Genomic DNA, 144,179 nt, shown 5'->3' with positions numbered 1-144,179 from the left:
ATCTTTAGCTCCCTCTGGACGAGATATCGTGGAACATTCTGGACATCAACGCACGTTTTGTAGCGTTACGCTACAACAGGCCTTCTTTCTTGCACTGCCAGTGGTTCAAATGGTTCAAATCGCTTAACATCTGAGGTCATCAGTCCCCTAGGCTTAGAACTACTTTAACCTAAGTAATCTATGGACATTACACACATCCATGCCCGAGGCAGGATTCGAACCTGCGACCGTAGCAGCAGCGCGCCGCCTGACTGAAGCGCCTGGAACCGCTCGGTCACAGCGGCCGGCACTGACAGTGGTCCATCTATACTTTTCAATTGTACTGGGAACAGCTGACAGGATAGCATATTGGTCACTGAAAAAAATGCCCAGGAGTTGTTGACCAACCACGATACCGCTTTTGCTGTTCCTCAATATGCTAATCTCAAGAGTGCCACAGACAAATATCGATTTTTCTTCTCAAGTGAAATAAGTTGCTCAAGATATCAGCCTTTAGGTATATGACCCTCGTCATAAAATATTCAAGTCATCGAAAAACTTTAAAGCCGACTCCAACATTCTGACCCAATCGGTGCATTGCCACCAGACATGGACATTGTTACTGTATAACTACTCATACGACCAGATATTGCTCAATGCCACAACGCATCAATGCCAATATCCTCTCCAGCTTACCATTGATATAGGACACACATTTACTTTCGGAATCAGCAGTCTCTTGAAACTTGGACAAAAAGTCAAAGAAGCTGTTGCCACCCTTCTGAAAAGGCCATCACTCTTCACTTCTTGGAGGACCAGGAAGTACCCCATCTGCTGTGGCGGGGCTGACCAACGTATTGTAAACAGTTGGATCTTCTAAGCTTTTTGGTACAAGCGCTGTGTGTCTTCCAGCTGGAATGGCATCCTCTTGTGGGAAGGAGAAATTGGTCAAATAGCGTTTTAATCCTGTCTGCCTTGCACTATTGCCTCTTGACCCCTCTTACATCAGGACCACTGAGCGGGTGTGCTGATGAAGAGGGTGCCAACATGGTGACAGCATGCGAGTCTTCCCAAAGCCAACAGATAGCGCCAGCTTAGAGATAACTCCCATGCCTAGATGCATCAGATTTGGCTCCATTTCGAGTTTTCAGCACCCTGCCTTGGCTATTTATTGTTTGTCATGTTCAATGTAGGAACCAGATTCCCGCATATTCCCAGGATATCTACAACTTCCTTGACACAAAGTACCCAGACTATGACACAGATCTTTAGCATACAAGGATACCTAAACATCATGGTTACTGACAATGGGCTTTAGTTTACAATTTCTGAATGTAGTTTGTAAGTACGTTGCCTCTGCATGTGCTGTACTTAACACATTAGGAGTGGCTCCAAAGGCGCACTAAATAAGCAATACGGTGTCGAAATAAAGATGAAAGTGATGCACCAGATGGGCAGACTGCCAATTAATAATCCAAGAACCGTGTTAAACACTCCACTGCCCGGATATGAGGAAAATCACCAACGCAAGAGGAGAATTATGGCTCTCGCCCAGTCTTAATAAGTCCAGGAGCAGAAAGGCTTCGTCTTCCAGGTAAATCAGCACCAACAGCAAGTTCTGAAAAACAGAAGCTGCCAAAGGCCGAACATCGTCTACTCATGGCGCATCCACAGTGCAGGAATGTCATCCTCAGTCCGTTTACACTGTTTCTCCTTACTCGCCCAGCGACCTCCAAACAGAATGCTTCCATATTGAGCGTCTTATTGCCAAAACAGACCGCCTACGCCCCTTTCAGACAATAGAAATCACTACCTGCTCACTGCCCCAGCCTTCTCTGTCTAAGCACCACGGACATACTCGCTATTCGGTCGAGAGGTATCGACATTGCATCACGGCTCATCGAATTTACCTCTGTTTGTTCTTCCAAAGATTTCGCCCAGGTGCAAATAGTTTTCTATGTCTCGGATTAAATTAATTAGTGGAAGGTTTTGTTCATATCGTCAACTCACAAACTTCAAAGATACACCTCCAACATGATTTAGATGAAACGGCCACTCTGTTTGTGGCCTCTTATCGCTCAACCCCTCAGGATGGCATCAACCCAGCGGAAAATCTCCATGGACAGTAGCACTCTTGCGAACTCTCCATTCTCCACACTCTCCATCCAACGAGAACTCCATCTCCCCATCCGTGACCTGGTGCAACCATTACTTAATCAGATAGGACAGGTGGCTGTTGGTTTTCACCGAAAATCGTCTCCAATGGGCCGCAGGAGCGTCACTCATTTACTGAAATGGGCCTTGCTGGCAGTAACATTATACGATGGCTTCATTTACCAGAAGCAATGCAACCAGGTGTGTCCTTGGAGAGTAGTGACACCACATAGCAGTGGACTTTCACTATTTAGTGTTGTATAGCTTTAGGTACCTCCCCTTGTGGACGCCAGAGTACTATCATAGTAGCAGCAAGGCCCACAAACTTGGGTGTCTGGTGAGGGAAGCCCATCCCTGTCCAGATATTAGTATGTCCTCAGACACTGAGGTGTTAAAAACCCACTCAACCTTGGGAGGGGAGGGCGCAGGGGGAGAGATGACTGGATGTATGCTCTACAGAGTGACAATCTTCTCACAATAGTGGTGTGCCGGCGGCCTAAGCCTTGGGTGGGGGGGGGGGGGGGGGGGACTTACCTCAGGAAAGTTTGAAATATGCACACTGCGTAGTCAAGCAACTGGCGCAGTCATTGCCACCAGTGATCGCTGGGCTAGTGTAACTGTTTGCTCCCACGCACCAGATGACTGCAAGTATTTCCTCTAGTATCTCTATGAGGCCAGGGTATTTGGGGCAGTGCAATGCTGGTCTGAGGTATCTTCTGTCGAACTCTGGACCAGACGTCACTGTACCCACAGTTCTTCAGTCAGTCTCGATTGGAAGCTTTGCTACATACAACACCATGCCAAATCTTACACCGCCAACTAAGGTGGTCACTAGGGTCTGCCTTCGCCAAGTCTTGACCTCTCCATCCAGGCACTTGATATCAGCCATCGACTTTCATAGCGGTATTTTTTTCCTTTTCCGAATGAACATTAACTTTCACTACGGGTTTCAGCCGAAGTTCTGATTGGTGTGAACTGAGTGAAAATACGAACTTTAACACTCTACTGTAGCTATTTTCTCCAATGGAGGAATAATTTGACTTGGGTACTTTTCATTAAAATTGTTCTACATTGTTTACCTGGGCTGTGGTCTCATTGTGCCTCAAGTGAAGCAAGACATAGCAATAAGGATGTAGTGAACCATTTCATTTACTTTCTTCTTACGTGAAACTCGAGTGTAAAATGTTTGTATTATACTCTGAGGTGTCTGAGAGTTTAAATATAGAGCAGGGGCTTAGTAGTGAATATTAAATTATTAAATTGACTGTTATGATCGAAAGTACTGGGCAATAATCAAGAGAGAGCACCTTTTGAAAAATGAAGCGATTTGACTACCTTCTCAGATTGTCTTGTGATTGTATGGAACAAAAAAGAAATGATCGTGTGGCATTGTTGGCAGGAGGCCCCGTCTGTGGAAGTCCAGGCGCCGGGTTGCAAGTCTTATTTCAGGTGACGTCACATTGAGCGACTAGCTCGTCAATGATGAAGACGATGATAATGAAGGGTGATGAGGAGAACACAACACCCAGTCCACAAGTGGAGAAAATCTCGACCCGAGCCTACTGCATGGTAAGCAAACACGTTACGACTCAGACACGCAGGTGGACTGCATGGAGCAGTACTGGTGCTTCAGAAGGAGATTTTCTTTCCGTGAGGTACTGCTGATGACTGAGACACATTTTCTAATCAGGTGGGATTAATGCTTGATTGTTGTGCAATGGACTAGCATTTCTTTTTTGAATTTTCATTTTTTGTGTTAAGGATTGAGTTTACTATTGGTAAGTGTATTCTTGTGATCGTTACTGGAAACCCCACTTAACCTGGGAAGTGATACATTACTGTGAATCAAATGCGTTTAATTCAATGGGACCTAGAGTTAAAATTTTTACTGTTGGTTGATTGCAAGTGACCCTTTGCTGTAGAATACTTGTGGGTATTTGGTGTCTATGTATTTGCCAGTTAGTAATTCCAATACATTTTATGTAATCCATTACTGTTGATCATTTGGACTGTCGCAGCAAGTAATTTCATTATAGTGGGATACTTGGAGTTGCTTTGCTTCACACGGAGAGGCTGTACACAGACATGGCGAGAAATGGTGGCCTTGAGTGATAAGTGAAATTTTCTTTCAGTCTCAGCCAACCCCCTCCCCGACTGCCATAATAATCTTGAGCGTGATTTGCGGCAGTGTAAACTGATTGTAGAATCATTTTCACACGTCGTAAGGGTGTTAATTACATTGCAACACAAAGTTTTTAGCCTTTTTGTAGAGTTGTTTGCTCAAGAAAGGTTTATCTTGGGCTTCAAAAATTTTGTGACGTGACTAGGAGTGAGGTACTGTTGACATTGACTGCAGAGATTTGAAATATTTCATTCTTCTGATACTGACTTGTTACTAATTGTGATCGAGCCCTTGTGGATTGATTATTTTCCATACATATTTATGGAGAATGTTGAACATATCTTATGTTGAATGTTGTTCTTCATTCATTCTTGGTTCTTGAATACTGCAGTTTCTTGCGGAAGAATTTTGAATTCTGCATATTTATATTCATGATATTTTTGTGCTATATCAAGGTTTTGGTAGAATAGCAGGATAATTTTCCTTTCTGTCAACTGTTTGACTTGCGATTATTGCATTTGTATGGTTCAGCGTAACATTCTGAAGGAGACTAATTATCTAGATTCTTTTGACATTCATTGCAAAATGGAGAAGTCTTCTGAATCTGAGAGTGACATGGAGCAGGAAACTGGGATGAGTTGCATAGGAATGAGAAATCTAGACGAGTATAGTTCCAGTGTGACTCTTGTTTCTGTTGGTAACATTTATCTTCTGGTGACTGTGATAGGATGTAGGGTAGTCAAGTGAAATGTCAAGGTTAATGTTGCATAAGTGATTCATGAGACTAGTTGTGCTGATGTCCGTGGAGGGTAAGTGATTAAGGTGTAAGTGACTAAGTAGTAGTGCTGTCACTTGCATTATAGGCACCAATTTTCCTTACAGACAACAAGGTTGAAGCTGAACAAACATTGTTCCAACGTCTAAAGTTACTCTTGATGAGGAATTGCTAGGTTCATTAGTTCAAACCCTAGGAAATGTACGGGGTGTTTATAAAAGAATATCAGGGTTTTACCGCTTTATAATATTTATTACATTAAATTTACAGTTATAAATGATATGTCAAATGAAAGAGCAACTCAAACAGTTGTGTTTGGCACCAGTGCGCATGCACAGCGTGCAATTGTTTTTTCGCTGCAATCCGCTAGACAGCGGTAGTAGCGAAGATAGCGACTTGTGAACAGAAAGCGTGTTGTGTTTTGCGGTTTGCAAAGACCGAATCTGTAGTTACTGTGCAACGTGCATTCCGGCTGAAGTTCAGTTGTGATCCTGCAAGTGATAATAACATTCTTAGATGGTATCAACAATTTGAAGATCCCAGCTGCCTTCGTAAAGGGAAGAGCACAGGACGACCTAGAGTTAGTGAAGAATCTGTTAAGCGCGTGAGAGAGCCGTTCACTCGCAGCACAAAGAATTCAATCCAGATGGCTAGTTGTGAATTACAAGTTCCGTGTCGACTGTTTTAAGAAAATGCGTACAATTACGTCCTTACCGTTTACAGTTATTACAGGCTCTAAAGCCAGCAGACCATGCATTATGTGCCAACTTCGCAAAGGAAATGTTGTTTCATGACGATGAAGATTTTCTGGGTCATGTTGTCTTCAGTGATGAATTGACTTTTCACCTTAGTGGACATGTTAACATTCAAAATGTGCGCATCTGGGGCTCAGAAAATCCTCATGAGGTGATGCAAATGCAACGAGATTCCCCTAAAGTGACTGCTTTTGGTGCCCTGCCCTGGCGGAAAGTTTATGGGCCTTTCTTTTTGGTGAACCTACAGTAACTGACACTTCTTACCTTGATACACCAGAGCAATGGCTCTTCCCTCAGTAGGAAGAAGAGGAGCCAGAGAACTTCATTTTCCAGCAAGATGGAGCGCCACCTCACTGGCATATCGAGGTACGCGATTGGTTGAACTTCGTTGTACCCAAGCTCCTTCGCTTCTTAAGAATCGTCCATCTCCTGGATCTGACGTGATCAAGGTGACAAGCTTGCAGCGTAAGACGAAGTCAAATGAAAACAAAAAGTAAGTAGACTGATTATTATTTCAAACTTAACCACCATAACTGTAAATACATTTATCCCTCTGTGAGACAAGACGGTTAATGTCGTTGTGGAAAAACCGTGATTCTGCCCAGGCATGCACCTCTTCGTCCGAAGGTCACGTGTGTCCTCTCTCAGGGCTCCTAAAGTGTAGAAGACGAACGTGGAGAGTCTACGGCTTTATGGAGAATATGTAAGAGTTTCCCAGGAGAAACCACTGCACAGTAGTCGGAACAACGTTGGCAACAAGTGGGCTGCCCCTTATGCTAGCAGCTGCCGATGTTTTCTGCCTATTATTTAATGAGCGGAAGTGTATATAATGTAAGCAGCGGCTCACCGTACTGTGTCAGAAACGTGTAAATATTATATCCTAACTATGGAATCTCAATTCGCTGAAACTACGATGGCAGAGATGCAGTAAACCAAGTGTCAGTCATGAAGAGTTCAGACATCTGTGGAAAAATAAAATTATAAATCTGTTAGTACCCGTGGTCTAGGGTTAGCGTCTTTGATTCATAATCGGTCCCGGGTTCGATCTCCGCCACTGCCTAAATTTTGATAAATAATCAGCATTGGCGGCCGAAGACTTCCGGCATACGAAGTCAGCCTCATTCTGACAACGGCCTTGTTAAAAAAAAGCGCAGGAGCGGATAGAGGTTCAGCGCACTCTCTTGTCCTAGGGGTGGGAAATTGCCCCTAAAGGTGGAAGAATCAGCAATGATCAACGACATGAGGATGCAGAAGGCAATGGAAACCACTGCATTAAAGACACGTAACGTGTATCCACAGGACATGTGGCCTGTATTTGAAAAAGTGTCATGATGATCTCTCCATTGGCAAAAGATTCCGGAATAGTCCCCCATTCGGATCTCCGGGAGAGGACTGCCAAGGGGGAGGTTACCACGAGAAAAAGATTGAATAATCAACGAAAGGATAACGTTCTACGAGTCGGGGCGTGGAATGTCAGAAGCTTGAACGTGGTAGGGAAACCAGAAAATCTGAAAAGGGGTCAGTGAAATGAAGTGGAAGGAAGACAAGGATTTCTAGTCAGATGAGTATCGGGTAATATCAACAGCAGCAGAAAATGGTATAACAGGTGTAGGATTCGTTATGAATAGGAAGGTAGGGCAGAGGGTGTGTTACTGTGAACAGTTCAGTGACCGGGTTGTTCTAATCAGAATCGACAGCAGACCAACACCGACAACGATAGTTCAGGTATAGATGCCAACGTCGCAAGCTGAAGATGAACAGATAGAGAAAGTGTATGAGGATATTGAAAGGCTAATGCAGTATGTAAAGGGGGACGAAAATCTAATAGTCATGGGCGACTGGAATGCAGTTGTAGGGGAAGGAGTAGAAGAAAAGGTTACAGGAAAATATGTGCTTGGGACAAGGAATGAAAGAGAAGAAAAACTAATTGAGTTCTGCTACAAGTTTCAGCTAGTAATAGCGAATACCCTGTTCAACAATCACAAGAGGAGGAGGTATACTTGGAAAAGGCCGGGAGATACGGGAAGATTTCAATTAGATTACATCATGGTCAGACAGAGATTCCGAAATCAGATACTGGATTGGAAGGCGTACCCAGGAGCAGATATAGACTCAGATCACAATATAGTAGTGTTGAAGAGTAGGCTGAAGTTCAAGACATTAGTCAGAAAGAATCAGTACGCAAAGAAGTGGGATACGGAAGTACTAAGGAATGACGAGATACGTTTGAAGTTCTCTAACGCTATAAATACAGCAATAAGGAATAGCGCAGTAGGCAGTACAGTTAAAGAAGAATGGACATCTCTAAAAAGGGCCATCACTGAAGTTGGGAAGGAAAACATAGGTACAAAGAAGGTAGATGCGAAGAAACCATGGGTAACAGAAGAAATACTTCAGTTAATTGATGAAAGGAATAAGTACAAACATGTTCCGGGAAAATCAGGAATACAGAAATACAAGTCGCTGAGGAATGAAATAAATAGGAAGTGCAGGGAAGCTAGAACGAAATGGCTGCAGGGAAAATGTGAAGACATCGTAAAAGATATGATTGTCGGAAGGACAGACTCAGCATACAGGAAAGTCAAAACAGGCTTTGGTGACATTAAAAGCAACGGTGGTAACATTAAGAGTGCAACGGGAATTCCACTGTTAAATGCAGAGGAGAGAGCAGATAGGTGGAAAGAATACATTGAAAGCCTCTATGAGGGTGAAGATTTGTCTGATGTGATAGAAGAAGAAACAGGAGTCGATTTAGAAGAGATAGGGGATCCAGTATCAGAATCAGAATTTAAAAGAGCTTTGGAGGACTTACGGTCAAATAAGGCAGAAGGGATAGATAACATTCCATCAGAGTTTCTAAAATAATTGGGGGAAGTGGCAACAAAACGACTATTTACGTTGGTGTGTAGTATATATGAGTCTGGCGATATACCATCAGACTCTCGGAAAAGCATCATCCACACAATTCCGAAGAGCAAGAGCTGACAACTGCGAGAATTATCGCACAATCAGCTTAACAGCTCATGCATCGAAGCTGCTTACAAGAATAATATACAGAAGAATGGAAAAGAAAATTGAGAATGCGCTAGGTGACGATCAGTTTGGCTTTAGGAAAAGTAAAGGGTCGAGAGAGGCAGTTCTGACGTTACGGCTAATAATGGAAGCAAGGCTAAAGAAAAATCAAGACACTTTCATAGGATTTGTCGACCTGAAAAAAGCGTTCGACAATATAAAATGGTGCAAGCTGTTCGAGATTCTGAAAAAAGTAGGGGTAAGCTATAGGGAGAGACGGGTCATATACAATATGTACAACAACCAAGAGGGAATAATAAGAGTGGACGATCAAGAACGAAGTGCTCGTATTAAGAAGGGTGTAAGACAAGCCTGTAGCCTTTCGCCCCTACTCTTCAATCTGTACATCAAGGAAGCAATGGTGGAAATAAAAGAAAGGTCAGGAGTGGAATTAAAATACAAGGTGAAAGGATATCAACGATACGATTCGCTGATGACACTGCTATCCTGAGTGAAAGTGAAGAAGAATTAAATGATCTGCTGAACGGAATGAACAGTCTAAAGAGTACACAGTATGGTTTGAGAGTAAATCGGAGAAAGACGAAGGTAATGAGAAGTAGTAGAAATGAGAACAACTAGAAACTTAACATCAAGATTGATGGTTACGAAGTCACTGCTACCTAGGCAGTAAAATAACCAATGACGGACGGAGCAAAGAGGACATCAAAAGCAGACTCGCTATGGCAAAAAACGCATTTCTGGCCAAGAGAAGTCTACTAATATCAAATACCGGCCTTAATTTGAGGAAGAAATTTCTGAGGATGTACGTCTGGAGTACAGCATTGTATGGTAGTGAAACATGGACTGTGGGAAAACCGGAACAGAACAGAATCGAAGCATTTGAGATGTGGTGCTATAGACAAATGTTGAAAATTAGGTGGACTGATAAGGTAATTAATGAGGAGGTTCTACGCAGAATCGGAGAGGAAAGGAATATGTGGAAAACACTGATACGGAGATGGGACAGGATGATAGGACATCTGCTAAGACATGAGGGAATGATTTCCATGGTACTAGAGGGAGCTGTAGAGGGCAAAAACTGTAGAGAAAGACAGAGATTGGAATACCTCAAGCAAATAATTGAGGACGTAGGTTGCAAGTGCTACTTTGAGATGAAGAGGTTAGCACAGGAAATGAATTCGTGGTGGGCCGCATCAAACCAGTCAGTAGACTGATGACCAAAAAAAAAGTAAATACATCTGTTAGTAATACATATAGTAAATTCATATAACATCAGAGGCGTAAAACATGAAGGGCGTCATCATAACTGGCTGTGGTGCTTGTAGATGACCATTTCCCTTCCTCCTTTTGCTTTTATTACAACAACAGTAGCTTGCTGCTCCCTTGGGCTAGCTTCCGCTAGTTGATTGCATTCTTCTGTACTGCATGAGAGATTTTTGTTCTCTAGCATTAGCCTCCTACTGCCTTACATTAGTCTCTAACTCCTCAAAGAACTCTTTCGTACTACGTTTTTGTTGCTCCTTCAATTCAGTGACACACTTCACTAATACTGGGTGTTTATAAATCAATCTCGGGTTTTTAACGCTTTTTAATATTTGTTACTTTAAAACTTACAGTTATAAATGGTACAGTTCATTTCTGGAACACAGCCTACGACCAGCTTAGAGACAGATGTGTTGACACTTTCTGCAGGACCTGACCATCAATTTCAGGACAATGCTCGAGCACGTTCAGTGCAAGCTGTTACTGATTCGACTGATGGGGCTCCAATTGCTATACCACTCCCCTGACTCAAGCCCTCGTGATTTCAGCTCGATTCCTAAACTGAAGGACCCACGTCATGGCATTCACTTCAGAATTGCTACAGATCTGTCAGGCAATAGACCGCGTCGCTCTAACTGCTAAGAGTATCCTATGACTTCCACGTCGCTGGAAACGGGTTATACACAATGATAGTGACTACTTTGAAGGTCAGTAAAACTTTGAAACACGTATGTATTTTGTACGGGCTATAAATAAATAGTTGCCACTATTAAAATTCCAACCCTCGCACTTGCATAGATGAAATGCTCGTACCATGTCGTGGCTGATGTGGCTAAGAGTGTCTAACAGTTTCCCACACGTCACACTTATACAAGGCCTACATATATGCTGGTAAAGGTTCTGATGCTGCTGGACTGGGCAATGAAGAAAGAAAACTTGGTACTCCTACGTAATCAGTTCTTCGATTAGAGCATCCGATTGTAAATAGTAACAGAAATTTAACTGCTGACAATTGATTTTCCTCCATAGAACTGGTCAGAGATGTTCAGAGCAACGTGTTGATACATGTAAGTACAATAAAGGAAAATGAACTAGAAATTCTAATTGAATTCCTGCCATATAACAACAGTTGTTGGCTCTTCTCTTTGTGGATTCAGTGAGAAAAGTACTCTGTTGTCAGTAGTTCCTATTAAGAACAAAACAGTAATATTATTGTCCAGTGTGCATTTCTCAAGTGGCAAAGAAATTTGAAATTGTGTCCTACAACAGCTCCAAGGGTGGAGTAGACACACTGGACCAAAATTTCCTAACTACTCATCCGACAGAAAACGCAGACGCTGGCCTCTGACAGTGTTTTGTACATTAATTAACATAAGTATAGTGAAGAGTAGCATTCTGTACTTCGGCCTTAAAAGCAGTAAAATTTTCACCGGGGACAGGCTCGTCAAGGAACTGTCAGTCTGTCTAATGAGACCTTGTCTTCGGAATTCGTTACTTATCTCCAATCTGAGAGGAGATTTGAGAATAATAACTGAAAATCTCCTTGAAAAGACTCAAAAAAGAAGAAAGAAGGAAAAGAGAGTGTGAAGAATGACAAGCTGTCCAGTACCAAAAACAACAGGAACACTACATATAAATGTGTGAATTGGGATGGACCTGTATGCCTGGAATATTCCAGAAAAGTGTGTTTTAAGTGTGTAATGGATTAATCAGCCAAAAGCATTTATAAACTGGAAGCCTATCAGTTATATTTCTTTACACAACTCACTTGTTTTTGTACAATTCCATTACATGAGTATTTATGGAAGTAGTAGACATTAGAAATGCTATATTGTAATGGTGTTTAGTGAGTTATTGTTCAGTTTGTTCGTTGTACTAACAGATTAAAGTACTGCTTTGTGAGAAATGCAACATTTATTTAGTTTCCTTTATTATCATGTCTGTCAGAAACACGTTTCCAGTTAAGTGATAAAAATCGTTCTTCCTATTATGGGTGAAGAGTCCATCATCTACTCCCAACATGAGCAAATTCTGTGTGAAAACTGCAGTCTCGTAATGCATAAACATGAAAAGTTGTTTGCTTATAACAAACAGACAACCATCCAGCAGAGCAACATGAATTCCACCAACAGAGCTAGTCTATAATACTATCACTATTTGATAGTTGGTGTAAAGCATGATTGGTTCTGATTGCCTAGAGTGTATGTACTTCTACAAACATTAACCATATCTAAATCTCTGGAACGCGGTGATTCAATCTCACGTCGGTCTGTCTTAGTATTTTCGTATCTCTCACTTCTCACATCTCTATTGATGATTTCTTGCTTGTATGCGTAGGGAAACCACTGGAATGCGTGTTCCCACGTTAACAATCTAAGGCTATAGACATACAGAGTATAGTTTTATAGCTCATTATCAGTCCTGATGGCCTGGAATGTTAGTATTCTACACAAGGGAACCATATTTACTTTTATTTTGTGGAATTTGATACTGTAGATTTCATATCAGGCTATCTTTGCATTTGTATCAGTCACAACTGTCCTCTGTATTAATGTACGTAGCATAGCAGTATGATGAGAAAGTCTACCAACAGAAAATGCCACTTTTCAGTTCAATAAACCTTACCAACAGGCGTACACTTTAAATATTTTATTTTGAAAGCAAACAGTTTCGGCAATTCATTTTGCCATCTTCAGGTACCATACACTTTTCTCGAATCAACGAACTTATCGTATAGCGCCGTAAAACTGGATATCGTGAATCCCAATCATTGTGCAGCTGATTCATATGAAAGCATGACAGAAACTGCTGGGTAAGAATTCCAGATGGCAGCACATCCCGTTCACCTTCTAAATGTTGTTGTAATTGTAATCCAATGATACTATTTTGTGTGTGCTGCGATGCGGATGCCGCATGGTCAGGGGTACAGATTGAGGTGTTTTTGTGTACCTAGTATTACTCTACACACTGAAATAAGCATACTTAGTGATTCATATTTATTAGTGTATGTGCTAATGATAACGTTGGAGATTTCGTAGTATATATGCGTGACATTGGTACCGTTTTAAGTGGAACTAGGGTGAGTATTATGACAAAGTAATATGGACAGTCTAGAATTTGGATGACAACGCTCACCATACCCATGTGTAAACATCTTCTGTAATTGTATTCATGTCAGGATGTATTATTTTATACGAGTTTGTGTAATAGATTCCCATGTTAACTAATTGAATCTGTAAATAACAATAGCTTGCATTAAATACCCACACACCAAACACAGTTTAGGTCATAAGCAGTGATTGCTTTAAGAATTGTTGTGGTGTAGTATAGATGTAACATTAAATCTGGTTCTGAATCTTTGTTAGTAATAATATGCCGCTTATGGATAATGCTTGTAGTGTCACATGCGAGTATTACAATATTCCATTATACCACTCATTCTTTCTAACATCCACCAGTTCGCCATTATAGACAGAATACCGATGTTATTCGTGCTGCCACGTCGTCTGCCGCCTACCCCCTACCCTCCCCTCCACCAATGTGCGGTAACTCTGCTCCTAGACATCCAACTGCTTATGTGTCGAAAGCTATAAATTGTCCGCTACTGATACCGCCAGAGAAGAAAAGTAAAAAATTTGTGAAAAGCGCGATAAGTGGAATAAAGATTAGGCAAACACCGAGCAGTAGTATTAGTTCTTAATCAAAATCTTACAGGTGGCATGTACGCTAGCTACAACTCGTGGAAAGGGAACTTAGCGAATATTAGCTTTCCTTGTTCGCCCTGTACGAATGGATGCATACCAGTTTACTCAAAAATAAAATCTTACATCTGGAAACATATAGCGAAAGTACTTGTAGGTATTTTGAAAAATACATTGTTTCATGGCTATAATGTGGATAGGGAATAACATTACTATTTCCTGAAGAACACGGAACAAGTGGGTACATGGGAATCACCATGTCTCTCTAGAATGCATCGTCTTCCCAGTGTTAAATAATATCGGGTGTCACCACGTTTCGTATATCTCGTCGTTACCTTAATGACCTCCATTTCCTCTCTACCGTTCGGATTATTCCCCTGCAGAATGCTTTTTTTTCTTTACCTCTAACCGCACGTACGCCTTCATGACTCTCATATATACAGTTCAAATGCAGGGAATTTCCATTACTCCCTACGTACAAATACAAAACTCCATAATTTTTTCAAGTGGTCTGTAAGCTTTCTCAAACTTTAGCACACATCTGTCGTCACATCGGAAGGAGATGACGCTGTTATTCTAATAGTTCTCTTCCCTGACAGAAACTTGCATCTTTATGGAAAAATATCCAAGAGGTCCACATACTTTGATCTAATGTTTGTGCCACAAGTTTCGACTACTTCCTCTGTATGAAATCAGATATCCTGTATTACCATTTCGTGTACGGATTTTGACATATTTCAAACTTTTCTTTGCATTTTTTCCTTTTTTAATATTTTTCCATATTTCCACATTCATCTAATAAATGTGTCAGCCAGGGCTGAAATTTTATATTATACAAATACTGGAAAACTTGTTTTGCTATTAATGGTTACTATGTCTGGCAAAAGCAGAGGTTTTTTTGATTGCTGTTCATAGAGGCTGCGTCTACGTTCTCCATTGTGGTTACTGTCTCATGACTGGCGGTTCCTTCTCTCTTACCACTTTATCAAGTGAGCAGATGTGATACAAATTTCTTCCGTCGAACTCACTCTGTCGTCGGCTCTACTGGTCGTTGATTAGCGACAGATAAGCTGAGCAAGTGTGCAAAGACGACTATCGTGCATTTATTGTTTAAATAAAATGCTTTTCTCTGCCTTTTCCTGTCCAATACCATTTTGGGGGGAAATTGTTTACAGAGTGCTTCTTTCTGGTCAGGGAGAAATTTTAATTTCTGATCGTTGTCACAGCACATTATTTAATCATGCAAATACTCTCTTTTTCTGCACTATGAGATCGGCTAGCTTTAAAATGGATCGACTCCCTGGAACAATATGTAGCGCTGCTGTCAGTAGAAATATCCACAATTACCTGTCGTGTTTGATCTAATCTATAATTGATATACAGGGTGTTACAAAAAGGTACGGCCAAACTTTCAGGAAACATTTCTCATACACAAAGAGGAAAATATGTTATGTGGACATGTGTCCGGAAACGCTTACTTTCCATGTTAGAGCTCATTTTATTACTTCTCTTCAAATCACATCAATCATGGAATGGAAACACACAGCAACAGAACGTACCAGCGTGACTTCAAACACTTGTTACAGGAAATGTTCAAAATGTCCTCCGTTAGCGAGGATACATGCATCCACCCTCCGTCACATGGAATCCCTGATACGCTGATGCAGCCCTGGAGAATGGCGTGTTGTATAACAGCCGTCCATAATACGAGCACGAAGAGTCTCTACATTTGGTACCGGGTTGCGTAGACAAGAGCTTTCAAATGCCTCCATAAATGAAAGTCAAGAGGGTTGAGGTCAGGAGAGCGCGGAGGCCATGGAATTGGTCCGCCTCTACCAATCCATCGGTCACCGAATTTGTCGTTGAGAAGCGTACGAACATTTGGACTGAAATGTGCAGGAGCTCCATCGTGCATGAACCACATGTTCTGTCGTACTTGTAAAGGCACATGTTGTAACAGCACAGGTACAGTATCCCGAATGAAATCATGATAACGTGCTCCATTGTGCGTAGGTGAAAGAACATGGGGTCCAATCAAGACATCACCAACATTGCCTGCCCAAACTTCACAGAAAATCTGTGTTGATGACGTGATTGCACAATTGCGTGCGGATTCTCGTCAGGCCACACATTTTGATTGCGAAAATTTACAATTTGATCACGTTGGAATGAAGCCTCATCCGTAAAGAGAACATTTGCACTGAAATGGGGATTGACACATTGTTAGTTGAACCATTCGCAGAAGTGTACCCGTGGAGGCCAATCAGCTGCTGATAGTGCCTGCACACGCTGTACTTGGTACGGAAACAACCGGTTCTCCCGTAGCACTCTCCATACAGCGACGTGGCCAACGTTACCTTGTACAGCAGCAACTTCTCTGACGCTGACATTAGGGTTATCATCAACTGCACGAAGAATTGCTTCGTCCATTGCAGGTGTCCTCGTCTTTCTAGGTCTTCCCCAGTCGCGAGTCATAGACTGGAATGTTCCCTGCTCGCTAAGACGCCGACCAATTGCTTCGAACGTCTTCCTGTCGGGACACCTTCGTTTTGGAAATCTGTCTCGATATAAACGTACCGCGCCACGGCAATTGCCCCGTGCTAATCCATATATCAAAATGGGCATCTGCCAACTCCGCATTTGTAACACTAACCTGATGATGCTACGTACTGATGTGCTTGATGCTAGTACTGTAGAGCAATGAGTCGCATATCAACACAAGGACCGAAGTCAACATTATCATTCTTCAATTGGGACAACTGGCGGTGAATCGAGGAGGTGCAGTACATACTGACGACACTAAAATGAGCTCTAACATGGAAATTAAGCGTTTCCGGACACATGTCCACATAACATCTTTTCTTTATTTGTGTGTGAGGAATGTTTCCTGAAAGTTTGGCCGTACCTTTTTGTAACACCCTGTGTACCACTTGCATAACATGTTTCGAATTTTTAAGGAGTGTTACATAAAAAGTACAGGATTTGCTCGAAAGCCTGAGAACGTTACCAAGTTCGATTAATAGATGTGGACTACAATTACCACGACAGTTAAGTTTTCGTTATTTGATATATTTTACTGGGGAGATGAGAAACTATTCTACACTACTGACCATTAAAATTGCTGCACCACGAAGTTGACGTTCTACAGACGCGAAATTTAACTGACAGGAAGAAGATGCTGTGATATGCAAATGATTAGCTGTTCAGAGCATTCACACAAGGTTGGCGCCGGTGGCGACACCTACAACGTGCTGACATGAGGAAAATTTCCAATCGATTTCTCATACAAACACGGCAATTGACCGGCATTGCCTGGTGAAACGTTGTTGTGCTGCATCGTGTAAGGAGGAGAAATGCGTACCATCACGTTTCCGACTTTGATAAAGGTCGGATTGTAGCCTATCGCGATTCTGGTTTATCGTATCGCGACATTGCTGCTCGCGTTGGTCGAGATCCAATGACTGTTAGCAGAATATGGAATCGGTGGGTTGAGGAGGGTAATAGGGAACGCCGTGCAGGATCCCAACGGCCTCGTATCACTAGCAGTCGACATCACAGGCATCTTATGCGTATGGCTGTAACGGATCGTGCAGCCACGTCTCGATACCTGAGTCAACATATGGGCACGTTTGCAAGACAACAACCATCTGCACGAACAGTTCGACGACGTTTGCAGCAGCATGGACTATCAGCTCGGAGACCACGGCTGCGGCTACCCTTGACGCTGCATCTCAGACAGGAGCGCCTGCGATGGTGTACCCAACGACGAACGTGGGTGCACGAATGGCAAAACGTAATTTTTTCTGATGAATCCAGATTCTGTTTAAAGCAACATGATGGTCGCATCTTTGTTTGGCGGCATCGCGGTGAACGCACATTGGAAGCGGGTATTCGTCATCGCCATACTGTCGTATCACCCTGCGTGATGGTATGGGGTGCCATTGGTTACACGTCTCGGTCACCTCTTGTTCGCACTGACGGCACTTTGGACAGTGGACGTTACATTTCAGATGTGTTACGACCCGTGGCTCTACCCTTCATTCGATCCCTGCGTAACCCTACATTTCAGCAGGATAATGCACGACCGCATGTTTCAGGTCCTGTACGGGCCTTTCTGGATACAGAAAATGTTCGACTGCTGCCCTGGCCAGCACATTCTCCATATCTCTCACCAACTGAAAACGTCTGGTCAATGGTGGCCGAGCAACTGGCTCGTCACAATACGCCAGTCACTACTCTTGATGAAGTGTGGTATCGTGTTGAAGCTGCATGGGCAGCTGTACCTGCTCACGCTATCCAAGCTTTGTGTGACTCAATGCCCAGTCGTATCAAGGCCGTTATTACGGCCAGAGGTGGTTGTTCTGGGTACTGATTTCTCAGATTCTATGCACGCAAATTGCGTGAAAATGTAATCACATGTCAATTCTAGTATAATATATTTGTGCAATGAATACCCGTTTATCATGTGCATTTCTTCTTGGTGTAGCAATTTTAATGGCCAGTAGTGTATGTGGCACATTTTTTGTATGTATTATATAAACGTCTTTTACACGTCTTAGTTATACATTCTGAGGGAAATGAAACGACATAATTCTCGGAATTGGACGGAAATCCATACATGTACATGTACAGACAAACGATTTATTACCAGTTTCAGAGAAGGTGGATGATTTATTTAACAGCTTCACGTATTTGATCCACCTCTGGCCCTTGTGCAAGCAGTTATTCGGCTTGGCATTGAATGACAGAGTTTTTGGTTGCCTTACTGAGGGCTGTTGGCACTGTCCAATTGGCACATTAGATCGTCAAAATCCTAAACTGGTTGGAGGACTCTACCCACAGTGTTACAAACTTTTCCATCTGTAGAGAGATCTAGCAATCTTGCTAGTCAAGGTAGGGTTTGGCAAGCACGAAGACAAAGAGATAAAACTCTCTGCAGGTGGGAATTATGTTACTGGAACGTAAGCCCGAGATGTCTTGCAATCAAAGGCAACATAACGGGATGTAGAACATCGTTGATGCATAGTTGTGCTGTAAGATTCTCTCGCGGATGACGACCAAAGAGGACCTGCTATGTAATGAACTGGCCTCGTAGAGCTTCACTCCTGCTTCTCGTCTGTATGACAGGTGGCGGTCAGGGTGGTATCCCACTGCTGTCTGGAGCGTCTCCTGACACGTCTTCACTTGTCATTGTTACTTGGAAACTTCTTGACTGGAGGAGAATTGTCTTCAGTGATGAATTCCGCTTCGAACTGAGCCACAAGATCAACAGAGACGCATTTGTGGACACCCTGGACACTGGGGGAAAACTAATCACACTGTCACCCGCTAGTTTGGCTGACAACCAGGAGTGATCGGCCGTGCCTTTTCTATTCATAGTAGGAAGCCTTTGGTTGTCATCTGTGGCCCCCTTAGAGCACAGATGATATTCTAAGTCCTGTTTGTTGCCATTCGTGCCAAGCAATTGTGGGCTTCATTTCAGCAAGATATCGCACGCCCGCACACGGCGAGAGTTTCCATTGCTTCTCTTCGTCCTTACCAAACCCTACCTTGGCCAGCAAGGTCGTAGGATCTCTCCCCAGTAGAGAATGTTTGGAGCATTCTGGACGGGACCCTCCAGCCTTCTCGAGATTTTGGCAATCTGACGAGCCAGTTGGCTGCAATTTGGCACGTTATCCTTCAGGAAGGTATGCAACAACTCTACCAATCAATGCAGAGTCGAACAACTGCTTGTATAAGGACCAGAGATTGACCATTGCCTTACAGACTTCCTCAATTTTTAAAGCATTTCCCCTTGAATAACTCATTCAATTTTTGAAATTGTAATAACTTGTTGGTCTGAACGTGTACATCTATATCTGATTATAGTTACCGTATGCAGTATATAACTTTTTAGAAATGTAATAGCATTATACGTCTGTGAAGGAGGTATTGACGGCTAGAAACCAATACTAAGTTTTTATAAGATACTTCTTGTACTTCACATAAACGTATGGCAAAGGTCTAATGATTTATGACATCCCAAATTTTGTAGCCTTCTGAATATGAGTGATTAATCTGTTGAAACGGTGGAGCAAAATTAAAAAAATTGTGCAACTGACAACTGAAATTTTTTTCTGACACCTCTTAATTTTGCTATAATGTCTCAAACTTTGTTAATATTTGAGAAGTGTGTCTTGACTTTATTGTTTCTAGCGGCAAGAGAATGCGCTACTTTTAGCTCAGACATTATGACATCACACATGTACTTGTAACAAAGGGATGGCATAGAGGCAGTTCGTTCTTTTCTAAATACGAGGGCTATCCACAAAGTACATTACGTTTTAGAATTAAAAATAAATAAAGTATTGGAATTTTTTTTATTATATACAGATGAAAGCCACACTTAAATACTACTTTTCTACATTGTTTCCATTTAAATTAAGGCACTTATCATAGCGATGGACGAGCTTGGAAATTCCTTCGTCGTAAAATTTGGCCGCCTGCGTCTTGAACCACGGGGTTACCTCTTCTTTTGGGACAAAAAATGTGTGACTTTTGTGGATTTCCTGGAAAGAGGCACTACAATAAACTCTCAAAGGTATTGCAAAACTCTGCACAACGTCAGAAGAGCAATACAAAACAAGCGCAGGGAAAAGTTGGGCTCAAAGATCTTGCTGATTCACGACAACGCCCGCTCCCACACGGCAAATACCAATCGTGAAGTTCTCAAATCTTTTCTACATCTACATCTACATTTATACTCCGCAAGCCACCCAACGGTGTGTGGCGGAGGGCACTTTACGTGCACTGTCATTACCTCCCTTTCCTGTTCCCGTCGCGTATGGTTCGCGGGAAGAACGACTGTCTGAAAGCCTCCGTGCGGGCTCTAATCACTCTAATTTTACTTTCGTGATCTCCTCGTGAGGTATAAGTAGGGGGAAGCAATATATTCTATACCTCATCCAGAAACGCACCCTCTCGAAACCTGGCGAGCAAGCTACACCGCGATGCAGAGCGCCTCTCTTGCAGAGTCTGCCACTTGCGTTTGTTAAACATCTCCGTAACGCTATCACAGTAACCAAATAACCCTGTGACGAAACGCGCCGCTCTTCTTTGGATCTTCTCTATCTCCTCCGTCAACCCGATCTGGTACGGATCCCACACTGATGAGCAATACTCAAGTATAGGTCGAACTAGTGTTTTGTAAGCCACCTCCTTTGTTGATGGACTACATTTTCTAGGGACTCTCCCAATGAATCTCAACCTGGTACCCGCCTTACCAACAATTAATTTTATGTGATCGTCCCACTTCAAATCGTTCCACACGCATACTCCCAGATATTTTACAGAAGTAACTGCTACCAATGTTTGTTCCGCTATCACATAATCATACAATAATGGATCCTTCTTTCTATGTATTCGCAATGCATTACATTTGGCTATGTTAAGGGCCAGTTGCCACTCCCTGCACCAAGTGCCTATCCGCTGCAGATCTTCCTACATTTCGCTACAATTTTCTAATGGTGCAACTTCTCTGTATACTACAGCATCATCCGCGAAAAGCCGCATGGGACTTCCGACACTATCTACTAGGTTTTAAGTGGGAGTTGTTTCCTCATCCGCCGTACAATCCCGACCTGGCACCGAGCGACTTCCACTTATTCCCAGCAATGAAGAAGTGGTTGGCTATGCAGCGTTTTGATGACGACGCACAGCTTCAAGAAGAGGTAACCACGTGGTGAAGGCGCAGGCGGCCGAATTTTACGACGAAGGAATTTCTAAGCTCGTCCATCGCTACGATAAGTGCCTCAATTTCATTGCCGACTATGTATAAAAGTAGTATTTAAGTGTGGCTTTCATCTGTATATAATAAAAAAAATTTCCAATACTTTATTTATTTTTAATTCCAAAACGTAATGTACTTTGTGGATAGCTCTCGTACTTCAGTGATATTTCTCTAATATTCAGTCTTCCGAAGAGTTTATTTCTTGTTAAATAACATGCTTTGCTAACTTGCAATAAGTGCATACATATACTTGTACAACTACATATAGACTCTGGAAAATGGTAAAATTTGGGAAATACATGAAAAAGGGAAAATTTTGGAAAATACGGAAAAATTAAGAAAAAATACGAAAATGGTTGAAAATGTGAAAAATTGAAAAATGAGAGTGCTTACATGTCCGGGTAATGAAGAAACTCTCGTAAGTGAAATAATACTAATTTTATATTTTTATTACCAAATACATGCACACTGGTCATCTCCACAGACTTCGAGCAATGGCGGTTATGTAATTATAATGACAATAAAATAAATTTCTAACTAACAATCACACCCAGACCGACTCTTTAGACCTGGAATCCCAAAAGTTACATAACTGTGATGAATTTCATTTATTATGATTTGTAACAAATACCAACATCCTGACCCCAAACAAATCTGATGGTCCTCCCTCTATGGCGCACATGCCTCGAACGGCGAATGCCACACAACTGCTCTACCAATAAAATAGTACAGGGAGGGAGGCTTTAATCCCATTGGTGCAGTGGGGGATGGGGTGACGCTGAACGTACCACTTCAAGTGCGTGATCAAGGTCCCCAAAAGCCCTTACCAGCGTAACCTCATGCAGTCAAGGTCTTCTAGAATTGGTAGTTAGTCAGCCGCATAGGCAGGTGTGGGGGCGTGGATTGAGGAGGAGCATCGAACCTGAATATGAGCTATTTTGTTATGTAGCCTGAGGGTCTTGATTATAAATCGCTCAACTGCCGCAGCTGTAAACTGATACCACCTCTCAAAGTCAAGGTTATTTAGTATGCCGAGTTGCCTCAGATATAACACGGTGAGCCCTCTAATGCCAAGGTCAAATCTCAAAGTTCTAATATCAGAAGTCAAGATCGTCTCATACCCGCCAAGCAAACCTAATCCTATAACCTAGTTACTCACAGATAAAGTTAACTAACCACATTTCATACAGTTCTCCCAGTTCACCACTCTCTCCACGTGCGACATGACAGACAGTGAAAAGACACAGACTTGAATTTTGGTACTTTACGGAAGTTATTTATTACGCTTCAAAATACACAAATTCAGACCATGAACAACAAGATGAACAACCTAGTCACAACATTGGCGACAAAATACTTTTTTGATAGATCATGCCACCCTCTACAGTTACAATCAAAATATTGACAAATGTACCACTCAGTGAGTGCGCACAAAAGCCAATAGGTAGTCTCCCATAGATACTACAAAAGAAACATGCACCTTGTGATGACGTTGCAGTAAAAGTTCCATATTTGGGGAACCCCCTTGCGATGTTTCACTACCCCCCCCCCCACCTACTTTCAATCTCTACAGTTTCCAGTAGGACAATGTAAAAACCAGCGCAAAGGAAAATACGTCATAATTAAGATGGAAGGAAACTGAAATACGAAAAAAGCTGAGGGTTCACACATTACGTGTGCTGCTAGTGAAAAAAATAATACCTCAAAACCGTACCGATACTTCAAAACTCTTATCTGTGTCACTTACGCCTATTTAACAATAACACGTTCAGAAAGTACAAAAGAAACATCTGTTTGTGACAATATGAGTATGATGTTCTAATTATAGCATGCACCAGGCATCGATCGGCTGACAGCTCACCTCCAGAGATGGCGTACAGAGCAGATATTGCCGCACCAAGAAGTTGCAACGGTGGCGCCACCGGAAAAGTGATATCCTCCGGCGCCACAGCAGAGCGGTGAGTTCAACTCAGCTCGACTGCAGAGAAACGGTCTTCTACTTGTATACTTTACACCACATGGTCCGCTTATAGTGAGGCCACGCCAGCCCGTCTTCAGTGGACGTCCTAGTGGGGTAAGAATTGTTTACTATTCAGTAGTTGAACTTCACGATCTGCTGCCTGAGCCTGAGCTGATTTTGTAGAAGGTATTCGTAGATAAATGTGTGTGTTCTCACTAATCATTGTATGTGTTTCAGTGTTCTCCCTGTTCTCCTCCCGTAGTGTTTCCCTCAGCACACTATAAAGAGATGAGGGTGGGTACGAGAAAAATCTCCTTTTGTGGTTGTATCGGAATCACGATACCGCAGCTGGCGACGAGGATAGAATAGGATCTGTGCATTTTACAGAATTATTTTTTGTTCTCGCCCACCCATCTACGCTAATTACTTAATATATATTTCTTGTTATTTCTTTTTATGTGTCTAGTACGTTAGTTTGTGGACTTTTTACTCAGGACTGACACTCCTAATTTGTGTGAAGCGTCTAATCCAAATTCCTTCCAAGAATGGTTCAAATGGCTCTGAGCACTATGGGACTTAACATCTAAGGTCATCAGTCCCCTAGAACTTAGAACTACTTAAACCGAAATAACCTAAGGACATCACACACATCCATGCCCGGAGCAGGATTCGAACCTGCGACCGTAGTGGTCGCGCGGTTCCAGACTGTAGCGCCTAGAACCGCTCGGCCACCCTGGCTTCAGTTAGCAAGTTAACAACATTCTTTGATGAACAAACACTGGTGGCTGGACTGACGACCTCAGAAGTTAAGTCCCATAGTGCTCAGAGCCAACTGGTGGCTGCCGCGAGGTTCAAGAGTTTACCACTTTCAGCGGGCAGCAGGTCAAACTCATAAACAGTGGATCACTGAATTATAGGATTTAACTAGGCATTGCAAATTTTTGTGTCGTTGTGGACACTGATACAGTGATGTCATGCTGCGTGACTCTGTAACTCCAAATATTTGTCACGACAGAATTGGTCAAATAGCTCTGAGCACTATGGGACTTAACATCTACGGTCATCAGTCCCCTAGAACTTAGAACTACTTAAACCTAACTAACCTAAGGACAGCACACAACACCCAGCCACGACAGAATTCGTGGTGCTATTTGGAAGCAATCTGATACAATGTTACAATTAATTGAGGCTCAACACACTTATCATTTAAGCAGGTGTGAGATAAAAAGTCAAATATTAACGAACTGAATAGTGACAGTGTTAGTTGTACTGTAGAACGTAAACAGCGCTGTGCCCGGCAGGCTCTAGTGACACAGTGTGCGACGTCACGTAGAGAGACAAACAGAGCCATGCCGCTCCGGAAGGTACGCCCGTAGAGAGAATAACGTAGCAAAGTCTTGCTCAGCGTGCTCGGTGCCCAAGTTGAGACGCTATTTGTTATTTTTGCAAAACAGAAGGTCATGTTCTACCAATGTGCATATAGAAGCTGCATTGATAGCAAGTTCTCAAGCAACACGTCACTAAACTAGTTCAGATCATTAACGTTGTCACGGCACAGCCAGCCACGGAACACTGCGGCCCGCCCACGCAAGCACAGGTCCACTGCTAAATCTTTTCCCACTTCAACGGTCAAGCATTGCAGTAGCTCTCAGCAACAGGCAGGAACAAGGTGTATATTACTTGGACAGTAGCTAAAAAAGATGTCGAGTTGCAACTGGACACTGGTGCTTCAGTTAGACTTCTGAATAGTTTCTAGATTATAATACACAGGAAAATCCATTTTTAAGAACTTTCAGTATGCCAGATAATTTTCAAGGTGTACCGAAGACAGTTCTATTCACAGTGATTTCTGCCACATCTTCACAGAACATTTTTGGCTTTGATTTTTTTGATATTTTTGGATTGTCAGTCCGCAAGTCAGTATTCCAGATTTCATCAGACGCCCCTACAGACAAGCCTCAACATCTGTGTGACAAATTTAGTGAACTTTTGCGAGAGTCTCAGTTGTGAAAATAACTTTTAGCTCTCGTGCCACTCAAAGACAATGCACAGCCAATGTTTTGTCGAACTTTGCAAGTGCCTATTGCCATCAGGGAACAGGTTTCTGAACAGCTGCTGCAATGGCAAGCTGATGGGGTCATCAAGCCAACCAGTGGTCTTCCTATCACTCACCCTTCAAAATCTACAAGACGTCTTAGACTGTATGTTGAATTTACGTCGACTGTCAACTCTCAAACACTGATACACATGTACCCTTCGCCCCATCCAGAGGAACTGATAGAAAGCGTTCTGGCGTAACCACAAGAGCCGGAACGAATGCAAGATCAGAGAAGACGGTGAGGAAACGTCGATCAATGGTGCGCGGAATTATACCGCGCCGCGGCAAGAGCGACACCTGGAAGAAGTGAACATAAGCACCGCTCGTGCTAGCCTCGGTCACTCAGATCGGGCAGTCTGCAATGGATATTAGTGCTACGCCATCAGATTGCCGTAACCCGTATCAAGTGCTTACTTGGACTTTGTGTGTAGCAAGAACTTTACTGTTTTCATGTAGCCACTCACTAGCGACATTTGCTGTGATCAAAGTTCAGTATTGTCAATTTACTTTCTAGAAATAAAATTACTAATATTATTTGTTTGAATTGTTGTATAGCATTCCGAGAACACTGCATCCCTTAGGCACCCTATAAGTGACAAGTGGGAAAAGACTACACAACTGGAGAGTATTCATCAACCTAACTACGTGCCGATTGGAATGGCCATATTTTTGCAGGCGCCTTAATTCTCTCTCGTCTTTACCTTGCAGGCACGCTCGCTTTGCATTAACAGTTCTTGTCGTTTCTGCTAATAACTGTTTTCAGGTGGGCGTTTCAGAGTATTTCTTTGCTTTTTGTTCTGTTTGTGTCTTCCAACATGGCCACCAATCCTGTCCCGCCACCTGCTCAGGCGCCGCAGCCACAAATGTTAGATTCCACACAGCTAATGCAGATGTTTCAATTTCAGACACAAATGATATCTACTCTGCTCAACACGGTGCAGCAGCTACTGGCCAACGCTGCGCGTCCGCCAGAAGGAGCACCGACTACTACAGCTGCTATACCACTTTCTCGACAGTTCAGTGAACAACACGAAGAATGGCCCGAGTGGTTGTCCCATTTTGAGGCGAATACCGTTGCCCACAACGTACCAGCTTCTGTGAAACTTCCCTATCTATTACCAACGGTAGGTGGTGCAGTGTTCCCCGTCATTAAAAAAATTTTTCCTCACGCCACTCCGAGTGAACTCGATTACGATCGGGTGGTACAAGCCTTAACAAACTATTATGACCAACAAGTGAATGTGGTGGCAGCTAGGTGTCAATTATTTATCTGCAGAAAAGGGTCTGAACAAATTTACCGCGAGAGGGTTACAGATTTGCAAGGTATGACAAGGAAATGCAAATTCAAACGTGCTCGCGGTGCTGTGCATTCAGATAATATGTTGCGTGATGCGATCGTGTACTGTGTGCCTGATGTCGAAATCAGAGAACAAATTTTCAAAGAATCCGATCTATCATTTCAGCAGGTAGTGCAAATACTAGTTCAGTACGATTCCGGTGCTTTGTCGGCTCATAGCCGGCCTCGGTGGCCGTGCGGTTCTAGGCGCTGCAGTCCGGAACCGTGGGACTGCTACAGTCGCAGGTTCGAATCCTGCCTCGGGCATGGATGTGTGTGATGTCCTTAGGTTAGTTAAGTTTAAGTAGTTCTAAGTTCTAGGGGACTGATGACCTAAGATGTTAAGTCCCATAGCGCTCAGATCCATTTGAACCTTTTTTTTTGTCGGCTCATACATTTGAGCAGCCAGCTACATTCCTGGAAATTGAAATAAGAACACCGTGAATTCATTGTCCCAGGAAGGGGAAACTTTATTGACACATTCCTGGGGTCAGATACATCACATGATCACACTGACAGAACCACAGGCACATAGAAACAGGCAACAGAGCATGCACAATGTCGGCACTAGTACAGTGTATATCCACCTTTCGCAGCAATGCAGGCTGCTATTCTCCCATGGAGACGATCGTAGAGATGCTGGATGTAGTCCTGTGGAACGGCTTGCCATGCCATTTCCACCTGGCCCCTAAGTTGGACCAGCGTTCGTGCTGGACGTGCAGACCGCGTGAGACGACGCTTCATCCAGTCCCAAACATGCTCAATGGGGGACAGATCCGGAGATCTTGCTGGCCAGGGTAGTTGACTTACACCTTCTAGAGCACGCTGGGTGGCATGGGATACATGCGGACGTGCATTGTCCTGTTGGAACAGCAAGTTCCCTTGCCGGTCTAGGAATGGTAGAACGATGGGTTGGATGTACCGTGCACTATTCAGTGTCCCCTCGACGATCACCAGTGGTGTACGGCCAGTGTAGGAGATCGCTCCCCACACCATGATGCCGGGTGTTGGCCCTGTGTGCCTCGGTCGTATGCAGACCTGATTGTGGCGCTCACCTGCACGGCGCCAAACACGCATACGACCATCATTGGCATCAAGGCAGAAGCGACTCTCATCGCTGAAGACGACACGTCTCCATTCGTCCCTCCATTCACGCCTGTCGCGACACCACCGGAGGCGGACTGCACGATGTTGGGGCGTGAGCGGAAGACGGCCTAACGGCGTGCGGGACCGTAGCCCAGCTTCATGGAGACGGTTGCGAATGGTCCTCGCCGATACCCCAGTAGCAACAGTGTCCCTAATTTGCTGGGAAGTGGCGGTGCGGTCCCCTACGGCACTGCGAAGGATCCTACGGTCTTGGCGTGCATCCGTGCGTCGCTGCGGTCCGGTCCCAGGTCGACGGGCACGTGCACCTTCCGCCGACCACTGGCGACAACATCGATGTACTGTGGAGACCTCACGCCCCACGTGTTGAGCAATTCGGCGGTACGTCCACCCGGCCTCCCGCATGCCCACTATACGCCCTCGCTCAAAGTCCGTCAACTGCACATACGGTTCACGTCCACGCTGTCGCGGCATGCTACCAGTGTTAAAGACTGTGATGGAGCTCCGTATGCCACGGCAAACTGGCTGACACTGACGGCGGCGGTGCACAAATGCTGCGCAGCTAGCGCCATTCAACGGCCAACACCGCGGTTCCTGGTGTGTCCGCTGTGCCGTGCGTGTGAGCATTGCTTGTACAGCCCTCTCGCAGTGTCCGGAGCAAGTATGGTGGGTCTGACACACCGGTGTCAATGTGTTCTTTTTTCCATTTCCAGGAGTGTATTTGTCGGGTTGAGTACTTTCCTTGCGATCGCCCCATTGCACACCGGCGGCTTGCGCTAGCCAAGCCGAGTAAACAACTTTCCACATCGCATACACAGTTCACTAAACAGGCGGCTACACAGGCGAAGAGAATTAAGTCTTGGAAATTTGTGATAGGGTTTTATGGGACCAAACTGCTGAGGTCATATGTCAAAAAGGCTACACACTACTTAAATCAACTTAAACTAACTTACGCTATGGATAACGTACACACCCATGCACGAGGGAGGACTCGAAGCTCCGACGAGAGGAGCCGCACGGACCGTGACAAGGCGCCTCAAGTCTTGCCCGCGCTGTTATACACCGCACAAACGACACGACTGTCCCTCCCGCCGAGCTCAATACTACGCTTGTGGTAGAAAAGGACATGTGAAATTCGTATGTTTGCAACGGAACAAGCATAATAATTCAGCCCACTCACACAACTCTGGTCGTAAGGCTCATGACATTAATGCAGTATATTCTAAGTGTGCAGCTAGCAAGCAAGCAGTTTGGCCAGTGATACAGCATTCAAACAAACTTTTGTTCAGTTACTTATTTGTGGGAAACATGTGAAATTTCAGTCGAACACGGTTGCCTCTATCACATTGCTAAATCATCGCACATATGAACTGTTAGGCTTCTCACGCCTATCTAAAACTAGCACGCAACTGACGCCTTATAATGGACAAGACATTCCCGTTCTCGGAACATGTACTTTGCCTGCCATGTATCGCTCGCATACGCGAACAGTGACTTTTACAGTGGTACAATCACGTGAATGTGTGAACATATTTGCTCTTGATTCTTTTGACTTTTAAGGCTTTAACATTCAGGACAATGTGTTTTCAGTGTCTGCATTTAACACCTAAGACAGTGTAGCTAGCTTGCTAAAAGAATTCCCGGAACTCTTTTCTGAAGGTTCAGGCAAAGCTAACAATTTTGTTGCACATATTATGCTGAAGAACAATGCTCAGCCGAAATTTTGCCGCGCCAGAACTATTCCCATTTCATTACGGGACAAAGTCGCGACAGAGCTCGAAGAATTGCAAGATAACGGAGTTATTGATTGCGCCCATATCAGCTAGTCAGTGGTCAACTCCTCTGGTTTTACTCGCCATACCTTCAGGTCGCATTCGCCTTTGTATTACTTTAAGTCTACAGCCACCACACAAACTGTCATTGATACTTATCCATTGACACGTCCAGAAGATCTCATGGGCAAATTAGGGGCTGGACGCTATTTTTCAAAAACTTATTTGCGCAACGCGTATCATCAAAAACCGATCAATGAAGAATCTCAAAAAGTTTATAGTAAATACTCATTTGGGCTTTTTTCAATATCTGCAGTGTTTCTTCACCCGCCATTTTTCAACGGTGTTTGGAACAGCTGACTGCACAAGTGCCAAACTTGTCAAACTATTTGTACGATGTTGTCGTCGCAGGTCGTACAATTGAGGAACATATTGCAAATTTACGTGGTTTTTTTCATGTGTTGTTTGATGCAGGACTAGAGTGCTGACAGGACAAGTGTGTTTCTTGTAAACATGGGTTTGCAGTATCTTGGTCATGTCATAAATAGTCGAGGTGTACATTCTCTGCAGTCGCATCGCCAAAAGAGATTTGCCAGTTCCTCGCAATGTCTCAGAATTGCAGTCAGTTTTAGGGAAAATGAACTTTTTATATTCGGTTCATACCGAATGCTGAACAAATCGCAGCTTCATTGCATCGCTTGCGTCGCAAGGATGTCCCCTTTGTGTGAACGGATGAGTGACAAGTACGTTTTCAAAAACTTAAAGGTGCATTGCTCAGTGATCGATGTTTAGTTCACTTTGATCATGACAAACCAGTGGTATTGCAAGTTGACGCTTACTCTCACGGAATCGGTGCAGTGCTTCCGCACATAATATATGATAAAGACAGACCTAGTGCTTTCGCACCAAACGTGTTGTTCAAAGCTCAGTGTAACTATCCACAAACTGAAAGACAGGCATTGGCTATTGTGTTTGGTTTCACCAAATTTGACCACTATTTGTATGGCAGAAAATTCTACATACTAAAGGATCACAAGCCTTTGCAGTCCTTCTTTCATCCGACGAAATCGGTTCCTGTACAACTGTTCAAAAGTTGCAAAGATAGGCTTTGTTGTTGTTTCAATACCAGTACGAGATTGTGTATCAAATGGTTCAAATGGCTCTGAGCACCATGGAACTTAACATCTGAGGTCATCAGTCACCTAGAACGTAGAATTACTTAAACCTAACTAACCTAAGGACATCACACACATCCAATCCCGAGGTAGGATTTGAAACTACGCCCTTAGCGGTCACGCGGTTCCAGACTAAAGCGTCTAGAACCGCTCGGCCCCTGCGGCCGGCGATTGTGTATCGACAGACAGCTCAACATAGTAATGCGGACGCGCTTTCACGTCTTCCGATTGGCCCTGACAAGGACTTCGACGCTTCTGCCGCACCTTGTTGTCACATCGATGCTCAGGATTCTTAATTGCTTCAGTCTTTTCCGCTGAACTGTAAGAAAATTGCACAGTCGGGGGGGGGGGGGGGGGGGGGGGGGGAGGGGGGAGGGGTGGTAGGAGTATTATATGGTTGTTCTATGGTAGGCACAGCACGCAACACCAGGCAGTACCATATCATCTAGCATCGATAGGTCGACAGCCCATCCCATTCCAGAGACGGAGTATACGCAACAATTGCCGCATCTAGAAGTCGCAACGGTGGAACCGCCAGTGAAATGATATGCACCGGTGCCACATCACAGTGGGGAGTTCCAAGACAGTTCCACTACCGAAAATACTGCCTTCTGCCTGTGTACCTCTCGCCGCATTGTCTGCATCTAGTGTGTCCACACCAGCCAATCTTCAGTGAACATTCTAGTGGGACAAACAACCGTTAACTATCTAGTCTTAGCTTCTGGAACAGTAGTTGAACTTCAGTATCTACTCCCTGGGCCGATTTGTTGAAAACTGAGTATTCATCAATAAATGTTTGCATTTCTTAGTGTTTCCGTCAGCTCACTATAAATAGCTGAGGGTGGCGACTAATAAGATCTCATTCTGTGGTTGTATCAGATGCGCAATGCGACAATGACATTTAACAAAACATCAGAAAACTGATACATCAAATCGTCTGGTTCACAATTTTTTCTCCATTGACATGTCGAAGAATTCCGTTTAGCATGCACAAATCCTCGATTTATTCCATTGTGTCACTGACACAGTGGTACATACTAGGTCATCACTGAGCCGTCTTGTTCTAATGCTTCCAGTGCCCCAGAATGTGAAATATGACTAGTAAGGAAAATCATTGACAATAATATTTGTTCATCATATCAGCTTGGTAACAAAGGTTAATAGAAGCCTCTCTTGGACTTTTCACACACACTTTTAATACACTAGATATTTAATGAATTCCATGCCAACATTACAGTTAAAGTGCATATCCCATCAAATAGACTATAATCAAAGCATGCCGATAAAACTGCCTACACTCATCAAAATCCCTTCCAAACTAACTTATAGATTATTTCAAACTCCCTCAATTTGAAAAAGATATCAAAATAAGTGCTTAAAACTAATGAGTATCCAAACACTGTTAACTAATATATATTTTAATTTACTCAAGAAAATCATTATTCAAGCTACACAAGCAAATACTCATTTAACTAGATAGATATTTTTAATATTAAATGAGAAACCGGCCCCTGTGGCCGAGTGGTTCTAGGCGCTTCAGTCTAGAACCGCACTACCGCTAGGGTCGCAGGTTCGAGTCCGGCCCCGGGCATGGATGTGTGTGATGTCCATAGGTTACTTAGGTTTAAGTAGTTCTAAGTTCTAGTGGACTGATGACCTCAGATGTTAATTCCCATTGTGCTCAGAGCCATTTCTTTATTAAATGAGAAATATAAAAAATATGTAGATATTACACGAGTTGGAAGCAGATATTTCTACTGTGCTAAACCAATGATCACTGTAATTTTGGATTTGAGACGCTCATCATAACTCAGACTAATATAAGCCGACTACTGATATAGATGTTAAGCTTACTCAGATGCAGCTACTGAATTCATCGCTCATTTACTTCACTTTAGGCTAAAACATGCCATCACAAGATGATAATCAGCAGAGTCAGTTGCAATTAACTCAAATGTTCCAAGTAGCCCCGTGTCAATCCACCACATCATTGTATGTTTGAACAAAGATGTTGCTATATACTTAACTTACTGGTGTATATACCTTATCATATACATATGAAGTGTGTATGCAGCAAGCTTACTGTCACAGTTTGTCATCCTTCAAAGAATACGCTCTCAAAGATTTATCAACAACAATCAACCACTCTTATGCCACGTGCACTATTCAGTCGAACCTTTACTGTCGAAAAAATCTCTCAGTTTAACATAATATTCCGAAATTAATTCGCTGACCGGTAATTCCTTGGTATGAGATGAATTAGGTATAGATTTATTAGCCAATACTGACCTATGAAAATTTATGCCAGGACAGGACTCGAACCTGGATTTCCCACTTATTACCAGTGGTCGCTTTTATGACTTTGTCTATCCGTGCCCACTCCCAAGCTGATCCAAATAACTCCTCAGACAGATCCAAACCCTCATACGTCACATTGTCTACATTTTTAAATCGTAGCCCAGTAAATCCAGCGTTTAAAACTCGCAAAATTACGTGAAATTCCGCAACAGGGCGAAAAAGACAGTGAGGTACCGAGACCAGAAAACGATGACAATCCGTAGGTGTCAATAGGCGTGAACTATCAACAGTGTCTGTTCTTTCAGACAAGCATCTAAGTAACCTAATATTACCTTCTCCCATTTCTCGGTCACTTGCTATAACTATTTGTTTATTTTACCCTGTCTACAATTGTTTTCTGACTGAGACACACTTCACTGGCCAGTTCTTTCATTGCCCCCGCGATTTCTAACAAATGATTCTCACTCCCATAGGAGCCTTCAAACTTACATCATGTACCATAAATTCCACTTCCAGTGTTTCCCCTGGCACTCTCAGCATTACATCATGCAAAATAAATATCCTCCTCATTCAGGACGACAATTATCGAACCACATGAAATAGAATCGTCATAACGTCTGAACGGTTTGGGTTAGGATGTTAAAACTGTACTGTGGGCCGTGGGGCATGAGGGTGAATACTATGTGCATGCGCCTTGTTGCCGACCATTTACGTCAATAAGGAGCGTTTGGGGGACGGGGAATCCGCGTTCATCGACAGAGAAGTCTCTTCACCCTCAATGAGTCACCATGTGGTGTGCAGCGGCCAGTCAGGGAATAGTCGGTGCGACATTCGTTTTACCACAGTGACTACCGAACGCTATGTGGAGGTTTCGGAAGACAATTGCATCACTATTAACCAAAGCGACCCTGATTTCGACCACATGTGGTTCATGCAAGAGGAGCTCTATCACATCGCTGTAGGAGAGTGTTTGATGTCCTGGGGGAGCACTTTGGGGATCGCATTCTGGCCACCAGCATGGGCCTCGATTGGCCGCCATACTACACTCCTGGAAATTGAAATAAGAACACCGTGAATTCATTGTCCCAGGAAGGGGAAACTTTATTGACACATTCCTGGGGTCAGATACATCACATGATCACACTGATAGAACCACAGGCACATAGACACAGGCAACAGAGCATGCACAATGTCGGCACTAGTACAGTGTATATCCACCTTTCGCAGCAATGCAGGCTGCTATTCTCCCATGGAGACGATCGTAGAGATGCTGGATGTAGTCCTGTGGAACGGCTTGCCATGCCATTTCCACCTGGCGCCTCAGTTGGACCAGCGGTCGTGCTGGACGTGCAGACCGCGTGAGACGACGCTTCATCCAGTCCGAAACATGCTTAATGGGGGACAGATCCGGAGATCTTGCTGGCCAGGGAAGTTGACTTACACCTTCTAGAGCACGTTGGGTGGCACGGGATACATGCGGACGTGCATTGTCCTGTTGGAACAGCAAGTTCCCTTGCCGGTCTAGGAATGGTAGAACGATGGGTTCGATGACGGTTTGGATGTACCGTGCACTATTCAGTGTCCCCTCGACGATCACCAGTGGTGTACGGCCAGTGTAGGAGATCGCTCCCCACACCATGATGCCGGGTGTTGGCCCTGTGTGCCTCGGTCGTATGCAGACCTGATTGTGGCGCTCACCTGCACGGCGCCAAACACGCATACGACCATCATTGGCACCAAGCCAGAAGCGACTCTCATCGCTGAAGACGACACGTCTCCATTCGTCCCTCCATTCACGCCTGTCGCGACACCACTGGAGGCGGGCTGCACGATGTTGGGGCGTGAGCGGAAGACGGCCTAACGGTGTGCGGGACCGTAGCCCAGCTTCATGGAGACGGTTGCGAATGGTCCTCGCCGATACCCCAGGAGCAACAGTGTCCCTAATTTGCTGAGAAGTGGCGGTGCGGTCCCCTACGGCACTGCGTAGGATCCTACGGTCTTGGCGTGCATCCGTGCGTAGCTGTGGTCCGGTCCCAGGTCGACAGGCACGTGCACCTTCCGCCGACCACTGGCGACAACATCGATGTACTGAGGAGACCTCACGCCCCACGTGTTGAGCAATTCGGCGGTACGTCCACCCGGCCTCCCGCATGCCCACTATACGCCCTCGCTCAAAGTCCGTCAACTGCACATACGGTTCACGTCCACGCTGTCGCGGCATGCTACCAGTGTTAAAGACTGCGATGGAGCTCCGTATGCCACGGCAAACTGGCTGACACTGACGGCGGCGGTGCACAAATGCTGCGCAGCTAGCGCCATTCGACGGCCAACACCGCGGTTCCTGGTGTGTCCGCTGTGCCGTGCGTGTGATCATTGCTTGTTCAGCCCTCTCGCAGTGTCCGGAGCAAGTATGGTGGGTCTGACACACCGGTGTCAATGTGTTCTTTTTTCCATTTCCAGGAGCGTATCTGGGTACGAATTCACGCGTCTCATTTTTATTGGGCTATATTAAAGGCAAAATGTAGAGCAATAACCCAGCAATAACAAGGTGTACAGCAATAACACACATGCAGGAGGTCGTCGACAGCATCAATCTTTCGACACTTCAGCGGGTCATGCAAAATTTCGCTATTCGTCTGCGCCACATCATCGTAAATGATGGCAAGCATATCGAACATGTCAATACCTAAATCTGAATTCCGGTAGTGTAGTTTACGTGTTCAATAAGGTGTGTGCGCGCAATAATTGTAACTAATTTACGTTTTTTTACATATAGTTCAATAGTTGTTACCCTGTACCTCATAGTCAACCAACTTCATTAATATAATTCAAAGAACACCATTGTACATATAAATCAGGGAACTTCAAAGTGTAAGTTACACATGTCATCCCACACTACGAAATTGTGCAACAAAATAATTTCCACCATGGTGTTTATTTCGCACATGCACTTAAGATATTCGGATCAAAATGAGATTTTTTTTCTGTTCCCTATTAGAAATCTTTTACACATTTGTGCATTGAAATCATAAATAAAATTAAAGTTTGTGTAGTTTGCTGTATTAATCATTTAAACTGAATAATAGAATAGTACAACAATACAAAAATAGAATATTATAATTATGTGTGTGTTATAATTTTTCATGTGTATGTAAGATTTTTCTTCCAAGTGAACTTTTAGGCTTAAAACATTTTTCTGAACTCTTGTTATCTATTTTTCCTCATAAATGACATCTCTCTCTCTTCATACTCCTACGATAATTTTCTTCGGATGTGCAAGGTACAGATTAAAACTAAGTTCTTCTCTCTACAGCGTTTCTTGCAGCATTTTCTCTTGGAAGATATCGTCTCTCTTCATAGATCCATCAGGTAGCTCCTCGTCAAGAGTTTCTAGGAACAGTCTTCTTCGCTGTAAGTTGTTTGCTTTGCCTTGGGGATAGGTGTCTTTGTATATCACGTAAGTATTATGTACAGATATGTCAATAATATTTGATAACATAATAGTAGGCCATCTGTCTCCCTGTTTACTGTATTATTCACCACCACCTTCTCTAGTGTGGCCACAGTTCCATTCGTAGTGTTGTAGTTTTCTTTTGGTGCGATCACAGACTTTTGCATCGTGGTGCTGAGTGTTTGCATAATAACACATTTGTTTTTATTTGGGATGTATGCTACAAGCGCTATTTCCTTCGTGAAAACGAATGTTAATGTATAATTAGAAATCCCCCTGGTCTCCAATAGTTTTAGTGGAATATGAGGTGTTCTTTTTTTTTTTTTTTTTTTTTTTTGGCACAGTTCCGATCACTGTGATACTTCTCTTCATCGGCATTTGCCCTAGAGCTTAGTGGATGAAAGATCTGTCGCATGTAATGTTATTCCCATTTAGACAGTAAGTGAGATGCAACTATTAGACCTTTGCTTTTTCAGGGGCACTGCCTTGTCATTACCCACTATATGGCTGAATATTTCATACATAACTAGTTTCATTTTCGCTAAGTACCCAAAACCGGACGCCATACTTTGCCAGTGTACTAGGCATATATTTGTGGAAAGGCAGTTTCACCTGAACGCAAAAGTTGTTCGTCTACCGTAATAAATATTTTGGGATGTGATTGTAGCATTTATGTAATATCTCTACCCAATTCTTCCACAAATCCCTTTTTGGGTACATCTTATCTTGTTCAAATCTTTGTAGTCGCGTCTCACGATAATCAAATGGAACAATCCTTGATATCTTTTTGAACGTTTCAAGTGACCTTTGTACTCATCCCATCAACTTTCAGTAGTCGCATTACATGACTTCTAAAACCCTGCTAGTAACAACAGACCTATGTAAACATCTAGGTGCGGAACTATTTTTTTCCACTAGACTCCACATAACGCATTCCTTCACCTTTAGTACAGGTTAGTAAAATGGTTTCAGTTGAAGGAGGGAGAAATATTTTGAAAAGTTTCTAATGCAAGAGGAGCTTGTTGGTCTTGGAGTCAGGTGAACTGTACTACATGTTGCATGCCGTCCCACTTGAGGTAGGAGTTCTCTCTTACCGCCTACAAGCTGCTATTCTGGTGTATCATTTGCGTCTTCTGGTGAAGATGAAGAGCTGCAATCTGAAACAAGATCTCCATGTTCCGAAAGTACTTCAGCAATATGAGACATGTTCATCAGTATGTCTGCTATTTCATCAACTCGCAAAGAGGCCACTACCTCAAGGAGAAAACTTACGACATGTATAAATTGTGAAGACAGAAACCTAGTGACCTGATTAGAAGTGAATCACTTCAGAAACTGATTTGGTTGCAGGAAGGAATGGTAACTCCTGTTTCCCTTTTATTCACAGAAATTGACTTTCTATTGTTCAGAGCAACAATGACGTCACTTATTGATAGTGTCCTTACTGCGCCCATACACTTTACATCGTTGTCAAATTGAACATGGTCAGAATTTCCTCTAATGAGGCCCAAAGAGTTGGAGAAGTGCTATTCCTGTATATGCCAAACAAAGTCTCCAAACTGTTTTTTGTACCACAATCTCATTCACTAAGTGGCAAATAACGTCAATGAAGGCAATCTGGTAAAGCCAAATATTTTCGAAATTATAGACCATCAAAAACACTAGTGGGTCGAAATGGACCTGAACACTTTACCGGGGTTAAAGATAATATTGGACTAATTGTGAAATACATGAGAAGTTTAGACAGAAAACTAAACTAAATAAGTAGCTGTACTCGTTGCATATAGCATGGAGAAGGGAAACTTCTCTATACCAGTTTGATTCAGTTTATACACTCATCTATGACTACATGTATTTAATAAGTGAGCAAGCATTACTGAGACAATCTAATATACTTAGCAGATACAAGACCAAACATGAAACCTATTCCTTCTCAATGCACAAAGGGAAAATGTAATTTGAATTCTTTTAAGGAGTTGCTAATTTGACTGGCATAGTCTTTTTAGCAATAGCGTGACTGAGATTTTAAACAAGCGTTAAGAATATACTCAGCTAGAAAAAAACTTAGTACATCTGGAAAGATGACGTCGATTTTGATCCGCTGACGCCACATGCCACCTGGAGGATAGTAAATGGACTGATACCAGTTTCAACGCCATCCGTCGATGCGTGTGTAGTGGCGTACCTGCCAGAGCGCCTCCTGTGTTAACCCTTTAATAAGGAATGCTCAAAGCCAAAAGACACAGTGTGATCAAAAGTGTGACGAAACCAATTACGCGACAGACATCACTTAATCGGCTTGATAAATCATGCATCCAAGTCACTGGCAATAGTAATATACAGAAGAGTGGAAAGACATGTTGAGGATCTGTTACATGGCGGTCATCTAGGTTCTAGGAATGATAAATCCACAAGAGATGCAGTTCTGACCTAAAAACTGGTAATGGAAGCCAGACTCAAGAAAAATAAAGATGGTTTCATAGAATCAGTAGAACTCGAAAAACTGTTCGACAACGTCAAATAGAAAAATATTTTTGAAATCTTTAGAAAAATAGAGTTAAACTACGGAGAAAGACTGGGCATATGTAATAAGATCATGAAACAATTCTCCGCAGAAGTGGCAACGAAACCAATATATGGAAAGATGGCGAGACGGTTCAAGAGACATAATTGTAGCAGATCACTTCAAACAGCTCGGAAAGAAAGGGGGCGCCACATCAGTTGCAAATAAAGTTTATTTTCAGTGACTAGAACAGAAGTCCATGCTGCTGGTCTGCATCACTTTACTTTAGATTATTGAAATTTTCTTACGCCATACCTGTAGTATACCATTAATCTTCTTTTTAAGGGAAAGAGTCTCTACTTTTGGCTAAATCGAAATGCCGATGTTTAGAAAATATGTCAGAAGTTTGGTCGTTTTTCATTTTCTCCGCGTGAATGTTACTATGTATTTAATACAGTGTCTTGATACTTACGAGTGAATTCAGGCAGCCAACGTAAATGTCTGATTCCTGATTTTCGCGTTGCTACGAGTGGAACCCGTTCCTCCGAGGATTAGACCTGCAGCGAACTGCGGCTTAGGCGTGGGTCGATGTGGTATTCATTTGAGACCCTCCTCTAAGCTTTTTCCGACTGCTGCGAGCGCGAATTTCGGAGACAGCCCGCCGTACCCCCCGAGCAGGCTGCGAGGCGCTTCCCGTGGGAACAGACTTATCCACCCTGACAGCCTCTTATCGGAAGAGCTCAGTGTCGAGCCGTGTGCGACGTGTCGCTGCAGGTGCGTTTCCTGTGCGGCCGCGTTGGGATCACATGTTGGAGAACGACACTCCTATTTATTCGTCTTGCCATTCACTGAAATCCTTCCTGCAGGCATCTTTCTGAAAAGCCACCGAAACAACATAGCACATTTCTAGTAGTGATATCTCGTAGTTTTAATCAGCGCTTGGAACTTCGGATCAAGTTGACAAATTCTTAAAAACATTTTAGTTTTAATCACAAAACAAAGATCCTAATTCAGAAGCGTGATCTTTACATTATAATACTTGGGACGACGTAGGATATGAAAATATACATCAGACGTGGTATTTTTCGACTCCCACAAAGTTTTAGACACAACCACTCACGGCTTTTAACTAAGAATAAAGGGGAAGATGAGTTTTAACGGGTTTGGATTATTGTTGCAGCGCGGAATGGCCGAGCGGTTTGAGGTGTCATGTCACGGACTGCGCGGCCTCTCCGGCTGGAGGTTCGAGTCCTCCCTCGAGCATGGATGTGTGTTGTTCTTAGCATCAGTTAGTTTAAGTAGTGTGTAAGTCTAGGGACCGATGCCCTATGCAGTTTGGTCCCCTAGGAATTCACACACATTTAAACATTTTTTGGATTATTATTAAGAGTAATGGAGAAGATGGATTTGAACCAGCGATTCCTACAGCTTGTATAGATATGTATAGAAGAAAGATCTTAATGAACGAAGCTAAATGTACGGTGTTCAACACCCGTACGAATAAAACATGGCTTGTGACAACGCTGTCCACTGTCAATGACATTGTTCACCATCGCAAAAGCCGGCCGGGGTGGCCAAGTGGTTCTAGGCGCTACAGTCTGGAACCGCGTGACCGCTACGGTCGCAGGTTCGAATCTTGCCTCGGGTATGGGTGTGTGCGATGTAGGTTAGTTAGGTTTACGTAGTTCTAAGTTAAGTCCCATAGTGCTCAGAGCCATTTGATCCATTTTGAAGAATGGTTCTAACGGATCTGAGCACTAAGGGACTTAACATTGGAGGTCATCAGTCCCCTAGAACTTAGAACTACTTAAACCTAACTAACCTAAGGACATCACACACATCCATGCCCGAGGCAGGATTCGAACCTGCGACCGTAGGGCGGTCGCGCGGTTCCAGACTGTAGCGCCTAGAACTACTCGGCCACTCCGGCCGGCAACCATTTTGAACCATCGCAAACAAACCACTGCTCCTGAAAATTGGGACAAGATTACAATTGTTGAAAATTTTCAGTACCAAAACTGTTTGACATGTTCACGCAGATTACGTGATTATCATCGTAACCTCTAGCTAGGAGATGGATTTAGTGATGCAGCTAGTGAGGGAGTACACCAAGACTAGCAGAGTATGTGTTTTTTAACATCAAGAAGTTGAAACCACTGCTCCTGTGTCCTCGTAGTGCCTATTTTGACCTGCGCTTGTTAGAGGTAATGAATCAAAAAAGCAAGTTGGTGTGGTCCTGGCGCTACATCCAAGATCATAGTTATGTGCTCAGCAAATTGTGCCATGTTTCATCAGCTCATCATAATCGCTACACATGGTCTAAGTTATTTAGTAAGCCATTTGTCACCATGCATAGAAAATCGCAAATTTCATCTCTGTTACTCCTGCTACCCTATTGAAGGCGCTCTCTGTGTCACTAGCTACTGTCAACCTGACACCCGTGCCCTAAAACATTAATATACAGTGCGTTTTTTCTGTCATAGGTACTAATCTATCTGTTAATTATGCTACATTTATGTCTAAGTGTAGGGTTTCATTGTACATGAAAGGATGTCATGTGTGTAGCAGTAAATATGATGCTAGAACGCCTAGTTGGAGGTAAGAGAGACCCAAAGCCGTAATATTGCTAGGACAGATCAATAAAAGTTAAAAATAAATGACACTGTGAACACTGTCGTTTCTCGGACGTAGAACTCGGTCAATGTTCCATCAGTAATACATTGATGGGAAAAAAAATCGCAACACCAAAAAGGAGTCGTGCGACATAAAGAAAATTTGGTTGGCGTGGTTCTTCATCTGAAAAACTGTGCGTACTCAAATTTCGCGCCAGTCCCTAAGAGTGGCGGTAATAGCGCCACTTTGAAAATGCGATCTGTTTTGTCTTATATACACGCTGTAACGGCCGTGGGCGTTAGTGACCCCTGATCTTGGACGTGGTGAGCTGATGTTAATCAAGAATGCCTTTTAGGCATTCTCAGCACCACACAGAGTTTGAACGAGGTAGTGTAATAGGTCTACGAGAAGCTGGAAATTCCTTCTGTGATACTGCAGAAAGACATCATATGAACGTAGTAGCCTTACATGAGTGCTAACAGCGGTGGTCACGAGAACCCAAATTTGCAACAAGACCAGGCTCTGGGCAGCCACGTGGCACTACCAAGACGAACGAATATCGTGCTCCGCATCGTACCGTACTGTATCTGCAGCACCAATTTCAGCAGCATTTAGCATCACAAAGACACAACGAACTGTCACAAATCGGTTACTTCGAGTACATACCGAGCCAGACGACCTGCAGCGTGCATCCCACTAACGCACAACCATCACCATTTGTGATGTCAGTGGCGTCAAGCAAGAATTAATTGGAGAGCAGTGTGGAGGTCGTACGTGTTTTCTGATGAAGGATGGTTCTGATTCGGTGCCAATGAATCCGTGTGTTGGTTGGAAGGAGGGCAGTTGAGGACCTGCACCCAACCAGTGTACGTGCTAGACACACTGGGCCTACTCCTGGAGTTATGGTCTGCAGTGCGATTTGGTATGACGGCAGAAGCACATCTGGGATGCGATTTCATATGACAGCAGAAACACTCTCGTTGTTATGCCACTCACCCTGAATGCAATTTTGTACGTCTCTCTGGTGATCGAAAAGTTGTGCTGCTGTTTATAAACAGCAGGTAGTGAAGCGAGACAAAACTTTAATAGTCATGGGAGACTGGATTCGACAGTAGGAAAAGGGAGAGAAGGAAACATAGTAGGTGAATATGGATTGGGGCTAAGAAATGAAAGAGGAAGCCGTCTGGTAGAATTTTGCACAGATGATAACTTAATCATAGCTAATACTTGGTTCAAGAATCATAAAAGAAGGTTGTATACATGGAAGAATCCTGGAGATACTGACTGGTTTCAGATAGATTATTTAATGGTAAGACAGAGATTCAGGAAGCAGGTTTTAAATTGTAAGTCATTTCCAGGGGCAGATGTGGACTCTGACCACAATCTATTGGCTATGCTCTGTGGATTAAAACTGAAGAAACTGAAAAATGGTGGGAGTTTAAGGAGATGATACCTTGATAAACTGACTAAACCAGAGGTTGTACAGAGTTTAGGGAACAATTGACAGGAATAGGGGAAAGAAATACAATAGAAGAAGAATGGGTAGTTTTCAGGGATGAAGTAGAGAAGGCAGCAGAGGATCAAATAGGTAAAAAGACGAAGGCTGGTAGAAATCCTTGGGTAACAGAAGATATGTTGAATTTAATTGATGAAAGGAGAAAATATAAAAATGCAGTAAACGAAGCAGGCAAAAAGGAATTTAAACGTCTCAAAAATGAGATCGACAGGAAGTGCAAAATGCCCAAGCAGGGATGGCTAGAGGACAAATGTAAGGATATAGAGGCTTATCTCACTAGGGGTAAGATAGATACAGCCTACAGGAAAATTAAAGAGACCTTCAGAGGAAAGAGAACCACTTGTATGAATATCAAAAGCTCAGATGGAAACCCAGTTCTAAGCAAAGAAGTGAAAGCAGAAAGGTGGAAGGAGTATATAGAGGGTCTATACAAGGGCGATCTACTTGAGGACAATATTATGGAAATGTAAGAGGATGTAGATGAAGATGAAATGGGAGACACGATACTGCGTGAAGAGTTTGACAGAGCACTGAAAGACCTGAGTCGAAACAAGGCCCCGGGAGTAGACAACATTCCATTAGAACTACTGACGGCCTTGGGAGAACCAGTCCTGACAAAACTCTACCATTTGGTGAGCAAGACGTACGAGACAGGCGAAATACCCTCAGACTTCAAGAAGAATATAATAATTCCAATCCCAAAGAAAGCATGTGTTGACAGAAAATTACCGAACTATCAGTTTAATAAGCCACAGCTGCAAAATACTAACGCGAATTATTTACAGACGAATGGAAAAACGGGTAGAAGCCGACCTCGGGGAAGATCAGTTTGGATTCCGTAGAAATGTTGGAACACGTGAGGCAATACTGACCTTACGACTTATCTTAGAAGAAAGATTAAGGAAAGGCAAACCTACGCTTCTAGCATTTGTAGACTTAGAGAAAGCTTTTGACAATGTTAACTGGAATATTCTCTTTCAAATTCTAAAGGTGGCAGGGGTAAAATACAGGGAGCGAAAGGCTATTTACAATTTGTACAGAAACCAGATGGCAGTTATAAGAGTCGAGGGGCATGAAAGGGAAGCAGTGGTTGGGAAGGGAGTGAGACAGGGTTGTAGCCTCTCCCCGATGTTATTCAATCTGTATATTGAGCAAGCAGTAAAGGAAACAAAAGAAAAATTTGGGGTAGGTATTAAAATCCAGGGAGAAGGAACAAAAACTTAGAGGTTCACCGATGACATTGTAATTCTGTCAGAGACAATAAAGGGCTTGGAAGAGCAGTTGAACGGAATGGACAGTGTCTTGAAAGGAGGATATAAGATGAACATCAACAAAAGTAAAACGAGGATAATGGAATGTAGTCGAATTAAGTCGGGTGATGCTGAGGGAATTAGATTAAGAAATGAGACACTTAAAGTAGTAAAGGAGTTTTGCTATTTAGGGAGCAAAATAGCATGATGGTCGAAGTAGAGAGGGTATAAAATGTAGACTGGCAATGGGAAGGAAAGCGTTTCTGAAGAAGAGAAATTTGTTAACACCGAGTGTAGATTTAAGTGTCAGGTAGTCGTTTCTGAAAGTATTTGTATGGAGTGTAGCCATGTATGGAAGTGAAACATGGACAATAAGTAGTTTGGACAAGAAGAGAATAGAAGCTTTCGAATTGTGGTGCTACAGAAAAATGTTGTAGATTAGGTGGGTAGATCACGTAATGAGGAGGTATTGGATAGGATTGGGGAGAAGAGACGTTTGTGGCACAACTTGACCAAAAGAAGGGATCGGTTGGTAGGACATGTTCTGAGGCATCAAGGGATCACCAATTTAGTATTGGCGGGCAGCGTGAAAGGTAAAAATCGTAGAGGGAGACCAAGATATGAGTACACTAAACAGATTCAGAAGGATGTAGGTTGCAGTAGGTACTGGGAGATGTAGGAGCTTGCACAGGATAGATTAGCATGGAGAGCTGCATCAAACCAGCCTCAGGACTGAAAACCACAACAACACATCAACATTCCAGAGGGCGTTTTGCGATACCATAACGCTCTCCCACATACCGCTGCTGTAGCCCAACATACTCTACACAGTATTGACATGTTGCCTCGGTCTGCTCGATCAGCAGATCTGTCTGCAGTCTAATGTATACGGGACCTCAGTGGACGATAATTCCAGCTTCACCCAGAAACAGCATAAACCGTCCCTCTATTGACCGAACAAGTACTACAAGCATGGATTTCCATCCCACAAACTGACATCCGGCAGCTGTACAACACAATGGTTACACGTTTTCACGATTGCGTTGAACATTCTGGCTGTCAGACCTGTAACTAATGTAGCATTATATCATATTTAAAATGTTTTTGTTTTGGCCATCTTGTGTTCTGCACTACTGATTTGTTCTGTGTTTCGTTGTTTAAAGATACCATTGTGAAGTCTGTGAACAATGGTCAAGAAGTCCAAAAGAGCCATCGAAAGAGCAATGCCTCAACACATCCCAAGGAAACAGGTACGCCACAAAAACAAAGATGATCAGAGCAGTCATATAAAGAAGTTTTAATGTCTGTATAAACATGTGTAAAATGTTTTTGTTGTGCCAATATAGCCTGATGATGAGGTATCACCACGAAACATGTTGCCAACTAAATAATTTACTTGGCAACAAATTTTGTGACTGGAAGCGGTATTTGAAAATCTTTTCGTTTATATAGGGTGGCTTATCTGTTAACTTGCAATGTTAATCACTTATATTATCCAGACAAATGTATTCTGGAATTCCATTAGCTTACATTAATTAGTTTTTGATGCCGTGGCTTTTTCCATCAGTGTACATCCTAGCATAAGTGACATACTGAAGTTCCAACTTATCTCTGGACACCGACCAAACGTTTTATACCTAGCAGAACAGTTCGATCCTGGAAATCTGCCCTAAAGAGAGAGGGTCATTATTTTATCGCTTTAAAGATAACTTCGATTTCTAACTTTAGTTTTATAATCACGTTACAAGGTATCAAGTTATTTGTAGCTGGAATAGATCAATATGCCTCAAAGTATCAACAACAGTGCATGATATGTCGCTGCCTAGTAATGTAACTCAACGAAACGTGGACCATACGTAAGTACACATGTCATATTGTCTAGTACGGAAGGTAGCTGAAAGAAATACGCATTGAAACAAAGGGATATGTCACTTCATACGAAAACAGTAATTTCACTGAAGGCACCAGGATTTATGTTGGTCCCCTAGAATTGCAACAGCTGAGGAGTAGTGCTTAATAGCACCAACGATAGCAATAGATGCTCCGCAACGTATTCCAATGTTGGCCACTAGATAGGAAAGGGTTCTTCTGGCAAGGTGTCGCATTCCTCCACCAGCGCGACTGGATTGTCGTCGGTGAATTTGCACACTTTGCAGTAAGTCTTTCCAGCGCATTCCACATGTGCTCGACGGAATTAAGCCGGGAGAACGGCCAGACTAGTCCTCTCGCCGAATATCTCCTCTTTCGAAGAGCTTCCCGATCTGCGCTGTTCGATGCCGTTGTGCATTTCATCCATAAGAATGAAATCGCGGTCGAGTGCACCCTTGAGAAGAGACATACAGGGAAGCACTACAGTTTCGCAGTAACGTTGACCACTGAGCACACGGCCAGAAACAACAACTCAGACAGAATCCGTACTCATCCCAGACAGTACATGAATCCACGTCTCGTTGGGCCACTCCCATGCTCTTGGAACCATCGTAAACACTGCGACCACCAACGTGCGAGTGTGAAGGGAACACGACGTACTGGTAGTCGGTAAAGGAAGTACCGCAATGAAGTTGTCGTGCGACTGTGGGGCATGAGATTGTGCGCCTTGCAGTCCCGTTAAATGCTGTTGCCACTGCACTCGCCGTTTGGCGTGTCTCCCTTTTGCATGTTGCACAATGTTCTGCTGTCGTTCACCATGGTCGACATTTCGTCTCCTTCGAGCAGCAAATCCTATGGTTTCAAGTACACGCTAAACAATGGATGTAAGCAATACCAAACAGGTTCCCGGGTTCGATTCCCGGCGGGGTCAGGGATTTTCTCTGCCTCGTGATGACTGGGTGTTGTGTCATGTCCTTAGGTTAGTTAGGTTTAAGTAGTTCTAAGTTCTAGGGGACTGATGACCATAGATGTTAAGTCCCATAGTGCTCAGAGCCATTTGAATACCAAACACCTGGGCTACACTATCAACACTTTGTATTTCTACCGGTATGCCGACGATGCTTCTCCGTGTGAATTCATCCAAATATTCCCTCTGAGCAATATTGTGAAGAAGAACACAACTACAGAAAATCGGAACTGTTCACTGATTCACACACACACCCACACACACACGCACACACACACGCACTCACACACACGCATGGACACACACTCTTTGCCTGTCACTGAGGCAGCCCAGATGGCCACGCCGATCTCATGCCATGTGACGTCAAACTTTTTGAGCATGTTCATTTTATCCATATCTTGCAGCTTCAAACGTGACTGTATTCAGTACACTGGAAGTATGAATTAAACAACTCCTTCAGTCAAACCTTTTCGTGTTTTATTAAATACATGATACATTTTGGACCCTGTGGCTCCATTATCAGATGTAATTTGCCTTAATACATACTTTAGTTTTCCTCTTGAATGAAGTGAAATGCATATTCCAGTCATGAAAATGTTTGAGATTAGGTTATGAATATCGTAAGTCGCGTAAAATATGTGCGAAATTATGGAAAAGATGAACAGTGTGAACTTACCACATAATGCAAGAAAAGTGTTTTTAGCGTTTCAGCACCATCATTCTTTTCTCCATCCTTTTCGTACATATCACTTCACTGATGAGGCACATTTGCATACACATGTTTGTAAACACTTCACGGATGTTTTTGTACATTGTGTGATCCAAGATGAAATTCGTCATAGTGCCCAAAGTCTAATTATTAAACAAAAGACATATGCCGTAAACAACCTTGTAATATGTATTTAAAATTATTAAAATAACTGTGGCTAGCGAAATCTGTTTGCTCATCTCATATATACACATCAAAATAAGTTTTGCATCAGCCCAGTTCCCATACCTCCTCAAGATAAACGTTGACTGTGGATGAAGTAGCACAGACACAGTTCCTCTGACTGTTCAGAGGGGTCACTGAACCCGCCCAAAGACGTAAACAACCATGAATGAGCTGCGCCTATTAGATGCAGGGTGCCCAACAGCCGATCCGATCCAGGCACTCCACCAGGAAGGAGGCACACCGTTCGTGTTTTCTATAGTTCAACCACGCCTAGACGGTCAATACCGCAGTTCGATCGCGTCCGCATTGTTACTGTGTGCCAGGAAGGGCTCTCAACAACGGAAGTGTCCAGGCGTCTCGGATTGATGCAAAGCGATGTTGTTCGGACATGGAGGAGACATAGAGAGACAAGAACTGTCGAGAACATGCCTCTCTCAGGCCGCCCAAGGGCTACTACTGCAGTGGATTACCGCTGCCTACGGATTATGACTCGGAGGAACCCTGACAGCAACGCCACCGTGTTGAATGGTGCTTTTCGTGCAGCCACAGAACGTCGTGTTACGACTCAAACTATGCACAACAGGCTGCATGATTCGCAACTTCACTCTCGTCGTGCATGGCGAAGTCTATCTTTGCAACCACGACACCATGCAGTGCGGTACAGATGGGCCTAACAACATGCCGAATGGACCGCTCAGGATTGGCATCGCGTTCTCTTCACCGATGAGTGTCGCATATGCCTTTAACCAGACGTGCTGGAGGCAACCCGGTCGGGCTGAACGCCTTAGACACACTGTCCAGCGAGTGCAGCAAGGTGGAAGTTCCCTGCTGATATAGGGTGGTATTATGTGGGGCTGGCTTACGCCGCTGATGGTCATGAAAGGCGCCGTAACAGCTGTACGATACGTTAATGCAATCTTCCGACCGATAGTGCAACCAAATTGGCAGCGTGTTGGCGAGGCGTTCGTCTTCATGGAAGGCATTTCACGACCCCATCGTGCACTACTTGAGAATGACTACCGTCAGGATAACGACATCGCTCTACTAGAGTTTCCAGACATGAACCCTATCGAACATGCCTGGGATAGATTGCAAAGGCCAATTTATGGACGACGTGACCCACCAACCGCTCTGAGGGATCAACGCAGAATCGCCGTTAAGGAGTGCGACAATCGGGTCCAAAAGTGGCTTGATACTAAAATGTAGACTAACACTGCCGGAAATGTCATGTCCACTATAATTATCCGGGCTGTTATGCCATTGTCGGTTGATCAATTCTGTGGCAATTCGCAACGTTTCGTCTCCGTCTGCGGAGGAAATCTTCAAGAGTGTCTGTAGCTCGAAGAAAGGTCCAACACACCCACTGGCGAGCGACATGTGTTCCGTTGATGGGGATGAAATGATTGTGAGGACAACACAGCACCCAGTCCCTGAGTAGAGAAAATCTCCAGCCCGACTGGTAAATCGAACGCCTCCTTAACTGGGTGGTAACGTGCGAAGATACCACGACTAACCGAAGAAATACTTCAGTTAATCGGTGGAAGAAGGAACCACAAAAAGTTTCAGGCAATTGAAAAATACAAGTCCGTTAGGGTTGGGTTGGGTTGTTTGGGGGAAGAGACCAAACAGTGAGGCCATCGGTCTCATCGGATTAGGGAAGGATAGGGAAGGAAGTCGGCCGTGCCCTTTTAAAGGAACCATCCCGGCATTTGGCTGGAGCAATTTAGGGAACTCACGGAAAGCCTAAATCGGGATGGCCGGACGCGGGATTGATCCGTCGCCCTCCCGAATGCGAGTCCAATGTAGTCCGTTAGGGATGAAATAAATAGGAAGTGCAGGGAAGCTAAAGCAAACTGGCCGCATGGAAAATGTAAAGAAATCGAAAAAGAAATGATTGTCAGGACAGACTCAGCATATATAAAAGTGCAAACAACCCGAACAGCGGCCTCCCGGCCAACGATGCCATACGCTCATTTCCATTTTAAGAGTGGAATGCCCGTTAAACTCTTAATTTTACCACATTTGCCTCAAATTTCACAGAAGGTATTTTTTGACTTTGCTCTATGATGCATCAGTCCTTCCTACAATCAATGTTGTCCAATTTCTTCACATTTTTCATGCATCTATTTCGTCTTAGCTTCTCTGCACTTCCAATTTATTTCATTCATCTGTGATTTGTATTTCTTTATTTCTGAGTTTCCATGAACCCTTTTGTACTTCACTCTGTCGTCGATCTACTGAAGTATTTCTTCTGTTACGCATGGTTTCTCCGCAGTTATCTTCTTTGTACCTATGTTTTTCTTTCCAACTAGCTGTGATTGTCCTTTATGGTTGCTGTATATTTATTGCTGTATCTTTAGCCTTAGAGAACTTCAAACGTATCTTGTCATTCCTTAGAACTTCCGCATTCCACTTCTTCGCATATTGATTCTTCTTGACATGTCTTAAACTTCAGCCTACTCTTCATCCCTACTACATTGTGGTATGATTCCATATCTGCTCCAAGGTACGCCTTACAATACAGTATCTGATTTCGGAAGCTCTGCCTGGCCTCTAACTAAAATATGCTCGCTTCACCCGGCCTCTTCCAAGAATACCTTCTTCTCTTGTGATTCTTGATCAAAGCAATCGTTACTACTAGGTGTACTCAGTCTATCTCCCCTCTCATTTCTTGATCTAAGTCCACATTCTCCTGTAACCTTTTTTTCTACTCCTTCCCCCCAAACTGCATTCCAGTCCCCCATGACTATTACATTTTTGTCCCCTTTTACGTACTGTATTATCCTTTTAGTATTCTTACATACTTTCCTTATCTCTTCATCTTCAGCTTGCGACATTGGCATGTATACCTGAACTATCGTTGTCGATGTTGGTTTGCCGTCGATTCTGATAAGGACAACCCTATTACTGAATTGTTAAGAGTAACACACCCTGTGCCCTACCTTCCTATGCTTAATGAACCTATGAGTCCTACTCCTGTTATACAATTTTCTGCTGCTGTCAATACTACTCTCTATTCACCTGACCCCTACTATATTTCCATTTTCAGGCTTTATAGCTTCCCTACCACGTTCAAGCCTCTGAAATTCCACGACTCATCTCGTAGAACATTATCCTTTCGTTGGTTATTCAATTTTTTATCATCTTCCGAGGCTGTCCCCTACTGGATATCCGCATGGGGGACTATTCCGGAATGCCTCACCTATGGATAGATCGTCATGAGACATTTTCAGTTACAGGCCACATATCCCGTGGATATACGCTATATGTTTTTAATGTAAAAGTTTTCGTTGCCTTATGCATCCTCATGCCGTTTATCATTGCTGATTCTTCAGCCTTTAGGAGCTGTTTCCCCACCCCAAGGCCAAGAGAAATCTCTGAACCTCTGCTCCGCCCTCTCTGACAAGACCGTTGGCAGAATGAAGGTGACTTCGTATGCCGGAAGTCTTCTGCCACCAATGCTGATTGTTAATGAAAATTTAGGCGGTGGCGGGATTCGAACCCGAGACCTAAGACATTTTGATTAGTAGTCAAAGAACTAGCCCAAGACCACATATGCCTATTGTCACTGTTACACACACTTTTAATCAGAGAATTTCGTTCTTGATTTTCCAGTCCTATTTTCCCTCTTGGTTCTTGTACAAACTGTATATTGGTGTCTTCTCATCTAGCTTACCCAGATTTTTCTCAGAATATCCAACATGTTGCAACAGTTGACATTGTCGAACGCTTTTTGCAAGTTGACTAATACTATGAAAATGTCTTGATTTTCCTGCAGTCGGGCTTCTATTATCAAGCGCAACGTCAGAACTGGTTCTCTGGTGCCTTTGCCTTTCCTAAAGTGAAACTGATCGTCATCTAACACAAATTCACTTTTGTTTTCTGTTTATTATATATTCCCTTGTCATCAAAGTGGACGCAGGAGCTGATAAGCTGACTGTGCAATGATTGTGGCTCTTCAGAATTGTTTGGAAGATATGTTCAGAAGGTCCGATGGTATATCGCCGGTCTGATACACTCTACACGGCAGTGTGAGTAGTTGTTTTGTAGCCGCTTCCGCCAATGATTTTAGAAATCCTGTTGGAATGATATCTATCCCTTCTCCTTATTTGATCTTAAGTGTTGCACAGCTCTTTTAAATTCATGTTCTAATACTGGATTACCCATCTCTGCTACATCGATTGCTGTTTCTTCTTCTATCACGTCATCAGACTAGTCTTCTCCCTCATAGTGCCCGTCAATGTACTCATTCCACCTATCCGCTCTCTACTCTGCACTTAACAGTAGAATTTCCATTGTACTCTTAATATTACCACCCTTTCTTTTAGTTTCACCAAAGGTTGTTTTGACTTTTCTATATGCTGCGTCTGTCCGGACAGTCATTTCTTTTTCGACTTCTTTACATTATCCATGCAGCCGATTTGCTTTAGCTTCCCTGCACGTCCTATTTGTTTCATCCCTAGTGGACTACACTGGACTCGCATACGGGAGGACGACGGTTCAATCCCGCGTCCGGCCATCCTGATTCAGGTTTTCCGTGATATCCCTAAATCGCTACAGGCAAATGCCGGGATGGTTCCTTTGAAAGGGCACGGCCGACTTCCTTCCCCTTCCTTCCCTAATCCGATGAGACCGATGACCTCGCAGTTTCATCTCTTCTCCTCAAACAACCAAACCAAAGCCTGACGGACTTGTATTTTTCAATTCTCTGAACCTTTTTGTGGTTCCTTCTTCCATCGGTTAACTGACGTATTTCTTCGGTTAGTCATGGTATCTTCGCAGTTACCTTCTTTGTACCTATGCATTTGTTTCCAATTTATGTGATTAGCCTTTTTAGATATGCCATTTCTTCACTGAATTAGCTACTGAGCTACTACTTGGAAAGTATGAATTCTCCGTACTGCTGTAAGTAGGCTGTTTAGGTTTTTTTTATTGGCAACGCCACCTCTGTATGAAAATCACTGGCTGTGCTGTGTGCAGTCTGTGGCTGCTTTGCATGTTGTAATACTCGCCATTGTAGTGTTGGGCAGCGGCAGATGCATCGCGACTTCTTCGATTCCTCTGACAATACTGAATGAAGTCTAAATTTTGGAAAAGGCTCGAATCAGCCATATGAAACGTCCCCATAGAAAAATTTATACACGACTGTGCTTAAACTGACACACAATATTTTGTTAGCGCAACGCAATCTGACTTTCAATAATGCCTACAAAAGAATGGGCCCTGACTAACATTAAATTATACCTTTCACAAATCACTTACCTCACAAAAATCTTCGCTGCTCAAGCTACTGCAATACCGCGAGCGCCACTACTGCCAGCTAAATAAAAGATTCAAACTATGGAAGGCACTAACTACTGATAGGGATAGTTAGCAAATGAAAGATATTAATAGAGAACAAACAATGTATTTACCTTGATATCATCATATATAAATATAGCAGTTCATGACAAATTTCAAAACTCCGCCATCTCTCTCCCCACATCCACCACTGCTGGCGGCTCACCTCCAACTGCGCAACGCTACGCGCTGTTCACATCCAGCTGCCGCTGCCCAACACTACAATGGCGAGTATTACAACAATGCAAAGCAGCCACAGACTGCACACAGCACAGCCAGTGATTTTCATACAGAGGTGGCGTTACCAATAAAAAAACCTAAACAGCCTACTTACACTGCGAACTTTCCGCCCCACTGGAAATCTGCGTACTTTCCGCCTCGTACCTGCTTCCGTTGTGTCCCGTCCTACCTGCAGCCGGACTGTCCTAATCACACTGCTCTACCTGTTCCATGGACTCGGCAGAATCCGCCCCACAGTCCCGTCTACCTGTTAGTATCGCTCTAGTTTTGGTAAAATTCACATCGTGCCACTTGGATATTATCATCTCAGTAGTTGTGATATGGAATTTTCAACGACAATTTGTGGTAAGCCTGGTTGCCACTAAGAAGGTTATTCTTACACAGTGAAGAAAACGAAGGAAGATGAGACTGTGATTTGGCGCTGTTCAAAACAGAAAGACATGGATTGCCGAGGAGAGCTTAAAACCAAGAATTCTGCAGCGCTCTTTTCATACGAGCGCTAATGTGGAGCTCCGGATGACGCAAGGTTGGAAGTACAGAGGACTCTGAACCAGGCAAAGAAGAGGGAACCAGAGGAAAATACGTCTATTTCCAAAATATATTCAGATGAGCTAGGTAGCTTGCATAATCGAGAGTACGACTCTGTGACAGAAATGTCAGAGCAGCGTACAACGAACAGGACGTTATACAAGCAAAGGGCAAAGCCGCAGGGAAGTGACAGGGATCCAGAGAGAAGAGAAGATGGTTCAAATGGTTCTGAGCACTATGGGACTCAACTGCTGTGGTCATCAGTCCCCTAGAACTTAGAACTACTTAAACCTAACTAACCTAAGGACATCACAGACACCCATGCCCGAGGCAGGATTCGAACCTGCGACCGTAGCAGCAGCGCAGCTCCGGACTGGAGCGCCTAGAACCGCACGGTCACCGCGGCCGGCTAGAAGTGAAGAGATTGAACTTAAAGCAGAGCTATTAACTAAGAATGGTGGCAGCAGTTTCCTGTTAAGCGATGATAAATCAGGATAATGGATTTTTGTTGTAGAGCAGGGAGAGAGGCTCTAAAAAGTAAACGAGACTTTTTATGAATGGTACGTTCAAGTCTGTAGCAAACAGTTTTCACAGATATATACAATTCATGCAGATTTTGGAAGTAATAAAAATTTGACTAATATCCACCCACTTGCATTTGCATTTTTAACAAAAAAAAGAAACGAGACATTCATCCGACTTTTCAGAAATGTGCTGGAAAATATTCTAGAGTTCATCCCTGCAAGTGTGACTATAGATTTTGAGGCAGCAGCCATTTCTACAATTATACCGGCTAATCAAAAACTCAGTATAAATATGAAAACTGAATAAATCACAGTATAATGTAGATAGAGAGGTACAAATTGACACACATGCTCGGAATGACATGGGGTTTTATTAGAACCCAAAAAATACAAAAGATCACAAAATGTCCGACAGATGGTGCATCGTCAGATCAGAATAGCAAAGATGATGTTCTTTACAGAAAATGCTCAATATGTCCACCATCATTCCTCAACAATAGCTATAGTCGAGGAATAATGGTGAGGCATTGGCGTCGGATGTTGTCTTTCAGCATCCCTAGAGATGTCGCTCGACCACGATACACTTGCGACTTCAGGTAACCCCAAAGCCAATAATCGCACCGACTGAGATCTGGGGACCTGGGAGGCCAAGCATGACGAAAGTGGCGGCTGAGCACACGATCATTACCAAACGGCGCACGCAAGAGATGTTTCACGGTCCTAGCAATTTCTTTTGGTTCTTATAAAACCCCATGTCATTCCAAGCATGTGTGTGAATTTTTACCTCTCTATCTACATTATTCCTTGGTTTATTAAGTTTTCAAATTTATACTGACTTTTTGATCACCCGGTACATATGTTACCAAGTTGTGAAGATGTAGAGGCTTATCTCACTAGGAGTAAGATAGATAGTGCCTACAGGAAAATTACAGAGACCTTTGGGGAAAAGAGAACCACTTGTATAAATATCAAGAGCTCAGATGGAAACCCAGTTCTAAGCAAAGAAGGGGAAGCAGAAAGGTGGAAGGAGTATATAGAGGGTCTATAGAAGGGCGATGTACTTGAGGACAATATTATGGAAATGGAAGAGGATGTAGATGAAGATGAAATGGGAGACACGACACTGCGTGAAGAGTTTGACAGAGCACTGAAAGACCTGAGTCGAAACAAGGCCCTGGGAGTAGACAACATTCCATTAGAACTACTGACAACCTTGGCAGAGCGAAACTCTACCATCTGGTGAGCAAGATGTATGAGACAGGCGTAATACCCTCGGACTTCAAGAAAAATATAATTCCCATCCCAAAGCAAGCAGGTGTTGACAGATGTGAAAATTACCGAACTATCAGTTTAATAAGTCACGGCCGCAAAATACTAACGCGAATTCTTTACAGACGAATGGGAAAATTGGTAGATGTCGACCTCGGAGAAGATCAGTTTCGATTCCGTAGAAATATTGGAACACGTGAGGCAATACTGACCCTACGACGTATCTTAGAATATAGATTAATGAAAGGCAAACCTACGTTTCTAGCATTTGCACACTGATAAAAAGGTTTTGACAATGTTGACCGGAATACTCTCTTTCAAATTCTGAAGGCGGTAGAGGTAAAATGCAGGGAGCGAAAGGCTATTTACAATGTGTACAGAAACCAGATGGCTATAATAAGAGTCGAGGGGGATGAAAGGGAAGCGGTGGTTGGGAAGGGAGTGAGACAGGGTTGTGGCCTCTCCCCGAAGTTGTTTAATCTGTATATTGAGCAAGCAGTAAAGGAAACAAAAGGAAACAAAAGAAAAATTCGGAGTAGGTATTAAAATCCATGGAGAAGAAATAAAAACTTTGAGATTCGCCGATGACATTGTAATTCTGTCACAGACAGCAAAGGACATGGAAGATCAGTTGAACGGAATGGACAGTGTCTTGAAAGGAGGATATAAGATGAACATCAACAAAAACAAAACGGGAATAATGGAATGTAGTCGAATTAAGTCGTGTGATACTGAGGGAATTAGATTAGGAAATGAGACACCTAAAGTAGTAAAGGAGATTTGCTATTTATGGAGCAAAATAACTGATGATGGTCGAAGTAGAGAGGATATAAAATGTGGACTGGCGATGGCAAGGAAAGCGTTTCTGAAGAAGAGAAATTTGTTAACATCGAGTATAAATTTAAGTGTCAGGAAGTCATCTCTGAAAGTATTTGTGTGGAGTGTATCCGTGTATGGAAGTGAAATATGGACGATAAATAGTTTAGACAAGAAGAGAATAGAAGCTTTCGAAATGTGGTGCTACTGAAGTACGCTGAAGATCAGATGGGTAGATCACATAACTAATGAAGAGGTATTGTATAGATTTGGGGAGAAGAGGAGTTTGTAGTATAACTTGACTAGATGAAGGGATCGGTTGGTGGGACATGTTCTGAGGCATCAAAGGATCACCAATTTAGTATTGGAGGGCAGCGTGGACTGTGAAAATCTTAGAGGGAGACCAAGAGATGAGTACACCAAGCAGATTCAGATGGATATAGATTGCAATAGGTACTCGGAGATTTAGAAGCTCGCACAGGATAGAGCAGCATGGAGAGCTGCATCAAACCAGTCTCCGGACTGAAGACCACAACAACAACTTCCTCAGTGGTTCAAATGGCTCTGAGCGCTATGCGACTTAACTTCTGCAGTCATCAGTCGCCTAGAACTTAGAACTAATTAAACCTAACTAACCTAAGGACATCACACACAACCATGCCCGAGGCAGGTTTCGAACCTGCGACCGTAGCGGTCACGCGGTTCCAGACTGAAGCGCCTTTAACCGCACGGCCACACCGGCCGGCACTTCCTCAGTGCATGGATGCTATTTCCACATGAGAAAGACTCTCTGGAAGACAGTACAGGACCTTGGACTCACTCGCGAATATAAAGGATATGAAGAAGTGAGACAAGAAATTAGCCTGTGTGCTGCACTGGCGTTTCTACGGCCTGAAGATGAATGTGATGGTTGGCTGGAGATACATTCACAGGCACCGGATGTTCCTGGCCTTTCTGACTTTTTCGACTGTTTTTGTAGAGAGATGGCTGGAAAATGAAGAAAACCCTATCAACCTTTGGAGATGCTCGAACAACTAACTCCGTAGAGGGCTGGGGTAACAAAATTAATAATATGCTTTCCAAAACCAAACCCTAAAATTAGTGAAGGTTCCTTAAAGAGGTCATGGTAGATTCCTCCCCCCTCCCTCCCACTCACATCTCTCCCGTAACCAACGATCCTAGCGAAATCTAAATCTCTAATGATCACAACTGTGGACGTGACATGAATAACCAAATGCAAAATTGGTTTTCTCTAGTCTGTAATGATGAATGATCATATACTGAGCTAAAATTAAGCATATCTTTGGAATGTAAACTTCCTTTTTGTGAGTTCCCATTCACTTTAGAAAGACGGGCACTAATGATACAAAAATGAGACTTCTGAGTTATTTAAATATTAAGTTATTGTATGACTTGGCGATATTTTCCGTGATCAATTTCGAGCTCACACATAACTGTATTAATTTCCTATTTTGTTACCTACACGTCGAATGTTTTGTTCTGCTTCAGACCGACGTTTACGCAGTGGTTTAGCCATGTATTTAGGAACCTGATGCGGACTTCTGTCATCCTGACCAATTACCATCCTCACAAAATCATTTATTTATTTACTAATTCCGATAGGACCATTCTTCCGTTTGAGGTACTGTCTAGGTAAGGTATTTCTGTTCACAGTTAGACTTGTTCCTAAGGATTTAGGGTTTAAAAATTCAACCACGCTTGAAAACTTTTAAGAAATTTGTATGCGTTGTTCAAATTCGTGTCTGTGGTAAAGAGACTACAACAACAATAGTACAAACTGTGATTTTTAGTTGAATGTACCAACCAAGTTCTAAAAACTTTCTCATGCTGCGCCTGATATAGAGTGAGTCAGACATAACTGTTAGTTAACGCTTTCTTTTTGTCTCAGTGTCTGTTAAACCAAAACGAAAGAGTAATGTTTGTTTTTAATTTTTTTTTCTTTCACTACTTTGATGATTCAACTGTTAGATTTCCAAGACAGTCAAAGGTCGTTGACGGATTTCAGAAAAGAATATATTACTACTACTTTCATTAGATTCTTCTTCATTTGCTCTTTCTTCAACTAATACACAGTCTTCTTTTGCATGACAGTTATGTACAAGATTTTCTACGTTTTCTTTAAGTCCTTCAGTTTTATCAAGAACCACCTCCTTAATAGGTTCGTAATTTTTGTAGGTCTTGTCAATTTTTTGATAATCTACAAATACACTCTTGAACAACAATATTTTGGCGCTTTATTTAATGTCCTTTGGGTCGAGTGCTTCTCTGACGTAAGTTTAACAAATTTCAGCATTGAACCAGCAAACAAATGGCCTTTCCGAAACCTATCCGCAATTTAATTCTTTATTTGTTTATTTGCTTATTTTGTGATTCACTTGAGCAACTCCTCTGTGTATGTGTTCTACACTAAATTTCTGCTTAAGTTAATAGATTTTTATTTTTAATCAGTAAGAACTCTCTACGTAAAAACATATACATATCAGAACTGATAACACTGAAGTTGTTACATGCAACATGTAGTACGGCTAGTACCATGCGGCTTGAGCACGCTAGCTCGCGTCGCCAGAGGATTAGGGGGCCCTTCCTCGACCTTCTCTGGGCGGAAAGTTCACAGGGCGGAAAATTGAAAGGGCGGAGAATACACGAAAACATTACTTGTCGCCGTATCTATAGCATCAGAGATCTTCGAGTGTATCTCTTCATTCCTTAGTATTTCCCTTATCCCACTTACTTGCGTATTGATTCTTTCTGCCTGATCCCTTAAACTTCAGGCTACTCTTCATCACTACTATATTGTGATCTGAGTCTATATCTGCTCCTGAGTACGCCTTGCAATCCAGTATCTGATTTCGAAATCTCTGTTTGACCATGATGTAATCTAACTGAAATCTTCCCGCATCTCTCGGCCATTTCCAGATAGTCTCCGCCTCTTGCGATTCTTGAACAGAGTATTCGCTATTACTAGGTGAACTTTTTCCATAACTCAGTTAGCTTTTCTTGTCTCTCATTCCTTGTATCAAGCCCATATCGTCCCGTAATCCTTTCTTCTACTCTTGCCCCAACAACCGCATTCAAGTCCCCCATGATTATTTTAATCTGCCATTACTTTCTGAATTACCCGTTCAATATATTCACATACATTCTCTATTTCTTCATTTCCGCTTGCGACGTCGGCATATATACCTGAACTATCATTGTCGTCGTTGGTTTGCTGTTGATTCTGATGAGAACAACACTATGGCTGAATTGTTCACAATAATTCACTCTTCCTAGCTTCATATTGATAACAATCCTGCTACCAGTTTCTGCTGTTGTTGATATTACCCTATAGTCATCTAACCACAAGACTGTGTGTTCTTTCCATTTAACTTCACTGACCTCGTAAAATGTTACCCTTTCGCTGATTATTCAATATTTTTTTCATGGTCAGTTTTCCCTTGGCAGTTCCTTTCGGAGATCCGAATGGGGGACTATTCAAGAATGTTTTGTCAATGCAGAGATCATCATGGCAGTTTTACAGTTACAGCACACATTTCCGGTGGATACACACTATGTGTCTTTAATGCAGTGGTTTCCATTGCCTTCTGCATCCTCATGCCGTTGATCATTGCTGATTCCTCCGCCTTTAGGGGCAGTTTCTCACCCCGACGACACGAGAGTGTCCTGAACATCTGTCTGCTCCTCCACTCTCTTTGACTTGGCTCTTTGCGCTGTGAGGGTGATTTCATATGTCACAAGTCTTTGACAGCCACTACTAACGATTCTAATTCAGAATTTAAACAGTGGCAGGGTTCGAATCCAGGAACGAAGACGTTTTCATTACTGATAAAAAGATGTTACCCCAGGACCTCAGAAACGATACCGCTGACTGTACTACATATCTTAGAAGGTATGTTAAGCAAAGGTAAATAAAGATTTGTAGATTTGGAGAAAGCTATCGTAAATGATGGTTGTAACACACTCTTTCTAATTATCAACGTGGCAGGAGTAAAATGCTGTGAGCATAGTACTATAAACAACTTGGAAGCCAAACCGAAACCAGTAATCTCATAGAAAAGATGTTTCTTGCTATTGTGATTGTTCATGCTCATTTTTAAGCAATAGAAAAACATCTGTACTCCAGGAGAAATGTTCTCCCAATTTACTCGCCATTAAGTAACTGGGAGAGGGTTCATCGACCTACCTTCACGATAAGGGAGCGGAAAAAAAACCTATATCTTTCCGTGGGAGCTCTGAGTTTCCTTTTTTTGTTATGATGAACGTTTCTTCCTGAGTAGGTCGGCGTCTACAAAAGATTTTCACATTCGAAGGAGAAAGCTGGCTACTGAATTTTCGTGAGAAGATTCCGCCGCAACGAAAATCGTCTTTATTTTAATGATGTCCATCCCAAATCCTGTATCACTTCAGTGACATTCACTCACGTATTTCTCGATAGTACAAAACGTGCTGCTCTTCTTCTTTGAACTTTCTCGATGTGCTCCGTTAATCCTATCCGGTAAGAATCCCACACAGCGCAGCAGTACTCCAAAAGAGGACGGGCAATCGTAATGAGGGCAGTCTCTTTAGTAGATCTGTTTCATCTTTTAAGTGTTCAGCGAATAAAATGTAGTCTTTGGTTCATCTTCCCCACAACATTTTCTCTGTGTTCCTCCCAATTTATGTTGTTTGTAACTGTAATTCCCAGATAAATAGTTAAATTTACGGCCCTTAGATTGCATTGATTTATCGTGCAATCGATGTTTAACGATTTCCTTTCAGCCCTCATGTGTATGACTTCACACTTTTTGTTACTTAAGGTCAATTCCCAATTTTCGCACCATATAGATAACTATTATAAATCATTTTGCAATTTCTTTTGATCTTCTGATGTCTTTATTAGACGATAAATAACAGCGTCATCTGCAAGCAAAGTAAGACGGCTGCTGACATTGTCTCCTAAATCGTTTATATAGGTAACGTAGACCAAAGGGCATCTAACACTACGTTGGCGAACGCCAGAAATCACTTCTGTTTTATTCGATGACTTTCATTCAGTTACTACGAACTGTGACCTCTTTGGCAGAAAATCATGAATGCAGTCACGTAAACCAGACGATATTCCGTAAGCACGCAATTTGACTTCAAGCCGCCTCTGAGGTATGGTGTCAAAATTTCTCTTCGAATCTTGATATTCGGAATCAGTTGAAATCCCTTGTCAATAGCACTCAGTACTTCTTGTGAGCAAAGAGCTAGTTCTTTCACAAGAACGATGTTTCGTAAATCTCTTCAAGGTAATCATAATGTCAAACGCACTTTATGTTCCAAAATCCTGTTGCATAACGACGTTAATGGGACGGGCCTGCAGTTGAGTGGTTTACTCCTTATGGCTTTCTCGAATGTTGGTGTGACCCGTGCAACATTCCAGTCTCGGCGTACGAATCATACGTCGAGTGAACTGTTGTATTTGATTGTTAAGTATAGAGATATTGCATCAGCGTATTCTGAAAGGAATCTACTTGGTACACAGTGTACAACGGAAGACTTGCTTTTATTAAGTGATTTAAGGATATCTGCTTTCAAGTTACTCATGTTGGCAGCTGTTCTTGATTATATTTCTGGAATATTTACTTCGTCTTCTTTGGTGAAGGAATTTCGGAAGGCTGTGTTTAGTCACTCTGCTTTGGCAGCACTGTCACCGATAGAGGAAGGGAAGGCAGTGACTGTGTCTGGTCGCTAGTATACTTTACATACGACCAGAGTCTTTTTGTATTTTCTGTCAGGCTTCTGGACAGAGTTTTATCGTGGAAACTATTACAGGCATCTCGCGTTGAAGTCTGCGCTAAGTTTCGAGCTTCTGTAAAAGACCGCCAATCTTGGACATTTTGCGTTCGTTTAAATTTGGCATGCATTTTTCGCGTAACTAATGAAGAGGTTCTGAACAGGACTAGACAGGATAGAAATTTGTTGAATAGCTTGACTAAAAGAAGGGAGTGGTCTGAAACGTCAACGAACTGTCAGTTTAGCACTGAAGGAAATTTTGTGTGTGTGTGTTTGGCGGACGGGGATTAAAAACGGCAGATGGAAAAAAAGTGTTGAGTAGAATACGAAGATTTAAATGGTTATGGGTTCCAGCAGTTATTTGTAGACGAAGAGGCTTGTACTTCACAGAGTAGCGTGGTGAGCTGCTTCAAATCAGTCTTTGGACCGGAGTCCGCAACAACAACAAGGGGATGGTGGTCTATTGAGCCTTCAGTCCGTTGTTCCGCGATATTTCTGCTCATATTTTCACCTATCCCACCGCTGTCACGACAATATTAAATCGATTTTTCGTCCGATACTGAACGCCATGAAAAATATCAAGGTCCCTCATGACAAACTTCCGAGAGTACATAAACAGTGTTCGCTCGGCCTTGAATCAGGAAACGGGCCTGTTTGCGGGAAGACAAGTATGCAAAGTACAGTGCGAAGACTTTTGGTGAATAAAAGAGGTGACAGCACAGCGACCATTGTTGCGACTCTTTGACGCGGCAGCAGAGAGAGACGCACCGACATTCATACGTCAACAACACTGCAGATACGGATAGAAGCACGTTTTCCTTTCAGACAAATCCCGATTCTACGTGTAGCATCGCGATGGACATATATGTGTGCGGAATGTTACCAGATGGAATTCGTTGGCCTCATAAAGAGACTAGTACCCGCGACGATGGTATGGATTGTCACTGGGTACAGATCACTAACAACTCTCGTTCGTGGAGCTGATAATAGGACATAAGACGTTCATTTCATTCGTGTTAAGGTCGGTGACTCTGCCCTAGTTTCACCACATGATCGAACGCTTCCCCTGCTGTCCTGATCTACCGCTACATGTAGGGTGTTAGACTGTTGCCATGTCCCTCTGAAAACGTCTCGTCATGGTTTGCTGAGAGGCTGACACACTACTATTCGTCAACCACTGTCTGATGAACTGTCGCGAGGAGCTGGAGTAGCATGGGATGATGCTCAGTTGGGCTCGATGCCCAGCCGGACTGAGGCCATTGTTGCCGTCCGAAGGGCATTCTCACTGTACCAAATGTTGCATCCATTATCCATTATCAACTACAAATTTAATCATGAATTCTTTCTAATGACTGTATAGACACTCCATCTTCTTTTGCTTGTGTCTTTGTTCCGCACTGGCGCAGGATCAGCATGACCAGTAAAGGGTTTGGCGTGCTTAACATGAAGGATTGACGGATGCGCTTCAACCCTTCTTGTCCTGTCGTCATCCCGTTAACACGCTCCCCCCCCCCCCCCCCCCCGCCCCGGCTCCACGCCCCTCCAGCGTCCTGACGGAATATTTGTACCCCAATTGTTCCCCCGTGTGAAAGTAAGCAAAAGTTTCCTAAATGTCTGGGAATCTCGTTACTGAGGTGTGTAGTGGGACACGAAATCGAACCGTCACCCATCCACCAGTGTCAGCCCAGTTTGCAGGTGAATATAAGTTTAATTTAGTTTTGTTTATCTATTTTTGTAATATTTGTAATAGCTGTGAATTATCTAAAGTTTTTGTATTTATTTTTTATGTTTCATGTACGGAGAGGGCGGCGCAACGAACGGAGACAGCATCTTCGCTGCCGGGACCAGAGAGAAAATTGCTGGCCACTATACGTTGCGGGTCAACAGCCAAAGAGCAACAGAAGATTCTGAAACCGAGTTGTTGCGTCGTGCTTCTAAAAATTGAAAATGAATTTTTTTGTAATGTTTTGTACAACAATGATATCATAGGATGTTTAATCTTATTGAAAATGTCAGTCCTATCTTGTCAAAGCTCAGGTTCACGTCTGTATGTAGGAAGATATTAAACTAGTAGATGCTACTAAAGTTGAAATACGTGTTCCGAGGATTTGTTTATGAAGAATGATGTGAATGAATTAATAATATATTTGACAAGATTATTAAATTTTGACTGCGTTCATCGCGACTTTGAATCTCAAAAGTTTATTCAATCTGGTTCTAATATCGATTAAATCAGATAACGTGTATCAATATAATTACTGAGGAGAAACAAGCGACATCTAAAATTGAAAAGGTTTACCCAAACCAATTGGCCCGAGTGACGTAATTCTGCGCATACGGTTCAAATGATGTTTCACAGTTTCGTTCAAGAACCATTCTGAGACAATTTAAAAGGAATATAAATAATTTTGAAGTGGGTTGTAACTGACGTAGGTGACGAAGTCTACACATGGTCATAAGTCGAAAGAAAATCATTTATAAAAAACTTACGTCGTTACACTACAGGTGGGACTTCTTGATTCACTTAGTGGGATGTGAGAAACCACCCAAAAACCATCTTCAGGCTGGCAGGCACAGACGCCCTCGTCATTAATCCGCCCGGCGATTCGACCCGGCACTAGAACACACTTTCTCTCACAAGAGAAACTCGCCATCAACTTGCCGGCCGCGGTGGCCGTGCGGTTCTAGGCGCTGCAGTCCAGAACCACGGGACTGCTACGATCGCAGGTTCGAATCCTGCCTCGGGCATGGATGTGTGTGATGTCCTTAGGTTAGTTAGGTTTAAGTAGTTCTAAGTTCTAGGGGACTGATGACCTCAGAAGTTAAGTCCCATAGTGCTCAGAGCCATTTGAACCATTTTTTGAACCCCATCAACCTCCTCCCCCACGAGATTTAGTGGTAAAATGGCCCAGTGACAGCTCGTCAAGAACTGAACATAAATCAAGCATGAAATCAAGAAGTCGTACTGAACGATGAATAAAGAAGCAAAATAAAAACAGTGACTGGTCGAAGCTCAAGATGTGCGACATATAGCGAATCGCAAGAATCACTGCGCAATGGTTGTGTGGTCACAGCATTGAACTGCAAAGTGGAAGATCCGTTTTCAAACCTATCTGTTCTCCTTCTGTAACACTGGCAATAGCCTTACTATAAATTGGTTATACAATAACAGGCATGTAGTAAGAATGTATTGCCGTCTCAAGAAAATGAGATGAATAGGAGTAGGCGAGGGTAGGTAGGTCTGCAGGTCCTTTCGTTACACGTCCCTGTTGGAAACGGACGTTACACCACAATACAGGCACAAATTAGAATTCAGCGAACGGACACGTCAAACATTGTGGAAAAAAAGTAGGCATGAGGGAGATTCGAACCACGGCCTGAGCCATCTCAGTTCAACACCGTTCCCACATGAGCACGACGCCAAATCATACAAGGTGACTCGACGTTGCTCATGTAGAACTTCTACAGTTCACTGTTTGTATTTTGCTCTTTTTTCCCACAATTCAGTACACCTTCTTCCTGTTTTTATGCTTCTGTGTTCAGTTTTTGACGGGATATCCAGTGGCCTAAATTTGAGGGAGGTGTGATGACGAGTTCCCTTTGTCAGAAGCATAGCTTTAACAGGTTCGGCTATCCGGCCGACTTCTGAATTCTGTACACGCAGTAAGTAAACTTTCGTTATTTTATATCCTTCCTCGCGTTGCAGTTCTAATTACCATAATGATACAGACGAACTGCAAACAGAATGGATAGTTTCTGTAAATAACACCAAAATGAAGAAAGACGGTGTCCAGCTAGAGAGGCCGCGAGGGATTAGCCGAGCGGTCTAGGCGCTGCAGTCATGGACTGTGCGGCTGGTCCCGGCGGAGGTTCGAGTCCTCCCTCGGGCATGTGTGTGTGTGTGTGTGTGTGTTTGTCATTAGGATAATTTAGGTTAAGTAGTGTGTAAGCTTAGGGACTGATGACCTTAGCAGTTAAGTCCAATAAGATTTCACACACACACACAGCTAGAGAGGATATTTACAAATGAAAATATCTCGATTTCTAAAATTTATCCCTAAAGTTCGTCGCTGTATCCCGACGCATACGGTGACGCAGGTCGAAAGGGTACAGTGTTCATTTCTTTCCCTCAATAACATTTAAGAGAACGGTGTGATGATGCAGAATGAGCGAGTGTAGTGTTCATTGCCTTGATATTAAATAGTAGCAGAAACTAAGTCGTGTTGAAGTCAGACCGGAGTGTGCAATTATAATTGCTATGGCAAAATAATAAGTAAGTTTTCTTTGGTATAGGCAACTGTGGACAATAAAAACACCGTCACGGTGAAGTAAACCAACTGGGAACGCAGTCGGTTATATTTGTTTTTCAGTGGGTCGCCTAACAAAGACAAGTTGCACGACAAATCGAAGGATTTTGGAGCCTCAGCAAAGACTGAAATTAACAGTTATTTATTTGTTCCACTGACTGACATAAATCACAACGAGAATAACCAAGAGACAAGTTTTGTGTGTTGTTCAACTTTAGTTGGGAGGCACCCCAAAAAGACTGTGGAAGTTTGTATAGAGCTATAACAACGAGATTCGCTGATCTGCGTAGCTCGCGTAATTTAAGTCAACATTTCACGAAGAAAATATAGAAAAGAACCATGTGAGCAACACACATTGCATGGCAAAGTAAGCAAGTAACGAGCAGCACGGAACATGAGTCGCGATACAGCAGTTACACTAGACGGCCTACACGGCACCCTCTCAGTCGGTCCGGACCAGAACGCTCTCCCCACTACGGCACAGTGCAGAGAGCTCTCCACCGCGATTGCCCGGGGCACAATGACCCGAATCCACAACGACAGCTCTCAGTTCTCTACACTCTTTAAAAATTAAAAATAAGAACTCTGCGTGGAGGGCATGCTCTTGGCAATGTGACGTGCGACAACTATTGCTGAGTTCATGAAAAGCAAGGGAAAGGCGCGTAACCTCCGTCCTTTTGCGTGTAAGATTAATATACTGTAACAAGAAGTTGGTGCTCATGACTGGTCAAACCTAAGCGCTAAGCAATCTGTCCAGAATGACGTAATACTATTGTCTGAACGAATTTTGCAGGACGAACGCAATACTGGCGAGACGGTGCCAGGGCGTCTGCAGTCGCGCAGAAATGAAATAATGTCGCATTCAGTTATTGTCTGGAGGCCAAGGACCTGGTCACTGACCCAGTTTTGTAAGCTGTCCATTCCCGCGAAGTAGGCCAGCTAGACCTAACGAGATATAGCGACTGTGCCGACAGAGGAGCCTACAGAGCCGTTTCCGGAGGTACACGACCATCCATAGAGAGCGCAGGGTTGCCCTTGCACACACCCTGTTCCAGAATACTCACTAGTTTACTGGGAAATAGCACCAGAACATGAAGAAATAGAGTTTAGCGATTTGGGACAGTGAAGACAAACTGTGAAAGTTACGTCACAAGTTGCTCAAGTTCAAGATGGGTAACACTGCGTTACCAGCGTTGCCTCTACAATGACGAAAAAAGATTTATAACTTCGCTCAGTCCTTGTGAATAAAAATAACAAAATATGCAGTTTCTGATGTTTAAACATATAGCGTAACTGTGTTGGAATATATCTGCGACACAACTTCCCGTCAATGTGTGTGCTTACTTTTCTGGTGATGAACAATCACATTGGAAGATAGCAGCTGGCGTGGGATGAAATGTAGACGAGATTCTCCTCAGCTCTGAAGCACAGATTATCAAATTCACCACATGAAACCACACGGCATGATGTTATAATTTTAAAAAACTCCAAGATTCATCCACTACTCGACTGGTCTGTGCTATTTTTCCCCTGGAATACTAATGTGTGTGATCAACAGACCATAGAGAATTCTCTGTTTGAATAAGAAAATAGTGATGGAGAAAACCGCTAAGAAGTATTTCCCTCACATAAACCTGTCGCGTGGAATATAGAACACGTATATCGTGTGGGCGTATGGCTTAGAAGGGTCAACCACCAGTATAGAAACTTTCAGGAGTCTTGTCACAGTCCCATGTATTTATAGCATTGAATAATGCAGCACATAGCGTATAGTCGAGCATTCACCGGTCTGACGAGACTTTTTTTGGCGATCGTTTCACGTTGATGCACCGAATTATCTTTTTCCTCTCTGAATAGCGATGATGCTTGTGGAGTGGTTGCCATGGAAGGTAAAATGAGATAGCTGGTATGTCGGAATAAAATTTCTCTTAACTCTGGGTGATTCAGAGATTAATATATTTATTTACAATGTCTCAGTGTCTGATGTAAGCTTTTATAGTGGATGCTATTTTGATAATTTGCGTGTCTAGTGTGTTTCTATGATACTCTGTTGGACTGGTGTTGAGAGATATCCATGTTCTGGCATCGTTTCGAGGACGTGTCAGAGATGTCTAATGCCGTCACATAACGTGTCACTCTGGGGCAACACCAAGTGGGCAACACAGGTTATGATCCAAATGGATCACGACCAACAAACCAGATCTCCGGTGGCCAGAAGAATAGTAGTGGGAGGATTATCTTCTTCGTATTGCATTTGATACGATTACCTACGGGTCAAAGGTTACAGCTGCGCAGGCCAGTGTAATTAAAATGTAATTGTATGCAAGGTCCTTATCTTTTGTGCCATCAAATCTAGTTCCACATTTGGAGTGACAATGAATTCGTTGACCTGTGTAGTTTGTAAGAAGTACATACAACAATCACATTCACCTGCTATACCGCAGACCCCACGTCATCTGACAAAATCTCAAAACCAGTGCGGTGTACACAGTGACACATGCTCTTACGCTGTCTTGTTACAATAACATTTGCTACCCAAATATTTTACGCAGTGAGAATTGTGGCTGTGGAACTAGAGACGAATGGTGTACAGGTGTATTTGGTCACGTGGAGTATTTACGTGCTATCCATTTAAAGAAATTAAATAACAGCAAAATTTCTCACCACATTAAAGTTGAGTAATTCCATATTTTCTAAGAACCTATTCTTTTGCTGTACCCTGCAATCAAGAGTTTCCTCTTTCTCTTTTTCTCTCCAAAGGTATCATACGGACTTTCGCCTTAACAGCTCTAGGTAATCATAATCATTTAGCTGCAGCGCACGATTGTTTCGTTAGTCCACAGTAGCCAAAGCCCGAAAGTTGGTATAAGAACCGCAGTCCTTCAGTGTACATAATGACAATAAATTTTGCATGCCTTTGCTTTTAACTGATGTGTGAACAGGTTTACCTAATCAGTTACAAAAGAACATTCAGTTAAACGTGCATTTTGAACTATACTTATTAATCAAATGGTTCAAATGGCTCTGAGCACTATGGGACTCAACTGCTGAGGTCATTAGTCCCCTAGAACTTAGAACTAGTTAAACCTAACTAACCTAAGGACATCACAAACATCCATGCCCGAGGCAGGATTCGAACCTGCGACCGTAACGGTCTTGCGGTTCCAGACTGCAGCGCCTTTAACCGCACGGCCACTTCGGTCGGCACTTATTAATCACTCCAAGTGAAAACACAACCAATACCTGATCGGCAGTAACCACTCTTTACTAAAACTAGCTTTTCGGTAGACCACAACCACGACACATTATAATATTGGTCTTTCATTCTACTTCCCATCTGAATGTGGAAACCAATTACCAATTTTTTTTTAAATCGTCTTCCATACGCTTTCTATGGAATCCACTACACTCATAACTAATCTATCCTTCCCACACCATTTTCTCGAAGTACGTTCCCCTGTCCTTTTTGTCTTCGTTTCTTATCATTTGTCCTTCGCATCTACTGAATGTAGCGCAGGTATCGAGTCATATAGACTCCTGACATAATAGCCGCGACACGAATAAATCTTCCGTAACTTAAGATATGACTAGAATACGATTGTTAAACACTGATCTTATAACACGTGAAACGTAAATTCTCAAAACTAAGAAGGAGGAACCATATAAACTCAGGAATCGCAGTTTCGAACAACCGTCAAGACTTGAACAAGAACTCGCCATACTATAAACTAAAGACATTTAGTTTCAAATTGTATATAGATGCAATAAAACAGTGCAGTCTCCATGCCTAACAAATGAATGACAGAATATTGCAATGTAGAATACCAACCGAGAAGTAAAGGGAATAAAAGTTGACGGGGAAAGTAATAGGCGACGGGACAGGTTGCTCTAGTAGCTCAGTGTCTGCAAGATGATAATTATTGCCATAAAGTTCTGGGTAAAGTCTTCCATTACTTATTGCTATGTTACTTGAGACAAGTGTCTCAAAAATTCTACACAACAGCTGTCGTTTGTTTACTTTTTTTGCATGTGTTCCAGCAGTAGAAAGGAATCAGCGCTGTATTAAAGCTAAGGAACGCTGTCGACACTTCTGAAACCTTCGTTTTCTTTTCACTGTTGTGCATCACACCGTCTGTAAATTTTGCCACCACACTGGCTCCTGTTCCAGACAGCACTTTCCATGTCCTCCTACGTTGCCGCTACTCTTCGGTCACAGACAGAAGCGGCAGCCTCATTCCTAACCACAGTCGTAGAGTAATGACGTCTTTTGTAGCGGAACAGAGATTAAATTGCGAGCTCTCTCAAGATGTCGTAGTTCGCTTTGAGTCTACACTTCATGTTGGTGATAATAGCTTCGTAGCGTGCAGTATTACATCTTTGATGTTTTCCCCACCGTAATTATAAAACCAGCCAAGAAATTCTCGCTGTAAAAAAGAACACAACTTCTGTGGACCAGTATTTAGCAGGATTGGAGGATCTGGCAATGACAAGAAATTAAAATAATTCATTTACTTTCCAGGATGGTACCCGTCTCAGTATAAAGTCTGTAGCTGATAAGAAATTGTCGATCTTTGAGATGTCATCCACTTGTCTCTGCTGAAGGGTGGCATGCCTGACGAAGGAAAACACATGGAAATTAGTCCTTTTAGGGTGTCACACCTCAGTCGGTAAAAACAGCACCCTTACAGGGCGACTCTGATTCAGTACAGATTATCTGTCATGTAATGCTGTTTTTCTACTACTAAAATTATGACGGTGTGTTTCAACAGTTCTTGTCCTCATTAAATGGCTGAAAACTGCTGAAAAAATGAGACTGAGTATATAAAATTGAAAAAAAAGGAGAAAGAAAACAGAACAAGCGTAAAGCATGGAATATACGAGTAATAAGGAAAATGAACAGCAAAAATTATGAATAACAACTATTTGTTAGCAGTACGCGCAGTAAAGCAGGAAATTGTTGAAGTCAAGAGTTAAACTAGCTGAATAACCTGTAATTTTTGGAAGAACAATATTCATCGAACCAACTTTAGTCTAATTGGCAAGACTTACTACACATACAATTTCCTAGCGACTGTAGTAAAACGTTGATTTAAAGCTGGTTAGTTTAAAAATTAACCACTGTGTTGCCACCATTAGTAGTTGTTATGTAATTTTTAATAAATAAAATTTAGTAGCTTTCTGATATGCGTCTATTTAAATATAAACAATAATTCACTACATATCATGTTTGGTGCTAAAAAAGTGGGTTACAGGCGAGAAAATAAGGCAGTCTTCAAACCGACACCACAGTACTTCACTAGGCTTAATCGCTTTGGAGGCTGTAACACCTTGACATCCTCTAGCTTTTTATTGAACTTAGGCAGGCTGTTAAAGGTAGACTTAACAACCCACACTCTCTTAAAGCTATACCTACGTCTTAATGTAGATTCCAAACCACGAGCCAGATTTACATAAATGTAAGTGAGCACTGAATTTCTATATCTGGAATCTTGGAAATCTAATATCAACATAATAAACAATAAAAACACATCAGACTTGATAATAATTTGTCCCATTCTTATTTCAAGTAGTATTTCCATCACTAGGTAAGTTTCAGATGGAATAGTCGCTTTTAGTTTAGTTTCATTTTTAAAATATAATCAAGAGTTTCAGTCCACTTAGAGGCCAACTACATTTCTAGTGTGGGCTATTTCATTAAATTGCCATTCAATCACTTACAGCCCGCACTGAGGGCGGAAAGGTGGCTTTGAAGACAGGATGGCAGGTTGGTGGAGGCCCAGAAAGATGCAGCCGTCAAAATTAATATTTCATTTTCTACTCGTACATCAGTGATGCTTCGGTGAGGGTAGTGACTACGCCCCCACTTCACGGGAAGAGGGGCGAGTGCCCGGCGGAATTCCAGCTAGCGCTGGGTCAGTTGTTCGCATTACGCGCTGCCCCTCCACATCTCTGCCCCTCCCCTCCGGATCGAATTTTTGTAACGTTTTTCTATTTATGCTACGTGAAATTCAGAAATCAAACACATCTCTCCCAAAAGTAGTTGGACGGAACTCTAAAAAACACTCGAGAAAGCTGACTTTGAAATTTTCTTACCGTATTTATATGCTAAACTAAGGTGGCAGTGCGGCTCTGTAGCACAGCTATCACCTCCTGTCTAGTGAGCCTTGGTTCGAACCCTGGCAGAGTGAAATTTTGTAACAAAGTTCCATGTTTTATGAAAATTAACATGAAGTTTCAGGTACAAAAAGATAGAAAATAATTTAATTTATAACTTTTTAACTATACGATACTGATTAACTTTATAAATAATTAAGAAATTTGTTTGCAATGAAAACTGGATATTTATGTACATCATATAATTGAAAATATGAAGACACGCATTTGTCATATAAATGACAGCTAGTTGTGTTATGTTTAATGAATTTTACTTTTGAATTATGTAACTCCTTGAAACTTCACGCACTGCATACTGACTTTTATAGTATAGAGCGTTCTTGTACAGCTTTTGATAGCTGTTCGAAACTGCCGCTCAGGAGCTTATATGGTTCCTCCTTCGCAGTTTTGAAAATTTATGTTTCACTTACTTATTTACTCGAGAAAGCTGACTTTGATATTTTCTTACCGTATTTATATGCTAAACTAAGGTGGCAGTGCGGCTCTGTAGCACAGCTATCACCTCCTGTCTAGTGAGCCTTGGTTCGAACCCTCGCAGAGTGAAATTTTGTAACAAAGTTCCATGTTTTATGAATATTAACATGAAGTTTCAGGTACAAAAAGATAGAAAATAATTTAATTTATAACTTTTTAACTATACGATACTGATTAACTTTATAAATAATTAAGAAATTTGTTTGCAATGAAAACTGGATATTTATGTACATCATATAATTGAAAATATGAAGACATGCATTTGTCATATAAATGACAGCTAGTTGTGTTATGCTTAATGAATTTTACTTTTGAATTATGTAACTCCTTGAAACTTCACGCACTGCATACTGACTTTTATAGTATAGAGCGTTCTTGTACAGCTTTTGATAGCTGTTCGAAACTGCCGCTCAGGAGTTTATATGGTTCCTCCTTCGCAGTTTTGAAAATTTATGTTTCACTTACTTATTTTAGGATCAGTATTTAAGAATGATCATCTATTCAGACTTTAAATTATGAAATATCTATCAGTACCGCGGATATTGTGTCATGAGTCTATAAGTGAAACACTTGGGACTGTGTAATCACAAGTAGCTGGGATACATTAAATGGATGCAAAGCAGGGACGATAAGGGAAGAAAAAGAAGGAAGGACGCGGAGAACGTACATACGGAAATTGCAGTGGTAGGGATAGATTACTTACCAGTGTACTGGCTTCTATAAATCGCGTGTGGAAGACGATAAAAAATGTTATGAAAAAATTAAGAGACTGTTGGAAGGGCAGTTAGCATCATAGATTTGAAGGGGTAAGAAACGATACATGGGACAGGGTCAAACTAATCCGAAGAGGCAGTTAAAGAAGGAGTGAAATTTATTCTAACGGTAATTAGTTCCCACTGTGAGATGGGAAGAGTACATACAGCGTGCACGTGACATGACAATCTATACCTTAAATGGAGCTGGCCGCCTATTTTAGGTGTTGGTAATCAATATGACATACGCCAAAGAACATTTGACGTCGCTTGCTAAATTCAACAAAAAGTACTTCAAGAAACAGCTCCTCAGGATGGAGTACAATGATGAAAATTCAAATCTCTCCTTGTTTTTAGTTCTTTATACATTTCTGATTATCGTTATTTGCTGCATTGTTTTTCTGCACTGTCTAGCCCCATTAATGTGACCAGACCTCAAGTGCCAGAATAATCACCTTTTTTATGGAAGGTACCAACAGGGATGAGGAGCCATGCCGACCCCAGTGCCGTGTCCGGCTCCACTAGGGTTTTTCGGTTGGAGATCCGTGGCACGAACAATCCGATCGAGATTGTCCCGCAGATTCTCGACTATGTTGAATTGAGGGAACGTTTTGGCTAGGGCAGTACGGTAAACTCATCCTGGTGCTCTTCGAACCAGACATGTACACTGCGAGCTGTGTGACACGATGGATTGTCCTGCTGGTATGTGCCATCGTTCAGACGGAAATCAAACTGCAAGTAGGGGTGGACATGGTCCCCAAGGGTAGACGCATACTTGTGTTGACCCATTGTGTCACGAGACGTTCCCCAGACCATTACACTCCAACGATTGATTGTTCCAGGAAGTTTCCTTTCAGATGTTTCATGGCCATCTGTCTGATGGAGCAGAAAATGTGATTCATGTGAAAATTTCACCCGTCGTTATTCAGTGGACATCCAATTGCGATAGTGGCGTGCAAATTGCAGCGTTCGTCGCCCATGAACAGCAGTCGTAATGGGTGCATGAACAAGTCGCCTGCTGCGAAAGTTCATACGCAGCAACTATCGCTGAACACTCCTTGAGGAGAGTGTTGGTAGCCCCTTGGTTCATCTGAATGGTCAGTTGCTCAACAGCTGCACGTCTATTCGTCCGAACACATCAGTGCAGCCGTCGTTCACATCTGTCTCTCATTTCCCGTGGTGCGCCATAGCTGCCTCGGAGGCTTCTTGGGTGGCCCCATTTTGCCATGCACGGTATACTTTAACCACGGCAGCACGCGACCATTTTACAAACGTATCCGTTTCGTAAATGCTTCCACTCTTAGCCTGGAAGCCAACGACCATGCCCCTTTGGCACGACCAATAAATCACTCCGTGTTACGGTAACGCCTACATTGCACGCTTTATACAGGGTGTTACAAAAAGGTACGGCCAAACTTTCAGGAAACATTCCTCACGCACAAAAAAAGAAAATATGTTATTTCGACATGTGTCAGGAAACGCTTACTTTCCATGTTAGAGCTCATTTTATTACTTCTCTTCAAATCACATTAATCATGGAATGGAAACACACAGCAACAGAACGTACCAGCGTGACTTCAAACACTTGTTACAGGAAATGTTCAAAATGTTCTCCGTTAGCGAGGATACATGCATCCACCCTCCGTCACATGGAATCCCTGATACAGCCCTGGAGAATGGCGTATTGTATCACACCCGTCCACAATACGAGCACGAAGAGTCTCTGCATTTGGTACCGGAGTTGCGTAGACAAGAGCTTTCAAATGCCCCCATAAATGAAAGTCAAGAGCGTTCAGGGCAGGAGAGCGTGGAGGCGATGGAATTGGTCCGCCTCTATCAATCCATCGGTCACCGAATCTGTTGTTGAGAAACGTACGAACACTTCGACTGAAATGTGCAGGAGTTCCATCGTGCATGAACCACATGTTGTGTCGTACTTGTAAAGGCACATGTTCTAGCAGCACAGGTAGAGTATCCCGTATGAAATCATGATAACGTGCTCCATTGAGCGTAGGTGGAAGAACATGGGGCCCAATCAAGACATCACCAACAATGCCTGCCCAAACGTTCACAGAAAATCTGTGTTGATGACGTGATTGCGCAATTGCGTGCGGATTCTCGTCAGCCCACACATGTTGATTGTGAAAATTTACAATTTGATCACGTTGGAATGAAGCCTCATCCGTAAAGAGAACATTTGCACTGAAATGAGGATTGACACATTCTTGGATGAACCATTCGCAGAAATGTACGCGTGGAGGCCAATCAGCTGCTGATAGTGCCTGCGCACGCTGTACATGGTACGGAAACAACTGGTTCTCCCGTAGCACTCTCCATACAGTGACGTGGTCAACGTTACCTTGTACAGCAGCAACTTCTCTGACGCTGACATTAGGGTTATCGTCAACTGCACGAAGAATTGCCTCGTCCATTGCAGGTGTCGTCGTCCTTCTAGGTCTTCCCCAGTCGCGAGTCATAGGCTGGAATGTTCCGTGCTCCCTAAGACGCCGATCAATTGCTTCGAACGTCTTCCTGTCGGGACACCTTCGTTCTGGAAATCTGTCTCGATACAAACGTACCGCGCCACGGCTATTGCCCCGTGCTAATCCATACATCAAATGGGCATCTGCCAACTCCGCATTTGTAAACGTTGCACTGACTGCAAAACCACGTTCGTGATGAACACTAACCTGTTGATGCTATGTACTGATGTGCTTGATGCTAGTACTGTAGAGCAATGAGTCGCATGTGAATCGAGGAAGTACAGTGCATACTGAGCTCTAACATGGAAATTTAGCGTTTCCGGACACATGTCCACATAACATCTTTTCTTTATTTGTGTGTCAGTAATGTTTCCTGAAAGTTTGGCCGTACCTTTTTGTAACACCCTGTATATCCTCCACTGCTACTGCAGTCATCTTCCATCAGTGAGTGGTCACTGCACGTTGATGTCGAACGCACCTGGTGGTTAATGTAACTGTACCGTATGCAGCAGTTGTGACTGTAGTACGTGTTTTTTTAAAAACTATTTATTGCTTCGCTGATTCTCTCGTGAAAGTGAAGAATCATTTAATAGACACTAATGATCGTGTCGCCAAGCTTCCTTAAACTTAACAACTACTATCATACTATTACTACTACCACTAAACTTCAGTTTTGGCGCTAAAAATCTCGATGTCGTGCATCCAGACCATTCTGTCATCAGAAACTATTTTGCACAAAGAACATCCACAGCTAAAAAAGTACATTGTTAACACTAAAGAATTTTCACAACCGTTTTTTACTGAAAATGGCCTTACCTATCTGTCGGTTCCACGGTGAATGAAGATTCTTCAAGCTGTCTTAGCTTTTTTTCAGCTATTTATTGGGAATATTACCTGTTTTGTAACGTTACAGGTACAACTTGAGGTGACGCCCTGTTAATTAAAAGTAATTTTTAGAATAAGATTTTATTAAAAATGGAGAAAAATTTTATAAAGTTTCTTAAAATATTTTTCAAACGTGCATTAACTGAATTTTTGAAATCGTTACTCGCATGATAGCTCTCAACCAATCGGTAAGTTACGATGTCCCATAGTTCAGTTGTAAATCAAAAATGTTAAAGCATAACGGGCTAATGTCAACGGTAAAACTGACGTTAAGCACCAGTAGGTGAATATCAAACTGGACGCATTGAGTGATAAGAACTAGTAATGAAAATAATTACAGCCTTCAGAATTTATGGCTAAATGGCGAAAATTGGTTGATCATTGATCGCGGTATGTAACGTCTGTGGGTTCTACGGAAGTGTATGACAGTATCTACCAAAAGTACTAATGCATTTAAATACAGTTCACCACCACCACGCAAATGTGAAAACGATGACAGTTTGTTGTGTCAAAGCTATAGAATGTTAATTGGTGGTGTTGTACTATAAGATGATAAGGCCAACATTTATCCAGAAATTGAAACCTCGAATTGTGCGAGTCCCTGTGATGGAAAATTTGAAAACGACTGAACCTATGGCAAGGAATCGCATGAGTTAGGGAGTCTAATTCGAGATGAATCTTTGCCAATCACCAGTTACCATGCTACGGACCATGGCATAACAAACTGTCGCCGTTTTCACGTTTGCTTAAAGGTGAGCGATTCTTAAATGCATTAGTACTTTTGGTAGGTGTTATTGTTTGCTTTCGTAGAACCCACAGACGTTACATACAGCAGAAGTTGTTAATTAAAGAATTTACACTCCTTACCTATAAACTTTAATGGCTGTGATGAATTTTTATGCCAGATTTTATCACCCAGTGCGTCCATTTTGACGTTCAACTACTAGAGCTTAACGCCAGTTTTACGGTTGACATCAGCCTACAACGGATTAACGTTTTAGGTTTAAAACTGAACTATAGGACATCATATCTTCACCATTGGTTGAGAGCTATCAAGTGAGTAACGCTTTGCTTCAAAACACCTTTGAAATTTTTTTCAGTTAATGCACTTTCGACAAATATTTTCAAGAAATTTTATATTTTTTTGCTTTTTTTAAAGAAAATCTTATTCTAAAAATAGCGTTATAGTTAACAGTATATCACCTGCGGATTCACCTGCAGCGGAGTGGGACCGGTAGTTTTCCCAGTAATGGATTACAAAACAGGTAACGCGGCTCGAAGAGTCTTTATTCGCGATGAAACCCGTCAATCGATAAGACCTTTCTTACAGTGAAGCACCAACGAAATCGGTATAGGCATGCCTATGCAAATACAGAGATATGTAAACAGGCAGAATACGGCGCTGAGGCCGGCAAAGCCTGTATAAGACAAGTTTCTGGCACAGTAGTTACTTCGGTTACTGCTGCTACAATGGCGTGTTATAAAAATTTAAGCGGGTTTGAATGTGCTGTTATAGTCGGCACACGAGTGCTGGGACACAGCATCTCCGAGGCAGCGATGAAGTATGGGTTTTCCCGTACGACCGTTTCACGAGTGTACCGTGAGTATCAGGAACCCGGTAAATCATTAAATCTCCATCACTGCTGCCGGAAAAAGATCCTGCAAGAATGGGACCAACGACGAAGGAAGAGAATCGTTCAACGTGACGGAAGTGCAGCCCTTCCAAAAATTGCTGCAGATTTCAGTGCTGGGTCATCAACAATTGTCAGCGTGCGAACCATTCGACGTAACATCATCGACATGGGCTTTCGGAGCCGAAGTCCCGCTCGTGCACCATTATGACTGCACAACACAACGCTTTATGACTTGCCTGGGCGAGTCACCAACGACATTGGACTGTTGATGACTGGAAACAAGTTGCCTGGTCGGACGAGTCTCGTTTCAAATTGACTCGAACGTAAGCGTCCAGTGCGATTACCTGCATCCATTCATGTCCATTGCGCATTCCGGCGTACTGGGGCAATTCCATCAGGACAATACAACACGCCATGCGTCCAGAAATGCTACAGAGCGGCTCCAGGAACACTCTTCTGAGTGTAAACACTTGCGCTGGCCACCAAACTTCCCAGACATCAGCATTACTGAGTATATGTGGGTTGCTTTGGAACGTGCTGTTCAAAAGAAGTCTCCACCCTCTCGTCTTTTACGGCTTTAGGGACAGTCCTGCAGGATTCATTGTGTCAATTGCCTCCCAGCGGTACTACCGACATTTGTCGAGTCAATGCCACGTCGTTTGCGGCACTTTTGCGCGCTCGCGTGGGCGTCACTCGCTGATAACGGACTTAGACTCTGCAGGCACCAGCAAGCGGGCGTTACCCCGGACGCGCATACTAGTTGTTCTAGGTATGCGCGTCGGCTGGTGCGCCGGCCTGGCGCAAGGCCAAACGGGTTGCGTAAAGGCGTCGGCACACGGACCGTGCATCCGAACGTTGAGCGTTGAGCGTGCCGAGTTTCTGACGTCTTTCCGAACGTGCAGAGCAATATCTGGCATGTCAGATATTCTGAGCGTGCGTCTGAACGTTGACCAATGAGATGGCACAACACCACCTACGTCACAGACACGCCGTCTCCCTTCAGTACAGAGTTGTGGGGCGCCATATTGGCATTAATTTCAAGCTTATATGTATATATATGCCGTTTCTGAGCACTAGCAAATTGAGAATCACTGGAAAACCACGTTGTTAACTGTGTGATTCGTTCCAATAAAATAATGAGAAACATCATATTCATAGCAAAAGAATTATTGTAACTTGCGTATTATGAGAGTAGGCTATTTGAAGGCAGCCACACACTGAATATCCAACCAAAACGCATTGTTCTTGGTACAATTTGTTATAATTAAATTTCAATTAGGAACATAGCCGCGATTAAAGTTTCCAGCAATAGTAAGATAATATGGTTAGTTGTCCAGGGTCTGATGTTGGTTTAGCGTAGTGAGCAGCGTCACTGTCCCTTATTGAATGTTTGTTGGGGCGGTGGTTCGCGTCTTGGCAATGACAATTTTTTTTCCTAACATTGGCGGTTTTATTAGGTTCTGATACTTTATTATTCAAATGGCTCTGAGCACTATGTACTTTATTATTGGTTTAATATAAGTATATACTATAATATTTGATATTATGTAAATATAAGTTTACCTCTTTTTGAGGGGTGACTTTGTTCGATTGGCTTAATTTAAAGGACCGCTTGCGCTATTTGTATTAAGATATTTTGCTCCTTTTTCTTTTACGCTTCGTAATTCACATGTTACAAAGATTCTGCTACTGGGCAGGAACAGTGATCAAGTAAGACTGACTTTGGGGTTTTACTAAAATGTGAGAATGATGAAATAATGTTTATCTTATGCGGGTAAGTATTCCAAATTTGTACCGCACTGTTTGTAATTGAACTTTTATAAGCCTGTGTCGTTATTGATTGAACATGGTACTTTCCTTTTCATGGACGATGGAGGAAATGTGCGTTTTAATAGAGATAACGTGGGAATTTTACGCTCGCCCGTCGAGTAAACAGTGTGATTTACGAGCTAGGAACATCCCTCAACTGCCGCTGGAGTGCATTGCTATCGCGTGTACCATGTTGGGGCCCACGTACCGTATGCACAAGTCGCATCGTTCCTGAGCGTTCAGCAGCACGTTGAACTTGGCACGCTCAACGTTAACGTTCGAAAGCACGGTCCGTGTGCCGACGGCTTAACCAACTGGCTAAGCGGCCAGCGGGCAGTGCGGCACTATGCTTTGTATATTTTTTCAATCTTTTGCGTCCTTATTAATAATTATAATACAAAGTTACATCATCATGAAAAAATAAATGTATGGATCAAAGGACTTGGTGTACTTGCTGAAAATGTAACTCTAACTGGTGATGTAACTTTGTATTATAATTATTAATAAAGAGTGATCTGTAGTGTCAGCCTGTAACCGGACAAGGGTACATCTCGAACCGGGGGCTCAAGGATGCAACAGATTGAAAAAATATACAAAGCATAGTGCCGTACTGCCCGCTGGGCGCCTAGCCAATTTCTTTGGCTCTTCTTCATCTTCGCGGATAGATCACTTAGGACCACGCGTAGTCAACATTTGTTGGCCTTCCTTTTCGCTCAGTATTGTTTCATACGCAACGAATGGGCTAGCTTTCGTTGCGTAGACCATGTATCTCGATTAGTTTTTCTGTCTTCTTCCTCAAAATCCCGAATGTCCGTGATTTTTCTGGTTTCATTTCTGTCATGTAGATTTGAAGACCCTAATTCTCTCAGGTCTTTTTCCGACTGTTTGTACCAGTTCGGTCTTGTAGTTTTGTTCTTTAAAAATGTATGGGTTTTGTGCGTCAACCTGTTTGAGTCCATTCTTTCTAAATGCCCCATGAATTAGATTCTTCTCATGCGCATTGTGTCTGTTATTGTGGAGATATTTTTATATATTTCCTCATTTGGATTTGGATAATGTACACCATCTTTACTTCTTGGTCTTAGAGCATTTTCCTCATTATTTTACGTTACTCCACTTCTAATTCCCCTCTTACTTTTCTGTGTTGAAGATTTAGTGTCTCAGATGCGTAGAGAGCTTCGGGTTTAATTATTGTAGTGTAATGTATTTTGCAGTTCCACGAGAGACTCTTTTTGTTGTAAACGTTTTTCGTTAACTGAAACGCCATCTCCATTTTATGGGCTCTTGATCTGACAGATTTCTTTTAATTACAATTCCCTGCAATCCATTAACCTAAATATTTAAATTCCTTTCCTCGGGAGATGTAGTTATTACCAAAGATCAGGAAATGAATTTTTGATGTCAGTCATAAATTATGCTTTTTGAAATGAAATTTCTAATCCTATTTTTGCTGCCTGATCTTGTAATAATTCTAGATGTTTCTGTGCATCAGTAATGTCTTGGACGATCAGTGCCACGTCGCATGCAAATGTTAAACAGTTTAATTCTATGCCCTTACGTTTAGTTCCCAGTCTCTGTGCTGGTGTACCTGCTTTTCTCCATTCTCGAACAACTTTCTCAAGAGCACAATTGAAGAGCACTGGGGACAGTCCATCCCCTTGTCTACTCCTGTGTCTATTTCAAATTTTGTGCTTAATTCTCCCATAAATTTTTCTTTGGATTTGGTCTCCGTGAGTGTTTCTTTTATGATCTTTGTTGCCTTTTGAACTAGTCCAAATCCTTAGGTTCTTCAATGTAGTAAAAAACTTGTAAGGATTACTAAATGTTAACAACTCTTTCGTCATCATTGTATCGTGCAGCTATTAGTACTAATGATTTCGTCATCGACACCACGCCAAGCTGTTCGCTTCGGAAAACAGCTATCGCAGCACGAACTCCCAGACGAGATGCACCACTTTGCAGACTCGGCAAGGTAGGAAAGCAGGAGAAGTTTGGCGCCAGTCGGTGCAGAATGAGAGCCGCCTACTCTGGCTGGCTGCGCGCCAACGCGGAGCAGCTCCCGTGGGGAAGTAATACCTGCTGCTGCTGCTGCTCCATTTCACAACTCAGCCATTTAGAGAAAGTAGTTCCACGAGAAACACCTCTCTCCAAATATTCTGGCTGTGTTACACAGAACAATCATCTTTACAAACGTGTTATTCTTTGCGCGTGACTTGAGAGCTTCACATCAATTTGGAGCAGCCCTTCTAGTCTTAGTGTTTCATGTTTACAACTGGCACGCCCTAGTTCTGAACGAATAAACAAGAAGCGTATTAAACGCATAATAACATCTTGAAGCGATGAGGAGGAAACCGACACATCCGCTACCATTGCGCGAGGCTATACTTCCAAACAATTTACATCGTTCTTTCTTAAACAACTTCAGCGCAACCACAACTACTTTGACTCTCAAGAGGAATTGTGTAGTAACTATTTCGTATAAGATGTGACAACTCCGGCAATTTAAAATGTGCTATATGACTTTCTTTACGTGACAGTACTTAAAATTTAGCTATCAAAGTACTGGATGAACGAAAATATAATTGTTTGTCAACCGGAAACTTGTGCTTTATTTACTACCCTTAGAAACCTTGATTTTTCTTCAATTTTCCTTCCATTATCAACAGCAACGTCAGAACTGCTTCTCTGGTGCCTTAACATTTCCTAGAACCAAACTGATCATCATTTAAGATATCCTCAATTTTCTTTTACATTCTTCTACATACTACTCTTGTCAGTATTGGATACATGAGGTGTTAACTGATTGTGCTATACCTCTCACACTTGTCGGCTCTTGCTGCTGTCTTTGAAATTGCGTGGATGACGTTTTTTCCGCAAGTCTGCTGGTATATCGCCAGTCTCATACAGTGCACGCACCAAAGTAAATAACTGTTTCGTCGCTTCTTCCGCCAATGCTGCCAATGGTTTTAGAAATTCTGGTCAAATGTTTTCAGTCCCAGGCGCCTTATTTAATCTTAAGGTCTGTTAAATTCGGACTCTTAATCCCCCCTCTCCGGCATAGAGAGTTCATTCATTCCACGTATCCTCTCTCTTCTCTGCATTTAACGGTGGAGTTTAGCTTGTACTCTTAAAATTACACGGAAGGTTTTCTTGACTTTTCTCTAGGCTAAGTCACTTCTTTCGACAGTAATTTCTTTTCGCATTTCATTTTTTCATGTAGCCATTTTGGCGTAGCCTCCCCGCATTTTCTGTTTGTTTGGTTCTTAGGTGACTTGTATTTCTGTATTCCTGACATTTAGTGGACATTTTTGCACCTCATTATTTCGTTTATTAATTGATATGATTCTTTTGCTACCCCTAGTTTCTTCGCACCAATGTTTTTCCTGCCGACGTTTGTTACTGTGCTTCTTATAGACGTCCATTCCTCATCAGCAGAGATGCCTACTGAGCTATTCGTTATCGCAGAGGCTGTAGCCTCAGAGAACTTCAAGTGCATCTCTTCATTTCTTAGTCTACCTGATTTGACTGACGTGTTACGCTGACAGTACATCAGCGGCGTGTGCTTGCAAATGATACCTACTTCATCGACTGGTAACATGAAGTGGTTTATTTCCTCTTACTTGCTCAACTAGTGAGGCGCGTCTATGCCCAATCAAATCGGCCCTAAGTTTACATTTCTATTATTGTCGTCTAAATAACGTTAATTAACTCCAATGTTACCATGTATTTACCATTTTTAATCAGTTCACATTTTCGTGTCCAACATGGGGCGACGTCGTTTTTAGTTCATGAATAAAATTCAGTTCATTACAATAGCAACGTCGTTAGCCAATCATATCACTGATATCCTTTCATCCTGAATTTTAATCCAACTTTTCAACCATTCTGTTATTTCCATCACTGCTTCTTCGACCTATAGGTTGAATAGTAGGAGCGACAGGTAGTGTCTCTGTCTTATAACCTTTTTAATCCCTATATTTTGTTCTTGGTATTGCATTACTATTGTTACTTCTTGGTTGTTGGACTTACTGCATACTACCCGTCTTTCCCTATCATGTTCCTATTTGTCTTAGAATTTGAAACGTTGTTAATTGCTTTTTCCAGGTCAACAAATCGAAGAATGTGTCTGATTCTTCTTAAGTCCTGCTTCTATTATCAGCTACTAATCACATCTGTGTTTCTCGTGCTTCTTCCTTACCGAAATCCAAACAAAACGCCAGCTAACAGATTCTCAATTTTCTTTTTCATATCATAAAACACTTTTAAAATGTTGACTTTTCTGCCAAGTTCTCACTCGAGTACGAAATTATTAATTTTTATAAGAACTGGCAATTTTTAATTTAAGTTTTTAAGTAGATGAACGAGCTACAGCTCTGGATTGTGCTTAGAGTATCTTTCTACAACATCTGAGAACACAGAGGTAGGACACTAGCAACGCTGGGCAAGAGGAGCAAGAAGTCGAAGATGGCTTTCGTTCCGTCAATAGTTTAAAATTGTTTAATTAAACTATAGAAATAACAAATCAATGTAGCCGGTTGGAGATTTGGTTCACGTTCATGTCAAGTAAAGGTACAATGTTTTTACCTCCTCGCTTCCATGACGAAAAATACTACTTGATGTTGCAGGCTACCAGCCAAAAAAAAAGAGTTAGCAGAATACCTGTCAACAAAAGTAGATTCTTCAAACACTGTTACTCCCTACCCGTAGAAATATAGCGACTTTCTTATTTATATAGTTATTCGTACGGTTCTCATGCAATGTAAAAATACAGGTATATAACATTAGTATATGTGTATAAAAAGAAATTGTCAAAACAAAACTACATAAAAAGCTAACTAAATGCCAATATCTAAGGTCATAATTCATATAAGAGCTGTCTCGTCAGCTTTCATGAGGGCGCTCCAACTCCCCTGACAGGAACGCAAGGGGCATTCATCTCCACTGTGCTTGATTGTCTGGTCAGGAGCCTAATAGTCACACACCAGGGACTCTGTAGCCCTGTAGCACCCCATTTGTAGAGTGAGCCAGAGCAACAACCATGCCCAGTGCGAGCTCTTTTCAATTTGACCCAAGGTTTTCTGTCGATTTCATGCTACCTGTGTCACATACTTTCGAAACCATTCACACTCTTCGGGATTTTCAATAAGTTGACTGTTCTGATCCCACAGGTCTCTCACTTCGATATTACTGGCATCTAGGTTTTCTGCTTGCCGTAACGTTGGGTTTCTTGAGCGGAATCTATTTCATCTCTTCCTGTGCTGGTGGCTCTAGGTTCTCCTGTAGCTTACGGTATTCCCTAAGCAAGGCCCCATTTCTACGGATTGCAAGTGGATCGATGTTGCTCTGCAGGGGAAGCCAATATATGGGTGGTGGTCGGATTGTCCCATTTATTAATCGCGTACTGTATTTCCACTGCTGGTCGATCATGATTGAGTGGCAGCTGTTTAGCCACACCGTGGCAGAATACTCGGCTGCTGAGAAGTCGAGCGCAAAAGATGATGTGCGTAAAGTATCTGCTGAAGCTACCCATATTATTCCACACAATTTTTGAATAATATTGTTACGAGTTTTTATCTTGGCAGTGGTATTTTCAAGATTTCTTTTAGTAAAAGGGTGCGGTCTATGGTGACTTCAAGTTACTTAGCATACACGTTATGGCAAAGAGTGTTTCCATTAAGTTTCGCTCTGACCTCTGTGTTAGTTTGTTTACTGTTCAGATGGACTACCCATACTTTACTTGTACTCGGTTTACGTCGCCGCTTTCTGAGACAGGAGCTCATAAGGCTAGATTTTCTGTGAAACCTGTCTCCGATTCTCCAAAATCTTTGGTTCTGCAAGCAAGGTAGCAGAATTTTGTTGATCTGATACTGGGGAGATAGGAGATATATAGGTTGAATAACAGGAAAGGTAAGACCGACCCAGTGGTAGACCGTTACTTAATTTCCTCTCCTTGCTCATATTTTCACCCATGTATACGAGAAAATACCTATCAATTATCATAGTGGTGTTGAGAGTTACAGTTTTTCGGCATCAGATTGTTTTTATTAATTTGTACATCACTCCTTCTCACCAGACTGTGTCACATAATGCGGTTAGGTCTACAAATGCGAAAGATATCTTGAGGTTTTCTTGGAATCCAGCCTCTATAAAAGTTATTCTCTGTGTCAAAATTTTTCTAACATTTTCGAGAAGCAGTTAGCCTGTAATCTATAGAAAATTAGTCAAAAGACAGTCCAGATCAGCATGGCTGCAGTTTCAGCGACTGAGGATAACTGGCTGTTGAACGCATAGTCAACTTCATCTGATGGTGCTGTCTGAAGATGGTCTAATTATAGGCCGAAACCGGTCAGATTGATAATGTAATATAACGATCCAGACTGTTTTTTCGCTGATTTTATAACTTTTCTGTTGCCTGAAACCTACTTGCTCAGCTGGGATATGTTCCATAACGAAGTCTATAATTATGTTATGAATGATCCTCTCGAAGAGTTTATAAGTACAGCTTAAAAGGCATTTCAGGCAACCAAATCGCTAACCATGTAAATGAAACACCTAAGTCATCCCGTGACAAACAACATACTTCAAAAGTAAAAGGACAATTCACCTCTCTAAAAGCTCAGTGCCCAATCGAAACCAATTTCTCTTTACCATTTCCACCGATTGAATTCGAGGAGGCCTTGAAACAGATGAGACATGGTTAAGGAAGATTGGTCCGAAACTTTGAGCGTGGTCACCTGGTATGCTTAATTTCAAAATGGCCACTATTTTTGCAGCTCGTTGTGTAGTGACCCATTATCTAGGATGTCGTGAAGAAGTGGCTCAGCCATTTTTTCCAACATTACCCATGTTTACCAGAAATTCCAGGTGCATGTTATCCAGACCTAGTGCTTAACCATGTGTCATCTGTTTCAAGGCCTCCTCGAATTCAATCGGTGGAAATGGTAAAGAGAAATTGGTTTCGATTGGGCACTGAGCTTTTAGAGAGGTGAATTGTCCTTTTACTTTTGAAGTATGTTGTTTGTCACGGGATGACTTTGGTGTTTCATTTACATGGTTAGCGATTTGGTTGCCTGAAATGCCATGCATCTGACCGGGTTCATCGGAGGCTCTACCAAGCTTACGCAGAAGGCTCCATGCCTTTCTATTTGAATGTCTGAAATTTACATTTTCTACCGTCTCGCACCATCATACTCTTCTAAAAGCGCCAAGACTTCGCAGTACGTCGTCTTCGATATCACTGTCACCAGTTTCGATATATTCTGCATTAAATTGTTCGCAATGTTCATTCCAACCTGGTAAATATTCCTTTCTGTATGCACGAGGCACAAACTTATTAGCAGCAGTTAAAACAGGCCCGACAGGTCGAGCGTAGTTTTTAGGCTGTCTTTGAATGAAAAAGATCTACTTGTCTAGATGGTCGGCAAAATTCGACTAGTCAGCCCTCCAGAAATTCCATATCGGTCGTGGTATACATCTCGTTATTCGGACAGGGAGCCCCATATACCTGTTTTGGCTGTGTAGGCAATTAGGTATGACTTCCCTGGTGGTAGGCAAATGGTAAAAAAAAAGACAATTTGCTATTTATTTTATAAACTAAAGTTCTTAAAATTGAGGCTTATAAAATTTTGCTTAGTTAATGATCATAGTGCTATCTGTAGTACATTTTAAAAGGTGAGTCAGTTTCTTGCAGATTTCTCAACAGTGTGTTTCACTGTAGTAAAAGTGCAAAACTGCATTAGTAGAAAATTTTTTGTTCATGATTGCTAAGTGTTTGTCTCTCTTGTGTATTGGAAGTGCATATTAATAGTATAACAGGATACACAGTCTGTCTACTATGCTAATGCTAGGTAACAAGTAATGGGAAGACCACTACTTTTTTTTTGTCATCAGTCTACTGACTGGTTTGATGCGGCCCGCCTCGAATTCATTTCCTGTGCTAACCTCTTCATCTCAGAGGAGCACTTGCAACCTACGTCCTCAATTAATTGCTTGACGTATTCCAATCTCTGTCTTTCTCTACAGTTTTTGCCCTCTACTGCTCCCTCTAGTACCATGGAAGTCACTCCCTCATGTCTTATCAGATGTCCTATCATCCTGTCCCTTCTCCTTATCAGTGTTTTCCACATATTCCTTTCCTCTTCGATTCTGCGTACAACCTCCTCATTCCTTACCTTATCAGTCCACCTAATTTTCAACATTCGTCTATAGCACCACATTTCAAATGCTTCGATTCTGTTCTGTTCCGGTTTTCCCGCATTCCATGTTTCACTACCATACAATGCTGTACTCCAGACGTACTTCCTCAGAAATTTCCTCCTCAGATTAATGCCGGTATTTGATATTAATAGACTTCTCTTGGCCAGAAATGCCTTTTTTGCCACAGCGAGTCTTCTTTTGATGTCCTCCTTGCTCCGTCCGTCATTGGTTATTTTACTGCCTAGGTAGCAGAATTCCTTAACTTCATTGACTTCGTGACCATCAATCCTGATGTTAAGTTTCTCGCTGTTCTCATTTCTACTACTTCTCATTACCTTCGTCTTTCTCCGATTTACTCTCAAACCATACTGTGTACTCATTAGACTGTTCATTCCGTTCAGCAGATCATTTAATTCTTCTTCACTTTCACTCTGGATAGCAATGTCATCAGCAAATGGTATCATTGATATCCTTTCACCTTGTATTTTAATTCTACTCCTGAACCTTTTTTTTTATTTCCATCATTGCTTCCTCGATGTACAGATTGAAGAGTAGGGGCGAAAGGCTACAGCCTTGTCTTACACCCTTCTTAATACAAGCACTTCGTTCTTGATCGTCCACTCTTATTATTCCCTCTTGGTTGTTGTACATATTGTATATGACCCGTCTCTCCCTATAGCTTACCCCTACTTTTTTCAGAATCTCGAACAGCTTGCACCGTTTTATATTGTCGAACGCTTTGTCCAGATCGACGAATGCTATGAAAGTGTCTTGATTTTTCTTTAGCCGCCGGCCGAATTGGCCGACCGGTGAAAGGCGTTACAGCCTGGAACCGCACGACCGCTACGGTCGCAGGTTCGTATCCTGCCTCGAGCATGTATGTGTGTGCTGTCCTTAGGTTAATTAGGTTTAAGTAGTTCTAAGTTCAAGGGGACTTAGTCCCCTCGAACTTAGAACTACTTAAACCTAACTAACCTAAGGACATCATACACATCCATGCCCGAGGCAGGATTCGAACCTGCGACCGTAGCGTCCGCGCGGTTCCAGACTGAAGCGCCTAGAATCGCTCGGCCACACTTCCCGGCGATTGTGACTCATATAGACCACAAATGCACCTATAAAAGACCACGAAAACACACATTTCATGATGACGTAGAAGCGGATTCTGAAGAAAGTTTTCTGAGTGGAAAGGAAAATGTAGAGTCTCCCAGCATTCGGCAACTTGTACGACGAATTAATGAGGAGGAAGGGAAGCTATAGAACACTGTTGGACTACTTCACAGTTTTCAGTAACCTTAAGAACGGTTCACCCGACGATATTGCCGAACGTGCAGCATAATTCCAAGCGTCAAATGAAACAGATTTAGAGCCTTCCTTCCCTAGTGAATGAGTATATTTTGCGGAACTTTTGAAAGCTTCTGAGATTAGTGATATACCAGTCGAAAGAAATAAGTGTTTACGAAAAGAGAGGTTACAGTCCGTGTTTCCGATTGTTGACATTGCTCTTAGCATATTACCATGTAAGGCACTTACAAATTGTTCATCAGAACGCTCGTTTTCGGCTCTTAAAAGATGGATATCGTACCTACGTTCTACGTTGTCTGAGGAGAGATTGAACGCCTTGTCCATTCTTCAAATCGTAACTAACCTCCTAAGTGATAACCGTCTGAACTATGAAGATATGATCAACTAGATTTCTGCCGTCAAAGCTAGACGCAATCTTTGATAACACATGAGTTTGTTTATTTTTTATATTAGTTTTATAATTTAAGATTGTAGTGTGATATTTATTATAACTTCGAGCACATTCATTGAATTTACGAACTACGTATTACCTATTTATTTTACAATTGTCGATGGCAGAACGCTGAACTGAACCTCGTTTGCATGCAGACGTGAGCGAAGGCGCATGACATTACTAAACAATACCCGAATAACCCGGCCACTCGGTACTCTACAGTCAAGTCATGCTGATACTGTAACATATTACAACTGATGCGTATCGTTGGCGTCTGCTGAAATGTATAGTTATTGCGGAAATATACTTTATCGGAGAGTACGCTCAGATGAAAAAGTGTCAACAAATAATGTAGTACAGTTCTGTCGATTAATACCTAAAAGCTTTGCTAAGACCGTTAGAAAGAGCTATGGCGAGAACAGTAGCTGCAGTACAAAAGTGTTTGGCTCTTACATCGATTAACGATGTTGTGTACACTTGTTACGCAGCATCTAACTACCCGTTCTACCATTGCAGCTCCTGACCTCAACAGTCTATAAAAATAATTTGATTACCAGTTTTGACGGACCTTTGATGCTTAACGTAACTCAATATTAATCACATTCGGAATCCTTGATAATCTCGATTTACTGTAATAAATACACTACCGCCATTGGCTACTAAACCGTCTGTGTAAGAGATCTCTGCTTATCCCGTATGCTGATATCGACAGTCGGGTTTCTGGCTAGCGCAGAGCGCAATTGTGGAGCCGTGGCATGACTTCTGTGGTGTTTGTGCGTGTCCGTGTGTGTGTGTGTGTGTGTGTGTGTGTGTGTGTGTGTGTGTGTGTTTGTGTGTGAAGCAGCGTCGGTGCCACGGCTGCAGAATGCTGTTTACAGCTTGTTATCAAAGTAATCAATATTCATGCCACGGAACGTTTGTATTTCCATGTTGTGGTGTGAGTACTGTAAGACTTTCAGTACACACACCATCAGAGTATTTGACTAGTCGCTCTAACGAAGTAGGCGAGTGTCAGCAATATATTTCGTGGTCTTATCGTGGCGTGTTTATCTTCTGCCGTTAGGTCAGACGATAGAAATGCCACTTGCACGCTTAGAGTGGCGCGGTGACCAACTTTAAACAGAACTTTTTTTTATTTTCACCCACATTTATTAAAATAATAAAAAGCATAGACATTATGTAACTTGATACTGGATGCTGTTTACATTTCACAATCTGAATTTCCTTTGGTCTTGGTACATTAATCTTATTCTCACATATCTCTGATACTTGACGAAAGTATCTATACATTTATCTTCATGGCTATGTACAGGAATATGATAATCTTATTAGGCGCAGCCTGAAACTTGACTATAGACTGGTACAGACTAACGCAGACTGGTACAGACTGGTGCAGACTGGTACAGACTGGTGCAGACAAATGCAGACTGACTAATCGGAGGTCTGTACACTCGTTTTAATACCTCGCGCGTTCATGTATCACTGCGCGAATGTGATCCACGAGGAGAAAAGGTTCTACGTTAGCAGAAATCTCATTGGCTGCATTACATATTAATACACGGATTGGCGGAAGCAAGATTTGGTCCGTCTCTAAGGCAGCGCCATCTCGTAGTGTAGAGACGGATGAGCACTGCGCCTGCGCTGTTGCGCTTAGCGGGGTGCGCTCTAGTGGGAAAGTTGTGTATGCAGTGACTACACGGAACTATGTACGCAAAACATATGACTGTTGACGGTTCAGAATTGGTGATTTATTGGAGAATGATAATTCTGAAATCATGTGTTGTCTCAAGTGTACAACAATCAACTGCGTTGGGTCAGTTCTGTGTGTGTACGTGTGAGTGAGAGACAGAGAGGGGGGGAGAACATACATAGCCGGTTTGACACAATATGACGAACGTAGACACTTTTCGTCCTGATATGGTACTGCCGGATCATCTGACAATTGCGTCACTATCAATAACGCGATCGCTCATCAGAGTAGGTTCAAATGGTTCAAATGGCTCTGAGTACTATGGGAGTTAACTTCTAAGGTCATCAGTCCCTTAGAACTCAGAACTACTTAAACCTAACTAACCTAAGAACATCACACACATCCATGCCCGAGGCAGAATTCGAAACTGCGACCGTAGCGGTGGCGCGGTTCCAGACTGTAGCATCTAGAACCGGCCGTGGGAGTAGGCCTAACACATAACTGTACAAAAATGGACTAATGCTAACTGCAAATGCTGGTCACTGTTCTGAATGTACGAGTATAATAGATTCTTGGAACAGTCGACTTCTCTGGTTGTGCTCCAAGCATTTCAGCGGATTGATGAATGTTTCGACAATAGTCTTCGTTTTGTTCCAGTGGGTGACGTGGCTGGACTGTTTATGAATCATTATATCGTTCATTGATATACCAGTATTGATAGTGAAACTCATTTAAGGTGTTTAATTATCAGAATATACTAGGACCTCACCAATTACAATTATCTCTCATTTTATGATTGTCTCTCCATCCTGCCAGAACTAATTAAGTTGCAGGACCAAATCATTAGCTAACAATGGGAGAATCTGGAAGACAGCTGCGTGAAAACCAGGTGCGTAGGACTCTGGCACGCGGTCGTTAACTATCCAGCCTTTGTCCCCGTGTTTGCGTGACTTGTCCAGTGTACGATTTGAGCGGTATTATACCTCTGGGCGTTTTACATAGCGAAGTATGTCTTAGGACTCGGTGCAGAAATGCCGATTTGTTTTTTTAATTTAAGAACTGCGAATGTTTTGTGCGTAAACAATGAACGTATTTCTGATTGTTATGTGACGTCAGACAAGCCGTACGCGCGGCACGGAGCAAGGAGTTTGGACTGCAGTGAAACTATACTGTGTTCGTCATAACAACAAACCTTATGTAAATAGACACAAAGTCGACGGCCGGTCAGCAGCCGTAGTAAACGCACACTGGTATTGTTACGCTCCTCGAAGTTAGTCCTACTTATGTGTTAGGTATCTTATTGCTATGTTACGTTAAATGAAACCTTACGGTATTTTATGTATTAACGTCCTTCAATGTTTCCTTACTCATATTTTAGCTATGTAGTTTTTATTTTCAAAGTCATGCACGGTCACAGTCTCTGACTGTCGCGGTGTCAATATGTAGTGTGAAAATGGCTGACGCTGCGTCCTGTTCCGTAGTGACACACGCACGTGAAACACCACTATGAAGTGGCGAGAAGCAGATTGCTGTTAATATTTTGTACAAGTTTACAGAAAAAACTCTGCTTGAATTTTGTCAATGAACTGTAATTACTGAAGTTCACGAATAGTTGAGTACAGGATGCAAGTTGAACTATAATCTGTCCAAAATTAGGACTGACAGCTAAGATGGAAGCGGTATGGAGGAAAGCCGACACCTCAGAGAAAACAAGGCCAACCAACGGGGGTTGCTAGGTTACCGTGACGTCACTAGAAACGGCTAAATATGGCGACATTATATTGCTGTGAGTGGATTGCTTTCGAGTGTCGAGCTGTGAGTTGCTGAACTGTTGTTATTTCGATACATCTCTTTCACCACCGCAAAGTGCTTGTCCGTTTCACTGTGGTGAATAAGTGCTGTGTATGGGGCTGTACTGGCAACTACCGAACTGGGAAGAAGATATCTGCGTTCAGATTTCCAAAGGACGCTGAACTGAGGAAGAAGTTAACACATGCTATTCAGCGACAGAACTTCACTCCCTCTGAACATTCAGTGGTAAGTAGTAACATGTTATATTATTAACAAAAAAACCGAAGCTAATTTCGTAAGAATAAATTACAACTACAAAGACTCCACTGTTTACTATCATTGAAAGTAATGTTTAAATGATTTTTATTGTTCCGATTTAGAATGTTTCAGTATGTATTAACTGTTAAGTGTGCAAGTTAACGTAAAATTATAGATAACAATGTAAGCAGTATATTTGATTTAGGCTTGCAGTTACAAATGCAGGTCAGTCTACCAAATGCCCAACCCCTAATGTTTTTCGTTTGATGAGTAGCATTTTTCCATTACTAACAACAAAACATTTTCAGGTAGTGTTAAGCACTTATCTCACATTGTGTCAAAGATGTGCGGCATACTTTTACTAATGTGAAATCTCTATATTTTAAGTACAACTAATTAATTTCGAAAATATTATGGAACAATTTTCTGTTCATTTCCTTTCCAGCTTTGTCAAGAACACTTCAGTCAGAGTGACCTGATTCTTCAAAGCACAGCAGTTGACTGGAAAACAGGGAGACTTTGACATTGTCTCTAGACAAACCAAGACTAAAAGAAAGTGCAGTGCCATGTTTCCTGCCAAACTGTCCTAGTTATTTAAGCTCAACACAAGATGTTCAACGAGAGCCACCAAATCAAAGAAGACAACGGTTAGAAGCAGATGCCTTAAGTAAAGCTATATCTGAAAGTATACAAACAGCTTCTGCACAAACTGAAAATGACAGTTTTCAAGATTATAGTGAATTTTTGAAAAAAGTGAGAATGTTACATTAAACCAACGGTGGAGTAGAGTTGTGAAAGAAGACTGTATATTGTTCCTCTACCTTAACTTTGAGAAAACTCCACATGATATTGTGTATTAAACAGTTTGTAGAAACCTCAGTGTTAAATTGCATGTAATTGGTCTTGAGATTGTTGCCAGCACACTTCCAGAGAAAGTGTGCAGTGTAACTGAAGCAGAAAATGTGATTAAGCTGTGTACAGACTATATGAGTGGCAGGGAAAGTGATTTACACATGTCGGTTATTCACTCCCTTCTTGAAGCATTACCAGTGAAAGAAGGTAAGAGGAAGGTTTTTTCATTCTTGAGGTCACATTATGTCTTCAATCCAAGGCACACCATAAATTTGATCCAGAGGTTTTGATTCTTTGTTCTATGTTGTTTACAATTTCTCCACATGCTTACAAGTTTTTGCGATCATCTGGCTTTGTCATTCTACCACATCCAAACACATTAAGGAAGCTTAGTTGTAATATAAATGTGAACCCCATAAATCCAAATTTTTTAAGTCATTTGAAAGATGAAGTTCCATGTTTGGAACCACATCAACTGTTTGTTGCCTTTATGTTAGATGAGATCCACATCAAACCATATGTAAATTATAAAGGTTGGAATATTACTGGAATGCCTTTGAATACTGCTGAAATAGCAACCAGTGCACATGTATTCCTGATTCAGAGTATTCTTTCTCCTTTCGAAACTGTTGAACATGTATTGCCTGTGAAAAAAACTGAACGCAGAGAGCTTGTTTAATGTAGTAAGAACTTTAGTAGTAGGTATAGAAGCAGCTGGCTTTCAGATTGTTTCACTTGTTACAGATAATAATACCACTAACAGAAAATGTGTTACATACTTTGTAAATCCACCACAACCCAGTTTTGTATACGCATCTCCTACAGATGGTAAAAGACCAATGTTTTTTTCTGCATGACACTGTCCTTACTTTTAAGTGCATAAGGAACAACTGGATAAATCTGAAGGACGACAGGCAAACAATTTGTTATTTAGATTTTGATAATTCTGATATTGTAAGGTATGCATCTTTTGCTGCAGTTAGAGAAGTACATGACTTAGAAAGCCAAAAACTATTAAAATATGGTTATGGATTTCTGTGAAAACTCCTGAAGTCCCCAACACAAAATGTTTTCCTCATTGATGAAATGTGTTTTGTGTAAAATCAAATGCAAGTACTGTACAGTGTCTTCAAAGTACTAAGAACCAAAAATCTACTTCTTAATGGACACAATTCCACAATATTTTTGTAATATTGCTTAAAACACATTGCTCGCTCCCTGTCACTACCATCCAGGTAAGTAAACTGCTTTTACCCTTTAAAAGAATGATGCTATGCTCTGTCAAGTGTTAAACCAAATGTAAGTGCTCTACATTTTCCTGAAAATTGTAAGAAACAATACTGAGTCTTTTTGGCACAGCCTTAACATCTTATTTTATTGCTTAGCATGAAATGATTGCTACCTGTCATTAGCCTGCATATGAACCCATAGTAAAAAATTCAGAAACTTCTGACTAACAAAGTAAGGAATATATGGTACAATTTTCTGGATGAATTCATTACTTGGTTGGACAAATGAAGAAGTTTAAAATTGCAGAATGGTAAATTGCCCCTAGAGAAATATTCAGCACTTTGGGTTACTACATATGGCTTATTGTTGTTGTTGTGGTCTTCAGTCCTGAGACTGCTTTGATGCATGCTACTCTATCCTGTACAAGCTTCTTCATCTCCCAGCTTAGTGAAGATAAATTATTACTGCTGTGGAGAACTAAATATGTCATATATCTTGCAAGGTAAATTTCAAACTGACTCACTAGATACTGGTAGCTTGAGTTGAACTTTACTGGCAATTATGTGGAAGTCAGTAACATATATCATATAGGTAGTTGTTAGCATCAGAAAAGAATTTACGGCTTATAAATATCTTAGACCTAAATGTGCATCCACATAGGAAACTGAAAATTGTACAGATGAATGGAGGTGATGAGAATCCAGCAATGTGTATGTTGATGGTGCTTCATTTTGTGATATGTGTCAGTGCTGATGATTTCAAAAATATTGAAAAATATGTACCAGTTTTAACATACATTGCTGGTTTCTGTTGTCAATGATTGCTAAGAAAACTCCATTGTTTGGAGTGCACAGATGTCATATTCTGACATTCAATGTTTTGCTACTTCAGTGCACTGCTATGTCAGGCAAAGAAAGGCTTAACAGTTTAGTAACACATCAGGTGGCCTTGGTTGTTCAACATTTCTTACTATATGTGACATATTCCTACTTCTAGAACTCCTTTGAAAAGTGTTTATCTTCAGTACCAGAATGAACATCAAATTGTCAGGTTTTCTAAATAGAAAAGCACTTTGTTAGTAGCAGACAGCAATAATGAGACTTGTAGTTGGTGATTTCTATGTGACAAAGGAAGTAACCTGTAGAGAGACTGAAAATGGTAAGTTAAGAGAGCCTCAGCCTTTTGCTCACATTCTTACATGTAATGCACTTGGCTGTTTTCCATTTCCTACTACTTTTATAACATTTTTAACCCTAGCATTACCAACGTATTTTTTGTTACATGTAATACCAACGGGGGGGGGCCTCAAAGGCCCATAAAGAATACCACAATTTATTTTATCATAAATCAAGTTTATTTACTTCTGATACCTCTAATAACAATTCAAAATCCTTAGACATTGTTTTTGTATACTGGATAATAAAAGATGTTATTATAATAGGAATAAAATGAACAAATCACGAGATTCAGTTTATATATTTTTTGGAATAATGTCTCAAAATAGTGTTTTCTTATAAAAACGACTTTTTTAATTCGATACACTACATGAAGCAAACAAAATTTACTGTCTCATTCTGCAACGCATTTTTCACACAACACTGTCTTCCTGCAGTGTTTCCCACACACGTGTTTGTGGCACTGAGAGCAGGTAACAGTTGACTTTCCCAGCTTGTTGTACTTGATCTTTTTAGATGCAGCTTCTTGGCAGCATAGGTGGCACCGTCCTCGTGTTCCTGGTTCTGCTGTTGAGGATGATGGTTCTACAGAGCAGCTGAGCTTCCGTTGTGTGATGCTTTCCATTGCCATTATTACTGGCTTCTGAAGTCCATACAAATTTTGTGCCCGTTTATCTACTTCAGATCTTATTAGTTCGAGACCTAAGTTAGTGATAAAAACTCTTCTGCGGTTTAGCAAATTCTTTTTCCAATTCGGAAAGTTGAGGAGGAAGAGTGAATATGCATTTATTGCTGCTATGTCAATGAGTGTGTAGAAGAGGGACAAAGGCCATCTTCTTGTTCCTCTCTTTGTGCTGTAGTGTCTTGCCATCTGGTCTATGGTGTCCACGCCTCCTTTTGTAGAATTATAAAAAAGATTTATGTTAGTCTTTTTTGAGTCTTCATTCAACACCCCTTCTGAGTGATAAGTTGAAAGCATCAACAGCAGTCGTTTTGGCTTCTCGCGGACTAGCGTTGATGCAAGAGTAACTGGTGGCCTCTGTGTCTGAGGGTCAGTATAAGCAAAGATGGAAGAGTGTAAACTGCGGCTAGTTGTAGTCTTCAGCTCTTCAGGTATGTGTCGTCTGTTAGACTGTAGGGTGCCAACAACTGTGAGGTGAAAATCATTCCATGGAGTCTCAGCAAGCTCCACTGAAGTATAGTACCGATCTGTGGTAACATTACGGCCTGATTTTTCAATAGGTTTTATTAGTCTCTTTACAATTTCCATCGGTCCATTTGAATGCTGTGTATTTCCTGACTTACCTGTATAGATGTCCATGCTGATCACATATCTAGTCTCAGAATCAGACAGCATTCGAATTAGAATGCCGTATTTTCCAGGTTTTTGTTTTAGAAACACCTTGAATGGACAGCGGCCACGGAACAAAGACAACATCTCATCCACTGTTGTATGTAGACCAGGAATAAAATACAGTGGAAGTGAAGAATTGAAGCTTTCAAAAATTTCCCTCATTGGAGCAAACTTGTCAGTCTGGCGACGAATTTCTCTTGTGTTCTTATCATCAAACCTCAATATTTTAGTCAATTCGAAAAATCGGGTCCGACTCATTGATCCATAGTACACTTGTCGGCCCTGAAGCAAAGACCATAAATCTTGGACAGGTATCTTATTGTCATGATTTGAACCCATGATTAGCAAGAGTCCTATATAACAAAATAACTCATCTTCATCTGTGTGCTGAATACCTAGTCGAGAAGCCTCTTCATTTGAGTGTAGTTTTATTAGATTCATAATTTGATGTGTAAAAAAGAGCTCTATAGCCTCTTTCGGAGACGCAATTCTTCCTTGTTGTCCTAGCCCCATTCTTTCTCGCACTATATTTGGTACAGAACGCCGATATTGTCGAGATGGCTTTGTAATATACTCTCGTCCACTTTTTGCAATGAATTTATCACATTCCGTATCATTATCATCTGGTGGATTGGCTTCAACCTCATCTTCATTCTCAGACGATGAATCAGTTCTAGTTTCTTCCACATCATCATCCACTTCACTTTCCTCTAAATCTGATTCGTTCAAAACTTCTTCTAGCACTCTTTCAATGGAACTATCACGTAAACGATGTCTACTCATGTTGCTGGTTCAACAGCAGCAGAAACACTGAAAATAACAATGGTCCGCTTCATAATAATATGTCTGAAGGCAACAATGCCAAAATTCGTTTCATGGTAAGAATTTGAAACGAGAGACTCAACCTCGTAAATCTTTCCTTGCTATTACCAACGGGTGGGCTTCTAAGGCCCACAGAGAATTAAATCAAGTAAATGAATTTTAATTACATTTTTATTCCGAAATTCTGTAATGACTCAATAGTACATTCAATAACGAACAATTACCTTTGCTTTCAAGTTCATGTATCAAAGGGTGTGGGTACAACATAGAAAAACTGAGTCAGTGGGCCTACGAGGCCACCCCGTTGGTAATGCTAGGGTTAATATTCTTTCTAGAAGTGTATCTTCAATAGCAGAGTGAACTGCAAATTGTCAAGCTTTTGTTAAAGGAAAGAGCAGTCCCTTAGTATCAAAGTGTAAGACAGAATGTTGTGTTCAGTGATGTCTATCTTAAAAGGAGAATATTTGATGTCTATCCTTTGTTTCCATTCTTTATTACTGGGGATACACTTGTAAAAATTCTTGAAAAGAGCTGTCACCATGAACAAATGAGTAAATTCACAACAGTCAGGTGATTTATGAGATAAAGCAAGCTCTTGTTACCTTATTGCAATCGAAATTTGTGAGGGTTTTGCTATGTATGACAGTGTTTAAGATAATTACTTGCAGTGTAATGGCTTGAAAATGTTAAGTCCTGCTGTCAGTCAGCATTTGTCACCACCTGTATGCGAGTTTTAAAGCTAAATAGTGTTCTGACTATTATAAAATAGTGGAAAGTTCCTCAATCGATTAAACTTATTCCTGCCCGTGTATGTAATCGGTATTTCGTTATGAACCTTTATGCTGTTTACAAGAATATAATTTGGTTTTGGTTCGAATTATCGATTAGTTCGCTCCTTTCTGTATGACGGACAGAAGATCGTTAGCATCAGTCGCGTCTGTACGGAGGTGTCCGTGGACTGCTGCGTCGGCTATGGGCCGCTTAGTGTGACGTCACTAACACTGCTGGGTGGCCTTGTTATCCAGGGGGTGTCTGGAAAGCCCACGCGACAGGCCAGGGTCACTTTCCACCGATGCCACGCTACCTACAGCAGCAGCAAACCTTCGAAGTTAAACAGTTACTCCCACACCAGTACACTTCCTGCTTGTACTATAGGCTTCTGTTGCAGCCGGCTTGCTGCCCTGTGTGATCATTGCTATCTGTGACTTTCTGTGTGCTCGTTTTTACGTTTGTATCGTAACACTATTATTCAATCAGTCCTCACTTTACAAAATATTTTTTCCCTTTAAAGTTTATAATAATACAACTGTGATATGCAAGACAGCATGGAAAGAGTGAAATATGTGATATTAGAGCGCTTTGCTAATTTATGTTTGTAACTTTTGTAAAGAAATATGAGAAATGCATAATTTACAAATTAATATTTTGTCATGCATTAATGAAATGAAAATGTTTGTGCATGTAATGTCATGTATCTGTGAAAGCTGTCATTTGTATAAAATGTACACGTTTAGGGACAATGTGTATGATATGTGTTATGTAAAATATAGAGTTGGAGTGCTTCTTGTACGATAGAGAAGTTACTTTGAGAAGCTAGAGTTTTTGGCGAGCTATCTGTAGAACGAGTGGGAGCGAGAGAACGCAGTCTGTAGGCAGCAGTGACGAAGAAGCGACACTCGGATGGAGCAGGCAATCAATGCCTTGCCTGGAAATTGTTTCACAATAGCCTCGGATGACGACTGCTGAATTATTACGGTTTTGGTACAAATTGTAGGACTATGTTATGGATGTTAAAAAGACGTAAAGAAGAATTAGTTAAGGAACTTGTGCGCCATACTATTTGTAGTGTAACCGCCATTACTATCCGCCACACCGAACGATTGAAGCCAGTAGGTTACGAACTGTGTTGTTAGAACTGTTTGATTATTGCGAGAAAACCTATTACAAAAACATTTGAAGTGTACAAGCACTAATTTTCATCTTTGAATAACTGTCTGAAAATAATTATTGTGTTCTAACTTTTGAAGTGCTCCGTTTGTAGAAATTTCCGTAACGTCGTGAGAAAACGTGCTTTCGTAAAATCAAAACGAAGTGTCGCTCTTCCAGAACACATAAATATTTTGCTCCACTAGGAACACCATATTGTATGAGACTCCCCCCACCCAAAAAAACATGTTTTAGATAATAAATATTACCTGATCACAATTTATGTTTTCGGTGTAAGCGCTGTGAGCTGTTTCCGTACTATGCTGTTTATTGTTCTGAAGGACGCGTCAGTGGTCTAGTCACGCTTAATCAAAACGTAATATGGTTCCTGAATTGTACTTGGTGCACGGCAGAGGATAGAACAAACTTAAAAGCAGCATTGTGTTAACACATTATTCTGTCCAAAGACAACATAAACGAACACAAGGAAAATAAATTTTCTTTTATGACCTAAAAATTCAGCAGAGCGTGCAAGAGACAACTGATTGTTGTTGTACATTCAGTTTTACTATGTTCTTTTACCCGAAACCGTTGAAAATGAAAATAAAAATGTTATGTTACGACCTAAAAATTGAAGCGAACGTATCACACATTAGAAGTTAATACGTTCTTTTACAGCAATGCGTTCAAAATTACTGTCGTTTTACGATCTAATAACATGAACGTGTAGCAGATAAAAAAACATGTCCGTGAATGTAAAGGAAGCCGTAAGAAATGAAAATGAAATAGAGATTTTGGTGCACGAACTAATAACTTAATTCAAACGAACAAACACAGAACTGGATTTGCTATTACATAATTTTACAGACTAGTGCGGAAAAATCATATTTGTTTTATAATCGAATAGTTTACGTGTAAAGCATCAGGGTCTGTGTAGTTAGATGCTGCGTAACAAGTGTACACCACACCTTTAATCGATGTAAGAGCCAAACACTTTTGTACTGCAGCTACTGTTCTCGCCATAGCTCTTTGTAACGGTCTTAGCAAAGCTTTTAGGTGTTAATCGACAGAACTGTACTACATTATTTGTTAACACTTTTTCATCTGAGCGTACTCTCCGATAAAATATATTTCCGCAATAACTATACATTTCAGCAGACGCCACCGATACGCATCAGTTGTAATATGTTAGAGTATCAGCATGACTTGACTGTACAGTGCCGAGTGGCCGGGTTATTCGGGTATTGTTTAGTATTGTCATGCACCTTCGCTCACGTCTGCATGTAAACGAGGTTCAGTTCCGCGATCTGCCGTTGACAATTGTAAAATAAATAGGTAATACGTAGTTCCTAAATTCAATGAATGTGCTCGAAGTTATAATAAATATCACACTATAATCTTAAATTTTAAAACTAATATAAAAAAATAAACAAACTCATGTGTTATCAAAGATTGCGTCTAGCTTTGACGGCAGAAATCTAGTTGATCATATCTTCATCGTTCAGACGGTTATCAGTTAGGAGGTTAGTTTCGATTTGAAGAATGGACAAGGCGTTCAATCTCTCCTCAGACAACGTAGAACGTAGGTACGATTTCCATCTTTTAAGAGCCGAAAACGAGTGTTCTGATGAACAATTTGTAAGTGCCTTGCATGGAAATATGCTAAGATCAATGTCAACAATCGGAAACACGGACTGTAACCTCTCTTTTCGTAAACACTTATTTTTTTCGACTGGTATATCACTAATCTCAGAAACTTTCAAAAGTTCCGCAAAATATACTCATTCACTAGGGAAGGAAGGCTCTAAATCTGTTTCATTTGACGCTTGGACTTTTGCTGCACGTTCGGCAATATAGTCGGGTGAACCGTTCTTAAGGTTACTGAAAACTGTGAAGGAGTCCAACAGTGTTCTATATCCGCAGAGATATCTTACAGAATATCGGTAATTGCTCTCCAGATTACGCCTTTGTAATATGAGACGACTTTATAGTGCCAGTTATAAACTGGGAGAAACTGCCATGAAATTTGTTGCCAGAAACAGGGACTCGTGTGACATCATTCTGAATAAAATGTCCAATCAAAAAACCGACACAACAAAGTAACTCTTACGACCTCCTAGCAACAAACCTTAACTTATTGATTCCGTTAACGCAAATGAAGGTAAAGGTGATTGTGGTGTCACCACCAGACACCACACTTGCTAGGTGGTAGCCTTTAAATCGGCCGCGGTCCGTTAGTATACCTCGGACCCGCGTGTCGCCACTATCAGTGATTGCAGACCGAGCACCGCCACACGGCAGGTCTAGAGAGACTTCCTAGCACTCGCCCCAGTTGTACAGCCGACTTTTTTAGCGATGGTTCACTGACAAATTACGCTCTCATTTGCCGAGACGATAGTTAGCATAGCCTTCAGCTACGTCATTTGCTACGACCTAGCAAGGCGCCATTACCAGTTACTATTGATGCTGTAAAACATGTACCGTCAAGAGCGATGTTCACCATTTAAGGATTAAAATTAAGTATTTCACAGCTACGTCCTTTTTTGCTAGTCTCATTTCCTTGACCTGTTCCAGACCTCACGCCAGCCTGCGTGAGCTAAAACGCGTGCCTTTCGGCTTCCTCTCATAGTGGGTTGGCTGTCTTGTCAATCCACAACAGTGATCATAAGGCTGTGGCGGCAACTATGACTACGAGCGTTTCAAGGAATGTTAAGAGAAATGGGAGAATATTTTTGCTTAGCAAGAGTGTCAAGATATAAATTGCCAAGTTTGTGAATGTATCAGAGTAATCTGCACCAAGTATTCAGTGACGAGGACTAAGGTGTGAGCACAAATGGAAAAAAAATCAGGAACATCGTTAAACATGCCTTATACAATAAGTTCCGAGAAATAAATTAAGGCTCAGGAACAGCCATCTAAGAAAACAGAGCTTCATCTCATATTCAAGAGAAGTCGAAACCCAGCTGAGTAAAAAAAGCTGAATGAAGCGAAAATGAGCATAGTGAGAGCAATAGGAGATCCGTGCAATAACTTCGAAAGTAAACTCTGTTATTCGTGCGGTTCGAAAGCATCTGTTCATCCAGTGACCATACTGGTATCGAAACGGAAGACGACAGATGTGCCGACCCCAGCGGTAATATTGCAAAAAACTCGATACGTGATATTTAAAAAACAATGTTAAATACTACATTGTGCGTGAATAATGATCGCTCAGGTGGTAAATAACTTTTCTCCTGTATTATTATTATATAAAATTCTGTTAGAGACTTTCGAATGCAAAGAATAAAAAGGACAATAATGGACAATGTAGATGGAAAAGGACTGTTCAGTTGACTTCTTTTACCTGTTCACTCTCTCTCTTGTCTTCGGTGCGTGAATTCGGACATATTGGCAAGTGCTGTTGAGTGTAAGATCAATTGTAATCTTAATTTGATAGTATATTAGGTTCATGTTAATATTCACTTTTATTTGTAAGAGGTGAGCCCTGTCTCATGTCCGCTCCCTTTAAATACCTGTGTTCTAAGTAATTTTCAGCGCAACAATTGAAGCCGCCGCTGCAGCCATAGACGCCATTACGTGGCAATCTTAATTTCCTAAATTTGCAGAACACAAAAATTCGCCAGCGTAAATTATAATAAGCATTTTTTTCCTCAGCCGACAAACGCGGCAGCAGAAGACGTAGTTTGAAGATTTTCATTTTCTGTTCAACGGCCGAGATCCAGAGCTACGACTCGTACTACAACCCATTATAAAAAAAGTGGTATGAGCTAATGCTCTCGCGCGTGTATGGGCAAATGCAGATAATAATCGAAGATCTCATGCTTGAGCGGAAAAGTTTAGTCGAGGCAAAAATATAAAAAAAAAGTTCATTTAATTTTTCAACTTAAATGTAACGTGTTTCAATATCAGTGTGTCTTACAGTTATTAGCGTGATCAATAATTTTGCTTAGGATTAACTTTTATTAAACAACCATTTATCCAAAAAGCAATTTGATGTAACTTCAAAAATCAAAACCAAAAACCAAATTAGCAATTATTTTGAGAAGAGCCCACCACATTACGAAAACAAAATTAAAAGAAATATTTTATTATATTTCCTCTCATTTAACGACGTTGTCTGTGTAATGCGAGACAGAGAGAAGGCATATACAGGTTGCTCCATTTATCGTGACCAGGCCAAATATCTCAAGAAATAAGCGTCAAACGAAAAAACTACAAAGAACGAAACTTGTCTAGCTTGATGGGGGAAACCAGATGGCGCTATGGTTGGCCCGCTAGATGGCGCTGACATAGGTCAAACGAATATCAACTGCGTTTTTTTTAACAATAACTCCCACTTTTTAATACATATTCGTGTAGTACGTAAAGAAATATAAACGTTTTAGTTGGTCCACTTTCTTCGCTTTGTGACAGATGGCGCTGTAATAGTCACAAACATATGGCCCACAATTTTAGACGAACAGTTGGTAACAGGTAGGTATTTTAAATTAAAATACAGAAGGTGGAGAACGTGCATGGCCGTCGACCAGGTCTCAGACGATAGTGATTCAAACATTAACTGCTGGCAAGCCGCGTCAGATATGACGTCAATACTAACCACAAAGTGGCCGAACAATATTGCACACAGACTGTCGCGTAGTAGTAACAGAACTGTGCTTGCGGAGAAACAGAGAGGTTGTGCAGTAGTACTCTCAAAAGGTGTATAATGTAATCTGTTCAGAAACAATGAACTCAAAAGAGTCATTCATAATCTGTGTTTGACGAAGATAGCTCCTAGCGTCTCTGCAGTGGGAAAAACAGTGCCAAGTGCTATAATTCTATCCACTCTTTACGTCGCCGATGTACGCGGCAGCCACAGACTGATAGCCAATGCATAGCTGCGCTTCATCAAATAAACGCCAGCACTTGAATAAAATAAAGCACATGGTCCGTAACCACGTACACTAAAAAGACGGCCTCTAGCATTTCGATGATTTGTGACAAGATCAGTACTAATTAAAATAGGGTAACATGAGAGTGTAGGCTCTGATTACAAAGTTAAACAGCAAATCAAAGTTAAGGATTGATCTGAGATATGTTGTGCGTTACCTGGATAAGGCACTGCCCACACTATTACGGAGCCACCACAAGCTTACACAATGCCTTGATGACAACTTGTATCCATGGCTTCGACCCTACCATCAGCTCTTACTGGCTGTAATAGGGGCCAGTGGACATGACACGGTTTTTCAGTCGTCTAGGTTCCAACCGACATAGTCCAGGGGAGACGCTGCAGGCGATGTCGTGCTGCGCCTCAGTCGTCTGCTATCACAGCTCCTTAACGCCAAATTTCGCCGCACTCTCCTAAAGAATACGTTCGTTGTACGTACCACATCGATTTCTGAGGTTATACCACGCGGTGTTTCTTGCCTGTTAGTACTGACAACTCTACACTAACGACGCTGCACTCGGTCTTTAAGTGAAGGTCATCGGCCACTGCTTTGTCAGTAGTGAGAGGTAACGCCGTAAATTTGGTATTGTCGTCACAGTCTTCGCCGTTTGGATTTCGAAATATTGAATCCCGTAACGATTTCCGCCAATGCACTGCCCTTTTATACCTTGTGTACACGATATTACTGCCCTCTGCATACGAGAATAGCGCTATGACAGATGTCAGATGACATTTTCACCTCAAGGCAAGGTTGAGCTCATTCGCGACAGTCTCGTTCAAGCACAGGCTGATAACATTGGCCACCAGTGACAGTGTGAAATACTGAAAGCTGAGAACGTCTGGTCAAGTTTTGACACAACAGTCAGTGTCGTACAAATCTTATCCCACAGTTGCATGGCTATTGCTAGTACACAATGGATCAACAATGTAGTGACTGAGTATGTCGCATCTTGTGTAGAGTTCTTCATCTAAATCATATGATACTTTTAGTCTGCTTCCGGTCTCTTATTCTTCTCGTTTAGCAAGAGAAGAAAACTTAATTGGTCATCTCGACCTGAAACTGAAAAGGCTTTTTAACAGTGAACTCGCTATGGCATGTCCATGTTATTAACTACACATACACTAAATGTTATACGAAACTAGCAATTAGTAGTGTTTCTACGTTCGTAAAATGTAGAGTAGCCCTACACGCCTATGACTCTGCACTAGGTTTAAAACTGAAAGAAATGTTGTTTCAGTAGTCACTAAAGTTATTAGTCGATCGAATGTGCAAGGACAGAACGTAAACAAATAGGTTTCAGGGTTTTCATATAAATTTAGAGATATAAACATTTAACAATGCAAAAATAAATTTCATATATTTGTTACTTTTGTAAAGGATTCTCATAACTAAGAGCTGTTGCTAAGTGCCTCAGTCGAACTTCATCTTTTCCGTCCACGCCTTCTATAATGCTTTTTTGATGTAGGAAGTGTCGTAAATTTTCAGCCGGAAACACATATTCTTTTGAAGAGGACATTCTTTTTCTTTTGGAGGATCCTCTACAGAAATCGCGGAACAGGAAATAGGATGTCAGAAATGCAGATAAAAAAGAAAAACCCGCTACCATTGTATTGGCTCTCCAGTAGGACTCTGTTCTGGCCACCAAGTAAGAAAGATATTTTAATTAAGCCGCTGTCTCCTCCAGTGCTTTCGCTCTCAGCTAACTGGCTATTTTGATTAAAAGAAGGAATTTCATTTTTGCCTCTATACATTGCTCCATAGTTGGGATTCATTTATTTGTAATATTCGTAATCTAAATATCATTCTCGTGAACGCTTTGAATTTTTTTACTACGTTACGTATTTTCTCCTGACTGGATTCGCTACTTAGATAATTTAGTGCGTGCAGACGACCAGTTTTTCACACACGGGTCAAGTAATATACATGTCGACAAAATACCGATTCTGCACGCCAGTGTGGATTTAACTACAAGCTACCAAATACTGTAAGGCTCTGCAGATTACTGTTATTTTGGTATCATTGATGTTGTATGGACATTCGATATACTTACATATAACATACCATGTGACCTATATGTTCGCATATTAAATGTTAGCGCACCCCGTTTATCAATTAAAGCATAGGAACTGTAACTATAAGGCATAAACAGTCAGAGTTGTAAATACGTGGATAAAGAAATACACTACGATATTCCTATCGTATAGGTAGGTAATACTTCTCAATAGTAACATAAAATATCGAAAATCAACAAGCACTTCTTGCATTCTTTCGTTCACTTTCTAAGGGGGTGCTTTGGCTTGTGTCAGAGCTTTTCTTTTGGGAGTGGACAGCTGCCATAAGTGATACTCTAACAATCAATTGAGGTGGACGACCTACCAGTACAAGGTGGAGGCCTCTGATGCATGGCGTATCTCATGATGGACATACATTAAAACCCCCCACACCCAGCGATGTTGGACACGTGTTAATGGGAATCATGTTACCCTTCTCGATAACATCCCTGTACACATTGGCCATCTGATCTCAAGTGAAAACATTAGTTCGGTATTATACAAGATAACGTTACTAATGTTAGGGATAATATGAACTTCACTAATCATTATTTTTCCTGTGATTAATGGTCATTTTACCTGTGCAAATTTTTCCTTGGCATACCATCTGTAGTCTTTTTTTTTTTGTATTTTTAACTTACAATGCTTTCAAATGTAAATAGTGAGTTGTGCGTGTTCTTTAGCAATTCTAACTCGAGGGAAGAGATAAAAAACGAATCGTCGTACTTTACAGTATTTGATCTGATTACATCGTGTCTAAGTAGTATAGTGCTTAACAGTCACAATCGTATTGTCGCTCGACCATTTTCTGCAGACTGCCCTGTGACTTACGTAAAACCTATAAGACAGGGACAAATAAAATCGGAATAAATTAATTCACACCGAATTATCAAATATAAATCAGTGTCAGTTATTGCCAACAGGCCTACTTAACAACTTAGATTACAATTTTTATGTTAAATTGCATTCAGCCAAATGAGAAGGCGCTATGAAAGCAGGTTAATTCCGAGGAGCCGCGCGGGATTAGCAGAGCGGTCAGGGGCGCTGCAGTCATGGTCTGTGATGCTGGTCCCGGCGAAGGTTCGAGTCCTCCCTCCGGCATGGGTGTGTGTGTGTTTGTCCTCAGGATAATTTAGGTTAAGCAGTGTGTAAGCTTAGGGACTGATGACCTTAGCAGCTATGTCCCATAAGATTTTACACACACACATTTAATTCCGTAGAGATCGAAGAACGCACTATAGGGCCATAAAGTGCAGGGAGTCAGTCCCCCATCCCATTTCGCGGAATCGCCACTCACACCCTTGCTGTGGGAAATGCCAGGCAGGTGTGGCAAAAGGTCAGGCTGTATTTTGAACCAAAGCCGTCCTGGCGCTGAGAATCTGTAGCGATACATTGCAGATTACATGTCCATGATGTGTGGGCTAACAGAATCTGTTTTTCACGGGCTATGTGGTCATGGAGTTCGTACCATTTGACGGCAGATCCCCAGATGAATTACTGTAGTAGAGATAAACACTAAACAGTCACAATTTGCACAGAAAGACGGGCTGTTAAAATAACAACTTAGCAAGTGGAATGGGAACAAGAAATTTTAGGCCTTCTTGAAGATCGTGAGACACCGACATCTCGCCCAGGCGCTGCTAAAACCGAATGTTTATGGAAATGTAAACGCATCTACCTCTGGTTCTCGATAATAATCTGTAAGTGGGAGTAAGGAGTACGACTGTCCTTACAGAGGTCCTGCCGTATTGGTCAGTGCACGAGTGCAGTCATACAGAGAGCGTCATTTGGACACATGTTGGAGCACCGTGATTAACAGAACACTTAACTGGTTAAACACCTGAGATGCGAGCAATGGAGGGTGAGCAGCCTCTTGTAAGATGACTTCTTATTCATCGGCGTTAACAAGAATTAATATTCAGCCAATCACAATTACACTATGCCAAAAAACGAAGAACATAGTGTTTTCCTTGCAGAAATGGGGATGGGAAAGGCCCACCGATTAAAATCAATGCCAATACTTTAGTTCTCAATAACCAGTGTTTTTCGCTGTTTGTTTGGCTTTATTTCTAACTGATTATTTTATTTTTTACTTGTAACCGGTTAAAGAACGGAAATATGAATTAGTTACAACAGCAGAGCTAAAATTTTTGGATTTTAAATAAACCTTTTGTGAAGAAGGAGTAATTTTTACTCATAAAATGTGAAATATTGTATTATTACACAAAATGGGAGAAGCTATCAAAGCTAGTTTAATAACGATGCCGACAGAAACAAGCAACAATTATATGGCGTAAGAATTGGTGCAGCATAGGAGAGACAATAACGTACCTGCTACCATGTGATACAGCCTCTTAGATGATACGCGAATACGTGCAGAATGCCGAAGTTCACAAGGGCGCGGGATAGGAGGTTTGCGAGAGTGAATGAGGTACACAGAGAACTTAACCGTTAATTCAGAGACAGTAGACAGTTCATCAAACATGGAGGCATGGTAGGAGAATGCTGAACACGTACATTTCAGTGAGCTGAAATGAATGGGGGAACGAATAAAGTCACACACAGGATAACGAGGAAATTTCAGAAGTTGAATATAGGAGACTAGGCGAAAGAGAAATTTCGCGAGGAGTAGAGACATGCACATAAAAAGGCAACGAAAAGGCAACACAGAGTGATGCCACTCATGAGCCCATACCTCAACCAGGAGCTTTCGACCTGCAGGCTTCTGTGATTGAACAGTTGAAGAGTAGTGAGAAAAGAAATGGAGAACTACTTAAGAAAAGCGAGAAAATTAACGAAGAACGATTTTAAAAAGGCGAGGAGAAGATGGGATCACAAGAAGAAGAAAACCAGGAAGTAGTTCGAAAATCTAAATAAAAAGTACATGAAGTCGGAGCCACGTAAAGAAATGTGAGGAACAGATAAAATTACTAGAATAAAAGATGAAATTATGGAAGTGGAAAAACAAATTGCGAAGAAGGGAGATGAGCAGGCACAAGGTTTTAATACGAAGTTATATACGTTTATGCAGAAAACAAAAGGGGCTACGACTTTTTAAGAAAGCATATTAGTGCCAACGTTCAAAATAGTGAAGCAATCGAAATATATAAGAGAGAAGCCTTACTAAAATCGACGATCTACAACTGATGATGGAGATAAGGTCATGAAACTCATTATTGGATAGAAGTTTTAGACTTATCATTTCGCTGGTTACCATGCCTAATTGCTACGTCCAATCAATGTATGAAACTCGCCGCAAAACCATTCTCTACCGTTATTTGCCTAAGAGTTTTCATTTCCTCGTTCTTGTTTTCAGGACTTGCAGGTATGGAATTTGCCCTGTCCACCGCATTTAAAAAAAAATGCTAATTTATGTTTATGGGGTGGCATGAGGGATCATCAATAAGAGCCCTTGTGAAAGGGGGTTTCCTAAAACTTCCTATCTCGGTTTGTTAATATTATTATCGATCCTCTGGTACAGATGATTTAAGACTCCATTTAGCTCATCCGCTGCTGTAAAAACTATGTCCCTATGCATCTTATTGATGTTTCCATAGTATGCTACAGGTCCGAGGAAGAAATGAAGTTCAGTAAGATGCATAAGGACATGTTGAACTGCATAAAGATATGTTGTGCTTTACGCGTTATACAGAACGATTACGAGGAATCAAAAAATTTTTAAATCTGCACCTTTTACAGCGTTGGACATAAATGCATAATCCGACGACGACACCAGTGATCCTGGTTTCGTTGTAGGTCAGTCTTTGATCCTTGATTGTTTATTCCATCTTACGAATAATTTCGCAACCGAGGACGGACGTGCTGAGACAATGGTGAAAACAGCAAACTTTTGATGTTATCTATACCGTAGATCAACGATATTGCATGCAAACGTCTGTCGATTTCGCTCAAACGGCACCTAGATCACACACTTCTTCGTAACGATCCCGCAAACACAGGGGTATTTTGTTCGCACTTTATGGACGTTGCTAAGGGAGATGAGGTTTCCCCTGAGCGACATTTCAGTTACATGGAAAAGCTGATAGAAAATTTCGCAGTGTAGGGAATCCAAACAATTCCGAGTTGTCATTGAGACCTTCACTTTCGTTTACAAAATACAGAGTAGGCCTATATATGGTGATTTCTCTCCCCCAAGAGAACTACCATGGAAGAACCACAAATTGGCGTATTCAGACACCACTTAATGTTACACTTCGAAGCTGAAGGGAATGAGCAGCTGTTAATTTACAAACAGGGGACCCCTCATCGTCAGTATCATTCGAATGTGACGGAGTACCTATAAAGAAGATTTACCAAATCAGTTAATCAAACCGATAATAAATCAAAACGTCGGAGGTCACGCCCACTCTCCGGACCTCAGTATGAGATTTTTTCCTGTGAAATTCGTCAGGATACAACTTTCACATCTACCCATTTCCGAGGGAAGAGTCAAAATTTGGGACGCGTGTTATTGTTGCAATGGAGAGCAGTACACTAAACCTCTGTTGTAGGAGTCTGCGAATCTAAGCACAAATTCGAAATTTTTACTTTCTGAAATGGTAGCAAAATAATCTATGTATAGTAGCTTTTGATGACCAGATTGTTTTCTGAAATCAGTAATTTTTGTTCGTTGTCCGCATGTCCTCTGTTAGTAGTAAATAACCTAAGTTTTAATGGATCTGTGTAACGCTAACTGTAATCTGTGAGAATACATTCATGTATGTTTGTATCGATGTAGGTACAATTCTTGAGAAAGATTAAGATAAAGTTCAACGGTTCCCCGTTGACCGAGGCTGGCATAGTTGTAGCAAATGATAAGAGTGTACAAGAAGCATAGCTTGTTGATGGAAGTACGCTGATGTGGAAAACTTAGGGACGAAAGTAAATTCACGGTGTGTAACTGCCAGGCAATGTAGCTCCATAAAACTAGCACCATACAGGGACAGAACTTTTACATTATAGTACAAAAGATAAGTCAAAGCGAATAGAAATAACACTTTTGTTCGACGATAATAATTGTACTGAAGCTGCAGTGATTCATAAAGGTCCACTGGACATTACGAAAGACAGAACATGGTTTTAATATGCATTGCGGTCAGTACGGACGGCAGTTCATTCCCTGCAACGTCCTTCCATGTTATCTGCATGACTCGTAAGGAATTCTTGTAGTAGGACTTCCGATTCCTCCACTTGAACGGTCGCTATCTATTGGACTGTCGTTGTTGTATGTTTTGTATGTGAAGTACGTCTCCCCAACGCATCAACATACGCAATCAATTGGATTTAAGTCTGTGGAACGAGCAGGTTAGTCCGACCTCTAGTTCGACGAGCTCCAACTGCAAGGTTCCATGAAGTTCGCGGATTGTCACCAATAAAAGTGAAGTCAGAGTTGATTCTACCCTCGAAAAAGACATATATATTTTCATTCGATGTGTCATACGTTGTACTCTGAACATTTTTTCAAATACTAGTCTTCAGTAGTCGATATGCTACACCATAGACATTCTGAATATGAGCATTCTTATCTTTGGTTGCCAGGAACATTGTCGCTGCCATCGTAGCATTCTATAAGAAGTAAGTGAGAGACTCGTATGTTGGGCACACTACCGAGCGGTCTGGAAACAGTTTTCAGAGTATAGAGATAAAGATACAGAGGATGTTGAATTTTAGAAATACAATTTGGTAATGATTAATTTCGGAAATTTGAAGATTTACATGTAATTTTGTTGCTGCGTTTCTTACTGCATGTATTTTATGATGTGTTAGGAAAGAATATCAATGGCACCGATCACAACAGTGAAACAAACAAAATACGTATGGGAGAAGTCAGTAAAGAAGTGAAACCTATACAGAAGACTTTTGATTCACAGAAGAAGCGTTAGGCAAAGTAATCGGAGTCGAAGTATGAACCACAGCCATCGAGCAGTTTTCGCCAAGCAACGACACCACATCTGATTGGGCTAAACGAGTAAATCTATACGTGCATGATGTAACTAGAGATATCGTGCACCTCGTGGCGACGATGAATCAAATCAAGTAAGAGAAAATTCGGAAGAAAGAACGGGTTACATCGTATCAGGGGAGTACTGACACATTCAACTCCACTGGTAATCACAGCCACAACTGTGGAAATTTTATCCGGCGATGTTGACGAAGAAGAGATCAGAAAATAGTTTGTGTCAGAACAATAATATTTGTTGTTTACTGATTCAGCGATTTGCTTGCACCCAAAGATTTGAACTGAGCTGTTCGTAGAAGCTTTACCTAAATCATGATGAATGCTGGTCAAAAGCAGAGCAGGTTCAAGCTAAGCAGAGAATACCGATGGTGGAGCTTCATATGGATCTGCTGTGGCAGGATCCAACACAATGTTTCATGGGGATTATGGACAGAAATCAATTCTTAAGCGTGCGTTACAAGCCTGCAGAACAAATCCGAATTTCATTGTCGAAGCTACCATGCCCAATACAGAGGGAAATTATAATCGCTTGTAGGAACATGCAAGTTGTACGAGTATTCTGACACCTACTACAAGAGTTAAGATACGATTGTAGTAGAGGAGTGAGGAAACTTGTGCGGTTTATAACGACACATTTTTCACCCGCAACATAATAACCAAAACTAGTGAAAGAGAGAGAGAGAGACCAGCCATAAAGAAATGGAAATATATAGAATAGACGAAATGATCACTTCCAATGGAGACCACGGTATCGGCCAGATAATAGGATAACATCTGGAGATGTAACGATGAACGAGATGAGAGAGACTACGAAGGGGAAGTACGTGGACCCAAGCCAATGAAGAACAAGGGAACACTCCAGAAAGCTGATTAGAAACGTTGGTTCTAACATCGCAGTTAGTAACGTTAAATCTACCGGGAACCCTATTTACAAATTACGACAAACTGAAGCAAACTTAGCTACAGAAAAAAGGAACATAGAAAATTAGTTTTCCGAACATAAGAGTGAACATGAGGGACAGTTTAGTACAGGGAATAATCGATTATGGAAGCCGAGAGTCGGTATTGCTCAAGAATGTCTATGAGTCATGTGACAAAAGACCAAAGTGGCCATCACTAAAAGTACAGGTACAGTGAATGGAAAATGTGTAAGGGTTAAGGAGCAAGTAAGAGCAGATTTTGAATGTTAGTGCGTGTATTTAATGCGAATTTCTTAATTGTAAAGAATCTGAGAGTGAAAGCAGGTCTAGACTGTGTGAAATATTGCTGTGTCGTACTACACTTGAAGGAGACGTCTGCACAGGTGAATTTGTAGGACGAAAAGACCGAATTAAAATTCTTCGATAATGCTGAAACATCAGGAGAAAGAAGTTATTCACCGCGACTTATTTTAACTTATAAAGAAAAGGGAATTACGTTCAGGAACGCAGAGGAGCCAATGAAAGAAACAGTAGGCAAAGTTACCCGTGACCCAACAAGATCTTCTGAGGCGGCCCAAACAGATGAACTGACGAAAGGTATCACTCCAGATTCGATTACAGGAAGTAGCGAAATAGATAACGTAGAAGACGAGCAAGATCAAGGCGAATTGGAAGGTATGTAGGCCAATGAATTGGAAGAAGAAGGGACACACTACATAGGACTCAATGTAGTAGAAGAGGATTGTCCAATATTCGATATTTTTAACTTCGTAGATGCACTGTTAAAAGCATCAAAGGAGAAAAAGTCCAAGGTGAGGATGAGAATACTTTAGATGCTGGAAAAATTTCAACTGTGCTACCGATAGGAACAGAGAAGAAGGGGAAGAACAACAAAGAGGATGCAGACAGATAAAGAAAGTTGGTGAGGTTACTGTTAGTAAACAATCGATATTGTCAATAAATTAGTGGGACATGAGGAAGATTAGGTTAATAAATGAGACTAATTGAAGACTACCCTTCTGTTACGCGTAAAAGCTGCCAAAAAAAAACAAAAAAAAAAAACAGTAAAATTAGCGCCGGAGAGGATTTGTGTAAAAGCTGAGAGGAGGAAAGTTTGATGAAAGGATGCTGAGGTAAATTTTTGTACCTCTCCACGTACTGTAGACATGTCAGATAGCTGAATTGGCCGGGAAGACAATGACAAATGATAAAGTATCGGAGATGATAACAGAGTGAACTTGGCTCAAGCCAGGAAGGAGACCGAGCGAGGTGGCGCAGTGGTTAGACACTGGACTCGCAATCGGGAGGACGACGGTTCAATCCCGCGTCGGGCCATCCTGATTTAGGTTTTCCGTGATTTCCCTAAATCATTCCAGGCAAATGCCGGGATGGTTCCTCTGGAAGGGCACGGCCGACTTCCTTCCCCATCCTTCCCTAATCCGATGAGACCGATGACCACGCTGTCAGGTCTCCTTCCCCAAACAACCAACCAACCATCATCACGTAACCTGCATGCCCCCCAGGAAGGAGAAAACACTCAATGATGGAGAGACAACAAACCACTGCGAATGGGAAACATTAAATCCAACGGTAAGAGTAAGAGAAGATATGGTAGGATTGAACAACCAAAGAAAACAACAAGTAATAGAAGGAAACATTGTGTTATAATTTTTAGATGTCAGTCGAGAACGGTATTACGCTTGTGCTTAAGTTTCAGATTAACGATCACCACGATTTAGAGAATCCACAATGTGAGATAGCAAATATATTCGTAAGATGGAAGGTGATGGAGGAGTGTAGAAACTTATTGGAGGAAAGGTAGTTTTCTTGATTTTGCTTTTTGGTGGTAAGTTCATGTGGGACGAAACTGCTGAAATCATCGGTTCCTAGGTCGACGCACTACTTAATATTACTTAAACTAACTTACGCGAAGGACAACACAAACACCCATGCCCCTGAGAGGACTCGAACCTCCGACGCGTGGAGCCGCGCGAACAGTGGCAAGGCGCCCACAGACCGTGCGGCTATCCTGGGCAGCTGATGAAAGACAGTAAATGAAGATAACAGAAGACGAGTAAGATGGTAGGATATATGGGGTAGCAATCGTTGTTTTAGGTTTGTAGGTGAAGTATTGCATGTGTGCAAATAACTGGGAGTTGTGTATTGGATAACCAGTGCTGCATGTCAATACAAACAAAAGCATTTAAATAATTAACCATTACATAAACCTCACCAGAGCTCCCAACACAAATAAATTCATTAGTGAAGATTCAATCAAACAGTCATTACGTAAACGAAAGTGTGTGTTCAAAAATTTTAACCGAAGTGATAGAAATTAAATATTAGAGATAAGTTTTTAAAGGAATGTCAGTTTTTCAATTAAACAGTGTAGTGTAAGTAATCAAAGTTAGATTGGTGCAGAAATGAGAAAAATCATTAAAGTTAAAATCTTGTGTCTAGTAGCTAACAGAAACAAAAAATTTCAAGGTATTGAGAATCTTTATTCGTGCTCTTGTTAAAGGAAGAGTGATAAGATCAGGAGAAAGTTTGCGTTTTTTTTATAAAATTGTAATAGTAATATATGAATTGTTAAACTGTTTGAGGTAACACCAGTCACACGATGGAGGAAGGCAAGGGGGTTGCGAATGAAGCAAAACAGAAAGTGTGACGTACGAGTAGTAGCTGTGTTGCTGCCCACCGGTTTTGCTCTGATGCCCTCATTGTGGTACACGAAACCATTCCATCTGGTTGCTATGATGTGGTATGCGTCATGTTACGAGGACAATACACGCTACCTCGTCACCACTCAATGAACACTTTTGCTACATATGGAGCTAAGAATTTTCGGAAACCAGTTATCACCTCGCCATGAGTTAACGCTCAGCTGTTTATCCGACGAATACCAGCCACAAGACATATGTGCTCCAACAGCCCTGTTTCCTTGCAAATGATGATGTCATGTGGGGTCTGCATGCAATTACTGTAGAACAACTAGGTGTTGCCCCTGCGGTGAATGTGCTTGTTTTTATACATAATGAATATTTAAACAATCACGTAACATCACAAAATCCCAAGGGAAATTGCGCGAACGGCACATCATTTAATTTTAATGAAGAAGCTTCTGTACGGAGTGGAACATTTATTTGGGTAAGTGTGTATCGCCAACCGCTTTTTACATGAGTATTCAACACGAGTCAGGATGCTGGATGAGTGAAAAGACATTAAGACACTCAGTTTCCATGAATTTTGTGACACTATTGAGAAAGAAAGAAACACGATTACAATTTTTTCCTTGCACTTGTATCCAAAACAGTCGCGAACAGTTGTGATCGTATCAAGAACTGGAACATTTTTAGACAATTTGTGGTCAACAGTAATGTGATCATTTGAACTAACGATTCCATATCTGTGTGCGACAGAGGCAATAGCGAGAAATATTAGATTGAGAACAAGCTTTTATTTCAAACAGTTCACCTTCTTGTCAACCCGGCGTTAACTTGCACGACAAACTACACTCCTTACAGTGATACCTGAACTCAGAAACTAATTCTGTAGATGCTTTACCAAACCAGTGACAATGTTGATATTACGTGCCAAAATAGTTTTGTATCTCAAACGACGATAATATTTCATGTGTTTCTTTCTTTCAGGGACAATTTGATCCATCATATGTATGTCTTGGATTTGTATAACAGAGGTTAATCTGTAGGTCATAATCATGGAAAATGAACAATGTTGATATGTCATGTCTGCGCAAGTTGAAAGTCAGTAATTAGTTCACTATTTTGTACCGCTATTTACCTAGTGTTTGACCCCTCACTTTGGTGTCAATGTATTCAGATGTGTACAACAATTTTGATTAGTGGTGATACAAGTATGGTCTGTATGAAGAGGTCACTTTTGTGTTATTACGCCATGAGTTTTGTATATGTTTTGTGATACGTGTGTTGCTGTATATATATCTCGAATGTCACATATATATATATGACATTCGAGATATATATACAGCAACACACGTATATATATATATATATATATATATATATATATATATATATTGTGTTGCTTTGTTCACCATGTCTAATTCATGTATATTAGTAAAAGGGTCTGAATGATTTATATTTTAAATTAATTGTTTGTAAGTGAGTGTGAATGATTAATTGACGTTTAAAGAATGAAATATTATGATTAAGCCTAAGCCACCAGGGAGTCATCAGGTAAGAAAAGTGATAATGCACTAATTTTGTAAGGTTATTAGAATTATAGAAATTGTAATGTTAATTTCAGAAATGGAATGAATGAGTTTGTAAGCTTGTACCCTTACTAAATAACATGCTTTTAATAAACATAATCCGAACGCCACGTTAGGACAAATCTCCTTGATACATTTACGCTGTAATAACTTTTGAGCGCAAATGCATCCGCATAAATTTAAAAAGGACTGGTAGGTCTAATGTAACGTGAATGTTTCTTCCAAACTCTACCGTAACTTATGTAGAGCCCATAAGAAAGAGTCAAATCAAATCTATATAGATAATGAAATGTGAATCACTTCCTGTGATTGCTAATGCTTCTCTGCTTAGACTACTATTTCCTGTGTTACACTGCATGCTTAGCTAAATGAGAAGCTACCGTGAAAGCAAGTTGAATTCTATGGAGAACGAGGGAGGCGCGTTAGGGTCCATAAAGTGCAGGAGGTCAGTCCCTCCATGTTATTCACTGAATCGCCATTGATGCCCGTGCGATGGGAAACGCCACGCATATACAGACATAGCCGTGCTTTTTTTTTTTTTTTAAAAGAAAGCCACCCTGTCGCCATAGTGTGCAGATTACATCTCCGTGATGTGCAGGACAACAGAGTCTGTTTTTCGTGACCTGCATGGTTACGGGATGAGTGTCATTTAATGACAGAGTGCCAGAAGAACTGCCATAGTAGTGGGGAACTACAAGCAGTCAAAATTCGCCGAAAAACATGGGCTGTTAAGATGTTCAAACATATCTCGCAGGTGACACCAAAACCGAATGTTTTAGAAAATGTAAAAATGGCAACCAGTAGTTCACATAAATAATTTACAAGTGGTAGTAAGGAGTGTAACTGTGCTTACAGAGGGCCTGGAGTAATGGCCAGAGCAAAAGTGTAGGCAGAAAAAGAGAGGAATTTAGACACATTTTCGAGCACCACGACTAACAGTTTATTTAACTGGTTAACAGATTCCCTAATCCAATTGACAAGGCATTAGTCTACTCAGTTTAATGTTCGTGCGATTTCTTGACTGTGAATTTAATTAATAAGGTGAGTTCACTGGCAGATTTGTCTAATTTCATAGACAAATAAATTCTTTTGTCGTTAGTGTGATGAGTGATAATTTAATTACGTCCGGTATACAGGACCAAACAGAGATATTTAGTTAAAGATTCTATTCAAAGTAGTTCACTTACGTCACCCAACATCTGAGGGCTTTAGCGCTTTTCCTTCAGTGTTTCACTCCTTGTTATCCGTAGCGGTCGCTCACTGCAGCAGAGGATCCAGGATCACCTCACCTCGCGACTTTGTTCTATCTTATTAACGCTATTCTCACGTTTATAAATTTCACTTTCTTCCCTGAAGAAACGTGATAGCAAATTACTTCCCAGAAACTGATTCACGGCGAATTTTATTCAGTGACGGGTGTCACACAGCGCGTTCTTCGCAGATTTTGGCACATGTTCCAGCTGCGATGCCACTAGTGTGATGCAGCACCTGGAATGAGTTCTAATTGAACACTTCACCAGTTATATATGGTGGTACCATAATGATGTTACAAACTTTCAGCGATGATGAAGAGTAAATGTATCTACTGTATTTGAAGTAAGGGACCATACTCCGGAAACGATCGACTCGAAAATCGTTCTGATGCTTCTGAAAGGTGAATACACGTATCAGCACTGTTGTTAAGAATGTAAAGTAGGCAAATTTCAGAGCTCATAGTATGGATCAAACTAGAAGTTCAAATGGTTCAAATGGCTCTGAGCACTATGGGACTCAACTGCTGTGGTCATCAGTCCCCTAGAACTTAGAACTACTTAAACCTAACTAACCCAAGGACAGCACACACATCCATGCCCGAGGCAGGATTCTAACCTGCGACCGCAGCAGTCGCACGGTTCCTGACTGCGCACCTAGAACCGCGAGACCACCGCGGCCGGCCAAACTAGATGAAACATGCGCTCTAAAGGGTATACCTTAACAGCTAAGAGCACTTCTGCTACTACCTACTTTCATGATTTTGGAGGAGGCAGCATATACCAAAAGATGTAGAAAATGTGCATTAAGTAAGAGTTCTAAAATGCATATCGTATGAACTACGAGTACTTGTTGAGAAGAAGAGACGTATTTCAAAGTAATGAAGCTCTTAGGGGACCCATTTTAGAACCCTTGTTTACTGCACTTTTTTTCTTGTCTTGGTCCATACTACCACCTCTCGCAACTCATGTGCCATATATGACTGTAACTAGAATATTTTTATACAGATGTGTTATCGATTTTGAGAGGATTATACTAGTCACCGTAATTCAGAATTCAGCAGCTCATCATTTATTTCCCCGCCCCAGTCGTTCACATATTTGTTTTACGGTAATTAAAGCGAGAGCGTTGTTTTCAGGGCTACCATTATTTCCCGTACTAAATGTAAGTACTACTTTGTTGACCTTAAGTCACTTACAGAAACTTAACCACAGTTGGGGGTCTATTGGAACGCTGCGTTCACTGACTGTGTAGGTGGCAAGGCACTAAAGAAAGCAAGTTACAAGACTGTGACAGCGGGCAGAGGTCTACAATCAGACTCATAGTCAGTTGAGTTAGTAGTGTTTCGGAAAACTGGCAACATGGCAGTTATACTGTTAGTTATAAAAGCCCACTATACTGCATATTAGTAAGTTGTCAAACTATATATTAATTTTATGTGTGGGAACACCACTAAACAGTGTAAACGGAACAAAACTGGATAAATTAGTGCTGCGGTGTTTCCAAATTACGGCATTGCTGTGTAAAAGTTACACTGCTGACTTCAAGGAGTAAGTAAATTATTTTGAGTTATTTTAGAAAATTTTACGTTTTTGCATTCCTAATGCCTTTGATAAAATCGACGATCTTCGTGTGGTGATGGAGATAAGGATATTGACTGTTGGGTAGAAGTTTTAGTGACTAGATACCGAGTCTTTCTCTTGCGTAGCCATTCTTCTTGCGTCACTTGAGATGCAAACCAACAAGCAGTTACCGTTTGAACAGGCAGTCACAGAAAATATGAGAAATTCTCCTGTGCGATAAGATATGGTGTGTGTGGGGAGAATAAACGTCTATTGATTCGTTAAGGCCCACTCTTCTTGTAACAAACGGTACGCAAAGCAAGAAGCAGTTTCCATTCGTCTCGCAAAAATTGCAAAAAAAAAAAAAAAAAAAATACAGGAATTGTGATAGAGGGAGATAAATATTTCATGGAAGAATGTTACACCTCACGAAATCAAACGGTGGTGCGTCCCACGTTGCCCTTCCACTGATGCCATGTAAATCACAGCGTCAAATTCATCCTTGCACAAGAGGATGATGAGCCAATTTAAAAGTGCCAGATAAAAATTTAATATCCGATGCGCTAATAACGCGGGCTAAATCCCTGCGATAAATTTTCGCCGTTTTTAAGTCGGTCCTCGCATATATGGCCGCTAGAGATGACTGGTGTGTGTAAATTTGCAGCTGCATCAGATTCAGACCGTCCCATACATACAAATTTTCATTCCGCATCATAGCTAATGCCTTTCTGGCGGCGCATTTGTGGATTTAGAGCGTGTCGGGGCATTTCATTATCTAGTTCGCGCGGTCACTGGTATTTCACGTTTGTCGCTGAATTTTGGACGTTTGCTCTCCCCGTGTATCCTTGTCTCAATACGCACCTGAAACAGCTTTCAGTTTTGAAAGTCTTTGAGAAGAGAAAGTTAATAAGTAAAATTAAATAATTGAGGAATTGAAACAAAAACTACTGACTATTTTCTACTTGCTTTTAAGACAATATGGAATTATCCCCTCAAAATCGTACGCAGTCTGTCAAAAGCTGTAGTCTTATCCTGTGCTTATTAAGAGTAACGTGTCACTTGCAAACATTAATAATGTACAAACGAAACTTAAGTAGGAGAACCCAAGAAGATGAGGATAAGTGCCTCTCGAGAAGAAGCCTTTCTGCAAAACTGTGCATACACCTCTCGAGAAGAAGCCTTTCTGCAAAACTGTGCATACACAAACACACACACACACACACACACACACACACACACGCACACACACCCACACACGCACACACATCCTCACTGTAAGTCGTTCTGCATTTGGACAGGCACCTTTAATGTTCCTACATGATGTACTTTACGCGATACACAAGTTGATTACAAGGAATATGCAAAATTTACTAAACCTAGACCTTTCGCAGCGTTGGACATAAATGCATGATCCTACGACTTAATCAGTGAGGCTGGTTTGAGGGTTAGTTTTTGGTACTTGGTTGTTTATTACATGTTATGATTAATTTCGTGACCAAGGACGTTAGTCTACACAAGGAAACGGACGTGCTGCAATCAGTTCTGAAAACAACAATCCTTTGATGGTGTCTACACAGTCGACCGACGATATTACTTGCAAACATCTGTCGAGCTTGTTCAAATGGTACCTGGTTCATAAACTACTTCGTAACGATTCGACAAACAGACGGGCATTTTATGTGTACTTTATGACCGTTGTTAAAGGGGATAAGGTGTCCCCTGAGCGTCATTTCAGTTAAATGTGGAAAAGGTGCCGGACAATGTCGAAGTGTAGGGGATACAAAAAATTACGAACTGTTGTTGAGATCGGACGTGACTCCTCGAAAGTATTGTTTCGTTTGCAGGATGCAACGACATACAGAAAATTTCTCTCCGCCAAGGGAAGTGTCATGGAAGTATCACAAAGTGGCGTATTGAAACACCACTTAATGATAGATGTCATAGCTGAAGAGAATGAGCAGCAATTAATTTGCAGACAGGGAAAGTCATGATGTCATTATCATGCGAATGTAATGGCGTACCTACGTAAAGAAAACTAGGAAATCAGTTAATTGAATGACGATAAAAGGAAACGTCGGAGATCACTCCCACTCTCCGGACCTTAGTGTAAGACTTTTTTCTCATGAAGTTCTTCAGTGTACAACGTTTAAATCTGGCCACTTCGTACGAAATAGTCAAAATTTAGGAGGTGTGTTATCACAATTATGGAGAGCAGTACGATACATCTCTGTTATCTGTCCTAGGGGTCCTGCGAATCTATGTAAAAAATTCAAATTTTTGGTTTCTGAAACGGTAGCGAAATAATCTACGTATATTGAAGGGCCGATAATTTGAATTCGATGTCAGTACGTCGTCTGTTATTAGTGAATATCTTAAGTTGTAATGGGTCTGTGTAATTATAACTGTAATTTGTGAGAATATAATCACGCATATGTGTGTCGAACTGCGCACACTACTTGAGAAAGATTAAGGGAGGAAAATAGAGTTTAACGATTCCTCGTGGGTCTACGTTGGTACAGGCGTTGCAAAAGATATGATTGCACAAGGAAGAGAACTAAAACGTGCAAGCGTGGCATGTTTATGGAAGTATACTGACGTACAAAGTTAGGGACGAAAGTAACTTCCGTGTGGTGTGATGTAGCTCGATGAACCTAGGACCATACACAGACAGAAGTTCTACATTATAGTACAGAATATAAATGTAAGTAGTACCCATAAGAGGAACTGAAATTATACTTTTATACGAAGACAATAATTGCACTGAAGTTGCTGGGATTCATGATGCTCCCCCGGACGTTATGAAAGGCGGGACATGGTTTTAATAGGCTTTGTGGTCATTACTGACGACAGTCCACTCCCTGCAAAATCTTTCCATGTTGTCTGCACAGTTGGTAAGTAGTTCTTGTGGTAGGACTTTCCATTCCTACACCAGACCGGTCGATATCTGTTGGATGGTCGCTGGTGCATGTGTTGTTCGTGCAACGTGTCTCCCAAACGCATCAACACACGCGATCAAGAGGATTTAAGTCGGTGGAACGGGAATGTTAATCCAATCTCTAGTTCTGAGAACTCCAGCTGAACGATTCCAATGCAGTTCGTGGATTGTCACTCATAAGAAAGAAGTCAGGAACGATTCCATCCCCGAAAAAGACACATGGGAGAACACTACGGTGATACAATGGCGTTGAGCGTACTGTGTTCAAAGATATGGAGGTCAGTACAACCACGCAACATTATATTTCCCCATAAAACAATTTGTGGGCCATTGAAACTATCACGATCGATAATGCTCCTGAGTGCATTGTGTCTTCCCACCTTTCTCCATATCCGGGTACGTCCAGCGTTGTCGAACATGATAGTGGCCAACATGGAAGCATGTTCTGGAGCATGCATCACAGTCCGTGGTGGTCATACATCCAACTGAAAACCATGTCCTGTATTTTGAAATGCCCGGGGTAACATCACAAATCGTGGTACCTTCAGTATCATTACTGTTTTTGAATAAAAGTGTCGTTTCTCTTGGTGTCAATGAGTATTTCTTTCAGTTACTTTCTGTAATGTACTGAACTGTACTGTGTAAGGTTTCTAGTTTGTTTTTGCTATTCAAGTAATGTGAAGTGAACTTTACATTTTCATTCGATCTACATCTACATCTACATTGATACTCCGCAAGCCACCCAACGGTGTGTGGCGGAGGGCACTTTACGTGCCACTGTCATTACCTCCCTTTCCTGTTCCAGTCGCGTATGGTTCGCGGGAAGAACGACTGTCTGAAAGCCTCCGTGCGCGCTCTAATCTCTCTAATTTTACATTCGTGATCTCCTCGGGAGGTATAAGTAGGGGGAAGCAATATATTCGATACCTCATCCAGAAACGCACCCTCTCGAAACCTGGCGAGCAAGTTACACCGCGATGCAGAGCGCCTCTCTTGCAGAGTCTGCCACTTGAGTTTATTAAACATCTCCGTAACGCTATCACGGTTAACAAAATATCCCGGTAACGAAACGCGCCGCTCTTCTTTGGATCTTCTCTATCTCTTCCGTCAACCCGACCTGGTACGGATCCCACACTGATGAGCAATAATCAAGTATAGGTCGAACGAGTGTTTTGTAAGCCACCTCCTTTGTTGATGGACTACATTTTCTAAGCACTCTCCCAATGAATCTCAACCTGGTACCCGCCTTACCAACAATTAATTTTATATGATCATTCCACTTCAAATCATTCCGCACGCATACTCCCAGATATTTTACAGACGTAACTGCTACCAGTGTTTGTTCCGCTATCATATAATCATACAATAAAGGATCCTTCTTTCTATGTATTCGCAATACATTACATTTGTCTATGTTAAGGGTCAGTTGCCACTCCCTGCACCAAGTGCCTACCCGCTGCAGATCTTCCTGCATTTCGCTACAATTTTCTAATGCTGCAACTTCTCTGTATACTACAGCATCATCCGCGAAAAGCCGCATGGAACTTCCGACACTATCTACTAAGTCATTTATATATATTGTTAAAAGCAATGGTCCCATAACACTCCCCTGTGGCACGCCAGAGGTTACTTTAACGTCTGTAGACGTCTCTCCATTGATAACAACATGCTGTGTTCTGTTTGCTAAAAACTCTTCAATCCAGCCACACAGCTGGTCTGATATTCCGTAGGCTCTTACTTTGTTTATCAGGCGACAGTGCGGAACTGTATCGAACGCCTTCCGGAAGTCAAGAAAAATAGCATCTACCTGGGAGCCTGTATCTAATATTTTCTGGGTCTCATGAACAAATAAGGCGAGTTGGGTCTCACACGATCGCTGTTTCCGGAATCCATGTTGATTCCTACATAGTAGATTCTGGGTTTCCAGAAATGACATGATACGCGAGCAAAAAACATGTTCTAAAATTCTACAAGAGATCGACGTAAGAGATATAGGTCTATAGTTTTGCGCATCTGCTCGACGACCCTTCTTGAAGACTGGGACTATCTGTGCTCTTTTCCAATCATTTGGAACCCTCCGTTCCTCTAGAGATTTGCGGTACACGGCTGTTAGAAGGGGGGCAAGTTCTTTCGCGTACTCTGTGTAGAATCGAATTGGAATCCCGTCAGGTCCAGTGGACTTTCCTCTATTGAGTGATTCCAGTTGCTTTTCTATTCCTTGGACACTTATTTCGATGTCAGCCATTTTTTTCGTTTGTGCGAGGATTTAGAGAAGGAACTGGAGTGCGGTCTTCCTCTGTGAAACAGCTTTGGAAAAAGGTGTTTAGTATTTCAGCTTTACGCGTGTCATCCTCTGTTTCAATGCCATCATCATCCCGTAGTGTCTGCATATGCTTTTTCGAGCCACTTACTGATTTAACGTAAGACCAGAACTTCCTAGGATTTTCTGTCAAGTCGGTACATAGAATTTTACTTTCGAATTCAATGACGCTTCACGCATAGCCCTCCTTACGCTAACTTTGACATCGTTTAGCTTCTGTTTGTCTGAGAGGTTTTGGCTGCGTTTAAACTTGGAGTGGAGCTCTCTTTGCTTTCGCAGTAGTTTCCTAACTTTGTTGTTGTACCACGGTGGGTTTTTCCCGTCCCTCACAGTTTTACTCGGCACGTACCTGTCTAAAACGCATTTTACGATTGCCTTGAACTTTTTCCATAAACACTCAACATTGTCAGTGTCGGAACAGAAATTTTCGTTTTGATCTGTTAAGTAGTCTGAAATCTGCCTTCTATTACTCTTGCTAAACAGATAAACCTTCCTCCCTATTTTTTATATTCCTATTAACTTCCATATTCAGGGATGCTGCAACGGCCTTATGATTACTGATTCCCTGTTCTGTACATACAGAGTCGAAAAGTTCGGGTCTGTTTGTTATCAGTAGGTCCAAGATGTTATCTCCACGAGTCGGTTCTCTGTTTAATTGCTCGAGGTAATTTTCGGATAGTGCACTCAGTATAATGTCACTCGATGCTCTGTCCCTACCACCCGTCCTAAACATCTGAGTGTCCCAGTCTATATCTGGTAAATTGAAATCTCCACCTAAGACTATAACATGCTGAGAAAATTTATGTGAAATGTATTCCAAATTTTCTCTCAGTTGCTCTGCCACTAATGCTGCTGAGTCGGGAGGTCGGTAAAAGGAGCCAATTATTAACCTAGTTCGGTTGTTTAGTGTAACCTCCACCCATAATAATTCACAGGAACTATCCACTTCTACTTCACTACAGGATAAACTACTACTAACAGCGACGAACACTCCACCACAGGTCGCATGCAATCTATCCTTTCTAAACAGCGTCTGTACCTTTGTAAAAATTTCGGCAGAATTTGTCTCTGGCTTAAGCCAGCTTTCTGTACCTATAACGATTTCAGCTTCGGTGCTTTCTATCAGCGCTTGAAGTTCCGGTACTTTACCAACGCAGCTTCGACAGTTGACAATTACAATACCGATTGCTGCTTGGTCCCCGCATGTCCTGACTTTGCCCCGCACCCGTTGAGGCTGTTGCCCTTTCTGTACTTGCCCAAGGCCATCTAACCTAAAAAACCGCCCAGCCCACGCCACACAACCCCTGCTACCCGTGTAGCCGCTTGTTGCGTGTAGTGGACTCCTGACCTATCCAGCGGAAGCCGAAACCCCACCACCCTATGGCGCAAGTCGAGGAATCTGCAGCCCACATGGTCGTAGAACCGTCTCAGCCTCTGATTCAGACCCTCCACTCGGCTCTGTACCAAAGGTCCGCAGTCAGTCCTGTCGACGATGCTGCAGATGGTGAGCTCTGCTTTCATCCCGCTAGCGAGACTGGCAGTCTTCACTAAATCAGATAGACGCCGGAAGCCAGAGAGGATTTCCTCCGATCCATAGCGACACACATCATTGGTGCCGACATGAGCGACCACCTGCAGATGGGTGCACCCTGTACCCTTCATGGCATCCGGAAGGACCCTTTCCACATCTGGAATGACTCCCCCCGGTATGCACACGGAGTGCACATTGGTTTTCTTCCCCTCTCTTGCTACCATTTCCCTAAGGGGCCCCATTACGCGCCTGACGTTGGAGCTCCCAACTACCAGTAAGCCCACCCTGTGTCATACTTCAAATTTGTAGTCGGAACATTTTTCAAATACCAGTCTTCAATAGTCGATATGTTACACCACAGAGGTTGTGAGTACAAGCACTGTGATATTTGAATGCCAGAAGCATTGTCTTTGCTGTAGCACTCTGTGAGAAGTAAGTGAGTGACTCGGGTGTTGGGCACACTACTGAGCGATCTGGAAACAGCTTGCAGAGCGTAGAGATAAAGATACAGAGGATGTTCAATACTATAAATATGATTAGACAAAGAGTAATTTGAGAAATGTGAATATTTACATGTAATTTATTCTTTCAAAATTCGTTTTGTTACGTCGTGAACCGCTTTTATTCTATTAGTTTGCTGCGTTGGAACTGCAATTCACGTATTATAACGCCACTCATTGTATCACAATGCACTGCACTGCACAGTACAGAGGTTCAGAGGGCAGCTTATTGACATACAGTATTTCGATTTCTACTTAATTTGGTAAAAGTGAGTTAAAATACAGTTACACGGTTTGAGATAGTTTTGGATATGCATTCTTATCAGACAGCGTTTCTGTAATAACACCACCTGCATTGCTTAGAATTACAACAAAGCACACATGATTTAAAGATAGGAAATCAGTTTACTCAGATTTCAGTTCACAACACTCAATTTCTTACAAATTTAGCACTGAACTACATGCTTGGATAAACAAACGATTATCTTTTCACCATAGCATCAGAAAGCAGGTAGAAATAACTCTCTCTACCTTCTATGGTGAATGAAAGGTTACTCAGTGGACATCTGATTCAGAAACCGCAATTCATTGTTGACTGTTTTTGAGAAAATTATGTTATGCCTCGTTTAAGAACAGCGAAACGTCCACGCCCACGTGCCGATGTTTGACAGTGGCAGGAACGTGGCCCATCGAGACTGCAGTTCACCATTCCGCCATATTGATGTTCGGCACAAAACGACTGCTGGTCGAGCATGGAATCGATTGGATCTGTCGGGCCATATTCAACGGCATACAATTTTACAATAGCCCGACGCGACTAGCGCCCGAGAGGGAACACATGCTGTTTGCTTGACTGTGCAGGACGGTACAGACACATCACGTATGTCGACTTAGGTTCAAAAAAATGGTTCAAATGGCTCTGAGCACTATGGGACTTAACATCTGTGGTCATCAGTCCCCTAGAACTTAGAACTACTTAAATCTAACTAACCTAAGGACATCACACACATCCATGCCCGAGGCAGGATTCGAACCTGCGACCGTAGCAGTCGCGCGGTTCCGGACTGAGCGCCTAGAACCGCTAGACCACCGCGGCCGGCTCTACTTAGGAAATGGGGTTGTTTGCAGAAGACAATTATGGACACAGACCGTGCGATGACGACTGGAACAACACCAATTGTTAGAATGGTGAGTATTGTCGCTGCTGTCCTTGAAGCGGCAGCAGAGGTAGGGAACCGACAGTGGTGGGGCAGACAACAGTACTGGACGCTGGAGAGACACAACGCCGTCTTTCCAGACGAGTACGTGTAAAGCAGTGTTGAGGGACGTATCTGTGTGTCAAGGCTCCAATTACATTCATCATCATCATAAGACCCCACCACTTGGCATGTTGTTATGGAGTGCCATTGAGAGCACGAAATAATTACATCTACTTTACATAGGTCGATAATTTTGAACGCAGGCGTTACATAGTAACGTAACTGGTTAGTCACATATTGTTAAGTTGCTAGTAAAAAAAAATACTACACACTTTCAGAAGTTTCCAGTTCACTCAAGATATATTCTAGCGACAGTGCATATGGAATACATGAAATGATTACATTTAATGAATAGCACAAGCGGTTCTGAGGTGCCAGGTATCGATCCTTGCTGAAATACCAATAATAATATGAGGTGTAGCCTCTGTGGGTGGCAATGCAGGCGTTCACTCCGGTATCCAGTCGATCGAACAGATGGCGAGTATTGTTCTGAGGTACGTTTTGCCACACCTGCTCGATCTGTCCACGTAGTTCCGTAACTGTTGTTCGTTGAAGAGTCCCACGAATCACTTCTCATCCCATAATTTCACACATCTCCTCGATTGGAGTCAACTATGGAGACCGCGATGGCCATCGGAGTTTATGTACATCTTGAAGAGACTCTGAGTTTCACAGGCAGTCTGTGGGCGAGCATTATCGTGTTGGGACGACACATTTGCTTCCTGTTGGAAGAACGGCAAAAGGAAGGGTCTAACAGCTCTCTGCACATATCGAGTGCTGGTTAGTGTCCCCTCCAGGAACACCAAAAGTGAATGAGCGTTGTAGATTATGGCACCCCAGACTGTAAGGTTCGCAGTGGGGCCACTGTGTCTTGGACGAATGCACTCTACAAGACAGCGCTCACCAGGTCTACGTCGTACGTGCAAACAAACGAGCATCACTTGCGAGCAGGCAGCATCTGCTTTCATAGCTGGAAACTACGGTACGCCATTCCACCTTCCAAGTGATGCTCTGAGGGCACCAGTCGAACCGTGCACGTCGATGCTGTGGAGTGAGCGGTAGACAGGCTAGAGGTCTGCGTGCCCGCAGTCCCAATGGTAGTAGCCAGTTCGCAACAGGTCGTGTTGACACATTTTGGATTACAAGCTCTCTTATTTGTGCTGTCGTGGCTGTACCATCTGCCACAGTTGCCTTTAGAGTACCACGAGCCTAGTGGGCTTCTGTGCTGTGTGGGCGTCCAGAGCCTCGTCTACTGGTGTGAGAATGTTCACATTAGCACTGACACTTAGCACAACTGACGCAGCAGGTCCCATATGTGTGGCAGTTCTCCAAAACGACCGTCCAGTTGCTCGGAAGGCCACGATTAGTAGTTCCCTTTCAAACTCTATCATTAGTTTGCTGTAGGAGGCAAGAATGTGCCTCCAAGGCATGGTTGCCTACTTGCTTCACACGTCAGCACGGCACTGAGCATTGTGGCTGTGAGCCTTCCCTGTTAAAGCATAGACATAGATGGCGCTCTGGTTAGCTACGGCACTACGCTATCTGTGGACGACGTTCAATCCATTATCAGTGCATCTAATATGCCCCAGGTGGAGTTTGCCGTCATCGGATCAATATCGATATCGTCTTTTCAAGTCTACTGTTTTTTTTCGGCAGTGTAGTTATTGCTGTTTTATTGTCCAAAATTTTCTTTGTGAACACAGCTTGTGGAACGAAAATGTCTCTGAGCACTATGGGACTTAACAGCTGTGGTCATCAGTCCCCTAGAACTTAGAACTACTTAAACCTAACTAACCTAAGGACATCACACACATCCATGCTCGAGGCAGGATTCGAACCTGCGACCGCAGCAGTCACGCGGTTCCGGACTGCGCGCCTAGAACCGCGAGACCACCGCGGCCGGCGCTTGTGGAACCTAGGGTATTTCACTCGTTAAATTTCCCGTTGCTGCAATGTGGAAAGAGAAATCATCTGCCAGCCTAGGACCTTGGATGGCCGAGGAGCGGATTTTCAGGGTGTTTCCCTGAAGTATACAGCCGCGTGAGAAGGCAGGTGAAGTTAGGATACTCCGGAAAGCGCCTTCTCAGAGCTGTGTAAAACACAAGGGGTCATTGCGGGGCAACCAGAATCGCCTTCAATCTTTCTTTGAAGCGTATGCAGGGAAAGATCCACCCCCAAATTTCCGTACACAGTGCGGGAAAGAGCTTAATTTTGCGCCCATACAAATTTTCAGCCAACTGGGGCGAAAGAGCATCGAGTGCCAGTTTGCAGCAAGCGCTTTTGGACAAAATCCTGCTGGTTTTGAATGTGGAGAGAATTTACCGGCTGTCATGGTGGCAAAACGCGGGATTCCTCCCATCCACCGATAGCATAGAGGGGCGGTGAAGAACAAAGGAGGAATAGTCAGATGGAGTTGGGTTCGAGGATGTGTGGTCACCTTTTGGGGGACGTTTCGTCTCGGAGATATCGTGATGTGTAAGACCCAGCCTGGCGCTTCTTTCATTGTTCTTTTTGAGTAAATGTCACTGTTAGCATTTGTACAGCTTTTCCCCTGAGAAATTCACAATTCGTATGTTTATTTCACGACGTGAGTTTCCTTTTTATAGCGGCTTCTTGCAGTAGGTTCATGAATCTATCTTCCACTACATCATTGCATTTGCGAGCTTCTCAGCCTTTGAAAGGTCATTGACTTGTTACATAGTAGTCTCCCAAATGCCATTCTGGTGGCTTCAGAATTTATTCCGTGCAGTCAATATAGATACTAAATTTATCTCATCGCTGGTTAATTTCTTTCTGTCTGTAATACCATGCACAGTAATTTAATTATTCATGACATAGTGAACTGTCATTATAGTTTCCCTCGTTCTCTGTTTCATATATCCTTTGAGTCTTTAAATTAAAGATTAATTTTAAGGAATATAATCTTTTTCCCCATTTCATGAGGCGAAACTGTTCTCTATATGAATATCATCGTGTGACTATATTTCCGCATTGCCCACTAGCTCTGTCAGTGTTACGGTGTGAAGTAGGTGGCATTATCTGGAACAATTTTTCCACTAGCCAGGAAAGATTATTTATTCCCTTTGTTTAAGAATTTTAGGGTGTTCACTTATTGGTTGTTGACCTTCACCTGTATCTGTACTAAGCAGCTTGAGTGGTTACCATCGTTATTTGTTGTTCTGAACTTACAAGATGCCGAATAGCTGGTAGAAGTATTGAGTTCGCAAGTTTGATAGGCAGCCCGCACTCATTACTACCGAACCCCAGACGCTCACACTGACATTGAAACGCTGCTCGCTCCCACACCATATCATTACAACATGTGTGAATTTATGACCGGTCTCTGTGTCCTATTTCCGAAATTCACGTGATTTTTAACGAAAGAACTTACGCTGTGTGTGCTTTTATAGCCTGTCTCGTTACCGAGGACGTGGAACTGTTGCCTTGGGCAGAGAGCTCTCCAGATCTCTCATCCACTGGATACACTAAGGTAAGGGGTGCCAACAGTCTGGCGTACCACGAGTCGCCAAACACTACGCGAGATCCACTCTGGCATAGAGTACAAGCATGGAATGATCTTCTAGTATCTGTCATACAAAGTCAATCTGATTTATGTCAGACTGATGTTCGAGTCAAGGCCGCTGCTCGAAGTGACAGCACTGCGCAGTAGATTTCGTTCGCATCATTACACCTCCAAATCACCGACAAACTTAACGCAGCATTCCTCTTACTACACTGTATAAGCATAATATGTAAAAATTTTGTTTCTTTACGAATGATGAAAAGTTTAAAATTGCAAATACATGTCTGTCTAATTGCGCTGAACCGGAAGTGCAGCGTAATTGAAGTACAAACTATGGCATTTAGCTGCGTCCCCATTTTAGCCACAATACATTTGTGCTAGACAACACCTCAAACTATTCTTCACGTTACTTGTCACTTTCTCTGCCGTATCTTCTTCGAATAGTCCCAATTTCCATTTCCTTAGGTAGTACGAGTTACTCACAGTCTATGATGGTCTCTTTCTCTGAATTTCAATAAAATCAAGTTACCGAGTAAAAATACCAAAAATATTCATTAAAACGATAAGAAGCACATCATAAACAACCTTAAAGATTCTTCCCGTAGTTGCCGGCCGTGGTGGCCGTGCGGTTCTAGGCGTTTCAGTCCGGAACCGCGTGACTGCTACGGTCGCAGGTTCAAATCCTGCCTCGGGCATGGATGTGTGTGATGTCCGTAGGTTAGTTAGGTTTTAGTAGTTCTAAGTTCTAGGGGACTGATGACCTAAGATGTTAAGTCCCATAGTGCTTAGAGCCATTTTTTTCTTCCCATAGTTTCCATACACTATGATATTTTCTCAAGTCTTGCACTTTTCTTAAAACCCTGAATCATCCATTTGGAGGAAGCTTTCAGTTCGTCCCGTGATACCGATTTACCGCTCACCCAGTACGGCAACTGTTGTGAGTTTTGTCGAAAGACTGTACACTTACTTGTTCGATACTGTTGTTATGAGTGAATACTGATGGTCTCGTCAATTGCAGCCATTACCAGTTTCTTCGCCTCCCACTCCCCCCCCCCCTCCCCCCACCACCACCATTAACCTCGGATCTTGCCGTTGCTGAGGAGGCTCGTGAGGATCAGCGTTACATATATCCATACCGTAGGTGCAACCACAGCAGAGGGGGTATCCGTTGAAAGGACAGAAAAATGTGTGGTTCCTGAAAAGGGGAATCAGCGATTTCATTAGTTTCAGGGGAGATAGGGCCATGTAACATCAACCAAAACTGCCCTGCTGTGCTGCTACTGTGAACAGCTGCAAGCAAGTGGAAACTACAGCCTAACTTTCAGTGCTGCTCTACTATATAGTTAAATGATGATTACTCCCTCTTGGATAAAATATTATGGACGTAAAATAAGCTCCATTCTGGTCTCCGGCAGAACCAAAACTAGTATTACATGGATCGGAGCGTGGAATGTTAGATCCATTAACTGGGCAGGTAGTTTAGAAAATTTAAAAGAGAAAATAACAGGTTAAAATTACATATAGTGGGAGTTAGTGAAATTTGGGGGCAAGAGGAACATGAATTCCAGTCAGGTGAATGCAGGTTTATAAATACAAAATCAGATAGGGATAATGTTGGAGTAGATTCAGTAATGAATAAGAAAATAAGAATGCAGGTGAGCTACTATGAACAGTACAGCGAACGCATTATTGTAGCCAAGATAAGCACGAAGACCACACTCACCACAGTAGTACAGGTTTATTTCGACAAGGTCCGTAGATGATTAAGAGATTGACGAAATGTATGACAATATAAGGGGAGACGGAAGGCAATTGGGATTCAAATATTCGATTTTTAGATTTCAGCATATTTGAAATGCCTGGTCTTGCCTGCACGAAACAGTTTTTGTTTTATATAAATAGGACAGTTTTTTCTGAGATATGATGGTTTTCCTGACGCTCTGTGCAATCTGCGTACGGTGACAGCAAGGCTAATGACCGGGTATATGCAAAACAAACATGTGGTCATAATGACACAATTTCGAAATTATAGTGAATTGTGCATGTCCAGAAGAGAATGGGGTCCAGGTTGAGAAGATTATAGAAAGAAAAGTCAAAAATAATATTGGAAGATGTTAAGAAGATAGGCGGTAAAGCTCGCCTGACGAATGCTGAAATAGATAGATTACAGAATCATTATGGCTTACTCATAAGAAGAAATGTAAGGAATTTAGAAAACATGAAAAAAGCCGTATGGGCTGTCTTTTTACATAAGCTTTCCACAAATGAAAATCCAGTGCACGGTCTATGCCTGAATGATGCTGACACTTGGTGCAAGTACAGGCAAAGTGCCAGATATGACCACAAACATTCTTTACCTGCATAAGTAATGAGTGACATGTATTTAGAGACCTTTGTAAAGATATCTTGTTGAAGAAATGTCTTCATAGGAAAACCCAAAATTTAAATGAGTGTGGGAATTCTGTAATTTGGAACCAGTTACCGAAAACTGTACTTTTTGAGTGTTTACTTATTGGTAGTTGAACTTCACCTGCATCTGTACTGATGAGGTTGAGTGGTTACCATCCTGTTGCGTTGTTTTAAACTTACAAGATGCGGAATAGCTGGTAGAAGTATTGAGTTCTCAAGTGAGATAGGCAGCTTGCACTCATTACTGCCGAATACCAGACCGCTCACACTAACCGTGAAGCACTACTCACACCCACACCATAACATTGTAACATGTATGAATTTTGTGACCGGTCTCTGTGCCCTATTTCCGGAATCCACGTGATGTTTAACGAAATAACTTACGTTGGGTGTACATTTATAGCCTATGTCATTACTGAGGGCTTGGAACTGTTGCCTTGGCAGGAAAGGTCTCCAGATCTCTCACCTACTGGATACACTGTGGTAAGGGGTGCCAAAAGACTGGCACATCATCACTCTCGAACCACTGGGCGAGATTAATTCTGGCATAGAGTACAAGCATGGAATGATGTTCTAGTTTGGTTTATGATGCTATTTTATGCTTCAGTGATGGTGTAATTAGAAAATTAAGTGTTTTAGAATTATTTGGCGTAATATCTAGTGGAAATACGGCAAAATCCTTGGTGCAAATAGATAAAGAGAGAATCCACAAAGCAGATATTCCTAATGTCAAATGCACGAAAGAAGCCAGACAGAAAAGAAGAGGGTCCAAGAGAAGAAAAGAAGATCAGTATGATTCAGATGATGCTCAGTATGGTGCAGGAAATTTAAAAACACTGCAATCCAAAATATTGATAACAGAGACCTTGTAGCTTACCACAAAATTCTGTAACTGAAAAGTTAACATCATCCAATAACTTTAATGTATTATACAGCACTCAAATGTGTGGAACACTAAATATTTACAAATGCTACACAAGACACAACCTCAATAGTGGAACAAAGAGAGCACAATTCCACATTGCATTGTTGCTAAATTTATTCGAGATCGCGGATCAAAGATTTTGGCCATAAATGTGGGAATGTTGCAGTGACTTCATGGCAGGAAGTTCAAACTCTGGAGGCATAATAGGTCAATTAGGCTACCTCCACTAACTTACCACCCTAGCTTCTCCCCTACTCTCTCCCCACCCTCCTCTGCACCATTTGGAAATTCGTGGAAAAATGACTTCGTCTGTGCTGAGGTGCCAAATACGATGAACATAAGTCTTTAGTATATAAGCATTGTTTATTGAAATAATTTGAGTTGTCTTGGACACTAACTTTATCTGGGGTGTTCACCATGAGGTCCAGAGCCTAACTGAGGTCCAGATGCTAACTGATCTATTTCACAACACTGCCACCAGGGGGCGCTGTTGGCCCTCCTCCTCCCCTCTCTCATGATGTAATCCAAGATAGCAGTCTGCGGAAAAAGTTGTGGGAAAGTGTCTAGCCACTGGAGTGTCTAGCACTGGAGTGAGAAGTTGGTTGTAATTGTTTACTGTGTTCAACGCATGAGATCTCTGTGACGGAGAACGAAGAATTTAATGGGTATATCAACTGCAACCATTCAGCTGTGGACTGCGTTGATAGCATTGATATTTGGTGAAGACAAACGTGCTTCATTAAATAATGAAGATCCAGCAGGATGGTTCTAACTTACACTTCACAACTCATGCTGATAAACGTATGTGCTGTTACTGGAGATCATTTGATAAATCTCCAGTCGCTCTTCTGAATCACAAGAGGCACGACTCCAGTGAGCAACCTCCACTGGAAGAGAGGCCATGTACCGGCCTCACGGCACACCATGCAGTAGCCACAGGAGCGGTCCGCAGGAGCGGTCACATAGTTCCAAGGCCTTACTCATCCACTCCCTGGCACACGAAATGCTTCAGGAGTTATTATATGTGGTATTTCAAAAATATCGAAATCATTGTCACATAAGTAACTTGAAGATGTCACAGGATCTCTCTCTAGACTCTGGGATTAAAAGAGCTTATGAATTTTCACGTGGTTTTCCAGAATATATCATACCATTTACGTGATAGTTCCCGATATCAAGCTCATAGCAGTATGTTGTAGATAGCTTGCACGGAATAACTCCTCATATAAAGAGAAAAATTATACCTCTACAAACTCGAAACTTAAGCGATTTCCAGTGAGGTAATGGAAATGCCGTGTGGCTAGGGCCTCCCATCGGGTAGACCTCTCTCCTGGTGCAAGTCTTTCGATGGGAATGAAATGACGATGATAAGGACAACATAACACCCAGTCATTGAACGAAGAAAATCTCCAACCCAGCCGGGAATCGAAACCGGGCCGTTAGGTATGTCCAGTGAGGTAAAATGTACTGCACACCATTGAGTAACTAGAATTGTCTGTGGAGATCATTATATGAAATCTTGCAAAAAAAAAAAAAAAAAAAAAAAAGATCAGAGTATTACTTACAATCGCACTTTACTTATGAATGCCGATGCCAGTGTTGTAATCATCTTTCTACTAAAAAGTCAGCTAAGATGTTTCTGATGTCTAGAGAACCGCTAAACGTCACTTTCGCCCGTCTTTCACCATCTAGATTCACATAACACACACCACAATAGGTATTCTGTCAACTGTGACGAAATAAATAAAAAAAAATTAAATTTATTGGTATTTTGAAAAGAGGAAAAATTATTATTTGGAACTGCAACCTTAGAATCTTTGAAGGGCCTTTTTATGGACTGTATTGACCGGTTTGAATGCGGACAAATTCAGTGCTGCGTGAAATTTGCCCGTAATATAATTTTTTTTTTTTTTTTGGTCATCAGTCTACTGACTGGTTTGATGCGTCCCGACACGAATTCCTTTCCTGTGCTAAACTCTTCATCTCAGAGTAACACTTGCAACCTACGTCCTCACTTATTTGCTTGACGTATTCCAATCTCTGTCTTCCTCTACAGTTTTTGCCATCTACAGCTCCCTCTAGTACCATGGAAGTCATTTCCTCATGTCTTAGCAGATGTCCTATCATCCTGTCCCTTCTCCTTATCAGTGTTTTCCACATATTCCTTAGCCTCTCCGATTCTGCGTAGAACCTCCTCATTCCTTACCTTATCAGTCCACCTAATTTTCAACATTCGTCTATAGCACCACATCTCAAATGCTTCGATTCTCTTCTGTTCCGGTTTTTCCACAGTCCGTGTTTCACTACCATACAATGCTGTACTCCAGACGTACATCCTCAGAAATTTCTTCCTCAAATTAAGGCCAGTATTTGATATTAGTAGACTTCTCTTGGCCAGAAATGCCTTTATTGCCATAGCGAGTCTGCTTTTGATGTCCTCCTTGCTCCGTCCGTCATTGGTTATTTTACTGCCAAGGCAGCAGAATTCCTTAACTTCATTGACTTCGTGACCATCAATCCTGATGTTAAGTTTCTCGCTGTTCTCATTTCTACTACTTCTCATTACCTTCGTCTTTCTCCGATTTACTCTCAAACCATACTGTATACTCATTAGACTGTTCATTCCGTTCAGCAGATCATTTAATTCTTCTTCACTTTCACTCAGGATTGCAATGTCATCCACGAATCGTATCATTGATATCCTTTCACCTTGTATTTTAATTCCACTCCTGATCCTTTCTTGTCTATCCATCATTGCATCCTCGATGTACAGATTGAAGAGTAGGGGCGAAAGGCTACAGCCTTGTCTTAGACCCTTCTTAATACGAGCACTTCGTTCTTGATCGTCCACTCTTATTATTCCCTCTTGGTTGTTGTACATATTGTATATGGCCCGTCTCTCCCTATAGCTTACCCCGTCTTTTCTCAGAATCTCGAACAGCTTGCACCATTTTATATTGTCGAACGCTTTTTCCAGGTCGACAAATCCTATGAAAGTATCTTGATTTTTCTTTAGCCTTGCTTCCGTTATTAGCCGTAACGCCAGAATTGCCTCTCTCGTCCCTTTACTTTTCCTAAAGCCAAAGTGATCGTCACCTAACCCATTCCCAATTCTCTTTTCCATTCTTCTCTATATTATTCTTGTAAGCAGCTTCGATGCATGAGCTGTTAAGCTGATTGTGCGATAATTCTCGCACCAGTCAGCTCTTGCCGTCTTCGGAATTGTGTGGATGACGCTTCTCCGAAAGTCAGATGGTATATCAGGAGACTCATATATTCTACACACCAACATGAATAGTCGTTTTGTTGCCATTTCCTCCAATGATTTTAGAAATTCTGATGGAATGTTATCTATCCCTTCTGCTTTATTTGACCGTAAGTCCTCCAAAGCTCTTTTAAATTCCGATTCTAATACTGGATCCCCTATCTCTTCTAAATCGACTCCTGTTCCTTCTTCTATCACATCAGACAAAGCTTCACCCTCATAGAGGCTTTCAATGTATTCTTTCCACCTATCTGCTCTCTCCTCTGCATTTTGCAGTGGAATTCCTGTTGCACTCTTAATGTTACCACCGTTGCTTTTAATGTCACCAAAGGTTGTTTTGACTTTCCTGTATGCTGAGTGTTGTATAGCTAGAGAAGGCGGAAATGCACGCGTTAAACTCAAGCAGGCTGGCGTGAGGTCTGAAACAGGATACGTAATGAATGCTATAAAGAAAAGTACGTAGCTGCTGGAATGCTTAACTTTAATCCATCATTTGTATACATCGTTCTTGATGAGACATGCTTCATACGATAACTATCAATTGCTATGTCGCCTTGCTAGGTCGAAGCCATTGACTTAGCTGAAGGCTATTGTAACTATCTTCTCTGCAAATAAACGAGGCTTCGTCAGTGTTGCATCGTTAGCTAAGTCGTCCGTACAACTGGGGCGAGAGCCAGTACGTCTCTCTAGACCTGCCGTGTGGCGGCGCTCGGTCTGCAATTACTGACAGTGGCGACTCGCGGGTCCGTCGTATACTAGCGGACCGGGACCGATTTAAAAGGCTACCACCTAGCAAGTGTGGTGTCTGGCGGTGACACCACACTCAGTCTGTCCTTCCGCCAATCATATCTTTTTCGATGTCTTCACATTTTCCGTGCAGCCATTTCGTTCTAGCTCCCTGCACTTCCTATTTATTTCATTCCTCAGCGACTTGTATTTCTGTATTCCTGATTTTCCCGGAACATGTTTGTACTTCCTCTTTTCATCAATCAACTGAAGTATTTCTTCTGCTACCCATGGTTTCTTCGCAGCTACCTTCTTTGTACATATGTTTTCCTTCCGAACTTCTGTGATGGCCCTTTTTAGAGATGTCCATTTCTCTTCAACTGTACTGCCTACTGCGCTATTCCTTATTGCTGTATCTATAGCGTTAGAGAACTTCAAACGTATCTCGTCACTTCTTAGTACTTCCGTATCCCACTTCTTTGCGTATTGATACTTCCTGACTAATGTCTTGAACTTCAGCCTACTCTTCATCACTACTATATTGTGATCTGAGTCTATATCTGCTCCTGGGTACGCCTTACAATCCAGTATCTGATTTCGGAATCTCTGTCTGACCATGATGAAATCTAATTGAAATCTTACCGTATCTCCCGGCCTTTTCCAAGTATACCTCCTCCTCTTGTGATTCTTGAACAGGGTATTCGCTATTACTAGCTGCAACTTGTTACAGAACTCAATTAGTCTTTCTCCTTTTTCATTCCTTGTCCCAAACCCAAATTCTCCTCTAACCTTGTCTTCTACTCCTTCCCCCACAACTGCATTTCAGTCGCCCATGACTATTAGATTTTCGTCCCCCTTTACATATTGCGTTACCCCTTCAATATCCCCATACACTTTCTCTATCTGTTCATCTTCAGCTTGCGACGTCGGCATGTATACCTGAACTATCGTTGTCGGTGTTGGTCTGTGTCGATTCTGATTAGAACAACCCAGACACTGAACTGTTCACAGTAACACACCCTCTGCCCTACCTTCCTATTCATAACGAATCCTACACCTGTTATACCATTTTCTGCTGCTGTTGATATTACCCGATACTCATCTGACCAGAAATCCTTGTCTTCCTTCCACTTCACTTCACTGACCCCTACTATATCTAGATTGAGCCTTTGCATTTCCCTTTTCAGATTTTCTAGTTTCCCTACCACGTTCAAGCTTCGGACATTCCACTCCCCGACTCGTAGAACATTATCCTTTCGATGATTATTCAATCTGTTTCTCATGGTAACCTCCCCCATGGCAGTCCCCTCCCGGAGATCCGAATGGGGGACTATTCCGGAATCTTTTGCCAATGGAGAGATCATCATGACACTTCTTCAAACACAGGCCACATGTCCTGTGGATATACGTTACGTGTCT

The sequence above is a fragment of the Schistocerca serialis genome, chromosome 5 (assembly GCF_023864345.2).
Source record: "Schistocerca serialis cubense isolate TAMUIC-IGC-003099 chromosome 5, iqSchSeri2.2, whole genome shotgun sequence".
NCBI lineage: Eukaryota > Metazoa > Arthropoda > Insecta > Orthoptera > Acrididae > Schistocerca > Schistocerca serialis.
Note: the sequence above shows the minus strand (reverse complement) of the source record.